Source organism: Petromyzon marinus, chromosome 1 (genome assembly GCF_048934315.1).
Source record: "Petromyzon marinus isolate PM22_M1 ecotype Great Lakes invasive population chromosome 1, UKy_Petmar_22M1.pri1.0, whole genome shotgun sequence".
NCBI classification, from domain to species: Eukaryota; Metazoa; Chordata; class Hyperoartia; order Petromyzontiformes; family Petromyzontidae; genus Petromyzon; species Petromyzon marinus.
The window spans coordinates 19,796,465-19,903,117 of NC_133667.1; the positions used below are offsets into that span (position 1 = coordinate 19,796,465).

At 41.5% G+C, this 106,653-nt stretch overlaps 1 protein-coding gene across 2 annotated transcripts; it reads left to right on the top strand.

Moving 5' to 3' along the window:
* The first annotated feature begins 19,279 nt into the window (after nt 1–19,279).
* On the top strand, nt 19,280–106,133 carry LOC116951237 (synaptic vesicle glycoprotein 2C-like). Of its 2 annotated transcripts, XM_032969909.2 has the most exons (14): nt 19,280–19,463; nt 45,951–46,014; nt 46,192–46,920; nt 52,131–52,311; nt 57,705–57,856; nt 60,520–60,653; nt 62,293–62,382; nt 66,313–66,423; nt 70,980–71,068; nt 75,834–75,998; nt 84,369–84,502; nt 85,745–85,948; nt 103,409–103,568; nt 104,866–106,133. In XM_032969909.2, the coding sequence occupies exons 3-14, from the start codon at nt 46,299–46,301 to the stop codon at nt 105,047–105,049; spliced, it is 2,226 nt and encodes a 741-aa protein (XP_032825800.1). In that variant the 5' UTR covers nt 19,280–19,463; nt 45,951–46,014; nt 46,192–46,298; the 3' UTR covers nt 105,050–106,133. The 2 variants fall into 2 exon arrangements, with proteins under 2 accessions (XP_032825800.1, XP_032825655.1); XM_032969764.2 differs by lacking the exon at nt 45,951–46,014.
* Nucleotides 106,134–106,653: the final 520 nt, after the last annotated feature.

Sequence of the window (106,653 nt, forward strand, 5' to 3'; positions counted from 1 at the left end):
TTGACACCTGTATTTATGCCAGAAAGACCTTGATTCATCGTTCAATATCTTGATTCTGGCAACATGGTCCCATATATGTTTGAGTGCTTGCATTTGCTCTAAAATCAATTTCTATACTTTTAAATAGTTGCATTTAATACCACTTCAAGAACAAAACAGAAACCTCGTGGCTAGATGATACTGTAACTGTTTTTACAGCACTTCTAGATTGTTATTGCTAGATTTCAAAGTGATTTCGCGTTAAACTCCCGATTAGCACGGTTGGCTACGTATGGTGTGAAATAATTTCAACATACATACAAACCACTGCTTACAGCTTAAATGTTGAAAAGCAGATCTAAAGTTTTTTATTTTGATGAAAATGAGGCTTTAATAGGGGAAATTAATTAATAAACGCCACCTAGTGGTGAAAGAGTGCCCACGATTCTGTTTGCCAGAAAAGAGGTAAATTCAGACTTAAAACTTTCGTGACTGCAGGAATTCATATTTTTGGGGTCTTTCGGTAAAGTCACATCGATAGAAAAAATAATAACAATAAAAAGAAAATAAAAATAATAAAGTTGAGCGTACTTGCAGTCTATAATGTAGACTGTAGCCTGGTAGACTGTAGCCTGTTTTTTTAACTGGTGAGCGTATTGGCAGTCTATAATGTAGAGTGTAGCAATGGTTATTAAACTGAACCTGAGTGAGCGTACTGGCAGTCTATAATGTGGACTTATTCTGGTTATTTCAGTAATAAAAATAAAATAAACACACACAAAAACCACGACGTTTCCATCGCAACACAAGCGGTCGTCTTCAGGAAAAGGGGGGTTAGCCTCTAAAGGCAAACTGTTGATAAAGGTTGAGAGATGGGCGTAGCCCAAGTGTGTCAGCAGCATGGGCGGGGCAGCTGATGTTAATGTAGGAGAAAAGACATGCAACTGCAACTAGACCAATCAAAGGGCCGCCAGAAATCATTGCATGCACCTCGCTCCACACACCCACACTGCTGACGGTCGAGGTTGACAAGAAAAAAACACAAATCAAGTCATGACCCAAAGTGGTTGATGACATCTTTCCACTGGAAAGATCATTCCATTGGAAATATGGCATCAGCCAGCACTGCCCTGCAACTTGAGTAGTCTGCCAGTCGAGGGCGATGTTGCTATTGGTTATTGCAATTAACTAAATTTGCGAGTAATAATTAAATATAACGATTTTTATTTTACCGGGTAAGGCTAACTGAGCTATATAGCTCGTTTCAGAGGCGACCTGACCACAGATGATAGCTCAATTAAGTGTATTATCACGTGGAAATGTATAGCAGCCACATACTCTAAATGCATGTTTCTTAATCTGGAGGGAAAAACCGGAGGACCCAGAAGAAATTGCACACAACCATGGGGAGAACATGCAAACCCCCAAAAATATACAGGCATCAGGGTCTGGATGGAACCCACGACCCCCTGTATACCAGGCAAAGCAGTTCACATTTCGCCACGGTGGTACTCCATGACACCGACACATGGCCTACGCTTTTGAAAAAATGCCAGGGAATCTTTCAAACCCATTCTGATGCAGATGGCGTGCCTCTATAAGAAATATAGTATCGACCAGTTCGGCTGGGGGCTTGAACTGCAACTCTCTGGAACAAGCGGTGAATGCACTACCGCTCGGCCACATCCACTCATTGTTCAAAATGTGCTTTCCGTGGTGACGCGCACTCGAGGCCCCTAGAGCCGTCGAACGCACGGGACTTCGCCCCCCTCTGTTTCCCTCCGGAGGCGGGAGAACGTGGGGAGAGTCAGGGCAGCGAGAGGTGATGGGGCTGCAGTGTTCTTCATTGCAAGGCCCTACCCCGGGTCACTGGCGGCCCCTGCTGGTATTTAGTGCGGCTCCTGCCGTTCGGCCTCCGACAATACACGACGTGTGAAAACACCTCCCATCGTGCCCTCACACTGATGTCTTGTCGGCGAAAAGTGGCCCCCCTCTGGAAATTAGTGAAGAACACTGTGATGGGGGGTAAGACATTACTTAGTTTCATAGATATATTTTTTAAGCGAATGAGCTTATAAATATATATAAACAAACCATTAAATACGTGAACATTGTCATAATAACGCACAACACATTTTAATTGGTCTTCTTTGGTTCTTTCGGTAAAGTCACGTAGAATGAGAATAAAAGAATAAATTGATAAAATAAAATAACACAATAAAATTCTCACGACGTTTCGGCCACAACACAAGCGGCCTTCATCAGGTGAAGGGACGAGACTGTCTGGAGGACAGCGCTGGAGCGAAAAAGCCACGCTCAGATCGCGACCTTTAAGCTGTGTGAGAAGAAACAAAGCGCCTTGACAAAGGAATTAGCATAGAATTCAGCATTGAAATAGCTGAGTGATTAGCTTGTGACTGGTCACAGAAATGTCTATGTTAAAGTTAAAGCATACACATCCGCAGAGGCACCCCTTGATAAAGGAATTAGCATAGAATTTAGCATTGAAATAGCTAAGTTAAAGCATACACATCCACAGAGGCACCCCTTGACAAAGGAATTAGCATAGAATTTAGCATTGAAATAGCTGAGTGATTAGCTTGTGACTGGTCACAGAAATAGCTATGTTAAAGTCAGAGCATACACATTCACAGAGGCACCTAGTACAAATCAAACATGAGAATTTAGCATTGAAATAACTAGGAGAATTTAGCATTGAAATAACTCGGAACAGAGGAGGGGGAGAGAGACAGCTGCGAGGCGCTGTTATACTCCATGTTGTAAACCATACCATTAACCGTGGTGTGAGAGTTATTAAGAGTCATTGCCAGCGAAAGAGCTGCGGTCTGAAGGTCATCGTAAAATACAATTAATTAAGAACGGAAATGGTTTAAAACATCTTTCCACTGGCTACTAAGCCAGAATCCATTTTCTCGGTTGAAATTGTCTCTTTGGTTGTATATGTGAATGGCCTCATGAACGAATCTCTCATGGTAGCCGGTTGGTTTGCAAAGAACCTCCGTCTTGGAGAAGTCAATGTCATGTGAGCCCACTGAATTATAACAGTTATCTGCCACGGCAGAGGAGTTCGTTCTACCGTGTTTCAAGTCTGCTTTATGTTCGCGGATGCGGTCCGAGATATGTCGTTTGGTTTCTCCAATGTAGCTACTACCACAGAGGCACTTTAGTTTGTAAACGCCCGGGTACTGTATGTCTGGAACAGCATCTTTTACAGATGGAACTAGATCACGGATTTTATGTACTGTGTTGAATCGGACCTGGATCTTGTGTTTATTCAGGATTTTTGAGATCTTTTTAGTGACCCCTGCAAAGTAGGGTAAGGTGATGGTTTTGAGTGGCTCCACAAGAGGATCCTTCTTCATGACTGGAGTGATGGCTTTGCGGATTGTGTAGTCGGAGTAACCATTAGCCCTGAGAGCCTGGTGTACGTGCTTGAGTTCACTAGTAATGTGTTCCTGGTCGGAGATGCATTGGGCTCTATGGTATAGAGTCTTGATGAGGGTTCTTCTGGGATGGATGGTGGTGGGAATCCGGTTTCAAGTAAGCATCTGTATGGGTAGCTTTCCTGTAGACAGAGTGGCTCATTGAACCATCATGTCTTCTTTTAATTAAGACATCCAAAAAGGGTAGTTTGCCATCTTTTTCGACCTCCATGGTGAATCTGATGGCTGGGTGTATGGAATTGATGTGGTCGCGGAATTGGTCTAGAGCAGGCTGGCCATGTGGCCAGATGACAAAGGTGTCATCCACGTACCTCTTCCATAAGGTCGGGCGTAGAGTGGCAGTCTGGATGGCGTCAGTTTCAAATTTTTCCATGAATACGTTGGCTACAACCGGAGATAGGGGAGAGTCCATTGGGGTGCCCTCAGTTTGTTTGTAGAAAGTTCCATTCCAGGTGAAGTATGTGTTGGTTAAGCAATGTCTCACCAGGGGGGGGGTACATCAGTATGCAGTCATTGATGAACCAGGTCTTCAATGATAGCGATGGTGTCAGGTACCGGGACTTTGGTGAACAAGGACACCACATCAAAACTGACAAGCAGGTCGTCTGGGGACAGGGAAATGCGTTTGATTGTCGATACCAGGTGAGTAGAATTTAGTACCGCAGAGGTGTTTTTTTCCAGTGAAAGGTCGCAGTATATCAGCAAGAAAACGAGCCAGTTTATAGGTGGGGGAGTTGATAGTAGAGACGATGGGATGAAGGGGTGTATCTTCTTTGTGTATCTTTGGAAGGCCATATAATCTTGGTGGTCTGGCAGCAGAGGGTTTCAACGAGAACTGTTTGGTCTGATCAATTAATGCTTTTGAATCAGAGATTATTTTGTTCGTTTTGGTAACCAGGTTGTTGGTGGGATCTCTTTATTTTTGTATAGCTGCCATCGTTGAGTAGTTCTTGAATTTTGCTGTTATATTCTGTTTTGTCCATGATGACAGTGGCATTGCCCTTGTCGGCTGAGAGGACGACAATATCATCTCTCTTTTTTAATTGAGATAATTCAAAGCGTTCGTCTTTGCTGATGTTGCTGGGTGGCAACTTAGCGCTTTTGAGGGTTGCAGCGATTTCAGATCTTGCTACGTCTGCAGAGATGTGACTCAAGCCCTTGAGTGCAACGTCGATATGGTCAATGATATCATTAACCGGTATGTGTCTCGGTGTGACAGCAAAGTTTAGACCTTTAGCTAAAACGGATTTCAGACCATCAGAAATGGAACTGTTACTGCGATTAATTACGACTTTGTTGACGTCTATCTTTTCGGTGTGTGGATCCGATTTTTTGTTGGAGAGGTGATTGAATTTGGAAATCAAATTGTCCCTACATTTGGTCGATATAGTGGCAGCCGAAGAGGTAGTCATATTGTCTACATGTTCCCAATCCGATGTAGACATTGTCGCGATCTGAGCGTGGTTTTTTCACTCTAATGCTGTCCTCCAGACAGTCTCGTCCCTTCACCTGTTGAAGGCCGCTTGTGTTGTGGCCGAAACGTCGTGAGAATTTTATTGTGTTATTTTATTTTATCAATTTATTATTTTATTCTCATTCTACGTGACTTTACCGAAAGAACCAAAGAAGATGAATCCTTGCAGTCACGAAAACTTTAAATAGAAACATTTTAATTGGGTCTAATAAACATAAAGCAAATGCAAATAAATATGAAAGTATGAAATAATACAGTAGTTATTTATAACGATGCTATGCATCGTCATTTTTTCTCATCAATTTCTTTCACTCTCTTTCTCGATGCATTCCAGTGGTTCCATATGCGATTTGCAAATAGCTAAAATCGCAGATAGAAAGTTCGTGAATAACAAGGGCATACTGGATTGCAACTTGACAGCATGACTTCCTTTCATCATTATAACATGATTGCATGGCTTGTTTGCTTCGTTCACACCTCCAGCTCACAATGAGTGTAATTAATTGGCGAAAATTATGCATTGCTAGTTACACATTTTTTTTTACATCGCCTTAGCATGACAGTTGTGCACAAAAGGAAATCCAAAAAGGCATTCAGAATCAGAATCTTTATTTATCCTGGAGGAACCCGACGAGCTATGAAGCTCTTTTCACAGATGTCTAGTAGGAGTGAGTCAGCAAGTTACATTCCTAAACATCACCCACATAGCTTACTGCTATGGTTCCGACTGCCAGTGGAACAAAGTGTACAATAGCTCAAGCTATAATACAGTACCATTACAAGGGAGTGCATGATATATATTCACATTGCCCAAAACAGTGAAATGCATGACCATTGTGTAAGTCATTACCAGAGAGATCACATGCAAGCTATAAATGTTAATTATTTTCAAGAAGACATTTCGTAGCTATACCACCAGACAACCCAGCAAGTAGAATTTGTTTTAAAATAACCACTGAGTCTCAGAGATATCAAATATGGATAGGGCTTGCCTACTAAATAAGTAATATTTAAAAATACTTTTTTTTAAACACGCTTTAATTAAATGTACCGTACTAGTAATGGCAGAACTCCACGACTCGAGGAAGTGGCCCCGAAGCTTGCCATAACGTAAGGGACTATGGTGATTTACAGCCAACGTTAGTTGAGCGTGGACAATTAGACCCAAGCCGAAACATAAGATATAAAAAAAGATTGCTTAAATTTAAAATTTTTATGATAGAATATAGTATTGTCATCAGTATGACATAGGTATACCAAGTTTGCAGTCGATACCACATTGGGAAGTAGGTTAAAATTGAGTTACAAGATTTGAGGATACAACGACAGACAGAGTTGAGGATGCAACAGAGTGAGTTAAGTAAAAGCGTGTAATAATAAAAACACTGCTCTTGAAGACTCATTGGTATATGAACTTAAAAAGTTATTTTGTTGCGTGATGAAACAGACGCCTTCCATATGTATCATTTATTTTGTGAAATTAGGTAAATGTCCTAAAGTTAGCGTTGCCATTTGTCGCATTCTCAGAAAAGTAATTCCTACGGACTATCAAGTCGGCCACATGCGTCGATTTATTTAGCGAATGCTTTTGACACGTGGTTGTCGCACAGTCAGAGCATGCACCAGATACGCAAGGGAAACAAACTAAAGAATCAAGTAACTACATAATTACGTGTGTCCAAGAGGGGTTTGCGAGTGGACGTCAGCCCACGTAGCCACAGAGCCACGTGAGGAGCCCTCCTTCTCCTCCGGCACGTGCAGGACAACGAGTCCGCCCGGCACTCCCTGGCGGACTCCACAGCCGGAGACGATGTGCTCCATTGTTCGCCTGGTCCCCCGCGCACGCGGTTGTGAGACTCGCATGGTTTGATGCGCACATCATTGCTCTCAAGGGGAACAAGCACCGATTCTCACATTTTTCACACGTGTGAAAATCGATGTTATAAAAAGAAAAATATCCTCCCCAAATGCCACTAAAAATCACATTGTGACGAGTTAAGATACAAAAAAAATATATACCAACCCCATAATATATCTCTCTTACCACCCACCCCCTCGATCTCCCCACCAGGGTCTCATGCCACCACCAAGTCAACAAACACACACAACAGCTCTCATCCCGCTTCCAAAATGCACCTCACGCCACTGACTCCGCGTCGAAAACGCAATGCCCAATTCACCAACGACAGCCGTCTGCTTTTGACATGCGTGTGTGTGCAGTGTGTGTTCACGGCACCACTCCAACTGATACACGCCGACTTCCACTTTCATGAAATTAAATATTGTATGCTCAATTCCTCTTGCGGCATTGGCGCTCGGACTCGCGCCTACTGCATCTATGCGATACTATCCATCACATTGCTTGTAAGAGCTCATCCTGGCCAGTCCACAGTACTCCATTGCGTAACATTACGTCCATGTCATGCAGACCCACCCGAGCCACAAAGCATGCGGCTCATTTACCTTTTGCTTGTGTGAACACCTTTGGGGGTCGTCCGTAAATGACGTCACGCACCTAGGTGGGGGGGGGGGGTCAGACATTTGTGACGATGTGTGACGAGGGGGGGAGGGGGTTTAAGAAATGTGACGTCACGTAAAAATGCGCAACTTTAAATAAATATAGACAACACGTTCTAAATTTTGATTTAAAGCTTTCGTGACTGCAGTAATTCATATTCTTGTTTTATATATATTTTATTATTTTATTGTTTCCCTTCAACGTGACTTTACCGAAAGAGCTAAGAAAATGAACACGTTCTACTTTATTAAATAGACTTTTTAAATAAATGTGTTCTCCTACAACATCAGAGTGCAGCGCCACATTAAATACGCACTACAATGACAATAGTTTAAAGCGACTTTAAGCATGTTTTATATTTTTTTTGGGGGGGGGGGGGGCAGAGCTTTGTGACGTCATATTTGAGGGGGGGGTCTGATTTTTTGTTACGCCGTGTGACGACGACGACGGCGGGGTCAAAAATCGTCCAAAATCGCGTGACGTCATTTATGGACGGCCCCTTGAGCTCATATAATGCACCTCAATATCACAGGCGTAAGTGTCCGGGGAAGGCAGCTTGACAGCAGGTGCAGGTCATCATGTTAACACCTTTGGCATTATGTCCAAGACCTTGCATGTGTTGATGTATAAATGTTTAGCTTATGTTTTAGGCGTGATACCACACATGACGTTGCCCTTGGCACATTTCCTGTTTGTCTCATTTAAGATGCCGCGTCGGGTCCTTTTGTTGTCACTTGCTTATTGTTTTGATGTCACTTGTTTATTGTGAGCGTCCTTTGCGCTTGGGGATGACGATAACCGCTACGTGGACGCATGGCTATGGTTCGTGCGTGATATCGTGCCGCATCATTGTGGTCGTAGACAAAGATAATGTTCAAGTGAACTCAATTGGAAAAATCCAAGAGAACGCTTGAATTATTAACGTGTCAATACATAACCCCCTTTTGTGCATTATTAATTACATTATTAATCACCATTGGCATCGTTGTTACGTTACATTGCCTTTTGAATTGTCTTGGCATCTACGAATATGCACAGAAATGTATATAAAAAAATATAAGTGAACAGCAATTTAGTTAAATGCAGTAATGAGTGATTGGCTAAGTCCTGTTTTTATATTTATTTTGCAATCCATTATATATCGGTATCATTGACAGTGCCAATTTACCAAACACAATACATTTTTAAGATTTGCATTTTGAAGGTTACTTTAAACCATTACACGTATTTAAAAAAAAAAACGCAGCGCGTCAAACTCGCCTAATTAACGTGCGAACGTAAACACAAATTTGTCTTTATAATGCGTGCGCACAACCGCGTTTTCATGACCATTTTGTCCGCCGTGTCTCTCTCTCTCTCCCCCAGCACCCCCTCACCCCCCCCCCCAGCTAAATGCGGCGTTTCGCACGCGCGTCACGGAACACGCGCGCGAACGAGATCAACCCCACGATGCCATTCCGTTCTGCCACCGCCACCGCCACTGCTGTTGCTGCAGCAAAACACGCGACGATTACGTCCTGGCAGGCGCCACTGCTCAGTGGGCGTTTGTCGTCATCCGAGAGCTATTCCTGTCCTTGGCTATGCTGCATGGGACAGCACCACGGCGTTCCGATGTTGCAGGGGTGGCCAGGAGTAGCGTCCGGGGGCCGTAGGTGGCCGCAACGTGGTGTCCTCGCAATTCTGGGTGCCTCACCCCATTTGCTGCCTTTGATGAGATGGTCTTGCCCAAGAGCTGCAATGCAACACTGACAGCTGCTGTGAAGGGGCGTGCGCGTGCGTGCGTGCGCGTGCACCGCCATGAATTAATTATGTCTCTGAGTCGTAGACTCTGTGCATGACGAATGACCCCTTGCACCTTGTCAGATGTGTTGCCCTTTGGTCGTTTGAACGTCGTGAAAACAACGCAACTTACGTTCTGGCTAAGGTTGTAGTTTATGATTTAAACGCGCCATCCGTATTTTTAAAATTGTTATGCACGTGCTGGTGCTAGCTGTCTTGTATGTTTAGGCATCTGGGTGCATGTGCCAATGTGATGTCTTTTACATTATACTATAGTTACATCTCTATAAAGATATACATATCATACTGTAATGTGTACGATATATAGTATGTGCAGTGCACACATGCGATGCATGCATGCTTGTGCATATACAATTTATATGTCTGCATTGTATTGCAAATTGCTATATTGATTTGACGTACGCATTTGTGAAATCGGGGACAGGCTGCATGGTAGCCCACTGTGCCACGAATCAGATGACATGGGTTCATTCCCATACCATGTTCACTGGCACGGGGATCTAGTGGATGATAGCTCAGCTTCGGTCAGGTTGATTTGTTTCACCAGTCCAGAACTCAAGAGACCAGGCTAGCATCATGTACGAGAGCAGGGGCGAAGCCAGAATTTTTACTTGGGGGGGGGGGGGGCTGACTTCAATATTCTGAGACATCCAGTGTATGTTTGCCAATGGGCGCCGCAAATGTATAAAACAAATTTGATTGGATTTGAACGCGGAGTTTATTCATAGGTCGGAGCCGCTGATGTGGCTAATAAGTTCGCTAAGTTTTAAAGGCTGCCGCTCAAGCAGCCTGCAGGGCAGCACGAGGTGGCAGCCTGCAGCATTTTGCAGCAGCAGGATATCCGGTTATCCCGATTACCGACTTTCCCAAAATTTCAGGGGGGGCTAAGCCCCCCCCCCAGCCCCCCCTGTGGCTTCGCCCCTGTACGAGAGTGACATGGGTCAGAAACATGACAAAAGCAAGCAAATATTATGAAGTATGGCAATGAAGCAATTAGAAATCAGCACAAAAACAACGGTGGCACATCTTCTATATGAATCTGTACGTCTCAAAAACCTTGAGAATACTTCCCGACAAGGTAGAAAGCTGACAGTTTGTACATAGGTGCTTTTAGGACACAAGCAACAGGAAAACTATGAAAATCCGAGATTTTTAAAAATTTTAAGGCTCACAAATCTCGATTTTAAGCACCCCATAAACATGTTTGTGCCTGGTGTCATTCAGAAACCGTTCAAATTATAAGATTCAGGGGTTTTTTTTTTGACAGAGTGTTAAACAGCGAATAAAATTTAAGTGAGAACCATTGTTCCATCTTTGATTGTTTTTTGAGATATTTCGGATTCAAGCGGGTTTGGACGACAAATTACGCATTTTATGATGTTCACATCTGAATAATTCGAAAACGATAAAAGACAGGAGCTTCCCCTCATAGAGTATTAAATTCACTCATTTAGTTATTTCTAATGAAAAAAATAACGGAATCTTTAAATTGAGCAGTTTCCGATGGGTACGTCTTTAAGCATAACAAGTTTAATCAAGTCGGGCGCTTGTGTTGCGTCGAAACGTCGTGATTGTTTTGTTTTATTTCTACCGACGTGACTTTACCGAAAGAACCAAAGAGTAAGTCGTCAATAATTTGTGTTATTTTTTTTGCGGAAAAATAAAAAAATAAATATTTGTAGTCGTTGTGAGCGTCTGATCGTAGATACAAATTGTAACAAAAATAATATCAGGTTAATTATTATATTTATTAAAAACTTTTGCCTGGCAAAGACAGGCTTTATGAACTAGTAATAAATAAATAAAATATTGCACAAACCATCATTCGATGTTAAATAATAGATTATCTTGAGCATCAGTTGGTGATGGCAGATTTTTTTTTGAATGGTCATAGCACATTTACAATCAAGTGACAGAAACAAAACGAGACCATTGTACTAATATGTGAACAGATCAAATGCAATTGCAAGTGAGGTTATGTAACATAATCGACAGGTGAGCATCAAATTGTGATTTAGATGGGAGAGTAACCACGGATACTTTTGAAGCGATGGAATTCCAGGTGTTAGAGGCATTAATAGCGAATGAGTGAGAACCGTTTGAGTGCCCTCGGTAAAGTGTATTTTTGTGTTGTGGGGATGTCTAAGATTGTGGGGTGGGGGGGTTGGTCCGAAATAAACACTGTGGATAGGTAAGGCTGGATTAACCATTACATTTTAACTTGACCCAATGAAACTCCCTCCGAGTTGAAAGTGGATGATAACTGGTGTTGGAGCAAAGATCACGGTGATGAGTGGAATCGTTAGTTTGTAAGATAAAGCACAAGACAGAATGAAAGATAAGATTTAGCAAATATAAAGTGGTTATAGGGGTTAATTTGTATTTCATGCAAACATTGTCGAATATAAGCGTGAAGGTAGTAGCTATCAAATGTTTCCGTGTAGAAGATGAGAAATATGAAATATCTCAACGAAAAGTTCTGATCTTCATTATTCCTTTTTGTAAAAAAAAAGATTCGATGTGAGATTTGTGAGTTCAGATGAGAATCAAGCAGGATGCCAAGATACGTGTAGAGGAAACATGCTCATATTCTTGGTTCTTTCGGTAAAGTCACGTTGAAGGGAAACAATAAAATAATAATATATATAAAACAATAAAATTATCACGACGTTTCGACTGTAACACAAACAGTCATCATCAGGTGTGAAAAACCAACGGCAAGAAACATTTGAAAGAAGTGGCGTTGGTTTTTCACACCTTATGATGACTGTTTGTGTTACAGTCGAAACGTCGTGAGAATTTTATTGTTTATATGATAATTTTATTGTTTCTATGATAATTTTATTGTTTTATATATATATTTTATTATCTTATTGTTTCCCTTCAACGTGACTTTACCGAAAGAACCAAGAATATGAATCACTGCAGTCACGAAAGCTTTAAATCAAAAAGTGAAACATGCTTAAACAGGTCCCTGCAGGGTGGGCTGGTAGGAACATTGGAATTTTTCACTTCGTTAAAGTATTGAAAGAGGACGGACGGACGGACACATTAATCTATTGCAGGCTGGTACACTCAGTTTACAACTTCGTTCCTACCAGTATTAAATCTTGACTTAAAGCTTTCGTGACTGCAGAAATTCATATTCAAAGAACCTATCTACGTGACTTTACCGAAATACCCAAAGAATACATGTTTAATTGTTGTGATTCAGAGAGTGGTTATGGACAAAATGTATTTGCTCTGAGCTGCAGTGGAGTTGAAGCGCATTACGGTAACACATTTGTCATTTTTGCGTTCAGGTGGAGTTTCGAAGCGATTATGTTGATTTGACTCGTGTGATCATCTTACAATTGTACGTCGCCTATTGAAGATTCTGTTGCGTAGACAATTAAGTAATCGGAATAAAGTTTAATTTTAGAATAAGATAGACTCGATACTATGTTATTTAAATAGATTGAGAACAGAGTAGCACTGAGTGCAGTACCCTGTCGAACACCTTTTCTGGAGTGGCGTGAAGTCAGATTAAGGACCTCCCAAATGTATGCCTCGTTATCTCGAAATAATGTAGACACCAAAGCTTCGAATCTAGTTTATACACCAATCTGTTGCCTTTTTACGAATACCAGAATCGAGTAACCCGGTAAGGAGGATGTGATGATCAACAGTATTGCATTACCTTCGAAAGAAAGACAGACACATGGGTCAGGGAACAGACATACTAGAGACATCATAGGTAGAGGAGATGAGCAATTTACAAAATGATTTTGATGTGTTTCAGAATCAAATAATGGCATTAAAACTCATCCTTAATATGAGTATAAGTCAATTAATGTTGTTTTCCTAAATATAATTATGGTGCTTCACTTGCAATCTTGATTGTGGCATTGAATGGTTTAATAATTATTGAACAGACTGATCATTATAAATATCTTGGGTGTATTAATGATGCTACCTCATCCTTTCAGATGCATATTGATCAGTAATCAAAAGAGTAAAACGTAAAGTTGGCTACTCGTACAGAGACATGCACTGTCTTCCAATTACAATTAGCAGACAGATTGTTGAAGCTACAGTTATTATTTTATTGGACTACTGTGATGTAGCATATCAGGCTGCTTCTTTGGCACATATTAACAGACATAACTCGATTTACCATCATTGCGACCTCTATGCCATGGCTGGGCAAATGTCCATGGAGGTGGGAAGACATTTACATTGTGGTTTTTCTCCAATTATTTTGTCAGACCTGTTATTATCATTAGACAATCCAATAAAATATTAATATTAATCCAGGAGAAATCCGATGATATGGTCTTTTTCACGGATGTCCAAATCTGTGACACGTCTGACTGTCAATGAACGATTCCTAGATTTCACACACAATTTGGTTCAAAAGCATTTAATGTCGCTGCTCCAAAGTTTTGTAACCACCTAGTTTCGTCTCTTGGCATCTCCATTTTGCCATCTCTGTCCTCACTTAAACTGATTCTATTAAGATCTCAAAAGTTAAAGTGATGTTACTAAGTGTATTGAAATACAAACAAACCTGTGTAATCGTTAATACTTTGATGCTGCTATTGTCTGCCAGCCGAGTCACCCTTGAAAGTTGTTTTAAACTCAATGGGCTTCACTCGGGAGATACACATCCGATTCTTCTGATTCTCATGATGGCCATTGGACGAGACTGGTGATCCAATGGCAGCCAGAGGAGAAAAACACGCCCAAGACGATGAATACAGCAGAGAATGAATAAAGAGATCAGCTCATGAGTGAGATGTTTTGTCGCATTGTGAGAATGCATGGGATGATGACGGCATGAGGAGGCCTTTATCCAGCAGTGGCTTGATCATGACTGATGACGAGTTAGAAATGTTGATTATTTCGTCAGAAAACTAAACTTTTAACTTACATGATTAAAAAGGAGTCAAAATCCATGAAGTAAACAATGTATTCAAGTGAAATAATAAACATTCACAAAATAATCCAAAGTGGATGCAATTGGAATCTATAACAATGGCACGTGCACATGATTCATCAATTTCCCCAGAACTGCTCTGCATTGCGTTTAGCATGCAGACAGCAATCTCCAGTGTCAAAATGTTTCCTGTGAGTTAAATAGCATTTAGTCAGTAATAGTTTGCTGTTAGGAAAAGATACGTTTACACTAAGCACCTCTGCTTTTTTTTGAACCTGTGTTATTTGGAATTTTAGGAGCGCGGTACTTGCATATTACAGGTATCCTCTGATTTACGAACGTTCGATTTGCAGAAATGTCGCGTTAACACAACTGACAAACGACGGACACTTTTCGATTAACGGAATCGAATTTCCGCGTGAACGAAATTTCACACGGCACGCCACGTGAGATCGAACAAGAAGCTCCCGGGAGGCTGCGTCGTCTTCCATCCGCGGCAGTGTCACGGTGTCCCTGCAGTGCAACGCTAACGCCTCACCATGTCACATTTCCAGGCATTCCAATATGCGGATTTATTAATTGTTCTACAATCGTTTTAACGTGTATGTTCTTTATGTTATATTTGTGTTGTGGTACGTGATATAGGTGTATATTTTTGACGTTAGGAGTCGAGTTGGAATGACTGTCCGAAACACATCCATAATTTTTAGTGTTAAATTAATGGGAAAAGCCATTGCGACTGACAAAATTTAGTTTTACACTTGTTTTTTGATGAACGTATCTCTTTCTTAAATCGAGGATTACCTGTACCGTATTTACGTTTTGCATCATAAGGAACATATACCAAGTATGAATAGGACTATTAATCATAAACACAGGCATTGAGAGGGTGGTTATCTCCTGTTTACAGCTCTGAGCCATTTGGCTGAAATTCCATATTTCTATGCGGAGGCATGTCTGTCAACAACTACTGTTGAACCATGTCACCTGAAGTATATAGTACAGTGTACTATCATTCAACTTGTTTTAACACTACAAAACATTGTCCTTGAAATACATGCTATTTTGAAAGAAACTAATGCCATACTTTTCACTAGTCCAACCCCACCTCTGCAGCATGCTCACTCAGCTCTGGTCCCCATGTGCACAGACCCCCAATGCCACTCTCTCCATGGTACACAGCTCGCTAATCGCGATGCATCTCTCAATAGATCTCCTTCAACAAATATCAAAGCTCCCCTTTAGTTTCTCAATCATATTCCCCCTTTGACTCCGCCTTTTTCTAAAAAAAAGACATCCCTTTTTAATAACACAACCGTCCCCTCCTGACGTGTAATATCCCTTTTTATGAGCCATTTACTTTTCTTCACATGTGCATGTCCAGATGCATAATTGGATATAATGAGCCCATCAGGGCCGCGTCGACACTCAAATGAGTAAATGAATGCTCAGCGGTGCTCATCTGTTTTGCAGCCCCCCCTGACAGAGGTGGACATTCCTCATCTCCTGGTAAGGATTGGTCTTCCACAGGACACTGCTGACTTTTCACACAAATTGGCCCTTCAGTTTTTTTTAATTCCTCGAGGAGGAACGATGGGCAGGGTTTATCAATGGCTTGGATTTGAACTCTTACAACTTGGGACTATAAGTTAAGCACCATGACACAGTCCCATGTGGTTTTCGCACTGTAAATACATTGAATTCAGTATTGTTGTGCATAACATACACATTGCATCGTCTTCAAAGATGTCTGGCCAATATGGAAGAGTAGGCAGAATGCCCTCTAGAGGGGCTCTCTACGGCTCCCGCTAAGGGAGGCCCTTCCACCAGCAGTGCAATAAGCAAGCAATGTCAGGGCTGCACCTTTACGTGTACACATTTTCTATCACGTGTATAGAGAATATTGTGTATATCATATATCCAGGCAATACATTATGCTACCTATGTATTAGTATCTTCCAGACATATGTCAGGGTACACGTATTTTCATCTGTGTGAATGGCCATGCTTCTGCAATTTGTGAACACTCTGAGCTATACTAAAAAAGGGAGATATCCCATATATGGTCGTCCAGATGTTGTGGGCCTACCAACTATTTTTTAATGGTTTTTATGACAACTCAACGGGAGCCCGATACAAAGCGCGGGTGGTGGGGGGGGTGCAGAAATGGCACGAACAGCAACCCCGAGTTCGACGCGACAGGACCTAGGTGAGGGGGGGGGGGGGAACTGGGCTCACTGCCCCAGCCAGGTGAGGACAGGGGGCACATGGATGTCTTTATGGGGAGGGGAAAACGGTAAGGGAGGAAGATGACTAACATAGTGGCGGAAAGAAAGGGACAGGGGGAGGGAGAAGGCGAAGGGAAGGCAAAAGAGGGGAAGCTTGTAACAACAAAAGCATCACTACAAATAACATAATTGGGCCATCAAATATTAAAGCTAAAATGTCGCACAAGTGGGCAGTGTTGCAAGCACCCTTGCAAGCGCTTCCACATTTCTGTTGCTTTGTGTTGATGTTTACATACAGCGCCGAGTACTCATTTTAGGCAAAGTTCGTCTATTGTAGGACCAGCTCAGGTCCAGACAGACCTTTGCAGCGTTGTTGTTTATGATCAGGGGTGCCACGGTGGACGAGATGTTAACTACCTGGCCTGGTATGCAGGAGATCATGGGGTCGATATCGACCCTGATGCCTGCTGCTGTATATTTGAAGCTTGCAGCGTCTCTCTCCCCGTGGTCGCGTGGATTTTTGTTCCGGGTCCACCGGGTTGTTCTCTCCACATTTAGCATCAACATGCGTTTAGAGTATAGTATTTGACTGCTGTAAATATTCACATGATAAGCCACTTCGTTGAAGTATCTATCATTTGTGGCAGGGTCGCTTCTGAAAAAGAGCCATATAGCTCAGTGGGCCTCACCTGGTAAAATAAAAACGAGTTTAATAGTTTAGTTTGATCAGTAATTTAAACTGGGTCGTCCAGATGGCAGTGCAGTGCGTGAACCATTATGACTTCCCTCCCTTCAAAAGCAAACACGCGCATTCAAAAGGGTGCCCACAAAGTATACAGCACATGCTGTTTGTATGCTGGGGGAGGAGAGTGAAGCTCGTTTTGAAAGCTTTGTATGTTTCCATAACGGGCCTTCTTCCGTGGCAACAACGGGGTTTTCTCAACCAGAAAGTGCACTCCCAGTGTCCGCAACTCACACCAGAAATCCATGCTTCACAACGTTTCGCCCTTAATCTATTCTGGCCCAGAGACATTCACATTTGTGGCAAACATTAATTTAAGTAAGTCAATGGGATTAAAATATACTCAATATTGTTTAATTTTTATGAATATTGGAGACAATTCGTATGAGACTCCACCGATATTGGGTGCTAATTTGGTAATTTCCTGCTAATAAATAGTGGAAAAGAGCATCTGCCAAGACGAGTATTAGTCCCAATATATTTGCTTAAGTGTTATTATAAAAATGGCTCCATTCATACAGTTACTGTATTGATAATGTATCTTGATCAACACATTTCTTATTGCTAGATCCGACCCATGAAATTTCACGGTTAAGTCCCCATTAGGAGGCTTTTTTCCCCTCTATCACAATAAACACCTCTCTATTCACTGCCATGCTCTCAAAACCTTCTCGTTACTGCTATCAGCTCTGTCCGATTGGCAATATCATCCAACAGGTTATGTTTAAAGGTTTATAGACGTTGGATATTGTGTACGTTTTCACACCTTCCTTAACCAAGATTGAACTATTTTTGCAGTGAGCCAAATAACTGGCGGCGCTCGGCCTGTAACTTCATTCCATACCCTCTCATCTCTTGTGTCCAAACCGATAGAGTTAACTTACATCATCATGGAACCAAGGCAAGTATAGCCACTATGAGACATCATTAGACCATAGGTACATTCTGAGTGTACATGGTCATCGAGGGTCCGCATAGCTGTTGGGGATGCCACTGGATTTTGGTGTCTAATCTTTCTTGTATTATCGCGGACTCGGTATCCCACAATCCTAGTCAACAGCTCCTTTAGCTGCCACCTTCACTTGATGGTTACGAACGATGTTGTTTATTTTCGAAGATGAGGACGGCCAGTAGTATTTAGGGAGGTGCTCTGCACATTGTTAAATACATAACCAAGGATTGGTGGGATTTCATATTGTTAAAATATTTATATAGTTTTTAAATAAATAAATACATAAATAATGGATATGTATGCAGTATATGATAGGTGGAAGAAGAATATGTAATATTACATTTCTATAAGCTATTTCTCATGACTAAGGACTGTACCAGTTCAGATATCACTTGTCACTGATGTTCGTGGTGGCCAGGAATCAAACTCAGTTCACCAGAAAACTGTAGCAGATTAAAACCGCAAATGAAGAGGACCCATTGAGATGTGAGGATGTTATTACATTACGCCTGCTTTGTAAGGTGAATATACTCTAAAGCCACCTCTCCAGAAGAAAACAAACTATTATTTGCCGGTATGTTAGTCAGGAGTTGAGTGAATAGTTTTTGCAATTTAACAATATTACAGTCATGTAAAATCCAGGACAATTGTTAATAATTTCAGAAGGTATATACTGTACACATATCGAGATTTTGATCAGCACCGCATTATATACCTACGTGCAGATGGGCCACTTTTGCATAACCTGTATGTTATGCACGCTACACACCTGACATAGCACATATTTTTCAATAAACTCTTCTCGTACTGATATTGAATAATAAACGTTGAGCCGATTCAACATCATGGGGGCGTGTGTCGGTAAATGTACAAAAAACACATGATACAGTGAGTTGTTTTGCCTTCGAGACATTAAAGGAATTTCACAATTTAAATAAATTATAAAAACCAAATGACAGCAAGATTTGGTTTAATGTCGCGGATTGTATCATTCAAGGATTCACTCACCCAGCTTACAAAATACATACAAAAAAAACCGTTGCGTATATTTTAACAAAAAACACGGTAAATTGACAAACGTATATATATTTATTTAAATCGAGAATGGAAATGTCTGCATAATTACGTTGAGTGCAATGACTTCTGGTGTGCACCCCCACAAAAAGCCAAAGAATGGCACGCTCCACTCGAGAGGAATAGACGCTCAGGGCGAGCCCACTCGCGTTTACAGTGACATTCGACCAGGACGGACGGAGGTTGACAGACAGAGCCATCTCGACTCATTCGCACCCATCCACCCGCATATAACGAATAGCAAGCAGCAACCTCTCACAATCTGTACCGTGTGGCAGGGTCAACAGACGTCACCATCGGTTTGTTCGATTCAGGTAAGGATTTTGTTGTTGGTTTGTTACGTACCATTGCCAAAGTGTGTGTGTGTGTTTTTTCCTTCTGATAATGACGATGATCATGAATGCCGCGGCGATTTCACAAAAAAAGGATCTTACACTGATACAATGGCATTGAACGAGCCCGCTGTTATTAAATGGGCTGCATTCCAATTAATTGAGCACGAAGCCATTTAATAGCGCGTGTGGTGATTTTTATTTATTGAATTAAGTATACCGATCTATGTACCTCGTATCATCTAGATGCTAACGAGATGTGCAATTAGAATACTGTACCGTGTTTGGTTTGAGAGAAATACAAAAAATGTACCTTCATTTATAAGGGCAATGAATAGGCAACACAATGACTAACACTGCATGGGTCCGTATCTTTAATGGCACACTGCGGTCAATAATTGCAGGATACTGTACAACGTATAATATCACTGCATAGTGTTGTCTATGTGTTACCGACACGTGCTATTTAGCTGTGATGTAACCAGAGTATTGCTTTTGGTGGGACTGGCGTAGTTATAAGCAATGGATATAAAAAACCCTCCCCATCATAACGGCAAAACACGCTCCAGTGCAATCCAGATTATTGGTGGTGGTGGGGGAAGGTGGCAGCAGGGAGAATTGGCAGAAATCTTTTCGCAGTGGAGGTGGTTTGCCTGCTTTGCTACCTCTGGGCCATTCTGCCATCCCCACTGATGACGATGCAAAGGCTTATTTACGCAAGACAGATGGGCAGTCTTATTTTCACGTATTATTCCAATAGACAGATGGGTTTATCCACATCTGACAGCTAAGACTTGAGCATGAAAATAATGGCGAGAGAGGGCTATGGATTATTACAGAAAAATGAAAATGCGCATTTGGCTTGACCTATTTAAGGATTTTTTGGAGGGGAATTTCAATTGAAATATCACGTTGGCTACGTCTCTCTGTGTGTGGTAAAGACACACAGTAAATGACGTTACAAATTTGCGTATGCAAAATCACATTACAACCTTACACGTTGTAAAATATGTACAGCCCTCTGTCAATCCACTGCTGGATGAAGGCCTCCCCCATGCCGTGTTGGTTATGGGTTTTGTGTAGCGGTAGTGCATCACGCTCGTCAGTGTGGTCTGGTGAGGTGGTGGCCCAGGACCGGTTCAGATATCACTCGCCGCTCATGTTAGCCAAGGGCCGCAATTTGATTCAGGTCGCCGGGCTCATCGCACAGGGGGTGCGATGAACCCCTGCACCACCGCTGGATGCAACAAAACATGTAAAATAAAAGCAGCACTGTGCTGTATATAATGTCTACAGTTAGGGATTTCGAGGGTACATTTTTTTAACGAATTGTATGTTAGCAACGTATATTAGGGGGAGTGCAATTGAAAGAGAGGATGAAAATAACCTGATATGTGATATATATTTTTAAATTACCATTTGTTATTTCCCCCAAAGCCACCTCACTCAGCCCGCTCCTCTATTGCAATGGCATGCCAGCTGTAATTATTCCGGTGCTTTACTGGGGACGTTGCTGAAATGGCACGTAGCGTTCTGCTCAACAACCTTGTGACATCTCACTGGCAGTAAGCTCACAAACGGTGACCTCGCTTATTCATCGCACGCTGCTCCAGCTGGTCTTACACCACTGCGCATTTAACCATGTCGTTTCGCATTTCTTTCGCCTCTATTCTGAACTCACTTTTACACCGTCGTCTGATCTTGTTAATTCAAACCACAAATACGATTTCACTCGTCTACGAATGGAAAATGTAGGTTTTTTTAGCTGCATCTCACAAATATAGAAACGCTTTTTTTATTGCCTGTCATGTGCAAATAATTACACCCGAAGTTGCCATCACAGCGTGTCTTCTTAAGCGGTTACTATTAGACAAGACAGTGTTTACTGTACCTTATATTATGGTACCTGTAGTGGAAATCTGCAGGATTTAATCGAGGGTTGGGCAAAATATCTGATTGGGTGGCGCTGTGGTGGAGAGTGTGGCTTGAAATCAGAAGACTGTGAATACAAATATTGTTTTGGGGTTGACTCAGCCCTTCTCTGCATTCGACCAAATAAGTACCACAACAGTGGTTGTCCTACGGAGAGATTTATCCTCACCATAGGAACGTGGGATTTCCACCACTGGTTAAGGGATGTAAACAAGATGAGCAACAACCTATGGTCAATTGAACGTGATGCCACTTTGACTGTTTGACTCTTTTTATGGTCACAAGATAAAACAATATTAAATACCACTTAATATTGATATGACACGTAAAATATCGACGTAAAGCTTTCGTGACTGCAGGGATTCATATTCTTGGTTCTTTCGGTAAAGTCACGTAGAAGGGAAGCAATAAAATAATAAAAATATAAAACAATAAAATTCGCACGACGTTTCGACTGCAACACAAGCAATCATCATCAGGTGTGAAAACCACAGCAATACATTTCTTGCTGTTTTATATTTTTTATTATTTTATTGTTTCCCTTCTACGTGACTTTACCGAAAGAACCAAGAATATAGATAAAATCTCGTTTATTTTGACGTTTCTTCAATATGGCACTGGCTGTATGCACAAGACTCTTCAAGGCCTGTGGAATTATACAGCGTTCGGGGCTCCTATATTAGACAGGTATTTGGTGAGAGGTGGGAAAAAATGGGTTTCCTTCACTATCATGGTGAAGTATAGCCAAACAACCGCCATAAACGACATACCTGAACCGTTGCTCCTTGTTCTCCAGCAGCCCTGGTAAAGAGAAAACTGTTCAGGAAATTGAGCAATGAGATCAGTATATGTGCAGGAGTGAGATGTATTGTAGCATCTCTGGACTGTGCGTTATGGTTATGACATGGGGGATAGATACAGTAGCTAGACAATGGCTCATGATTATGACATTTGTGAGTAACTGAACTTAAAATAGTTCCATACAGACAGAAGTGCTTCCAAATAAACCTAGCATGAAATCTTAGTACCAATTATTTCCTCATGTATGTTCTTCTAAAACTGCGAGGCCTAATTGGTGCTATCACAGCCCATTTGATAGTTCACAAATTTAATTGCAAAGACAGTAAAAAAAATATATCTTACATCAAATGACCATGGGATGGTTGTTATCAATGTTAAATCATCATAACATATGGCAATTTGTCAGTCCTCAGATACTCAGCTAGATGAAGGCTTCCTCCAAGTGTGGCATTGTGGTTGTTTGACCATACTTCACCAAGCTGGTTAATGCAGTTTGGTGATGTGTCGGGATCCAACACTGGTTTCGCTATTACTCGCAAGTGATGTTGATCATGGATGGCTGGGAATCCAACTCGGGCCACCTGGCTTATGTATCACATTGTGCAAACCACTGCACCACTCTCCCACTCCACTGAAATTCCACATTCCTATGGGAAGCACAGTTGATATTTCACAAAAGGAGTACTAGAATAATGTAGGGCTGAGTGAACCTTCCAGCATTCCCACTTGTGAGTTAAACTCTCTCACAGAGCTTCTGGTCTGAAAATAAATGCAATATATCATTACAACCAGCTTCATGGGGTGATTTGCTAGAATTCTGAAGAAGTCTTCCTGCTTTCCGGTCATAAATACCAGCAAAACGTCGTACTCGAATTGTAAATGTTGTGGGTTACCCTCCAACACATCGGTGTGCTGAAGTGGTAAATAATTGGCACATTTCGTTTATGTGACAAACCTTATTAATTGACTGTGCCGGGTGGTGGTTGGTTAACGACACATTTATATTTATGTAATATGACCCAATATTGTTAATAATTATTATTATGACATTATTGAGATGTTTGCACCATCTTTATGTTTCATACAAACCGTGTATTTTGCAAATCTGGCCTTAACTGTACAGTACTACTGTACCGTAATTCCGGTCATAATAATATGGTGATGAGTGCCTGGAGTCAAATAGCGCGACACTCAGTCACCCGGGATAAATATTCAATACGTGCAAAATCCCAAAACCTACAACTATGGTCAATTAAAAAGTGTACCTGTCTTTTTCTTCTAAAAATATTAATCTCAATGGCCTCTTGATGCTTAAATCATAAAAAAAATATATATCCATAGTCTTTTTTTATGTACTCCCAAACAACTCTGATTTAAAGGTAACAGTAGTCTTTTCATGACCTCAATTGTCTTGCCAAATGCAATGGCTTGATGCTATGGCTTGCTATGGCCATTTTCATATAAATATGTGACAAGGCATAGAACTCATAGATACTTATGAACATGTAAATCCCATACTCGTATTGGAGACGGTAACCCATTAGTACAGAATATGTTAATTGCTACAATCTTACATTTTTATTTAAAGCTTCGTGACTGCAGGGATTCATATTCTTGGTTCTTTCGGTAAAGTCATGTAGAAGGGAAACAATAAAATAATATTGTTATATTATTATTGTTATATATATTTATTATTATTATTTTATTGTTTCCCTTCTACGTGACTTTACCGAAAGAACCAAGAATATGCTACAATCTTCTTTCGCTTTCAATAGATAATTTACTGAAATTGGGCCTGAGATCTACTGGTTGAGTAATTCCTGGATTGACATAAGAGTACTGTAATATTAATTTTAAAAAGGATGTAGAACACAAATAGATTGCTTATTTTTATTTATTTATACTTTTTAGCTTTGGGTAGGAAAATAGCCCAATGTGCAAATGTTGCAAAGACAAATTGACAGTTTAAATGTTGTATTCTACAAACGTATCAGCTGCATAATTACTGGCCAGCATTCTTTTCATCTCAGCAAAATTGTGAAAAAACAATGCTGCTAAGGCCCATGTAATCCCATTTCAATCAGCCGTCAATTCCCAGGTGACCTCATTCCAACCGATCACAGTATAATTTATCTCCACGTGACTTCAATCTGGCCAATCATACACTATATATTTTTCGTGAACATTCTGCAGATTCCATTTAAAATATAATAAGGGGACAAAACGAACACAAATCAATGTTTTAGTGTTTTCACAGCTGCTTAGCCGCTGCACATTCGAGGCACGCGTATCGTTAAAGGCCAAACATCAGACGTTGACTTGTCATGGAGATTTGCAAGCTTCGGGGCACCGTTGAATCGTTTGACATTCACCAAGGATCCAAGGTGCAGCGCACACAATACACAGTGGCGCATTACGATCCCTCTGCAGCATCTTGGCCACTCTCACACCCCGCTGCTTGCGCGGCTGAAATGAAAGCATGAGTGACACGATTTTTTTATTATTTGGAAACACAAACCCCCCCCCCCCTACAACTTGTTTCTCCTTTTGACATTTCTAAAAAAAAAACATGTTTGAAACTTCTTGATAATTTTCTGCAGGAAAATTTCGTTGGAGCGAAATTCCTTTCGGGTTGTTAAATCTGTATTGTACGCACAGTACGGTATTGTATTTCTGTGATAGTATTGTATTCCAGAAATAGCTTTCGATAATAATTAATGTATGAGTGAACAATTTCTCAATACTCTACGCATGGTTTATAATGTAATAAGGGATGCTGTTAAATTGACATTTGTCTCATCCTGAAAGCACTAGCATGACCTTGTCTGTTAGAGGTCATTGGTATAAATCACTTCCTGGCCATTGCAACGGAAATTATAAATGAGAACAAGCTGTCATGGTGTCGAGATGTTCCTTGGGAACTCAGACATGTGGAATCTCATCATATGGAGCCGTTTAATAAGGTTTGTGTAATAATGCACTCAAATGTTCCAATTGGATTACCATGTTTATCTTAACGTCATACTGCGATCATTCATTACCCTACACATTTGTTCCCATGAATAGTGTCATTCAATTGCAATGACAGTAATACAATAACAATAATATAAGTAAAAGATCAGTACTGTAACATTTTTGTCATACTGTCGTAAAAAGGTCTGATGATGATGATAATAATAAATACACAGTTATATTTGACCTTATCTAAGAAAGCAAATGAAACATGTTTCATGAAATATGTTGTTCTATTTTGTTTCATGCCCTTATGCGTTTGCACTTTTCTGCTCACAGCTCACCAGCGTATCGCAAAGAAATGCACTGCACAGTATGGTGCTGAATGTGAGACGCGTATATAAGTGTGGGGACAATTGAGGCGAGGCCTTTTAAAGAACTTTACTGCAGTATTGAGATGCAGCGCAATTTTCTCTGAGCCCTTTGTGTAAGTTTTGGAAGGACATTTCTCCGTCTCGTGACATGACGGCAATAACACGATTCATATGAAAATGGGGATTTGAGAAAATAAGTAAAGACGAGGGGTAAATGGCGTCCAGCCGCGAATATGATAAATGGTTTGAAATAAGGAACAATCATAAGACCAGCTCCTTTGTCCATGATTTGAACGCAACGAGGATAATGCCTACAAACCATAAATATATGGAAGCATTTAGATAAAAATGTATTCAGATAAAATCTTGAAATATTTTTCAATTGTTTACCATAATTTTAGAAAATAGGCAAAGTATGGCTATGACCTATTCATCATGGGGCTACCATCATTCAGTACTGCACTGACAAAGGGCTTATATTATTTATTATTCTTAGATAATGATAAAAATATTACCGCCAGTTTTATTTTAGATTATAAGTAATTGAATTCAACATGTTCGCACACTGTGGATGTTTATTTTTAAACAAGTAAAACTTTAATTGCACTAGAATCCATCAAGTTTTGTCGACGGTCACCTGAAGGAATTTTTTTATAAACTCATTTAGATTGTATCACCTTGTGCTGATCATTAATGTTTTAGGCAGAAGTTGCTTCACATGATTCAAATCTAAACAAGTCAAGTTTACAATGTAACAGGCACAAGTGCATTGGTAATGTACTTTTTTCAAAAGTATCTTGCTTGGTTCAATCACCATTCATGGCCCAATACAAAACGTTTCTGTTTTCCTGTAAAGTATCCTTGCATAATGTCACCATAATCTTACTCAACTTGTATCATCACATTTATTATAGTGATATTTTTTGACAACCAACATTTCATAAATATTACGTAAAAAATTCAAAACTAAAATTGTCTTCTTACAGCAAGGCCGTAATTGTAATACTGTATATATTGGGGGGGACACATCCCCCCTAATATTCAAATGCTCAAAATGTCCCCCACAATATATTGCTATAAAATAGATTTCTGTTTATATGATTGTGGTTATGGTTGTACTTTATTAATCCCTAATCTCTGCCATTACATACAACGAAACAATAAAAGGTAAAAAATAAAAAAACAGAGCAATGTAATACAATACACTATTAGGCATTATTGTACAAAATTAATAAAAAAGTCCATCCTATGTGTTAGTGAATTTTAAAATATTTTAGGCAGGAAATGGCAGGAAATTAGTTTTCAAATTTAGATCCTTTTTCTGGGGGGGGGGGGGGACCCCCAGACCCTCTGGAAGATTTGGACCCCCCAATGTTGACTCCATGGCTACAGCCTTGTCTTACAGGCATCTCTAGTGATGTCTTCACCCCTCAGCCTTACACTTTAAAGTTTCTGACCCCCTACACCTGCTAGACATTTGTAAAAAAAAAGAGCTTCATACCTAATCGAATTCCTCCAGTATAAATCAATATTCTGACAAATTACATTGGATGCACGAATTATGCCTGTTTCACTGCTGCACATGTGAATTTGCAAACACCTTGTTTTTTGAAGATACAATGGACATTGGATAATCGTATATAATGATGGTGCACGCTTTCTTGCAACAGGTTATTGAACTTTGTCTTGGTGCTTCAGTGCTGCTGCTGTAACACTGCTCAATGGAACCTATATTTATTGTCACCTATCTCCTCCAGGTTTATTCTTTCAATGCTGGGTTGCCAGACTTGCTGGATTTCTGCCATCTGTGAGATTACTCCCCAGATACTTGTGCTTGGTGGCCTTCTGTCTGTAATTAGTATTTTTTTTTTGCTGGGGTACTTGTACGATGCTGTTCTTCCCAGGCACTCTCAATAGGTAACGTTTCATAGTTTGTCCTGTCCACATTGGCCATTCTCACTGAGTTGCTGATTACTGTGAATGAAATATGTATGATGTGCTCTCATTGTGGATGGCGGTTAATAAAACATAGATGAGATTGTGTTCCGCCATGCGAAATAAAGAGGCCTTTAGTCCATCAGCCTATGGGTATTGTGAACCATAGTTTTTCAACACCATTTCTTCCTTGCAAGAACATGACCCGCTTAAAACAAATGCTCCCTTGGAAAACACTGCTTGAGAATGTTGAATGTTGCCTAGTGGTTAAATGTTTTATATTTAGATTGCAAAATCAATCCTCATCTGTATATTTATGATGTTATATTGGTAGATGAGGTTTCTATTTGTAGTAAGGATAACCCTTTGGTTAACTCAAGATGTATTTTCTTTTATGACGCTTTAATCCTCATTCCTGTTTGATGTACGTTAGTGACAAACGCCAAGTTTGTCTCTGAATCTGCCCAACCAGCTACAGGAATTGCTTATTGCCTTTAGCCTATTGTCGACCTGGTTAGTTTTCTCTTTACCACTTACTAATATTGCTGCACTGCCACCTCTCAAGCACCTGGCGGGCAGGTTCTCAATAGCTGGCTTAGCATTTGCTGTTATTTCCAGAATCTTTTCGGGTTGGATGTCTGTACTTGTTAAAACTAATTTTTCTAGATTGTTAACTCATTTCTTGAGTTTAACACGTACGTGGGCTTTCGCGACCAATATCATCCATAATAGAGGTTTTTGGGTTATAGCACGTAAATATATAAATGTGTCATTAAAATCCGCCACCACTCGACACAGCCAACCAGTAAGGGTTGTCACGTAAACAGAACGTGCCAATTCGTCACTAGTACAGTACACCGGTGTGGTGTTGGAGAGCCAAGCCACAACATTTACAATCTGAGTACGACGTTTCGCCAGTAATTACAACCAGCTTCATCAGGTGACAGCCAGATTTAGTTTGCTGTGTCGGATGGTGGCGGGTTTTAACGACACATTTACGCGATCTAACCCAAAAACCTCAATTATGGATCATTTCTGGAGTTCAGATTTTTGTGTTTAGTTTGTTGTCCTTCCACCGCACCTCCGATTAGCACAGTTGGCTACGTACGGTGTGAAAGAAGTTCAACATACATACATTGGTTGCAAAACGATGCCTAAATTGGCAATATGTATGCTTGTTCTTGTTGACAAATGCTTTACTTCCCATGTGATAATAATGGGGATGCCACCATAATCCATGTCTAAATTGCTGTATTGCTTCTTGTTGCCTGCTAGGCATATGTATGTAAGCATTGTGTTATTTTGCCTGGGGAAAGTGGTCTCTCTCACCTTGGAATTAGATTTCAGACTCAGACGACATGTAATCCCATATTTGTTCGAAAGCTCACTATCTCAGTGGCATGTTTTGTTCATAAGAATATGCAATCCAAATTAAAGGTACAATCTGTAAATGCATTTCTAAGCCGTGCATCATTGCCTGCCTGCCATGAGTTGTAATAATACTTTATAGCCGTTTGTCAATAGATTGCTGGATGAAAAGGCGCATCTCCGCACCATGTTGGTCATAATACAGTGGCACCTCGGTATACATCGTTAATTCGTTCCAGAAGGTAGGAGGACTTATACCGAATATGACGTATACCAAACTAATTTTTCTCATAAGAAATCAAGGGAAAGGAAATAATTCGTTCCAGAGTATAAGAAACGATATTTCATATGGCATATTATACACTAATGGGTTTGTATAAAATAATTTAGACACTACTTATCACTAAAATGCATACATAAAATAAATGCATAAATACATTAAAAGAAATTGAAATACAAATAAAATCTAACATCACTTTACCTTTGCTGAGAGGAGTTGAAACACGTGAAAATTCACAGGGTGTTACAGCAAGGGTTGTGCACTGAACGAGATCTACAGGCAGACTGAGGAGCGGCGCTTTGTCTCAGTCGTGAACGGGGTCTACGCGGGTACGCGGTGACTCATCCCGACCCATACAAGTTCTAGCAAGCGAGGCGTCGTATCCCAAGACATTTTTTTCTCGTCAAAACACGACGTGTACCAAATTCGACGGATTCCAAAGCGGTCGTATACCGAGGTATGACTGTAATTGTATGACCATACTTCATAATGCTGGTAAGTGTAGGTTGATGAAATGGCCCAGTACCTTTCAGAACTCACTTGCCACTGTTGTCAGCAGTGGCCACAGATGGAGCTGTAAGACTACAGAAGTTGTAAGCTCCATTAATGAGGAAAAGTCATTTTCATGGATGCCAAAAATCGTACTCTCCAGTAAGGTCACTGAGGTAGTAGTATTGCTTAAAGTGCATTACATTGCGTGTTAGTAAATTAATGTTATGTTATATTTCGGTAGTACATTGCATTACGTGTATTTCATTACATAGCTTGGGCAGTGTATGAGTGGACATTGGGGAAATCCTATTGTGTTGACAAGGTTTAAATATCTGCATTCACCGCTCTGTACAGCCGCACACAGAGGCTTCACTGCGCCCTAAACACTAATCCACAGCCATGGCAAGAATCCCAAGAGATGTCCATGCACCTGCAGTCCATGCACTGCCTGTCGTGATGTGCCAAGCTCCATCACCGCGCCTCCACCATGGTAATAGGGTTGGCACGCAGTACTACATAATATGTTATCAGCGTATGAAAAGTGACTTGAAATGTGTAATTGCTGGCATAAGCCAGGATTTAAGAATTGAAATGGAAATTTTATTTTAAAAAATACATGGATTCCAATTGGAATGATATTGCTTTGACAATGACGGGCTGCATCTTATTTTGCCATGCTGGGGCTGATCCATTCCTTTGCTTGACGTAAAAAAAACACTGATTATTCTTAACAAAGTATTGTTATCAAATTTGTTTGGGTCTTCACCTTGTGCCGGTCTGCTGGCTTAGCCACAATGGCATTTAGCTTGTAAGCGTGCCAGCATACGTGTGGTAAAGGAGAGTGTGATTCCGCACCTCCGATTAGTACGGTTGGCTACGTACAGTGCAAAAGAAGTTCAACATGCAGTACATTGTGATTGGAACTTCACCATCATTTGCAGTGCAAAGTAACGCTGCACAGCAGTGGCAGTGTTACTTTTCATAAGCAGATGCGTTAAGTAAGGTGTAGCATTTCACCCCCTGGTGTTTGGGTGAATTGTCCCAATTCAGGGCTGGCATTCGATTCAAGAATAGATTGTGTTATTTTTACCATCATATATGTATTGTTTTCATATTTTCTGTCTCATTTGTAGAGTTTTTGTTTAACTGGGTTAGGCTAAATGTAACAACGCTGTTAATATTGCAGGTCTCCTTGTTTAAAACCAAAATCCAGGCTTCCATAACTATGCATGGTGCCGTGAAGTCTGTCAATGTGCGTGGGTGAGACTTTTGAAGTCTTGGTAGCATTATCCAGCAAAACAGAGGTTCAGAATCAGAAGTCTTCAGATGGCTGCAAATATCCTACAGGGTAACGGTTTAGCTCAACCGCGCGGTGACTTGATGTGGCCATTATTGTAGCATAAAAACAAAACTCCATGTTTTTGTTATTCTTGTGCCTCCTGAGAGGTGGTTACTCATTGAGGGCACGACTAAAACATCTTTGTTGCCAAAAAAAAACCTCAACATCCTCATGAAAACAATATATCACTGGCAACGTTTCATCACCAAAAATGCTACCTCAGAGAGGCATGGCCGTTAAATTGCTTTTACAGACAATCTTCGACTTACTAACCACCGACTTACGAACACCTGCATTTATGAAGCAGCTTCCATGATTTTTTTTTACAATTTCTTAAAACGCGAACTCGCACTTGCAAACTGAAATACTAAGTTATTTGGTCAAGCGGAGCGACCCTCCACGAGATGCAATGAGTCGGCCTCGCGCTGAGTGTTTACAGTGAGGAAAATAAGTATTTGATCCCCTGCTGATTTTGTACGTTTGCCCACTGACAAAGAAATGAGCAGTCTATAATTTTAATGGTAGGTTTATTTGAACAGTGAGAGACAGAATACAAACAACAAAATCCAGAAAAACGCATGTCAAAAATGTTATAAATTGATTTGCATTTTAATGAGGGAAATAAGTATTTGACCCCCTCTGCACAACATGACTTAGTACTTGGTGGCAAAACCCTTGTTGGCAATCACAGAGGTCAGATGTTTCTTGTAGTTGGCCACCAGGTTTGCACACATCTCAGGAGGGATTTTGTCCCACTCCTCTTTGCAGATCTTCTCCAAGTCATTAAGGTTTCGAGGCTGACGTTTGGCAACTCGAACCTTCAGCTCCCTCCACAGATTTTCTATGGGATTAAGGTCTGGAGACTGGCTAGGCCACTCCAGGACCTTAATGTGCTTCTTCTTGAGCCACTCCTTTGTTGCCTTGGTCGTGTGTTTTGGGTCATTATCATGCTGGAATACCCATCCACGACCCATTTTCAATGCCCTGGCTGAGGGAAGGAGGTTCTCACCCAAGATTTGATGGTACATGGCCCCGTCCCGTCCCTTTGATGCGGTGAAGTTGTCCTGTCCCCTTAGCAGAAAAACACCCCCAAAGCATAATGTTTCCACCTCCATATTTGACGGTGGGGATAGTGTTCTTGGGGTCATAGGCAGCATTCCTCCTCCTCCAAACAAGGCGAGTTGAGTTGATGCCAAAGAGCTCCATTTTGGTCTCATCTGACCACAACACTTTCACCGAGTTGTCCTCTGAATCATTCAGATGTTCATTGGCAAACTTCAGACGGGCATGTATATGTGTTTTCTTGAGCAGGGGGACCTTGCGGGCGCTGCAGGATTTCAGTCCTTCACGGCGAAGTGTGTTACCAATTGTTTTCTTGGTGACTATGGTCCCAGCTGCCTTGAGATCATTGACAAGATCCTCCCGTGTAGTTCTGGGCTGATTCCTCACCGTTCTCATGATCATTGCAACTCCACGAGGTGAGATCTTGCATGGAGCCCCAGGCCGAGGGAGATTGACAGTTCTTTTGTGTTTCTACTATTAGCGAATAATCGTACCAACTGTTGTCACCTCACCAAGCTGCTTGGCAATGGTCTTGTAGCCCATTCCAGCCTTGTGTAGGTCTACAATCCTGTCCCTGACATCCTTGGATAGCTCTTTGGTCTTGGCCATGGAGGAGAGTTTGGATTCTGATTGATTGATTGCTTCTGTGGACAGGTGTCTTTTATACAGGTAACAAGCTGAGATTAGGAGTACTCCCTTTAAGAGTTTGCTGCTAATCTCAGCTCGTTACCTGTATAAAAGACACCTGGGAGCCAGAAATCTTTCTGATTGAGAGGGGGTCAAATACTTATTTCCCTCGTTAAAATGCAAATCAATTTATAACATTTTTGACATGCGTTTTTCTGGATTTTGTTGTTGTTATTCTGTCTCTCACTGTTCAAATAAACCTACCATTAAAATTATAGACTGATCATTTCTTTGTGAGTGGGCAAATTTACACAATCAGCAGGGGATTAAATACTTTTTTCCCTCACTGTATGCGTGTGCGTGGAAGTGTGTGCACGCAAGTGTGTGTGTGTGGAAGTGTGTGGGGAGCGGCTAGTTGCGCTGCGCTACGAACCCGGCGTGCCGAGTTCGAATCCCGCTCACGGCCATAAACAGTGAACCGGTCATGGGCTTCCTCCCCTATGTCGACTCAGCCTCAAATGAGTACCTGGTGCGGTGTGTAGTAAACATCGCCACTGGGGAGACAAAGGCGGCCGGGCGTGGTGTTGGACACCCACCCCACTCGTGTCACAGTGCCGGTAGCCTTCATAGGTGCTGCTCGCTAACAGCACTTGCCCCAACAGTCTGTTACAGGCTGTACGGGGGATATTTGTCTTTGCGTGCCCAGTGTGTGTCAGTGTGTCTGTGTGTAATTGTAGATCTTTATCTTTGTGTGATTGTGGTGACTCATTTCGCCCCCTTCCAACAAGCAAGCCAGCAATCAGGACTCAGGGTAAGGGAAAATAAAGCAGATTTTTTTTATTGTTCTATTCATGTTACTTTATTTTATGTTTTATTTACTATACTGTATTTATTACTGCAATGGTATTTGGGCCCAGGAATGCAATGCCAGGGATGCAGTCTATTTGTTCGCATAATCACACATCTTCCCACAAAACATTGGGTCAACAACATTTTATAATTTTACTTGGAATAAAAATGAGTTTATTTATGAATGCTTTTTATAATGTTTATTATAGAAGTGTTTATCTGGTACTCAGCTATTATTAGGTCACTATTCATATGCCTCCAACCCATATGAACTCTATCGCTGTGGCCACTGTTTAGCTGGTGTAAAGAACGGTTATTGCCTTACTTGTTGTCGATTATATATTTTTGTTTTAATGTGGTGTTTTTAACGAATGTGTTGAGTATTTATGTTGTTAATTCTACAACAGCCAATGCAGTACAGTATCACCAGGTATATTTTTGCAGAATATCAGGGTAGCAATAGGATTAATAACACAGGTTACTGCAGGAAACTAAGATGAGGTTTGTAACTACATGTTTGTACCTCCAATTAGCACGGTTGGCTACGTACTGTGCGAAAGAAGTTCAACATAAATACATATGTAGTGACACAGCGCTAACTGCTGTACAGCAGCTGCAAATGCAGGTGGACACTTAGCTCACACGACGTTGAGCATATAGGCGGCTGTGCCGGCAGGGTGGAGGAACTGGGGCAAGGGTCACGGTAGACCTCGTGGGGAGGCCCCTGGAACCCCCCGGTGGGTTCGAGAAGGGAGGCGTGGCTAGGGCGGAGCCAAGCCGCGCCGCAGGGAATAAAAGCAGCAGAGAGGGAGAGCTCCGGGCTGCCGGTTCTGGGAGTGGACTCGTCTCGTCGTCGCCGCCTTCGTCGCTGCGTCTTCGCCCGATGATTGCGCGGCCGGACAGTAGCTGGCTGTCTCGGTCGACGCCGTCGGTGCAACGTGGACAGGGTCGTGTCTGGGCCGGGCCGTACGGCAGCGTGGTCGTGAGAGAGGGGGCAGGAGCTGGTGGCGTGATTGTAATAATGAGGACGGTGCCTCCTGCGACGACCTCATCTCCAACTGAGTGCGTGTGCCGCACGCCACCCGCACACCACGCCTCGACAGGCGAGACAGAGAGAGGGTGAAGAGACCTACGACACTACACATACACTAGAAATAGTTTTTACCCTTTCTGGCAATAAAACAGGTGTTAAGGTGCTCAAACACCAAATAGAAACCTTTGTCAAGGCATCAAGTCTGCATTAACCACACGTACTTGTGGCAAAACATGCAAACAAACATGCTTTTATAATATATGCATTGTCTTTAAAAATGATTGGCCTACACCAGAGACAGCCTTCTTTATGGCCTTGTCTGACCAGTGTAAGACCAGAGAATGCCAAAAGCCTAACAATACAAGGACAATGCATGTATCAGATAATTTATAGCTCGGATTGAGCAGTTATATGTATAGATATGGACGTATGGCTAAATGGCTATTCGTTGACCCTGTCCACCACGTTTACTGTGCTAGAGAACCTCATCGGTGGAGGAGGCCAAGGGGTCGCCCACAGCAGGCCTCTTGGCCGTATCAGATTGACAAATACTGTTGAGACATGGAGGGATAGGAGGGTCTTGCCGGGTGAGACCCTGAGGGCAGTAGGCCCCAAGCTTCCTGGACCTGGGACTTAACGTCAACCTTCAAAGAATGATCGTGGACCACAATGCAGTAAAACGTGACCACTTCTCATGCACGTCCTTGCGGACCAAGGTTCGCAAGCCACAGCTGGGGAATCGCTGCCCGAGGGAATGGTGCTGGATGGTGGATGCTGTGATGCACTACCTAGGCAAATAGGTTCTCACGCTTGACTTGGCCAATTTTAACAAATAATTTGAATCAACTCGTACACAAAGTACGGCGAGTATCATCGGCCATTGTTAATATTAATCTAATTGATGCACGATTACACTCATCATGTGAAATTACTTAAACATTTAGCATGTGCATGCTGCACGAAGGTGTTTTTTTTTAATTAACAAGTCTATTTATAACCATAACCTGACAGCTAACCACCAATTTATTTTTACACGTGTTGATCATTAATTCGAAGAACATGCATGACTCATATTCTTTGGGTCTTTCGGTAAAGTCACGTAGATAGGTTCAAAGAAAATAACAAAAACTACGACGTTTCGATCGCAACACAAGCGGTCATCATCAGGCAAAGGAGTTCGCCTCTGAAGGCAAAATGTTTATAAAGGTTTGGGGATGGGCGTGGCCCAAGTGTATCGGCGGCAACCAGGGTCATGGTCAGTGCACCACTGCCAATGCAGCAACAATGACAATGCCGCACTACTTGCAATGCAGCAGCTATGTCAATGTGAGAGATAAGCATGTGCATGTAAGATCACAGAGCTGCTGCGCGAGGTGGCTGTGTTAGTGTGATACATTTTTAAAACTTTTAATGTAAAATCAGAAGAGCCGAAAATAACTACTAACATCGGAAGGTAGGATGGAGACATCACAGCCAGTTGTGACTTAAACTGGTTAATAACGCCCTTCCAATGATTGCTCAGTTTGTACCCATCTCGGTTGAAATTGTGTCTGTGTCTATAAATATGGATGGCTTCATGAACGAATCTTTGCTGATAGCCAGTGGGTTTGCAAAGTACCTTCGTCTTGAAGAAATCAATTTCGTGTGAGCCCACAGCATTAAAACAATGATCAGCCACGGCCGAGGTATTGGTCCTACCGTGTTTCAGATCTGTCTTATGTTCACGATCACGGTCTGAGACATGTCCCTTAGTTTATGCAATGTACAGTGAGGGAAAAAAAGTATTTGATCCCCTGCTGATTTTGTACGTTTGCCCACTGACAAAGAAATGATCAGTCTATAATTTTAATGGTAGGTTTATTTGAACAGTGAGAGACAGAATAACAACAAAAACATCCAGAAAAACGCATGCCAAAATGTTATAAATTGATTTGCATTTTAATGAGGGAAATAAGTATTTGACCCCTCTGCACAACATGACTTAGTACTTGGTGGCAAAACCCTCGTTGACAATCACAGAGGTCAGACGTTTCTTGTAGTTGGACACCAGGTTTGCACACATCTCAGGAGGGATTTTGTCCCACTCCTCTTTGCAGATCTTCTCCAAGTCATTAAGGTTTCGAGGCTGACGTTTGGCAACTCGAACCTTCAGCTCCCTCCACAGATTTTCTATGCGATTAAGGTCTGGAGACTGGCTAGGCTGCTCCTGGACCTTAATGTGCTTCTTCTTGAGCCACTCCTTTGTTGCCTTGGCCGTGTGTTTTGGGTCATTGTCATGCTGGAATACCCATCCACGACCCATTTTCAATGCCCTGGCTGAGGGAAGGAGGTTCTCACCCAAGATTTGACGGTACATGGCCCCGTCCATCGTCCCTTTGATGTGGTGAAGTTGTCCTTTCCCCTTAGCAGACACCTGGGAGCCAGACATCTTTCTGATTGAGAGGGGGTCAAATACTGATTTCCCTCATTTAAATTCAACTCAATTTATAACATTTTTGACATGCGTTTTTCTGGATTTTGTTGTTGTTATTCTGTCTCTCACTGTTCAAATAAACCTACCATTAAAATTATAGACTGATCATTTCTTTGTCAATGGGCAAACGTACAAAATCAGCAGAGGATCAAATACTTTTTCCCTCACTGTAACTACTGCCGCAAACACAGCTTAGTTTGTAGACGCCGGGATGTTGCATGTCAGAGATCACATCCTTCACAGATGGGATCAGATCACAGATCACAAATTTTATGTGCTGTGTTAAATCGAACCTGGATCTTGTGTTTGCTCATGATTTTGGAAATCTTTTGGTGACTCCTGCTATGTATGGCAAGGTGATGGTTTTGATTGGCCAAAAGCTGCTGCGAGCATGACTGCAGTTCAGTGATGGGTTATGCACCGTAATATATGTAATATGTATGTTGATAACTCAACACAGTTGCTTATGTGGAAATGTGTAGCTAGTAAATACCCTTAGAGCATGTTTCTAAATGTAGAGGGGAAAACCGAAGAACCCGGAGAAAAATCCACACGACCAAGGGGAGAACATGCAAGCTCCATATTATACAGGCGTCAAGGTTCGGATCGAACCCGCGACTTCCTCTATACTAGACGAGGTAGTTAACATCCACCACCGCAGCGCCCCAATTTGTGCTAATTCAGATCTTCATCCTTGCGGGTTTGTTGACATGGTCACATCCAGTGGGCATTCAGCAGTGGTCCTCCATATAGACTCAACACAATTTCCACCACTGACTTCAGCCTGCAAACAGGATATAGCACTTCTTTCATAATTTGGGTGAATTCTGACTGTACGGCTGATTGAGAGTCCAGTTCTAGCTAAAACCTATCTACGTGACTTTACCAAAAGACCCAAAGAATACTAAAGCCCAATAGTTACGTGTATTTTAAGGCTTAAAGGGATCATTGGAAAATGGAGCAAAATGAAGAGTGACGAAAACATACAAACTAGACAACAAAACAAAGAGGTGATTGATGGCTTAAATGGCTCATAATAATGGCTGTATTAGGGCGCTGAACCAGCTTTGCTGAGATCATGGGTTTGTATCTGGGTTTCATTCACCTGTGAAAATCAAGTTGATATATAGAATATACATTGTATTGAGGTTGGGTTCAGAATGGTCACCAATGGCTTAACAATGCAACTATCATCCCGTAAATGAATGTTTTTTCCTTAATGTGGCATAGTCAAGATACAAAGGCTTTGCGTGTAATTACTGTACTGGACATCAGACGGCTGGAAATTGCCAAACTGTTGTTGACAGAGTACGAGCGAACACCATCAATTGTTGGGTGAGAGGAACGTATAGAAGTGGCACATGTTAACATTGCTTTGTGGTGTCATCGCTTGGGGCCATTGCCTAATATGGTGTGATATTCTGCAGTCTTAAAGCTATGTATTCACCTCATTATGTGATATAAATAACAGCATTCAACAAGAATATCCATGCGTGTTTTCCCTCCCTGATTTGTTAGAGCATAGCACTTTGCTTTCTTAACTGCCACATTATAATCCGTTTCCATACCAATCATTGCACTTCACGAGGTCTTTAACAGTGGAGGGGTTATATTCTTAGTTTTTTCGGTAAAGTCACGTTGAAGGGAAACAACAAAATAATAAAATATATAAAACAATAAATATATTTTATTATTTTGTTGTTTCCCTTCAACGTGACTTTACCGAAAAAACTAAGAATATGAATTACTGCAGTCACGAAAGCTTTAAATCAAAATTTAGTGAAGGGGTTGATAAGGGGTAAAAGAGGGTAGTGAATTAAATAGGATCAACACGCTCGTTTTCCGACATGCCTATGTTGCAAAGGTTGCTTTTACATTGTTATTTGTCCGAACTTGTAGTAATTTCTGTAAAATATGACACTTTGCTTCGATAAGATATACGACTAAAATGGCATGCCAATCATTGTTTTGTACTGCATCATTACAAGCGTACAATCTTTATTTGAAGCTTTCGTGACTGCTGGAATCCACACTTTCTGGTTCTTTTGGTAAAGTCACGTAGGTAGAAGACACAATAATAATAAAAGAACACGACGTTTTGGTCACAACACAAACGTCCGTCCTCACCTGATGACGGACGCTTGTGTTGCGACCGAAACGTCGTGTTCTTTATAAAAAAAAAATGTTTCTGTCTACGTGACTTTACCGAAAGAACCAGAGAGTATACATGCGTACAGCACAGCATGAAGACAATCCCACTAAGCCCATTGAAAGGGATGTGCAATAATTGTAACTAAAACATTGAGAAATACATTTTGGACACATGCCTCGACTCTTGTTTTGGCCGAAAAGGACCTCTGTCATCCAGTTGCCACGAGACGTGGGGAAACAGTGGAGTCCCACCAAGAGAGAATATTATCAAAGGCCTAACGGAGGAACAGCGCCCGGTTTCTCTCTGTTGCCCTGACAATTGCGTGATTGCCCCGCAATGCTCCTGCCACAAATAGTGAAGAGACTGCGTCACGCACATACAAATGAATGTACGACAGGTTGTTGTGCAGGTACTGTTCATGCTGTAATTTGCTCAAGATGCAGTGTAAGATTTTTTTTCTCATCCAATTGCTCACGGGTGTATTTAATATTTTGTCTTGGCCTGCAACCTTATTTGCGAAGTGATTTGTAATCCTTGGATTGGATTCTAGCTAGCATTATACTGACAGGAACATTTATAAGCTTGACACACGGACCGCATATACTCAGATTCAACAAACAGATTTTTAAAATAATTTGCCAGCTGTGTTTTTAGTTAAAATAAAAACTCTCACCTCCAATGACCTGTCACCTGATACAAAATTCAATCCAAAAATACCTCTTTATTAATGTACCCAAGGTGGTGTCGATTAAATTAATATGCTCCGATAGCAAACCATAGACATATTGAATAACAATGAGTACTTATTTAGCCAGGAAGCCACACAGGAGGGTCCTGCATTGTATGTTTTATATTAAAATGTTTTCAGCCAATTAATGAGTGTTTATGCATGTGGGAGGAAACCGGCACACCCAGGGGAAATTTACGCATGTGAGTGAGAAACACTCCATCCCATACAGTTGGGACAGATGGGATAGATGGTATTAGGCCACACTTGCTGTGCCACGTCTCCTGGCCAGCCAGAGTTTTGCAACAATTACGTGATCCACCAACCCTCGTCTCCACAGTGCTGGATTCCAGGCGTGCACCACCACCACCCGTTAATGTTGATCAAATTAAATGGGCTTGGATGGGACACATCGCTACAAGACTGGTGATGGAGGCTATCCACCATGGAGTGCAGAGATCAGTTCGGGCGCTGGTGTGATATGGATGGTGGAATAGTAGTACCACGAGGCATGGAGACAGCATGGTGGGTCCTTCATCCAGCAGTGGATAGACAATGGCTGCTGTATATAATGCTGATTCGAGCTTACAATTTCTACAGGAATCATTTCATATTTACGATTTCATCCCGGATGATTCCTTTAGGAAACATTATTGTTCTTCGGGTGATTCTAACATTTCCATTCATTTGAAAGTAATTCTAATTGAAAATTTGCTATGGAATATTTCAGCAGTATAAATGGATTCTGCTGCGATGTTATTGCGAATCTACCTCACATAAAGCTTCAGCTATAATTAAGCTTTGCTGATTCCAGCTGGCCAGAATGGGAAATGTGATCAATTCCAGGCAGCCTGGATCTCCATTGAGATGTATTGCTGATGCTTAGTGGGAAGAATTTGCCCGATGCCACCCTGATTTTGACGTGGTGTTCGGGACAGAAGGGAGAACAATGTGGGGCTTGGATGGCCTTGGGGAGTCCTTACCCACACCTATGTGCAGCTGGGATGCATGTAGCAAATACCTGTAAATCCAAGGCGAATACACACACAGCTGACCCTTATATGTATACTATTTGCTGGTCAATGCATCTTGGCTTGCATGGGCATTGCCAAGTATTTGTATGCAGGCTGGCCTCCACGTCGCTACCCAAGCCCCACAGGCCCTCTTCTATTGCCTGAATGCCACAACAGAATTGGGGATGAGTTGAGCCAATTTTACATTCTAGACATCAGCCATATGTCTCAATGGAAAGTCCAAAACACTCCAGCCCCAATACCAGCAGTCCCTGATAAACAGCCAGCTGGCATTGATTATAATCGCCATTGAAACGTATTGCATAGGCATCGGCCATATGCTCCAATGGCGATTCCACTAAGCCGGCCAGGCACTGTGGACCCCTCCTTTCTTGCCTGAAACGCCATGTTGGGTTCTGCGCATCCTGAACCCCGTGATTTTATGATCCTACAGTAAGGAATCAATCCATAAGGGCGCTGCGGTGGACGAGATGTTAACTACCTTGCCTGGTACACAGGAGGTCATTGGTTCGATCCAGACCCAGATGCCTGCATACAGTGAGGGAAAAAAGTATTTGATCCCCTGCTGATTTTGTACGCTTGCCCACTGACAAAGAAATGATCAGTCTATAATATTAATGGTAGGTTTTTTTGAACAGTGAGAGACAGAATAACAACAAGAAAATCCAGAAAAACGCATGTCAAAAATGTTATAAATTGATTTGCATTTTAATGAGGGAAATAAGTATTTGACCCCATCTCAATCAGAAAGATTTCTGGCTCCCAGGTGTCTTTTATACAGGTAACGAGCTGAGATTAGGAGCACACTTTTAAAGGGAGGGCTCCTAATCTCAGCTTGTTACCTGTATAAAAGACACCTGTCCACAGAAGCAATCAATCAATCAGATTCCCAACTCTCCACCATGGCCAAGACCAAAGAGCTCTCCAAGGATGTCAGGGACAAGATTGTAGACCTACACAAGGCTGGAATGGGCTACAAGACCATTGCCAAGCAGCTTGGCGAGAAGGTGACAACAGTTGGTGCGATTATTCGCAAATGGAAGAAACACAAAATAACTCAATCTCCCTCGGCCTGGGGTTTCATGCAAGATCTCACCTCGTGGAGTTGCAATGATCATGAGAACGGTGAGGAATCAGCCCAAAACTACACGGGAGGATCTTGTCAATGATCTCAAGGCAGCTGGGACCATAGTCACCAAGAAAACAATTGGTAACACTACGCCGTGAAGGGCTGAAATCCTGCAGCGCCCGCAAGATCCCCCTGCTCAAGAAAGCACATATACATGCCCGTCTGAAGTTTGCCAATGAACATCCGAATGATTCAGAGGACAACTGGGTGAAAGTGTTGTGGTCAGGTGAGACCAAAATGGAGCTCTTTGGCATCAACTCAACTCGCCGTGTTTGGAAGAGGAAGAATGCTGCCTATGACCCCAAGAACACCATCCCCACCGTCAAACATGGAGGTGGAAACATTATGCTTTGGGGGTGTTTTTCTGCTAAGGGGACAGGACAACTTCACCGCATCAAAGGGACGATGGACGGGGCCATGTACCGTCAAATCTTGGGTGAGAACCTCCTTCCCTCAGCCAGGGCATTGAAAATGGGTCGTGGATGGGTATTCCAGCATGACAATGACCCAAAACACACGGCCAATGCAACGAAGGAGTGGCTCAAGAAGAAGCACATTAAGGTCCTGGAGCGGCCTAGCCAGTCTCCAGACCTTAATCCCATAGAAAATCTGTGGAGGGAGCTGAAGGTTCGAGTTGCCAAACGTCAGCCTCGAAACCTTAATGACTTGGAGAAGATCTGCAAAGAGGAGTGGGACGAAATCCCTCTTGAGATGTGTGCAAACCTGGTGGCCAACTACAAGAAACGTCTGACCTCTGTGATTGCCAACAAGGGTTTTGCCACCAAGTACTAAGTCATGTTTTGCAGAGGGGTCAAATACTTATTTCCCTCATTAAAATGCAAATCAACGTATAACATTTTAGACATGCGTTTTTCTGGATTTTTTATTGTTGTTATTCTGTCTCTCGCTGTTCAAATAAACCTACTATTAAAATTATAGACTGATCATTTCTTTGTCAGTGGGCAAACGTACAAAATCAGCAGGGGATCAAATACTTTTTTCCCTCACTGTATTTGGAGTTTGCATGTCTCTCCCTGTGGGCGCGTGGATTTTTCTCCAGGTTCTCCGGTTTTTCCCTCCACATTTAGAATCAACATGCGTTCAGTATATTTGTTTACTGTACATTTCTACATAAGCCACTTCTTTGGGCGATCATTTGTGGCCAGGTCGCCTCTGAAAAAGTACTATTTAGCTCAGTGGGCCTTACCTGGAGGTTGCCCAGCTCTCTCCGATCTTACATTTACATGCAAATTTCTTCACTAGCCCGGCCCACCTTTATACTGTAACATCCTGCCTCAGCAGCTCTCTCGCTATTTTTTTCACCTGATGACGATTGCTTACGTTGCGATTGAAACGTCGTGATATTTTTATTATTATTTCTATCTATGTGGCTTTAACCCAAAGTATTCAGCATTTTTCTTGTTGAGGTTCCACCTGATGAAGATTGCTTGTGTTGCGATCGAAACGTCGTGATTTGTTTGATTTTATTTCTACTTACGTGACTTTACCGAAAGAACCAAAGAGTATGAATGACATTACAATTCTAGGTTAGGGTTCATAATAATTGCCCAGCTCTAATAACAATTAGTAATTAAGTTGTTTCTTTACACTATAGTATCTTTGGTCATGTATTGGAAAAATAAATGCAATATGTTTAGTACACCTGCTTGGAATGCAGGTTTAGTGGGTTCGATCCTGACCCTGACGGCTGTATATTTGGAGTTTGCGTGTTCTCCCCATGGTTACGTGGATTTTTCTCCGGGTCCTCTAGTTTGCATTTTGAGTGTTTGGCTGCTGTAAATTTCCACATGATGAGCCATTTTGTTGAGCTATCATTTGTGGCCAGGTCGCTTCTGAAAAAGAGCTATGTAGCTCAGTGGGCCTTACCTGGTAAAATAAAAAATAGTTTAGTTTAGTATATTAAATGAGTTATTCTAATTTCATGGGGTCACTAATATTTGGAACCAATTGGACTTCTACGACGTCGTTTATACATTGGTAGCTTTCCATGTACAATTTACAATGTTACAAAAAAAGCATTTATACCTGAAATGTGAGCAAAAGAAAACATCACAACCATGGAGAAATAATGCATAGTGTTCTTACAGATTAGCATCAGTATCATCATAAAAAGGCTTTTATGTAACCTCTATTCTGCTAACAAGTACGTTCTTGTGAAAATTTGCTTAGTAGTGAATATTTGTGCAATTTTTTTTCATTAATCCATGTCAAGTGACAACCCATCTTTTTGGAGTCTATTTTTAAATAAATCCTCGTGAGGCCTTTTTCGTGTTTTTAGCTGAGTGGGGTCATAAAGAACGACCTGCTTGTTGAGTGCCTCAACATTAAACAGCTAACTCATTATTTCTGTCATCTCAGTGGCATAAGCCGTAAGATTTATGTGCAGTTTAAAGTTACATTTTTTATATGTTGAGTTGCACAAATAAAAAAAATGTTTAACCATGTGTCTTAAATGGATTGTTCAAGAATGTTCTACTTTCATAGCACTTTGTAAAATTCTGTTAAAATCGAGGGTTTAAAAAAAGAGCTTAATGGACTTCAAAATACAATTTTTTTTGCAAGTTCATATTGACAAAAAGGCTCGTGTAAAGCTACAGGACTCTTCATCCAGTAGCAAGATATTGAATGTTAAAAAGGACATACCCTTTCTAGTGTAAATACAGGTGTTTAAGATCTACAAACAGCATTTAGACACCTATTACAAGGCATGAAGTCTGCATTGACCACACATACTTGTAAAAATGTAAACAAATATGCTTTGATAATGTATGCACTGACCTTGAAACCGATAGGCCTGCACCAAAGTAGGCCTCTTTTATGGCTTTGTCTCACTGGTGCTAGAGACCAAAGGCTGCCACAAAAATAAGGAAGCAGTACAATTGCAATGCAAATACCAGATCATTAAAATAGCTCTCAGTTTAAGCAGTTATAGCTATGAGATCCTTTCACTAGTTTCAGGATATTGAATGATGAAAAGGCTTTACTCTTTCTGGAATAAATAAAGATTGTTAAGATGTTCAAACAACAATAGAGACACCGATTACAAGGCTTCATGCCTGCATTCACCACACATATTTGTGGTAAAAAATGTAAAACAAATATACTTTGATAATGTATATACTGTCCTTGAGACTGATAGGCCTGCACCAGAGACAGTTGTAAATTATATTTAAAATCATCTGACGAATGTTCTATGAACAAGGACCGTTGCCCAAATCTTCACCGATCACATATCTCTTTCCTTTTCAGGCAACTTTATTGACAAATGTGAGGTTTTTTAGTTAATCGTGCTTGTGCACCACTGCCAATGTAGCATCACCAAACAATGTCTTTAACTATATTCTTAGTTTTTTTCGGTAAAGTCACGTTGAAGAGAAACAACATTTCAGTTCTTAATTGATTGTTCACGCTTACATTGGCTTTCAGACAGCATACATTATAAAAAATTTCGTCTCCCCCCTCCTCTTTTCAAAATATAGATGGACTAGTCCTGGGTAAACTGTCAAATCGCTGCGCGTGACGCTAACGTTTTTTTATAAATAAATAAATGCGCCGTTTAAAAATAAATGTATGCAAACCAACACACCTGAAGATGACCGTTTGAGTTATGGTCGAAACGTCGTGAGAATTTTTAATTGTTTTATATATATTTTATTATTTTGTTGTTTCTCTTCAACGTGACTTTACCGAAAAAACTAAGAATATGAATTACTGCAGTCACGAAAGCTTTAAATCAAAATTTAATGTCTTTAACTGTTAAAATATGGCTGTTTAATGTGTTTTTTTTAAATCAAACTATTGTATTTATTTCATAACAAATGAACTGTTATTTTTCTTTCATGTTATTTGACCACACCACGCGTCAATGCATTTTCCTTTTCTTTTCCAGAATTTAAGTCCTTCCAAGGCGTATTTGAAGTGATGGAAGCCTTTCTGGCCTGAAGTCTTAAAAAGTAAAATTTATTTCATTTTGTTAAATTCAACCCAGAATCATCAACTAAAAAGCAACACTTTTGGCAATGTTAATGCAAGAAGAGTGACTAATTAGATCACCCAAATGCACAGTGATGGTTTACTACTAGTCATGAATAAAAGCTCACTTTTGATCTGTTCTGTCTTTGGATAACCAGGAGCCGCTGAACCGTAGCCGAAGCAACCGACGAGAACAACAACAACAACAACAACAACGCCACGAGCGTTATTGCTCTCCGCGTGGGCGCCCAACAAAACAAAAGCCATGAGCGACTCCAACCGCGAACGCTCGGCGCTGGTGAAAGGCGCCAAGGACATCGCGCGCGAGGTCAAGCGGCAGGCGGCCAAGAAGATCGGCCGCGGCTCAGACCGCCTCCAGGACGAGTACACCGGCCGCACGTACGCCCGCTTCCAGGACGAGCTGGACGACGACTACTATGCCCAGCAGGGCTCGTACGGGGACGCTTCGGCAGGTCCCGGGCACGCCGCCGGCGAAGCGGGCGGAGGGGCCGCCGCCGACGATGAGGAGGGCGACAGCGATGCCACGGAGGGCCACGACGAAGAGGACGAGGTCTACGAGGGCGAGTACCAGGGCATCCCGCATGGCAAGGCCGGGAACAGCCACGTGCCGGCGGGTGACGGCGGGGACCCTTACGGCGATGGTGGTACGGGAACGATTGCCGGACTGCAGACGGAGCGGGAGGAGATGGCGCAGCAGTACGAGGCAGTCATGCAGGAGTGCGGGCACGGCCGGTTCCAGTGGACCTTCTACATGGTGCTGGGGCTGGCTCTTATGGCGGACGGCGTCGAGGTGTTCGTGGTGGCCTTTGTCCTGCCCAGTGCCGAGCGCGATTTGTGCATTACTGACGCTGGAAAAGGATGGCTTGGTATGACCTACGTAACTAACTAACACACGCGCACACACACACTTTGCGGTGGGAGTGGTCTTAGTAGTTGCATTTAGCTAAACATGAGATTTTGGAAATGCATAGGTCCACTAATACATATTAGTGCATTTATATTCTGTATGAATTTACTTGCATTGTTAACCTGTAAGCATTTCTGTGTTAGCTATTTATAATAAGTTACATTTATTAAATGAATCAAAGCTAACAACTGGAATATACACATATTGGTTGACAAAATAGCTCATTCCAATTTTTCTCAATTATATTGATTACATGAAAAAAACTACATAAAAATACGTACATTGCATATATAATTTGTATCACACAAGCCTTACACATAACCATAACGTTACTTCGGATAAATCCAAGTGATCTCATTGGCCCACACCAAGTTGTCACTTACATATAGTCGATGGCAGGTACGTCTCTTTCTTTAAAGAAAATATCAATCCCAGCAGCCTCCAGTTTCACCCTAAAAAAAATGTAATGCATTTTTTTTATTAGAGGGGACAGAAAATATGCTGCTGACACAATCACACAATTGCTGTGCCGTTTTGGAACTTTAATATGCCCTATCAAACAGCACACTCATTGACTTTATCACTATCCTTTTAAACGAATGACTCATTGTGCCTGTTATACACTGCAGGGGTAGGGATTAGCAGGACACAATACAACATGTGCTTGTTAACCCACTACATGTTTGTCGGAGGCCAACAAAAGTGGATTTTCTCAAATGTGACGTTGCCATTGCTTCAAGGCCAGATTGACCTCTCCTACACAGTGCTCGTCTTTTAAATAACATGTATTAAATCCCAATTTTATGAACAACCAAATAGAACTTGACATAGGGTAGGGAACGTGATGGTCTAGGTCACTAAAATAGATATTTAATTGTAATGCAATGGCGTAGGTTATGGTTTTAACTTGACTACATTAGTTTTAGTTGCTCCCAAATGTAAATAATGGAAGTGTTTGGTTGCAGATATGTCACACATATCCAGTGAGCCCAGATCAGATATTTCACTTACCGGTACCACTAAAGTTTTGTTATCTTAAGTGCTACAATTTCTGCTCTGGCGCATGGACTCCAGAGGTTCTGTAATAAGATCACTAACTGCTGCAATGTTGGTCAATAATTTAAATCGCGTGCTTCTCAAAACGATCAGCATTTGGAATGTGTACCATTATAACATATTAAAAAATCTTAACAATTCTCAGACATCTGCAAGTTGCAGGGTGGGTCTCTGTCATCGCTGAATCTCGGAACGTGTAAGCGGTTAGTGTTAATTTTATTTAGAGAGGCATAGCGTCATTGTTTTTAAAGACATTGTACTCACTGCAGACTGAGCTACACGCCCTCCCACTTAGCCTTGTGGGAGCCTCGGTGCGTCTTCAGACTTGAAACGTACGTGTACATAATCGGAACGGAATTGGAAAAAAAACTGATGACGTACAGGCACACTTATGTAATCGGAATGGGAAATGGTTACTTTAAAGTACAGTAAAACCTTGGATTGCGAGTAACTTGGTCTGCGAGTGTTTTGCAAGACGAGCAAATTTTTAAAATAAATATTAATTTGATAAACGAGCGAGGTCTTGCAATACGAATAGTACGTATACGTTTTGTCTGCCGAGCGTCACGTGATCACAACTGATATACGAGTGCTTTGATATACGAGTGCTTTGAATTACAAACACGTTTCCGGAACGAATTATGCTCGCAATCCAAGGTTTTACTGTATTGATGTCCCATGTTCTCAAAAGGGGCAGTCCTCATAGAGATTGAGTGCACTGCTGCCTATGTGCAAGGGGTGAAGGGGGGAGGCAGTGCGAAACTGACGCCCCAGCAGACATCAACAGCCAGACTCCGCATGTGGGAATGATCGATGCTCCATCTCATTTTAGCCGAGCGGGCAGGCAGTCATGATAGTGTTGTTATTTGCAAGATGGTGATCATTTGCTCAATATTCATGAAAGCAAATGCCAGGTAGAGGATGACAAAGTGGTGAGTGAGAGAAATCTCCAATGGCAGCATGCATGCACCTTTAACGAGACACGGTGCAAGTGTAATACGAACCATAAGACGTCCACTTTTGCGCAGGGTTACGTATTGATTTCCTTCCGTTGAGCAAATGGCTATGGCTGAAAAAAAGGACTGGATTATGCAGAATCGCCAGACGCCTTGATTTAACGAAGGCGCCTTGAAGTTGAACGTAAAGATCCTGGAAATTGGGTCACCTGAGGTTGGTGACCTTTGAACTTGGCATTGGCATGTCAAGGTTACGTGTTTTTTTAATGCATGCCAAGAATGATTGTACCTTTTTTTTTCTGAGAGGGCACCGTCTGCAGGCACAAAGTATATCGGTCATTAATGGGGAGGCCAGAATACGTATTTATGGCCCTCATTTCATGGTTCTTTTTTGCCAAAAGGGGGCTACAGCAGTGAAGGCGTGGGTGCTGGCAATGGCGGCAAGGGCAATCCAAACAAAAAGCTGAGGGCTCCGTGCAGCTCAATGGGCCACGGAGTCCTGAGGGGGAAACAAAACGTGGGCGCATCAAATCTCAGCTCAAATTCAAATAATAAAACACCCGCAAATTAAAACGTACACCGCCAATTAATCTCTGTTATCTAAATCTTGTCCGCATCTCTCTTTTCCCCCCTCATCTAAACACGTAATATTTATGCCTGTATTTCTCTTATCTCTCACCGCACCCGTGGTGCGTGTCTTGTACACGTTCTGTCGTCCCACTCGGATCTCATTCATTGCGAGGGAAGCCCTCCCCACCATCCCGCACTCCCTTTGGTGCAGGTCCTAGGCCAAGAGCAGTCCACGTTACACACACGTAGCAATGTGTAGACAAGGAGTCTCCATGTTGTATTCTTTTAACGGTCTCTTCGGAATTTACAAGTCTAAGTACATTTTTTTACAATGTTTGCACTTACGTATTCTGCGAATCACTGCACAGCCTAGTGTGTTAATCGCTGCACCGACCTAACACACATACGTTGTACTGTTATAATTAGATCACTGGGGTTCTATCTCTCTCTCTACATTGATTAATGGTGGGGAACGAACCTGCTGTACACCTCATAGTCTGCCAAGTTGGGGGGAGGGGCCAAGTGGTACATTGCCCGGACCCTACCCCCGCAGTGCTGCCCAAGCCACTGCAGAAAGCCACATTTCCACAATGGTGTTTGGTAACATCACTCGCTCAGTCGGGCCCAACTGGGGATCTCTTTTTGTGCGTTTGTGTCTTACATCCGCGTTTGTGTATGTGCGTGCGTGTGTTGCCGTTTGCGAGACATCCAACAGTGAGCCATCACCTTAGAGGGTTACCACCTGGTCTGGTTTTCAGGATCATCCACCTTATTATGGTAACAGTCTCGTTTTTTTTTAATGCACCACTTGGCAAGGCACCACTCGAGACAATGCCACATGCAGTTCTCTCTCCCGGTAATTGTGAAATATTCTTGTTCCCATGATATGTCTTGGCCTTGTGTGCCACAGAGGTGGCAACTCCATCCGCTTACGACATCCACACAACCAGCAGCCTTACATTGTATCTGTACCAATTAGATATTTCACTCATACTGTCATGAAAGGCTTCGTGAATTACCTGGTCAAACATATTTTAAGAACCTCACGTAAATATGCAGTATCCAGTGGGTTTGTTCTATCGCAGAGCATTCTGCTCATTCTGCTTATTATCTCTAGTTTGTGTTTTCCTATGGCTGTGCTTTTTCTTATTCATATTACACCTACATGTTCATTTTACGCTTTCTTGACTGCCTGCCCTTTGCAAAAGCATAACCAAGATGGGGTGAGCTGAATTTGTTTTTAATTTTAACGATCATTGGGCACAGCTCGTAACTACACACACGCGGAATATGACTGTTGATTCACATCACAAACATGGCAATCTGAACCAAGGTTTAGGTCTTCATACGTTACTGCTCAAGGTAAGGTTTGATCCTGCGTGGTGGAACTGTGAGATCAAATCCCAGTCACCGTTTGAAGCAACCTATTGATTCGTTCAGGCAATTAAAACATGTACCACTTTTTATATTCTTTGGGTCTTTCGGTAAAGTCACGTAGGTAGGTTCAAAGAAAATAACCAAAAATAACAAATTATTATTTTCTTTGAACCTTTCTACGTGACTTTACCGAAAGACCCAAAGGATATGAATTCCTGCAATCACGAAAGCTTTAAGTCAAGATGTACCACTTTGTGGATATTCCATAGAGAGACTTGTCCCTAGCCATATGAATGTGGAAGTTACACCACGAGCTTAGAACCGCCCTTGGGAATAGACAAGGTTTAGAACTGATTGCATGTTTAAATGTTTTGTAAAAGTAGTCCATTCATTTACAATAATTTAATTATACAAAATCATTGCTGAGGTAACACCACAAATCTCAGACACGTGATTCATACTTCTCACTTTAACCTGTAAGTGAGCACATTACATCGATCTTAATGTGCTTACAATGGCCTCCTTTTTACCTGTACGTACAAGAATTACAAATATCAGCTACGTGGCACCACCTGTATTCAATATTGGTTTTCCAGTTTCAGGTGACATGTGCAGGTGGAATTATTCAGTGACTGGAGTGCAATCGTGGTATCTTAATCAGTGCTTTTTTGTTGGACACGGCACATGGAGTCTATTCAGTTTCCCAGGAGAAGTGGTCCGATGGGAGTCCGACATTGGTGTGTTATTGTGCGTTGCCTTTGCATCATCAATGAATCCACCTGAGCCTGGAACACCGAAGGCGGAATTTGTTGCTTTTACTAAATATAGCTGCAAGCTACTAATGATTACAGTAACTTGTAAATCCTTTATAGATTTTGCTTATCAATGGAGCATCGAGAAAATGCCTCCATATTGTCCCTTCTGTTGCTACGACCACAGCAAACTCCGCTGCCTATCTTAATCTTGCATCAATCACTTGGTGAAAATTGATGCTGCTGTCCCCAATGGACCCATCTCAGATGTGTCCTCTCTCTTCATTTTACTTTCTCCCACCGGGTAAACCAGATTAAAGAGCTATCTTGTGTTGGGTACAATTGTCTGCGTGTTTTTTTTTATTTATTCCCATGACCCTTGACAGCATCGAATAATAACCCCCGTGCCGTTGTTGCGTTGTGTTGGACATCGTACACCCACGTGCTACCTCTCACAGGCACCCTGGTGTACCTGGGCATGATGATGGGCTCACTAGTGTGGGGTGGCCTCGCGGATCAGCAGGGCCGACGCCAGTGCCTGCTCATGGCGCTCACAGTCAACAGCCTCTTCTCCTTCCTCTCCTCCTTCGTCTGGGACTACGGCACCTTCATCTTCTGCCGCTTTCTGGATGGATTTGGGTTTGCTGTGCACTTGGCTATCGGGCAAACGCACGCACGCACACACACACACTCACTCCGGGCCTCTTGACCATTGAACCCTGTTGACGGTGGTGCGCCAAGGACAAACGAGTTTAGTGCATACAGTCTGGCACACTTATCATTAACACTGCCTTATGACAGAAAAATATATGGTAGACCGACGTTTTGGGCGGTGGCCCTTCTTCGGAGAAGCGAGGGGGCAGAGAAACTGAAGGAGGTTGCACTTTATCGTTGATTTAAAAAATGCATAACACGTGACACTCCCCCCCCCATGTCATGGCATGCATGCAAAGGTTCCGCGAGCTTCCCAGGGTCCATGGGATTCAGATACCGTGCCCTGCAAGTCAACATACATGGTCCCAGGGAATAATTATTATCCACAAATTTATTTATCCATGACCTCATCCCACCACTTCCTTGGAGACAAGATCAGATTCATTTTACAGTCGCAATTTGCAGAACATGTAATTGACTATATATACGTCTCACCCCTTTACATTGTTTCGCAAATACGTCGTCGCTTTATTAATACCACGACCTGATTTGTGTCGCCACAACCCACACTTACGCCGCTGACAGCATTATCGGTCATTTCTCGTATCCCGTCGCCTCGTTACTTCGCCTCCACCTACCCCTGTAAATCGCTTTGATTGACGTCGTTTCGATATTCGTCGTCGCACCTCTCAGGAACGCATTCCCGACATAAACCGGGGCATTGCTGTATATACATTTGAACTGAAAAAATGTAATCAAACACAAATGGGCGTGGACATTATTTTTAAAGCCATGAGTCACTGCTGGGAATTACATAACTTCTGAGACAGTTTATTTTCATAATTTTAGCTTTTGGCGTCATGTCGTGAGATAAATAAATTTATATTTCTAACTCTAGTAGCTGGTGGTGTGCATCGATTTTATGTTCCAGAAAGTTCCAAGAAAATGACACCTCAGAAATAACTTTTAAGTGTCTGTAATAAATCTCTTTAACCTCGCTTGTGGCATAACTTGTAATGTCCCTCAAAATTGGTTTAATGGCATGCCAACCAAATACCAACATTTCATTTTCAGAGCTGGATAAAGCCAAATTCATATGAAAAAGATATATTTATTGGTGGAAATGCTGAAAAGACCCATTGGCTCCAGTTGAGAACTCTGATTAATAATGGGTGGCCACCACAAAATTTCAGTGGTGCCAGCGAAAGTGTCCTGACTCCTGAGCCTCTAATCAATCTCCAATAAAAGTTAAACTAATAACATATGAATGCCACATTTTACGGTGGTGCAGTGGACCACCGCTATGGACCTGGAAAAGTGAGTTTGATTCACACCACAGCTAATATCAGTGGTGAGAGATTTATTAAACTCCCCTAGGTCAACTCAGCCTTAAATTAGTACCTTGTGTGATGTGGAAAAAAAATCTGCATTGTTGAGACAAAGGCGGACGTGCATGGTGCTAGTCACACTATTCCTTCACTGGCATCTGTTAATGGCTGCGTGGAGGATTTTAGTGGGTGTTATGTTTATCTGTGTAGATACATACAATGTATGTGAGGGGAGCATTAGTGAAGAAGTGGTTAGTGCACTGTGTTACGAACGCAGCAGCCCGAGTTAAATTCCCACTCGTGCCCAACATCGGAGACGAATATGTTAACCAGTCCAGGGATTCCCCTTTACCAACCTGCATTGTCCAGCTTGTTGAAGTATGGTGAAAACATTCTCCTTGACCGACACCATGGGAAGGCCTTCATCCCTGCAGTGGATTTACAAAGGGGCTGTAGATTATTATTTGTATTGTTATTGTGGGTTTTTAAATTTTAAATAATAGTCACTATACCTCAAATAATTAAAAAAAACCGTATAGGTAGTGTTAATGACGAGGGGAGTAATGGTATTCTGGGCTGTTTTAATGCAAAACTGCCAACGTCGTTATAAATTAATATAATACGCAATTTGATGCAGATTAAATATTAAATGGCTACTACGTAATGATCATAGTGAATGACTGCACTATATGCATCACAATCAATGTTATTGATGCCACAACACCTTTCCATTATTTTCTTCATTATTCCAGATCTTGTAACTGTTGCACAGTTGACACCCAACTTTTAATGTCTGCCCTCACATTATCAACGAAGGCTTTAGACATTGCCCTTGATTACAGATCTCTGGATGTCCACTCTATTGACTGTATCAGTGAAATGCCATCTCCTGTCTTGTATACATACCCTACTCATCATAACGTAATTTCTATGATTACATCTGCAGTGCTTTCCTGATACATTCGCTGTTTAACTTGCAAGTGGCTTACCATAGATGGCGTTGCAATTCCTAGCGTGTACCACATATTTTACTGCAAGTTGCCCACAGACCAACTTATTACACCCGTCTCACGCACCAATCTTTAAACATTAAAGTTGACCTCGGATTGAGAAACGAACCAACGAACGAAAGTTGACCTCTGTATTTTTTTCAAAGGACATAATCTCCATAAATCATAAAATGCTCATCCTTGTCGTGAATAACTGGACATTGGTCTTGGGACACCTAGCGCATTGCAACTGCTACGTGCACAGACGCCTCCTAGAGGGCAGTAACAGCCACAACAGGGCATTAAGAACCTGGGGCTACCATTTAGTAAAATTTCTTGCCCAGTGTGCTGGGAAATAACAATAACTTAGCAATTTACGGAAAGGCCATGGAATAACATGTGGTGGTTCTTTCTCCCCCTCAATGAATGACATTCGTTAGAATAAATAAATACATCACCCAATGTAACGTGTCTAATTAACGCTAAAATTTTAGCGTTAATTATAGTACAGAACTGTGCTATCAAAGACAAATGAGCCACCAGTGGGACAATATCATCCATAGACGCATGGCGAGGAGTAGTTACTGCTCAGCGTTCTTTCAGCCGCGAGCCATCACACGATGAAATGAGCTCTACGTGATAAAAAAAATCAACACAGTCAATTCTATTGGGCGTGTGTAACCATTGCCAATGGCGGCATCACCAAATAATTTATAAATAATTTGTTCTATAATGATAACACTGTTTATTCAGTCTGTGGACTAATTCTCTGTAGTACTCAGAGGAAAGCCACACAGAGAACGAGTTCACACTCACAAATTTGCACGTTTGACAAAACCTGTTCGCCGTACTGCCACCTTCTGGTCAGATCGCGGACCATCGGGTGAAACGTGAAATGGCACTTGATGAAATTTGTGCATAATCCACCAGCCCCGCTTTCAAATATAGTCCGCCAGCCCTGAATAAAAGGCATTCATCACTATACTCAGAACACTCTTATATTTGTATATGTTTGGAGCGGTTATAGTGCACTGCACTACTTATCACCACGCTTGTTTACCCAAGAAAGCTTCTTGGAATCTTATGACTCTTTTTCAGGAGGATCCTGCCAAGTTTTTTTTTGCAGCACACAGGGGGCGATGATTGCTCTGTAGATTCCAATCCAGTAATTTGCGGGCAATTTTTCAAATTTGTTAAATTTGGACCACGAACTTGGCCATCTGAATTCGAATCGTGGCCACGGCCACTATGAACAAGTATTGTGTGAAGAGGTCAACATGACCAATGCCATAGATTCTCGCACACATTGCCATTGCTTCCTGCCTCCTGCTAGATCCCTCACTAGCTATAGATTTACATTGAATGACAAGCAATTTAAATCCCTACCCGTATGGCAATTGCAGCGCAGTGTTTATGTGGAGTCAACAGCGCAATGGTGGCTGGTTTAAATTGGAGCTATAGGCTCTGTGATGTAACTTTCAAGTGTAGGACATTTTTTTTGTCTGATCTTGACCCAATATTGTGACCGATTCACAAGTCTCTCATCCGAATATCCTATCAAAAACAAGGTGCAGCGTAACTTTGGTGAACTCCGTTAAATTAAGATTAAGTCTTCCTTTTATGCACACATTTCCAAACATTTGCAATAAGACCACAGATGTCTGTGCGGGTTCACAGGTTAGCTTCACCGTATTCATGATCTCTAAAGTAAGCAATAGCAGATAACTGCATGTTCTGCATGGACAACAAGATTCAGATTCACTTTGGGTATTTAACAAACAAAAAACACCCCAACACATTTATTGTTTACCCTTCCTTAAAAAGAAAAAAAGTATTTCATAGTCAACATATGGGACAATGGCCCTTCGGCACAGACCTCTGGCCTATGTAGTGTAAATAATGGCCGGGGTCCAATATGTTGCCGATTATATACTTTTATTGTGTTTTTTCTTTTTAAGGCAGTCTTATTGTTGAATGTGTTGTTGGCTTGTTAATTTGTGCTTGTGCACCACTGCCAATGCAGTCTCACCACGTAATATTTTACTATATATTATATTTTACTATATATTTTACTATGTAAAAACATTCCCGCATATGTCATGGGAGATTCATATGCGCAATTTGTAAACTTACCCTTGACTAAATAGTACAAATAACTACGTATCAACTTTACAAACGATGGTTTGAAAGAGGCCGCAAGCTCAATAGAGGCGCCACGGTGGCGAGATGTTAACTACCTCGCCTGATATACAGGAGCTCGTGGGTTCAATCCTTACCCTGACACCTGTATATTTGGAGTTTGCACGCTCTCCCCGTGGTCGTGTGAATTGTTCTCAGGGTCCTCCGGTTTTTCCCTCTACATTTACAAACATGCGTTTAGAGTATTTGGCTGCTATAAGCTTCCACATGATAAGTCACTTCGTTGAGCTATAATTTGTGGCCAGGTTGCTTCTGAAAAATAGCTATGTAGCTCAGCGGGCCTTACCTGGTAAAATAACAATAAAAATTGTTGAATATCGATTTAAAGCTTTCGTGACTGCAAGGATTCATCTTCTTTGGTTCTTTTGGTAAAGTCACGTAGAATGAGAATAAAATAATGAATTGATAAAATAAAATAACACAATAATATTCTCGCGACGTTTCGGCCACAACACAAGCGGCCTTCATCAGGTGAAGGGGACGAGACTGTCTGGAGGACAGCGCTGGAGCGAGAAAGCCACGCTCAGATCACGACCTTTAACCTGTGTGAGAAGAAACAAAGCGCCTTAGGTCGTGATCTCAGCGTGGCTTTCTCACTCCAGCGCTGTCCTACCAGACAGTCTCGCCCCCCTTCACCTGATGAAGGCCGCTTGTGTTGTGGCCGAAACGTCGTGAGAATATTATTGTGTTATTTTATGTTTATCAATGTATTATTTTATTCTCATTCTACGTGGTGACTTTACCGAAAGAACCAAAGAAGACGAATCGTTGAATAGTTTTATGCTCTAACGTGCTTGATTGCATGTGAATGAATGGAATTGCTGATGCACGTTGCTATTTTGCACGGTGTGACTGGATGCAGGATTGGTGGGATCATACCGATTGTATACTCATATTATGCCGAGTTCCTGGCCCACGACAAGCGAGGGGAACATCTGAGCTGGCTGTGCATGACGTGGATGTTTGGGGGAATCTATGCCTCTGCTATGGCCTGGGCCATCATCCCTCACTACGGTGAGGCCTTCCACATGACCACCATTATGCCACAAGCAAGCGCGTGCCTCCTCGGCTCATGCAACCGTTTTCTGTCATATGCATTCAGGGTTTTGCATCGCGTTGCTCCCTTTGTGCCTGTACATTATATTTTGAACTCACCAGGAGTGTAACGATTTACTCTGTTGACAATTCAGGGAATTGTTCCTGGCTTGAGTCAAGAATTATATATATATTTTTTGTGGTGAATATCGTGGCCTCTGGTGTTTGCAGGAGTCAATTAACCTAATAAAAACATGACTTTTTACATGCACGATTCAATACATTTTGAGCTTAAAAAGTCAATATTAATACATGAAATGACGGACTGTTACACCCCTAGCAATTACTATTCGAGTTGTGTTGCATGGATTTAATACTGACTCGTCAAAATCAGTAGATTTCAAAGGTATTAATGTGGCATCATTATGCATGGGTGTGACACAGAAAACATTTTTAAATTTCTCCATTTCAAGCACATGTAAAAACATGTTTTTTCATATAGACATACTCTGCACCTATGACTTAGGTGTGATTGCTGAGGCAGCCTTTTATTTTATTGAAGAAAGTGATTAACAAAATAAAATTGACAGCTTTTCAAGAGGACCACGTCATTCAATAACAAGTAAACAGCTCATAACATCAAATGGAGTGTGTGTGTTAAATAGGTACTAGTGACCTTTGTAATTACAGCAGAAATCCTCACCAAATGCACATATAAAAAATGGAGAAAAAAACTTGGCCTTGGGATTGCTATAACAACAGTAAAGGAAATTTGACTGCTTTTGGTTGACAATATATTTATTTACAGCAGGTGAAACTCAAGTTGTGATGAAACAAGCCCCGAGCCCTATTCGGTGTGGAGACGCCTTCATCCAGCAGTGGATTGACAAAGGGCTGTAAATTATAATTTTATCGTAAATTCACGTTGCAGTGAAAGGGATGCTGCAGGCAACATCATGTGACACTGGGTGGCCTCGCTTGAACGTGCTGACGACATGTGTTCACTCACTGCAATGGGAATTTTAGATTCCTCTCCAATAATAATTTACAAATATTTTTCACTTTATACTGGTTCATGGACAATGAATGATATATACGTATATATTTTTTTGAGGCTGTGGTGATCTACATTACAGGGTTAACTGGATGTGAAGGCCACTCGGTTTGTTTATCTGAAATATGATAACTTGTGTTGGCAGCTTGAGTATCATCAGAGCTGAATATGAGGGGAACTCAATTCATGCTAGAATGTTCTGATTCGAGACACCAACTACCCACATCATTGTGGGTAAAATGAGCTCTTCTGTTTATGTAAAGGGAAAACTAGAGAATCTAAAAATATTGTTCCCCATCCTGATAATTTATTCAACAAAGTCGACATTCAACAGCATACATTTTCCCCCCCTCCTGTTTTATAATCATATAGAAGCAAACTGGTTTTGGCTGCGTATTCATTTTAAACAGTGTATATTTTTAACGGATAATTAATTGCTGAAATGTAATAATGTATGATTCATTATTCATCTTCTGGATGAAAATATCCTCATTGCATATTTTTTTGTTTCATAACAAAACATCTCTAGACTGATCTTGAATTCTGGGGGTGGAATAGTTCACCCCTCTGGCAGATCCACGATTTTTTTTTTGCAATTCAGGATCACGATCCGATTAAATCATCTTCACTAACCTGCTTCTCTTCTTTAAAAAACCCAACTCCTCTTCCGAGCCCATCCCACCGGTCCTCCCAATCCCCCGGCGATGACCAGCTCCACCCCAACACCTCCTTAACCGCTCCTGCCTCTTCTCCTGTCACCATAACTGCACCACCACTTTTAATAACATCGCTGTTTATCTCAACCATTATCACGTTAAGTACAATTTTATAATTGCTGTAAGATAAGATAAGAATGTGTTCTCTTTAACATTACGCCGCAGTGGCGATATGAGCATCAATCGTTGTACATGTGATTGAATTTGTGTATCGTGAGCTTATACATCGATGTTTAATCGATTCACCATTTTTATTGAGTCTCATGAGCAGACTATGGCCCCACATGAGAGAATAGAGATATTCATCACCATTGAGAAGCCATAATATCCTAGCTAGATTTATATAACACCTTAACCCGAAGGCACTTTACAGCAATTATATGAAAAGGTACATACGATGAGGCTGGTTGAGATAAAGTGTGGGGTTATTAAAAGTGGTGGTGTAGTTATCGCGAAAGTTGGGAGAACAGGCAGGAAGGGGTTGGGGTTTGCCTGGTCTTAAGCTGGGGTTGCGAGGGCAGGGAGTAGCAGTAACATGAGCTCAGGAGGAGACATGGGGGGGTTGTTTTAAGGAAGGAGTGGAAGGTGGTTCGTGAAGGTGATTGTTTTATGTGGAGTGGGAGTTTTATCCAGTGAAGGGGAGCTAAACGGGCAAATGAAGGAAAGCGTGATTGGGTACAGTATGAAGGAGGCATAGAGATGGACAGCAGATTTTCGAGTGTAGAGGACGGGATGTTGCAGCAAAGCTTAGCTTGTGCACAGTTTTATAAAAAAATATATATTTGCCAAATCACAGCATGAAGACTTGAAGCCTGCAGGATGTTTGCAAGCCCGCTGCTGGGTTTGTCTGTGTGTGCTCGCTTGGGGTGCAGGCTGGAGCTTCGGCATGGGCTCCGCTTATCAGTTCCACAGCTGGCGAGTGTTTGTGATCGTGTGTGCACTCCCAGCAGTCGCCTCCATCGTGTGTCTGACCTTCATGCCCGAGAGCCCACGTCACCTGCTGGAGGTAGAGACACAACGCAAGCCTCACCGATCCTCCCCACGATGCTGATTCTCGCCTCCTCAGCTTACGATTTACTTTTATTTTTAGCCAAAAATTAATCCAGTAATAAAAAGAAAGATTATTATTGTAATAATATATTATACGGAAATTCAATGCCACGTTAGCCTAGTGGCAGAATTCCAGACTTATAGCATTAAATTTAAACAAATGCCTACAGAGTATTAAGAAATATTACCCAGAATATCAGTGAGTTTAAATAAGAGCATTTTTAATCAGCACCCAGCACACGGTGGAAGCCAAGTGAAGATAGCAAACACAACCTGCACAAAACACAGAGAACTTACCACAGAAGGGTTGAGGCTGTTCTCAACCTGATACACCTTTAGACAAATGCTAATCGTGACAGACAGGGCATGGTAGGCCCTTCAATCAGCAGTGGATTGTTTTTTTTAATTTTATATTGTAACAAGTGAGTCGAGGCTTGCACATGTCCCCACTGCATGCTCAGAGGCAACAAGGGATGGGGGCCACAGCACACAATGAACATTGACCCCACAGAGATGCCACTCAGTGAGCTGTTCTCTCAGATAAAATAAGCAAGCTATATGAAAGCTGAGTACTGTAAAGGTGTAGCCTTACAATTGCTCCACTACCAGGGAGTTCTATAGAGACCATTTATAGGGTATTTTTGGCCGACTCTTTCATGCTGGCCAGAGATTTTGGGAGAGGCGAGAATAGCTACAATTTCACCCCCCCCCCCCAAATTCGACTGGCCGATCAACGAACTGTGGTTGTACCCAGTCAGCTGCTGGGTGGACAGAAGTGGAGGCGTGCAATAAACGGGCCCATTGCTTTAATGGCAATGCTGGAGATTAAATCGAATGGGGAACCTCTGTATTTTAAGTCCAGTGTGTTAACAATTGTACAATAGCAACATCCTTGAGTAACCAAGCAAATGATGTGGTAACCCAACATTTTGCATAAAAGCAGTATTAAAACACACTACAATGCTAATAACCTCAGCAGTATCACAGGCAGTGGTGGATCCAAGGGAAGCGGGGTTAAAAGTGGTAATTTTTAGATACTTACCAGAGCAAATGTGTTGAATTTTTTTTTTAATTCATGTAAGGCCCCTATTTTAAAACGTTTTAATATTCAGGACCCCCTCCACCCCCTTGGGTAGTTTTCTAAACGTGCCCATTGTCACAGGACTACATCCATGGCAGTGAAACCAGCCCTAATACCCTTTTCTCCATCTCAATGGGAAAGGGCAATTTAACTCGGGACTGAATACGCTTGTGCTTCTGAACGAAGCAGACATCGCACAGGTGATGAGCTACGATCAGAAACAACAGCAGAGCGGGAACAATATATCTTCACGGGAGGGGTTTGATCACGGGAATGGCGCAATATGGAAGCTGGCTACTCAGCTTGTGAGGCTGCCCCGGGACAAGTGCTGCTCCCGAGTAAAAATGCCAATACGAGGCAAGCCAGCCTCGAGCGATACCGGTCGATAAAGGGAAACAAATGGCCGTGCTCGCTTGGCTATAAGGTGTCCTGTCGACGTAATAAGGGCATCTTCTAGAAATACGTGTGAGCATTGCGCACAATCGTGCGAATTGTGTTGTGTGGTGACGCGCAGATGGGCAAGCACGATGAAGCATGGATGATTCTGAAGCGAGTGCATGACACCAACATGAAGGCACGTGGACATCCGGAGAAAGTGTTCACCGTGAGTTTAAAACTAACAGTATCTATTGCGTTATATCTGGCCTGTTATTTGTTACATGTTGTTTCTCCCTCCCTTTGAAGTTCCCGCTGTGTTCTTGGCTCTTGAAAAACTGTAAGAAATTATGATGAAAAAACTAACAGTATCTGCAGGGTTATCTGAATTAAGGAAGTAGATACCAGGGATATAGAGTTTATTGAAACACATGGCATAGACAGGTACAAAATATAAAACGTTGGTAATAATCATTGTATTCTTTGGGTCTTTGGGTAAAGTCACGTAGATAGAAAAAATAAGAACAATAAAATAATGAAAATGAAAATAAAGTGAATTAAAAATATTCATTTTATTTTAATTTTTCTTTGTTATTCTTATTATTTTTCTATCTACGTGACTTTACCGAAAGACCCAAAGAATATGAATTCCTGCAGTCACGGAAGCTTTAAGTCAAGATTTAATAATCATTGTACTTCACATTGTGTCTACACTGGTTTCAATTCCCGTAGATGTGTGTACTTAAATAGTTTTTGCAATAAAATACTTTTGGAAAAAAAAAACTAACAGGATCACAGGCAGATTCACAACACTAAAGGGACGTTTACTAGCGAACGTGTTTGCTATTGCACCTTACCATAAGGCTGATTTCGTCACTCATTGAATCATATGCACAATTATAAAATGGCAATTAAGCGCACAATGAAATGAACACATAAAAAAGTGCCATTTCTGTTTTATATAAAAGCATTAATACGTCTATTATAAGTATGGTATTTTGTGCTAATTATATTATGGAATGTTATGGAATTTTCTGATAGTTTACTTACACTAACAGCCAATGATACAGACCATTCAAACTGTCTACCTACTCAAATATGCAATGGGGCTGGTGCTTATCTTGTTTTTATATCTCCGAGTCAGTATGTACTGATATTCCACAGTCTCTTGACGGGACCAGTCCATCCATTGATCTTTTTTGACTCTTCCCCCAGCAGATGGAAAGGTTGCAATTGAGTTTAAATACACTGATTTTCCTCAACTCCCCTCAAACATACAATGGCATCTTAACTTGAAGGGATGAAATAATACAAAACCAGCCAACTCTTCCTCTGTGTATGAGTGTATTTTGCTCCTAGGGTGTAGTTATTTCACATGCCAGACAGTGCGGGGAGCGATTGCGCATCCCAGCACACAGCAGGAGCCAACATGAGATGGCAAACACGCCATGGCCTGCAGCACTTGCAAACATTACGTCCACGTTTATTCCATTTTTTAAGGTGGAATTTTACTGGGCTCAATGCATGGTTTCAAATGTAGTTTTTTTATGCATTACAATTTAGAGAATGCTTTATTTGCACTTTTAGTTGCACTTTATATTGTTTTATCCACAAATTGTGTACTGATTGAGAATAGGTTTTTCCCCGTTTTTCTGGCAACAAAACAGCGGTGTTGAGATGTTAAAACACCAAACTGAAACCTTTTACAAGGGAATCATGTCTGCATTAACCACAATACTTGTGGTCAGAATGCAACAAAAATCATACTCTGATAATATATGCATTGTCTTTGAAACTGATTGGTCCAACCCGAGAAAGCTTTCTTTTGAGCCTCGTCTCAAACCGGTGTTAGACCAGAGGACACCAAAAGGCGTACAGCACAAAAACCAACGCACTTCAGAGTAATGAGAGCTCGGGGTGAGCAGCATTCTGACCACAAGTATTGTGGTTAATGCAGACAAGATTCCCTTGTAAAAGGTTTCAGTTTGGTGTTCTAACATCTCAACACCTGTTTTGTTGCCATAAAAAAAGGGGAAAACCTATGATGATATTTGGGTACTGGCAAGGGAGGAGGTCCCATGATGCACGCTGATTGTTTCCACTGGGAACACGTCACGAGCTATAGACTCTATTAGGGACTTTTTCAGGGCATTGCAACGCCCCGTGTTGGAGACCAGTCCGTGGAAGCAGATATCACAGATTACTCCCTTCAAGTTAACTCCTATTCTCAGCCGACCTGCTGTCGGGCAATGTTCTTTGCATGGCAGTTGTGCAACAGGTATTGAGAACCCGGTTTCATTACGGGCGGCTGCCCAGATTCCACCCCAGGAAATCAGCAGTGGCAGCTCAGCACTCTGATGTCTGAGCCACCTGGCACCTCAGTTGTAATTTAAATCATATTTTAACTATTCATTAGATAATGCGATGTCAACAGTTGAACTTGCATGGTTTGATGTGTCACGTTAACATACCATGTTAAACAAGTTCATTGTTTGTAAAAATTTTTATCATTCATTTATTTATGGCCTATGAAGGTCACAAACACAACCCCCCCCCCCCCACCTTCCCCTTTCACCTGTGTGGCCCAGAGCAGGTAACCGATCTGGTGATCTAGCCAAGGAAACTGAACACATTTGTCAATAATACCGCCGTAAAATGAAGAAAAAAGAGTGTTATTGACAAATGTGTTGAGTTTGTGTTATTTGTGTGTTGTGCACCAATGCCAACATAGTATCAACAGATAACTTGCTTAGCCTTAAAACATTCACCCATGTTGGAATATAGAAGTTAGGCTGTCAGGAGGCTTGTTGCGTGTACAGCAACAACAGTGCAGCCCGTGACAAGGGTGAGAGTTGCGGAGGAACACACCACTGTAATTTCCCAGTGCCGCAACTCACGTTGAATGGTGCAACGCAGGCGAATACATTGTTGCCAGCAACTTGTTCGTTTTTGCAGGAATTGCATAGTTTCATTTCAGCATGAGATCCATGAACTGACATGTGTGTGCATGTGCACATCAGCATAATTATATTATCATGACTTGATAAAACACAGGTGTACATGTGTTGGTGAATGGTTGGTCCTAGCCAGGAGTGGGTTGATGTGCTGGTGTCAGGACCAGATAATCCCCCCCCCCTACCCCCTCCCCACGTCCTTCTAACAAATGCTGAATGTGCTGCATTAAGTCTGAGTTGCGAGCATTAGCACTGAAGACTAAAAATCTAAATGCACCTTACTCTGACCGAGCCTCAAGTATTTCCACTGAACTCTTAGAATCCTATGGTAGCACTAGTCCGCATCATTTTGCCTCAGGCTTTAACAGAAGAGCTTTAGAATCCTAAAGGTACCTTTGGTTTTCTGAATCTGTGGCATGAACAGATGATCCTAAGAATCACACAGGTGCCTTCGTCTGGTCGCTGGGCTTTGGGCATTGACAGTGAACCCTAAGGATCCCAAAGTACCTTAGCTTGGCTCTGTGTGCTCATGAAATGGGAAAAAAAACTCAACACCTATTTGTCAATAACACTGTGGCCTTAAAAGGAAAATATATATAATAGGCGACGTTTCTGGAAATGGCCCTTCATAGCGCAAACATAGAAAGGCCAGAGAGAGAGAGTGGATAGGGGTTAGAGACTGCACTTTACACCATGGGGCCCGATATGGCCTGAAGAGAATCACATTAAAAAAATGTTCTGATTCCTATGTCTTTGTGCACATGCACGATTTGGTGTATATATATATGCGCTCACCTTTTAAGTACAGTTGTGATGCACATGCTTTTGAAGTTGGATAAATTGCACATTTTTGTATACTGTACCTCATTTTAAAATGTATCTAATTTTGTATTTCTTCATATACATTGTAAATATGTCTGCATTGCATATTGCTCCGTTATGTCTGATCGCACTTGTTGTATTGTTGGTAACACTTTACACTTCATGACCTAGATATCCCTTTAAAGAGAGACTTTTAGTTTCCATGGGTTTTAATTTAATAGTTAAAGCCGCTTTAAATATAAAATTAACGAGTATGAACCCAAATGAATTAATCTTGCCAGGTGCTCAAACTTTATTAACATAGATGTTTACCATGAAGTATGCTGCACATTTCATCATTGGCTATGAATGCTCACAACGATGTATCGTGTTCCTAACCATAGGTGACTCAGCTGAAGGTGGTGAAGCAGGTGGACGGCGTGACGGAGTTGAACTCTGACACGGGGACGTGGCACCGCCGCTGGGCCGCCAGAGCCACCTGCGAGGCCTCCAAGGTGTGCAGAACGGTGAAACACAATAACCGTCTCCACCGCCGCCGTTGTCACCGTAACCAATAGATGTGATATTATTGTACCCTCGTCATCATCATGTGAACCTTATGGCGGGACCCCGGAGTCCCGAATAAACGGAAGTCAAAATCGTAATTATATTAACTTGTTCCTGTGATATTCTATGATGAGCAAACACATGCGTGAAGACTGCCTCACAGGGGATAAAAAGTGCTATTTCATACAATATCTCAATTGCATATCGACTGATAAATCAGAAATCGTAAATATGGTACTGTATATCAATGGAGTGGATCAGTGGCACAGTGATTAACGCCTTACCACGAATAACGTCGGTGATGAATGATATCTGAACCTTGCCCTGCGCCTTTCACCAACCAACTCCGATTGAAGTACTGGTATCCCTCGATTTACAAACGTTCGGTTTATGAAATTTTGCGTTAATGCAATTGACAAATTATGGGCACTGTTTGATTAACGAATCAAATTTCCACGTAAACTAAATTTCACGCGGCACACGCACCATGAAATCAAACAAGAATCTCCCAGGAGGCTGCTTCATCCATCCACGACAGCGTCACGGTATCCTTAGAGGGTACCAGTAACGCCTCCACATCACCTTTCCAGTCATTCCACCATGCAGATCTTCGGTGATTTCTCTTGAAAAGGTTAATTATTTTTGTTTAAAATTAATTATTTAAATCATCTTAATAATTATGTTATTTATTATTCTTGTTGTATTGTGAAAAGTTATATAGGTGTGTATTTTAGGGTTAGGAGATAGAGATGGAATGACTGTCTGAAACGCATCCCTAATTTTTCGTATTAAATTAATGGGAAAAGCCATTTCCGATTTACGAGGTTTAGTTTTACGAGCGTAAATCGAGTTATATCTGTCTGGTCAACCAACTCCTATGACCGACATGCGTGGCAAGGCCCTCATCTAGCCATAGATGTGAAAAGGAGTCCACACAAGTCATCCTGGTAAGGGAACTTTATTATTCCAGTAACACCAACATGAACGCTTGCTGACGACTGGCGTTTTCTTTCCCGGGGCCCACGTCCCTCTGTCTTCTCACCGCCTTATCTACCCTCTCTGCTCCTCTCCTTTTTCCCATCGATATGTATCTTTTTGGGTGTTTTCCCCCCAATCACCTATCCCTTTTGTCCAGGTGCGGAGCCAGGATTTCAGGCCGGGGTGACATTCAACAAATGTTAATTTCAAGAATGATTAGAGAGTCAGGCTGTTGAACTAGACGTCATCGGTTGGCGACACACTCTGACAATGCAGTTGCACGGAGTCCGTCAGACCGAGTGTCGTACACTTATACGCAGAATGTCACCCCTGTCACCCCCCCTGGCTCTGCTTTTGTCGCGCCTTTCTTACCAGCGCCCTTCTTTAATGATTTATCTGGGCGTGGTCACTTGACCTCTGCGTATACCCCGCACGACCTCTACACGTGGACAAATGGTTGTGAATGATTATTAATGGAATTGACGTTGACTTAAGTGTAAGATCCTTATTTGTAAACATAAAAAAAGCATTAAAGCTGCACACGGGGTAATAAAATTAATAAACTGTCAGACTTACCACTTGCATTTCCTTTACTGAAATTGGCAAATGTGTATAGGCCTCATTTTCATTATGACGTTTGCTTGAAAAGAAAGTTTAGTGTACTGACATAACCGTTGTGTTGGTAATATTCCATCAGTCACCTATTTAAACATGAATTCTATTTACTGAAATGTAAAGCTTTATTTATTTATATCAGTCACTTTATTGTAATCACTCTTATTTGAACTATCAATTTGCAGCAACAGAACATGCCTTTAATTCTAACACTGTAACTTGGTTTCATTAAGCATCATCCTTCAATGTCAAATATCATTAACACTTAATTCCCTCCCAAGCTCCTATATATGCCAGCAGTCTTCACAGTGAATAGGTCTAGAGAGTAAATTTTTACATTCTGCAAATGCATCGAACCTCAGTGGTGTATCTATTTTCTTGCCATTGACTTCCCGTTCCCTCTCTGATCTGGTGAGGCATTTATTAAAGTCAATGATCACAAATACATTAACTTTTTACTGGAAATAGCTTATGTGAACGTCTTGAAATTAGACGTTGACGTTGATAGCTGAACAACTCAAAGGTAAAATACCAGGTCGGTTGATCCTTGTCTTTACCAAACCAAACACAAAATGGTTAACACCCACTTGACAATTGTGGAAATGGCTATTTTCCTCTGCAATCAAATGGCTTCCATCAGGAGGAAAATAAATTCTGCTGTGGATTTTTTCACCTCAGGAAGATCTGAAGTGAGAGTGGGGCTTAGGCAGAGCCATCACATAGCCAGAGCTAGGAACAATCCTCAGAATACATAATCTGTTTTACCATATGCAGAAACGTGGCTTCCTCGTTGTGGTGAGTGTCCAACAGAGTTGGCCTGGTGACTGCTCTATCCACGGTGCCATGCAACAGTGTCAATGAAATGTGGCAGAACTTTCCCCCACATACCTTTTCTTGTCCTTTCCAGCCCCTCTTAGAATGTCATCACAATGCTGCAAATATTTTAAAAGCCATGCACAGAAGGCAGAATGTGGAGGATAATTTTGAAGATTTTATGCTGACAGCACCTTATTCCTTATCAATAAAACGTGTTTTTTTTGGCTATACAGCACTCTGTCACGCTATTATCAAGTTTCCACAGTTGCTCATAGTAAATTAAGTATCAATGACAATTGCTAACAACATCATCGTCATCATCGGCCATTGTCTATCCACTGCTGGATGAAAGTCTCTCCGCGCCATCGCCATCCCTTCGGTTCAGCGCTGCCACAATCCATCTCACTCCTGCACATGAGATAATCTCATTGCTCCATCTTCACGGTGGTTATCCTCTTCTTTGGTTCGTTCGGTAAAGTCACGTAGAATGAGAATAAAATAATAAATTGATCAAATAAAATAACACAATAAAATTCTCACGACGTTTCGGCCACAACACAAGCGGCCTTCATCCTCTTGGACACTTTCTCTCATTTGGCTGCCATTCCATAACCAGTCTCGTATATTAGCAATCATCCCGTCCGGTGATTTGTTCTGCTCAAGTCCATTTACTTTCTTAATTGTCAATATGACAGCAATGATCTAAATATTTTCCCGAGTTGCCTTAAGGCAGCTGGGTGAATTGCCAGGTCCACTGGTGCGTAGGCACCATCCCAGCTTGGAGGTATAATTGGCCATTAAAATTGAAGCAACGCTGTATTCTTACATCACTAGGTCAGTCTACTCCTATGCAGGTGACCTTGTATGTGATGTCCTGTCACTAAACACAAAAGGTCATCTGCACCTTGGTGACAGTATCTAACCATTTAATCAAGCTGCCATTGTCTTCACAGCAGACAGGAGGGCGCTTCTGCCCAGTGGGAATTGTGTGTGATGGCTGGGTTCTCAGGGGTAATTGGCAGTATTGACGGCTTGCATGTGGCTATCAGGTGGCCTTCAGCGGCCGCTGAGATGTACGTCAACATCAGTCGCAAAGGTTACCATTCTGTGAACGCGCAGCTGGTATGTGATGAACGCTAATGGATCCTATATACCAGGGGTGGACCAACCGCGGCCGCATGTAGCTCCCGGGCAATTCAAGTGCGGATCAATGGAGACCCATCTGACTTTAACATTTCAATATGGCTTTATTTGAAACAAGAAAAATCTGTGTACGTGGGAGCAGCCCCCATGTCACTCTCTCTCTCTCTTGGCAGCAGAGCCAGTCATGGGCAGTTCCATAGGGCTTCTGCAGATCTCTAAATGTAAAACTGCAAAGGTAACCAGTGCAAGCGAGTCAGCCGTTTGACGACCATGTGTGCCTTGTGGCTTTTGGCCGTGTGAAAATGTTGGTCTGGAGCTCGTGGTTGGTCAGGATGTTTGGCCACCTCTGCTATATATGTTTGCGCATGATGAGAGTGAATCAGAGCATGTGATTGTAACCCCCACGCTGGGCTTTGGTGACTGCCGGGTGCGAGGAGATTAACTGCTAGTCGACAGGTGGCATGGGGTGCACCCTTACCTGCTGCTAGCCCCGCTGCTAAGATTAATATCTGGAGATATGCTTTGGGCGCGCACGTCACGCATTTGGTGGCAGTTTTTGGGGATTTGATATATTGTATTATATTGATTTGTTTTCTAATATTTGAGCAGGATCACATTAACATACACGATTTTCCGTTAAATGTTAATTGCGCAGCATGCAGTTTTTGTTACGCTCGAATGTTTTATCTTTACGGGCGAAGCTTTGCAGGCAAAGAGCAATTGGGTTGATTTTCAGCTATTAATAGACTCCGGGCATGATTCATGTTCTCACAGAAAACACTGTTCTGTGTATTTTCTGGATGGGAAAATGGCTACATTGATAGACATACAAGCAATTTGGTTGTGTTTTTTTTTACAAACAGTGACAGAAATTGCCTTTCTGCCAAGAGCATGAATTAGGCCCGCTAATGTAGAAAATGCTGCACCAGGGCTCCTTGTTGCTGTCACACAGATTTGGAGGACGTTTCTGGACTGTTTCGCACCACTCTTGAGGAGAGATATGCTGAAGCTGTTGACCATCTGGCTCACACTCTCATTCAGGTAACAACGCCTTGCAAGCTGCATGTCTTTTCGCCCATTAACTTTTGTAAATGTGACTCGAATATTTGGTAAGCACTAATTTGCAGTGCTTTTCAAAGTGATGTCAGATTAAAATAATGAATATTGCAAGAAGACATCTGCATTTTATACGGTGCTTGGCACATGTTTGCCCCCGCTCCAAATAATGTTTAAAAACGTCCAATTGGGCTATTGTCATCACATAATGAGACTATAAACTATAAAAAAAAAACATTTTATTTTACCAGTTAAGCTCTACCGGGCTAGAAAGCTCTTTTTCAGAAGGGACCGAGCTCAATGAAGTGGCTTATCACGTGGAAATGTATAGCAGTCAAATGCTCTTAACGAGAATACATTTTAATTCAGAACTCTTGCAGAGCAGTGCATACCCTGTGTGTTAGAGAGTTTCCCACGGAAGCTGATTTAAGAGAAATACTTGAATAACTTTCTTTTCTCAACGTAATAGGAAGCACACTGTCCACAAATGTCATGTTACAAAGAGATGTATGTTGCATGGCATTCATATCGACATATTTTTCAGTTTTCAGAACTGAAGTTTAACCAATTGAAGTATTAGAACGTATTTCACACCTTGCTTTGTGTGTGCGAACATTAGTGATCGGGCTGAGACCATCAAATCACAACACTTGAGAATAGCAGTTTAATCCCCAGCGGCTGCCTAGATGTTAACCCTCGATGCATACATTTAGATAATATTGAATTGGTTGATAGTTTAAAATTATCGATAATAAATTTTGCCTAAACAAAGCAACATTCATACTTGTTCATGCATGGTTCTCTGAGATCAGTGATTGATTGCATAATATTGTCTCGTTTCTGCCATAAGCGGGGCTCGTTCTCGCTCCTTGCTTGCACTTGACCTTACAAATGACCCCAGGTGCTCGTGGCAGCCCACTCATTTAACCCCAAAATTGGGTAACTGAACTCCCTTTTTAAACTGAGCATGATTATTTTACCCCCGCGGGCAACACCAGAACCACTTGAGACACCGCAGGGTCAACTCAGAAATGAGACACATTTCTCGTGATGTCACTTGCTTAAGTTTAACCTCCAGGAAATAATGAATGCCAACGAAGGACACCAGAAGGGTATGAAAAATTGGATATTTGCTTCCTAATGCTCTAACCTAGCCCATGTTTTACTAAACCCTGTGAAAAGAAAGTTAAGATTGTGTCCTGACCTCCCGACACAAAGCAGTATCGGTTGGGAGAGGCTGGAATGGAGTTGGAGGGGCTGAGCCCACGGAGCCTGATTACTCGTCTAATTATAATAATCAGAATCTTTATTTATCCTGGGGAAATCCGATGAGCTATGAAGCTCTTTTTCGCAGATGTCCAGTCGGGACAGGTCAGAAAGTTATACAAAAGATAGGAGTGCAAAGTATAGGAAAGGTATGCAAATCACTACAAATAAATAAACTAATGACATTGACTTCGCCAAGACAGAGGTTATTTGCAAGCCATCTGGCTACCATGAGAGTTTCGTTCATGAGGCTATCCACATATACAAACACAGAGACAATTTCAACCGAGAAGATGGATTCTGGCTTAGCAATCAATGGAAGGATTTGATAAACCATTTCGGGTCTTAATTGATTGTTCACGCTTACGGTGGCTTTCAGACCGCATCCATTATTTTTCATCTCCCCCCTCCTCTTTTCCGAACATAGATGGACTCGTCCATTTGAACAAACTGTCAAATCGCTCTCCGTGGTGCTAACGTTAAAAATAACCACTTTTTTCAAATTTTATTGCTGTGGTTTTAACACCTGATGATGATTGCTTGTGTTGCAGTCGAAACGTTGTGAGAATTGTATTGTTTTATATTTTTATTATTTTATTGTTTCCCTTCTACGTGACTTTACCGAAAGAACCAAGAATATAAAACGAAACATTTGTTTTTATTTTACTTGGTAAAGCCCATTGAGCTGTTCGTTCTTTTTCAGAAGCTACCTGCCTCAAAAAAATGGCTTACATGTGGAAATTTATAGCAGCCAAATAATCCAAACTCAATTTTATAAAGTGTCTTTCAAATTGGCAATCTAGCATCGGGGACCCATAGGTCGAGCCCTGGTGCTGCTGATAGCATTTGAAGCACAAACATTTTTTTATTGTAAATGTTCTTCTTAATAGTATATTTTTTCTACTTATGCATACTTAAATATACATAATTGTTGGTTGTTTCAGTGACAAGTTAAGAAATACCTGTGTTCTCATTTTGCCTGGGTAAAATATGGGCAAGATCTTTGCCCCCAGTCCTTGCCAGCTGGTTCACAGCTCAATAGATGAAATGAATGGAAACCAGCACAGCCTGGTTCATTTTGGTGATGGAAACAGGGCATTAAGGTTCCAAATGGACTTTCAGAGTGAAAGGAGTCTGGTTCAGTAGGAAGGTACAAGCTTGAATTAAAGCTTTCGTGACTGCAGGAATTCATATTCCTGCAGTCACGAAAGGTTCAAATAAAATAACAAAAACTACGTTTCGATCGCAACACAGGCAATCGTCAGCAGGAGAAAAAATAGCGGGAAAGCTGCTGAGGCAGGCTGTTTTAAAGGTTTGAAATGGGTATAGCCCAAGGGTCATAAACGAAGTGGGCGGGGCTATTTATGTTAATGCGAGAAATTAGCATGTAGCTGTAAGATCGGCGACCTACCTCCACGACGAGGGCATGGAGGTGGCCATTGTATTGTGAGAGATTAGCATGTCAATGTAAGATCGCAGAGCCGCCGCCACATCGAGGAAAACGAGCAACGGTGGATGTGTTAGTGAGACATTTAACCTGTTAATGTAAAACCAGAGAGGCAAAAATAACTACTAACATCGGAAGGTAGGATGGAAACATCACAGCCAGTTATGACTTAAACTGGTTAATAAAGTCCTTCCAATGATGCTCAGTTTGTACCTATCTTCTCGGTTGAAATTGTGTCTGTGTCTATATATATGGATGGCTTCATGAACGAATCTTTGTTGATAGTCAGTGGGCTTGCAAAGTACCTTCGTCGTTAAGAAATTAATTTCGTGTGAGCCCACCGCATTAAAACAATGATCAGCCACGGACGAGGTATTGGTCCTACCGTGTTTCAGATCTGCCTTATGTTCACGAACACGGTCCGAGACATGTCGCTTAGTTTCCCCAATGTAACTGCTGCCGCAGACACAGCTTAGTTTGTAGACACCGAGGTATTGCATGTCACGGATCACATCTTTCACAGATGGGATCAGATCACGAATTTTATGTACTGTACACATCCTTCACAGATGATCCCATCTTTGAAGGATGTGATCCCTGATATGGAATACCCTGGTGTCGATAAATGCAATACCCCGGCGCCTACAAACTAAGCTGTCTGCGGCAGTAGTTACATTGGAGAAACTAAGCGACATGTCTCGGACCGTGTTCGTGAACATAAGGCAGATCTGAAACACAGTAGGACCAATACCTCAGCTGTGGCTGATCAAATTTTGTATGCAGTGGGCTCACACGAAATTTATTACTCTAAGACGAAGGTACTTTGCAAGCCCACTGGCTATCAACAAAGATTCGTTCATGAAGCCATCCATATATAGACACAGACACAATTTTAACTGAGAAGATGGGTACAAACTGAACAATGATTGGAAGGACGTTATTATCCAGTTTAAGTCATAACTGGCTGTGATGTTTCCATCCTACCTTCCGATGTTAGTTATTTTCGACTCTCTGGTTTTACATTAACAGGTTAAATGTCTCACTAACACAGCCACCGTCGCTCGTGTCCTCGAGGTTGCAGTGGCTCTGCGATCTTACATTGACATGCTAATCTCTCACAATACAATGGCCACCTCCACAGCTTCGTCGTCGTGGAGGTATCTCTCCGATCTTACATTGACATGCAAATGTATCACTTTAACATCACTAGCCCCGCCCACTTCGCTTATGACCCTTGGGCTACACCCATTTCAAACCTTTAAAACATCCTGCCTCAGCAGCTTTCCCGCTAATTTTTTTCTCCTGATGACGATTGCTTGTGTTGTAATCGAAACGTAGTTTTTTTGTTATTTTTTAAAATTACTTTCATTGAACCTATCTACGTGACTTTACCGAAAGACCCAGGAATAAGGTACAAGCTCATTTAATAAAACAAGATATTTTCGAGTATACTGCACTGATGTATGGGAACTCATGCACAGTTATTCAACACAGTTTTTTTTACAGTCAATCAGAGATGAGTGAGATAAAATATAATATTACCATCGCGGAAATCAGGCCGGCAGGGGCCAAGGCAGGGAGGGGGGCAAGGCAGGGGGGGGGCAAGGCGGGGGGGGGCAAGGTGGGGGGGGGCAAGGCGGGGGGGGGGCAAGGCAGGGGGGGGGCAAGGCAGGGGAGGGGGCCAAGGTGGTGGGGGGGGGGGGACTTTGGCTAGGAAATGAATATTAGAAGATGCGGTTGTAAAGTTCAGTTCTCTGAACAAGCAACTCTATGCCTACAAATTAAAATGTGAAACTTTGCTTTCGTGGTTGAAAATGTATACACTTAACTGGCTTATAAATAACAAATGCAGTTATCTATGTGGTTACTATTCCCTTCAGTGCTCTTTTCTAAGTGCCTGTTGTTTCAGAATCTGCACTGCTCTCAGAATGGCTCGCTGTGCCAGCAGCCTCCTCTGTGACCGTGAACAGCAGTGGCATGCCATGTGCATGCAGTCCCAGCTCTTTGATCCATGCTTGATGCCACTTTGTCACACAGCTACTACGGGCTGTCGGTGTGGTTCCCAGAGGTGATAAAAGTCCTCCAGGAAAAGGAATACCACCACCACACGAAGGTGCACGTTGGGGAGCGTATCCATGGCTCCACGTTTAACTTCTCCCTCGTCAATCAGATCCACCTCAATGGAGAGTTCATCAATGACAAGTGAGTGTACATCGTATGTATGTATGTTGAACTTCATTCGCACCGTATATAGCCAACTGTGCTCATCGGAGATGCGGGGGGGGGGGATGACAACAAACTAAACACAATAAAGCAGTTCTAGAGAAACGAGTTTTCATTCTACAATTAAAAGTGCATAGCTCCAGTGGCCTCTTAATATTGGAAAGAAGAGCATTCCAGACGGTCACAGAAGCTCATCTGAAAGTGCGAGATGCAATGACTGTCTCTGTTCAATGGCTAGCCATGTGGGCGGTGAACAGTGGCGGACCGTGTATTTTACAATATAAAGTAACATTGTGGGTATGTCAAGAATGAAGATGTGCACATTAACACACAGCTTCACCCATACCCTCTGTTGTCTTTCTTTAGCCCTCATCACGTGCGGACTACATTTGCTTTGATTTACATTGTTTCGATATTCGTCGCAACTTGCAGGAACGCATCCCCAATATAAACTAGGTTATTACTGTATATAGACTAACACAGATGTCGACTATATTCTTTAAATCATGGTCATGACAGGTGTATCACTTGAAACAAACACGACATTTGTTGTCAAGCTTTTTGTTGTTATGAAATGTGTTAGTGGAGGCTTGTTTTATTCAGAACAAATATAATATACTAGCTTTACTACCCGGCTTCGCCTGAGACTGGGATTCTTGTCTTGGATTAATACACGGCCTACGCAGAGGGTGGGGTGGGGGGGGATGCGTGACGTCAGCGGGCACACTGCGTGACGCTGCCGCATGCGGGTGACATCACAGATGTGACGTCACCACTCACTTGTGCAATATAATATATCCATTATTGCGCCCCCTCCCCTCCACAAAATACAAAAGTCTATTTTTATACTTTTTACATTGAGTACAGTCTGGAAACTACCCACACGCCAAATTTCAAGTTTGTTGCATGTCGGGAAGTATGCTGAACATTTTGAACAGACACATTCACAAATTTCCCTATTAAATATATAGATGATGAGACAATACCTAGTTTAAATATAGAGATATTGGAAACATTAAGAAAACTTTGTAACAAAAACAAACATCAGCAAATAATGTTAATTGTAATGTGGTGTGAAAATCTAAAAGTTTAAATTTAACACTGAATGGAACATACAGTTTTAGGCTGAGTTCACCTAAAATATTACAAACCTAAATGAACACGTATAAAATTAACTTAAAAAGTAATACAAAAGTAATTTTCCACACAGAAAGCAAAAGAGTAATCATTGGAAAATATGCAAATTTGGTATATTTGTAAGGAAGCAAATCCTGTATCTTGTCTAATCAGCTTCTAAAACAATCAACATTCATATTTTTTTATTTAAAGCTTTCGTGACTGCAGTAATTCATATTCTTAGTTTTTTCGGTAAAGTCACGTTGAAAAAACTAAGAATAATCAACATTCATGTTTATCAATCAGTGAAATTATGTGAGATTAACTTTTATTCTGATAAGCAATGTGTGACATCATAATTTTACTTTTATTTGCCAAATCTATTTTTTGGAAACGTGACGGTTTTATAATTTATACACTATCTCAGATTGCAACGCTTCATTTTTGGAATGAGCACCTGCATTAACTGGGGCATCAACCTTTTGTAGCAGGCCTTGTGAGCAAATATTAATTATAATGCTAATGGTAAAAGCTAGAAAAGGCTATATAAATTATAAATATCACTTTGATGACAAAGTCATTTGGATACACTGAAATCGCAATACGGAATGGAAAGCCTAATATGAATTGTTTAGAATTTAAATTCTCACAAAACTCCATTAACTCATCTGCCAATGCTGGGAAGAAGGAGCAATGCCTCAAGACATGAGAGACTCCAACATCATCACCCGAAATAAAAACAAGGGTGACCGTGGGGACTGCAATAACTACCGCGGCATCTCCCAGCTGAGCATCGTCGGGAAAACCTTTGCCCGTGGGGTCCTCAGCAGGTTACAGATACTAGCTGAGAGGACGTATCCTGAGGCTCAGTGTGGCTTCAGAGCAGGAAGGTCCACAATTGACATGCTCTTCTCCTTGCGTCAGCTACAGGAGAGATGTCGAGAACAGAGAATGCCCCTGTACTTGGCATTCATTGATCTTACAAAAGCCTTTGACCTCATCAGTAGGGAAGGCCTCTTCAAACTCCTCAAAGTGATCGGCTGCCCACCGAAGCTGCTGGCAGTCACTCCTCTTTCCATGACGACATGAAAGGAACAATACAGCACAGCGGCACCACCTCAGAGGAATGACTGGGAGAAAACTGCCGGTCGACCGACTCAGCTGGCAGCAGGCTGTGAAAACAGGCCTCAGGAGAGGCGAGGAGAAAATCCACACTGCCTGGCAGACCAAGAGGGAGCGACGTAAAGAAAAAGCAATAAATACCTCTGGAGCTGCCACCGCATTCACTTGCAATTGCTGTGGCAAGGATTGTCACTCAAGGATTGGCCTACTAAGTCATTCTAGGCGCTGCGAAACCTACAGCTGACCTCGTAAGGCGCAAAAGAATTGTCTCTCGAGACACACAGGCCTGTGATGGTGAGAATTTAAATTGACGCGAAATACATGTATTTATTACAAAAATTAAAGCACAATGTTAGTCATAACATTGACTTAATGAGGAGTATGTATATATTCATTTAATTTCTCTCACACTTATCCGGAGTGTGGTATCAGCATAACTTCATGACACAAAGTGTCCACGATGATCTGTTGAGGAGCAGCGAAGCCCTTAGCATTTTAGAATGGCCCACGGAAGGTTTTTTTTTTCTTTTCTCCAAGGACTTTCTCGCTCACCCTGCAACTGAGTGTAATGCTTACTTGTCACAGCTGAAATGTTTATTGTAAAAAAAATGAATTTAATGGGATGTGCAGTCGTTGGTGATTGTTGGGCTGAGACCATCGTAAATTCTCCACACTTGAGAATATGGATTTCAACCCAGCATTTTACCGGTGCCAGCTGAGTATCTGGCCACCTCCACAAAGCAGTATTAAGTGCAAAGGCAGCGAGAGGAATTTTAGTAATATATGTTAAATTATATGTATATACAATGAGGGAAAAAGTATTTGATCCCCTGCTGATTTTGTACATTTGCCCACTGACAAATAAATCATCGATCTATAATTTTAATGGTAGGTTTATTTGAACAGTGAGAGACAGAATAACAACAAAAAAATCCAGAAAAACGCATGTCAAAAATGTTATAAATTGATTTGCATTTTAATGAGGGAAATAAGTATTTGACCCCCTCTCAATTAGAAAGATTTCTGGCTCCCAGGTGTCTTTTATACAGGTAACGAGCTGAGATTAGGAGCACACTGTTAAAGGGAGTGCTCCTAATCTCAGCTTGTTAGCTGTATAAAAGACACCTGTCCACAGAAGCAATCAATCAATCAGATTCCAAACTCTCCACCATGGCCAAGACCAAAGAGCTCTCCAAGGATGTCAGGGACAAGATTGTAGACCTACACAAGGCTGGAATGGGCTACAAGACCATTGCCAAGCAGCCTGGTGAGAAGGTGACAACAGTTGGTGCGATTGTTCGCAAATGGAAGAAACACAAAAGAACTGTCAATCTCCCTCGGCCTGGGGCTCTATGCAAGATCTCACCTCGTGGAGTTGCAATGATCATGAGTCAGCTGGGACCATAGTCACCAAGAAAACAATTGGTAACACACTACGCCGTGAAGGACTGAAATCCTGCAGCGTCGCAAGGTCCCCCTACTCAGGAAAGCACATATACATGCCCGTCTGAAGTTTGCCAATGAACATCTGAATGATTCAGAGGACAACTGGGTGAAAGTGTTGTGGTCAGATGAGACCAAAATGGAGCTCTTTGGCATCAACTCAACTCGCCGTGTTTGGAGCAGGAGGAATGCTGCCTATGACCCCAAGAACACCATCCCCACCGTCAAACATGGAGGTGGAAACATTATGCTTTGGGGGTGTTTTTCTGCTAAGGGGACAGGACAACTTCACCGCATCAAAGGGATGATGGACGGGGCCATGTACCGTCAAATCTTGGGTGAGAACCTCCTTCCCTCAGCCAGGGCATTGAAAATGGGTCGTGGATGGGTATTCCAGCATGACAATGACCCAAAACACAGGGCCAAGGCAACAAAGGAGTGGCTCAAGAAGAAGCACATTAAGGTCCTGAAGTCGTCTAGCCAGTCTCCAGACCTTAATCCCATAGAAAATCTGTGGAGGGAGCTGAAGGTTCGAGTTGCCAAACGTCAGCCTCGAAACCTTAATGACTTGGAGAAGATCTGCAAAGAGGAGTGGGACGAAATCCCTCTTGAGATGTGTGCAAACCTGGTGGCCAACTCCAAGAAACGTCTGACCTCTCTGATTGCCAACAAGGGTTTTGCCACCAAGTACTAAGTCATGTTTTGCAGAGGGGTCAAGTACTTATTTCCCTCATTCAAATGCAAATCAATTTATAACATTTTTGACATGCGTTTTTCTGGATTTTTTGTTGTTATTCTGTCTCTCACTGTTCAACTAAACCTACCATTAAAATTATAGACTGATCATTTCTTTGTCAGTGGGCAAACGTACAAAAGCAGCAGGGGATCAACTACTTTTTTCCCTCACTGTAGCTATATATATTCGTGCATACACAAATGTATACAACAGTGTATTTGCATATAATATATCTCCATAATCAAGATATGGAAATTAGATTAATATAATAACTCATTTCCAGGTAGTCATGGGGAAATAAACATTAATTTTTTATGCGCACCCTAATTTACATTTTAATTCATTGAGGCATTCCACATGCATATTAAAATGTAGATGAGAGAGCAGCCAGATAAAGAGCTTTACAGATTATGTGTCTCAAGCTGGACCACACTGAGGACTATGCAGTGTTTGATGGGGGATTTTTGGGGATTTATGAGAGTTGCACATTTTGTTTTACAGTATTTCTATCTAATAATAATGCTCCTCTTGAATTGTATTACATTCCTCCGTGCGTTTCTCTGCATATCTTCATTAGATGCAGTGCTTGAAATGTAAATCATTTGCGACCCTTTTGAGTGAAGGTCTCCCGTGCCGTGTAGGCCACGGGGTTGACTTAAGTGAAGGTAATGGCCCAGAACTGGTTAAGATAGCACTCGCCACTGATGTTAGCTGTGTATAGGAATCAAACTTAGGTTGTCGAATTTATAGCGTGGTGTGCTAACCACTGCGCTAACTGCCTTATATAGATGTTACATCCGTATTAAACTATATTGTATGCATCAAAGCAAGAATTAAGGACAATTGTTCTCCTTTGAAGTAACTGATTTTTGTCATAGGAATGCAGATTTTCACCATAGGCTCAGGACCGAGAGAGATGATCATTGTCCACTTCTCGCTTGACCATGGAGACAGGCATGAATGTTTTCACAGTGTATTTGTATCAGCATTCCTTATGGATAACATAAGCAACAGCAGTCGGGAGTTGATTCTTGTGGAATACGTTTTGCTATGTATTTTGAACTGCTTTCGCACCGTATGTAGCCAACCGTGCAAATCGGAGGTGTGGGGAAGGACAACAAACTAAACACAAAAAGCAGTTCTAAGGAAATGTTTTCAGTCTCGATTTAAAAGTACATAGTTCTAGTGACTTACTAATATCGGAAGGAAGAGCATTCCTGACGGCGGCAGAAAGCGCGGTGATGCAGTGATTGTGTTTGTTCAATGGCGAGCCGAAAACTTCTGTGAGGACGACCAGAATTCACTTGATGGTTTATGCTTCTTCACGAGATCAGCAAGGTATTGTGATCATTTGTGGCAATCACTGTGATGTAATGAGTGCGACCTTAAAATGTATTAGTTCAGCAACAGGAAGCCAATGTAGCTCAGTAAGCACTGGACAGACATGGTCAGATCTTGCAGGACCCGTCATGACACGTGCCAAAGAATGTTGTATATGCTGCAGCTTGGTAATATTTTTACCAGACGTCCCGTAGAGTAGTGAGTTTCATTATTCGAGCCTTGTCGATACTATGCTATACGCCACCGTGTTTCCCATGTCATGACTCAATAGTGGCCGAATGTGTCGTAGAGCCCTGATATGACAATTGCAGAACTTGATCATATTTTGAATGTGGTAATCAAACGACATCTTCTAGTCAAGTATGGTGCCGAGGCTCTTTAGATGAGTAGAAAACTCAATCCTGGAGTCCGCGGCTGCCACACCTGATCCAATATTTGTTTTTGCCCGAGTGCTAACCAGCAGAATTCCAGATTTGTTTTCGATTAAGCAGCATTTCGTTTCGTGAGAACCACACGAGCAATCTTTCGAGGTTACCAAGGCTCTACCAATGCCGAACTTTGACTTCACTGCGTTGTGCGTCATCAGCATACCGATGGAACTTGATGTCACGCAATGGGATGACATTGGCGATCGGAGAAACGTGTTTTGAAAATTGAAGGGCCTGAGGACGAACCCCAGTGGTACACAAACTAGGCACGGCATGGGCGATGTCCGTGCCCAGCTTGACGAACTGTGATCGACCATAAACTGTGATCGACCACAGCAGTTCTAAATTTAAATGGCAATCATATTATCAGTATTACTCAGACCCTTTAAGCGCATTTCGAAGTTTATTTCAGCAAAATAAATTAAACAGAACATTATTTTTAATGTAGAGGCAAGGATCTCGAATGCCTCTTCACGGCTGTCCTGTGCTGAGCTTTTACCAGACCAGGTTCTCAAAGGATATTAATGGGTTGCATTCAATTACGCCCACATATTAAGAACTTTTTGATTTAACCAGGCGCTTGTATTGTATCCAATATCAAGTTAACATTTCTTAATGTACAACAAAAACTTGAAAATGTCAGGTGGCCATTGTGTCTTTAGACCTTAAGACGTGAGCTGTTGTTGAGGGGGAGGTGTATTTTAGCTGTGGGGTGGGGGGCAGTGGGGGGGGGGAGCCCCCTGCTGAATGTTCACCCCCCTTCTTTATTATTATTATGATCAAGTCAACAAATATTCGTAAATATATACGAGCCTTTCTTCATCAATTTCAATAAGATTGACCCATCTACGAACTTGTTTAAGGATGGTCAATGATGTTGGATGTGATTACCAGCGAAACGTCGTACGCAAAAAATGTTAAATGTTGTGGATTCACTCTTCAACACACCGGTGGGCTAAAGTAGTGAACTATTTTGTCTTTTGTTAACGTGACACATTTTTTTACTGTTTGACCGTGTCGGGTGGTGGAACGACACATTTATAAATAACGCAATCTAACCCAAACACCTTTATTATGAATAATATTGGTCGCGAAAGCCTCCCACGTGTTAAACTGGCACATTGGTTTTCTCTCTTCTTTGGTTCTTTCGGTAAAGTCACCACGTAGAATGAGAATACAATAATAAATTGATAAAATAAAATAACACAATAATATTCTCACGACGTTTCGGCCACAACACAAGCGGCCTTCATCAGGTGAAGGGACGAGACTGTCCTCCAGACAGTCTCCGCTGTCCTCCAGACAGTCTCGTCCCTTCACCTGATGAAGGCCGCTTGTGTTGTGGCCGAAACGTCGTGAGAATTTTATTGTGTTATTTTATTTTATCAATTTATTATTTTATTCTCATTCTACGTGGCTTTACCGAAAGAACCAAAGAAGATGAATCCTTGCAGTCACGAAAGCTTTAAATTGGTTTTCTCTCATTTTGTCACAAAGTTTGTTCACTGACCGGCGGGTCTTGCTGTTTAGTGGTTTGCCTTTCGTTTTTCATAATATCGATGGTGATTTCATGGATATTTGTTTATTTCTCTCAATCCATCCTATGTCTAACTGAATTTTCAAGCCACGAATCTCTTCACGTTGTGAGTGTGCCTACCCCCAAGTACAAACATGTTTTTTTTGTGAGTATAAAAAGTATAGTATGTCGAAAATGGTAGCTTCTTCAACAAAATATTGAGAAGAATAATGTACAGCCGCTTGTTATTCTACTCCTAGACGATAGCCTCCCAAAGCCATGTCAGTCGTGGGGGTTGTTTGTCCGTACTTCACCACGCTGGTCAGTGCGTTGTTAAGTTACTCTTACGTTCTCACTCCGGTTCCATCATCACTGATTCTCTCATCATTAATGACCACTCATTGTTTTGCAAAGGTAAATGGAGGTACTGTATCCTTGTTTTTAATATGCTCATATGTTGCTATGCTTACATTTATTTTTAACCTAATTGGAATCTTCATCACATTTAATACATTTCGCCAAGCTTTCAATAAATCCACAGTTCCGCAAACAGGTGAACAGGATGTGTTTACAGTGTTGTTTGACGTATCACAAGCAACAGCGCGTGGCTTTGTGAATACATGTACTGATACACATTTTCTTTACAGATTCACAAACATAAAGTTGAAGTCTGTGACATTTGAGGATTCGTTGTTTAAGAACTGCACCTTCGAATACATCACCTCAACCAACACTTTTTTCAAGAACTGCACATTTGAAGGCACTAAGTTTTTTGACACAGGTATGTAACAGTGCACCACTCGGCACCATTTTGCGGAGTTTTCCAGTGTCACGAGTTAGGCATTCTAACAATCTGTTATTTGCCAAAGAATTGTGCTGGAACTCCTCTTGTTTTCCTTCTGTTTACCTGGAAATCATGATCAAGGCAGAGTTAATCTAATCTCCTGGACTAAAATTACACTTTACAGAGCTCATTTGTATGAAAAAAAACGAATAATGTCCAATCCATTATTGATTTTCAAAAACAAAACATTGCAACGAATGTTATTACATGTGAATACATTATTTAAGAGTTCTGTAGGCAATGGTTATGAACAAAGATAACAAAGAACAAGAGGAACTTCAACTGGCGACAAACAGTCAGAACTTGCATTCAGATAGTCCACAGCATGAACGGCATGAAAAATGTTTCACCTTTATAAGGGCCTCATAGGCATATGTACTGCCATGGCTACCCGAGAGTAGTCGATGGATGATAGAAAGATAGATGAATGGTGGAATTCCTGAAATTGCATAAAAATACCGAATGGTAATACATGGTTATGCATTGTACCACTTTTTCCGATAGGATTGTGACGAAAGAATGTGTATTAAAAATTATTTTTCTGCATTAATAAAGGAAAGTTGTATTTGTCTGACTGTTCACAGCATGTTAGACTTACCACAGACTGCCTAATCTACAGCATTCAACATTTTACAGGACGTACAATGAAATGTATTTTATATTGATAATTGTTTTTCTCTTTGTGTTATCATAATTTTCATTGTTACATTGTGGTGAGCACTTTTGGATTTAATTTTATTTTGTTATTTTTTAATAGATACTGTAACTTGCGATTATTTTCCTTGTTTTTTGTGTGTATGTGTGTTGATTTTTAGTGGGAAGCAGTGGTGTCGCGGTTAGCACACTGCGCTACTAATCCGACGACCCCAGTTCGATTCCCGCTCACGGCTAACACCAGTGACGATTATCTGAACCGGTCTTGGGCCTCATCTAGGTCGACTCAGCCTCAAATTAGTACATGTGTGATGTGTAAACATCGCCGCTAGGGAGACAAAGGCGGCCGGGCGTGGTGCCGGCCACCCACCCCCTTGTGTGCCGTACCGGTCTTCATAGGTGCTACTCACTAACAGCACTTGCCCCCCAACAGTCTGTTAAGGCTACACGGGGGATCTTTTGTCTTTGATTTTTAATGCCATTGTTATTACCCCCTTCCAACCCACCCGCAATGGGCCCTACCAGACCTGTTTGAGTTCAAGTTCATTGGGACGGTGTTCATCAACTCCTCGTTCATAAACAGCAAGAAGGGTTGTCAGATTGACTTCAGCGACGACTTCAGTGCATACTGGGTCTACTTTGTCTCCTTCCTGGGCTCGCTCGCTGTGCTGCCTGGGAACATTGTCTCTGCTCTGCTTATGGACCGCCTTGGCCGCCTAAAGATGATTGGTGAGTGAACGGCCCATTCCGTCACAGGGTATGAGCCGGTTATTAATGTGTCGCATTGAGCACCCCCCACCACCATGCTACCTTTGGCTAGGGGCCATTTTACATTATGAAACATAGTTACGATGATACTATTATATGCGTTATCTTCATCACCTAGTTTACGGGGTTCCATCCCGACCCTGACGCCTATATATTTTGAGTTTGCACGTTCTATCTATATTTGAAGTTTTCGTGACTGCAGGGATCCATGCTCTTTGGTTCTTTCGGTAAAGTTAATTTAATTTATTTTATGCCTACGTGACTTTACCGAAAGAACCAAAGAGTATGTTTGTACGTTCTCTCCATGGTCACGTGGATTTTTTATCTGAGCTCTCCGGTTTTTCCCTCCACATTTTAATGGCTGCTATAAATTTACACACGATAAGCCACTTCTTTGAGCTATCCTTTGTGGCCAGGTCACTTTAAAAAAATAATTTAATAGCTCAGTGGGCTTCAACTGGTAGCATAAAAATAGTTTAGTTTTTCAGTAATTTGCTTACCTTTCCTATACTTTGCACTCATATCGTGTTTTTTATGTTATTGTAAATTTTGATTTAAAGCTTTGGTGACTGCAGGGATTCATATTCTTGGTTCTTTCGGTAAAGTCACGTAGAAGGGAAACAATAAAATAATAAAAATATACAACAATAAAATTCTCACGACGTTTCGACTGCAACACAAGCAATCATCATCAGGTGCGAAAACCACAACAAGAAATTTGAAAAAAGTGGCGGTTTTTTGAACGTTAGCACCACGGAGAGCGATTTGACAGTTTGTTCAGATGGACGAGTCCATCTATGTTCGGAAAAGAGGAGGGGGGAGACGAAAAATAATGGATGCGGTCTGAAAGCTACCTTAAGCGTGATCAATCAATTAAGACCCGAAATGGTTTATCAAATCTTTCCAATAATTGGATGTTATAAGCATGTCATTCATAGATTCAACAGTTATAATACAGTTTTACAATCAAGATATTTAAATGCTAACGTTTATGCAAATCATATGCTAATGTTACAGTATGAGATAATTGAGTAAACAAGACTGTTCAAATGAGATAGAACAAATTATATACAATACAAAGGAGAGTAAAAATGAGAACAAAATTGAATTATTATACAAAAAACGCATGATTCGTGGCAAATCTTCAAATCACTATCAACGTAATTGTTAAATATTAAACAGTGATAAGTTAAAATATGATGTGCAAGGTGCATATGTGTCTATAGAGATGCAAATTTAAGCACTGTTGCTTATTTTTTCAGTAAAGTTAACATGACCCCGCATGCCTTAACCAGAAATTATGCTGCTTAATAACTCCTATTATTGGTCTTTCTTGATTGCATGTTACTTTTAAACAATGCATACAGTAAACAACCACACTTAATTCTGCACAAAATCAAGCCTCATCTCTGACCCCCTTTGCTGGAGTCTTCTTCCCACATCCCTGCTGTGCCAACTGCTCCTTCGTGGGCATTATGAATATTTTATTAACTGTAAAAAAAATACACGTGCGATCTCCAATTAGTATGGTTAATGAGTCTACTATATGCATATCTCCCCTTGCACTATAGACCTTGCCCCTTTGAAAAACAACCATTTTGGGCTCAATTAATTTGTTTGAAGAAGCCCGTCTTCCTACCGATGTTTTTGTTCTGGAGAAATGGCCAGCTCTTTCTTATGCAATAGCAAGTGGAACTTGCAACTGAATGGGTTGCATCAGGTGAAAGCGTTGGCTTCAGCCACATTTAATAGTGGAATCCACAACATATAAGTGGGCCTGTGTTCAGGCTCAGGTTGGTGTAAGAGATGGGCCACGACAAAAAAAAATATATAGATATCCACCTTCACGGATGTGTACAGCATGGGTTAGCATGTTCACAACGTATCAAATGTTTATGCGCTATTGATATTGGTACCTGACAAGGGCCCTTTGCTGAATTACCAGTGGGAATTTTCCACAAACTTTGCGGCAACTTCATGCAGCCAGGATTTGTGAAAACTGCTTTCACTTCAGTAGGAAGCTTTCCACCAATCTGAACCTGGCTCTGCAGGGTCGTAATGGGTGCACACATCTGGGCTGCAAAACCGACACTCGCACCACAGTCATGTGAATTTACATGTTTGCTGATAATTCACTGTACATGGGGCATGCGATCTATGTTACATCATCATGTAACACAACCCCCATGCCCCAAAATGACGGTGCAACTAAGTTGTTCAAAAGTACAACCTGGCAGCTAACTTATACTTAAACGAAAAATGGATGGTGTTCATTGCTATTCGTTGGGTCTTTCAGTAAAGTCACGTAGATAGGTTCAAATAAAATAACAAAACTATGACGTTTCAATCGCAACACAAGCGGTCGTCATCGTGAACCTATCTACGTGACTTTACCGAGAGACCAAAAGAATATGAATTCCTGCAGTCACGAAAGCTTTAAGTTGGTGTTCATTGCTGTTGATAGTCCTGCACCCGTAGTGTCAATTCCATGTGCCTGTGACAGTGGACAGTCTATCCATAAAACAACCAGTGTTGACTTCCCTGCACGTATGATCTAACTTCTGGTGGTGCTGTTTTGTATCAACCCTGATGATGGGGGGGGGGGGGGGTCTACCGTTAAGAGTATATTGTGAGTATTGTCATCATTATTAAATAAAATGTATTGCAGCAGTGCGTATGTGTACAAAGGTATAAATATCCTGTAATAGCCTGTACAGCCTGAACAGCCTTTTGGGGAAAGTGCTGTTAGTGAGCACCTGTGAAGGCCAGCACGGGACTTAAGGGAGTGGGTGGCCAGCACCATGCCCATCCGCCTTTGTCTCCCAAATGGCGATGTTTACACATTGCACTGGGTACTCATTTGAGGCCGAGTCAACCTAGGGGAGGCCCAGGACCAGTTATGATAATCGTCACTGGTGTTGGCAGTGAGCGGGAATTGAACTCAGGCCACCAGGTTCTTAGCGCGACCCACTAACCACGACACTACCACTCCCCCTACACACATAGAGATACATGTTTATCATTACTGTAGTTATTTTAAAAATAATATTGAATATCATTGTTATATAACTTAATCAATAACTACTTGATGTCATTCAGTCAAGGCATTATTTATTATTTGATGGACACTTATGTCATTTCATTAATAATTGATATAATTATTTTTGTTACCTTATGCTTTGAACAGTCCACACACAAAAAAAGCATTGGCACAACCTCAAAACCAAATGCTTGTTTAAGTCACTGTAGAGATTATTGAAACATCGAAGTTTATTAGGAATCAAAAAAATGTATCAGTCTCAATCGAATAACTGTAGGTGACATCGAAAGAAAAGTACTCATGGCAACACAACTCTAATTATGGTGTTTGTCAAGGAGTTACGATAAAGTTTAATGACCATTAATTTAGCTTGGTATGCAATCTTTGTCCACAATCCTCATACTGGTATCACGTAACACTTTGATATATTTATCACAAAAAACACAGTTGAACGCCTTATTCTTGCAATGCCTATTACCTATGCCCTAAATCCGTACACAAAAATCCCATTTTCTACATATCCATTCCTATATCATTCGTACTTGCAGATAGTGTGCGAAAATGACTCCTATTGTGAACGCGTGAGCAGAAAGAATTAGTCACTGTGTAGATTAATGGATTTAATCATAATGGATTGATTATGTTGTTGATAATGATGATGTTGATATACCGTTGCTGTTTGCTGAGTGATCCCATGATCTCTTATCACATGAAGATAAGAGGAATCCTATTATTCGCTTATATCCATAGCGTATGTGTCACTGTAGCTGCCTCCTGCTATCCGTGATTATTCGAGCAACATATTCCTCCTGGCATTCATGTTATCTCTTTGCTGTGAAGTTGACCTCTGAAACACTACATGGAGCGTATTATACACCCGCCACAAGCATTCACCCAGAAGTGGAGGCAATTGCCTTTGTTTATCCATATTTATCTGCGGCCTCACAGGTATGATAAGATGAGTCAATTTCAGAGATAAACATGGATAACAAGATTCACAAATAGCACCCCTATATCGACACCAATAAGAATGAGTCCTGCTGTATTGGCTAGGAAAAAATGTGCATCTTGGACAGACAGTGCACCAGCACTACATTCTGATGAAGTCATTGTGATGGCACGATCACACTCAAAACTATAGCAGGGTGTGAGTTGTTCTGCGTGAGTTTAAACTGTGCGTGAGAATGTGTGAGAATGAGAGTGAGAATGAGCTGTGTGTGAGCTGCGTGAGTGTGTGTGAGGGTGAGCCGTGTGAGAGTGAGACGTGATTATAATACTTGTGTGTTGTAAGGGCCCATTGCCCGAAACGTCAACTATTATTCTGGGTTTTAAATTTAGAGGCCACCCTCAGCAAATGTAGTTCAGCAGCTTCATAGCTTCATGGCCGTGACGAGAGGGACTTCTGCGTTGTATTCAATGGAATCTACGCTGTTCCCTGTCCTGCCTCTCAAGGTTGGAAGAGTCGGGGTGAGAGGTGCAGTGGTTGTTTTTTATGGTTATTATGCTTGCTGTTGTGGTTTTTGTTAGTGGGTGGTATTTTTGTGGTTGCGGCCAATTGATTATCCAGTAGTGATTTGCTACTGTGGTGTAACGGTGTCGCTTATTTTGTGTTTTGGTGGTTGTGAGCATTTTGCCGGCAGGCGTAACTAGGTAAGTTACCGTAACGACTTCGTGCATTACCGGGTAAGGTGAGCTTTACCCGGCGGAAAAAAACTAGGTAAGACCGTAGGCTTCCAGTTATTGTAGCGGCCTAGTGCGTGCTCCGTCCATTACTGCCCTGAGGCAAAGCCGCGCTCTCTCCGCTGCTGGCCTGAGGGAGAACCGCGCTCTCTCCACTGCTGGCCTGAGGGAGAGCCGCGCTCTCTCCACTGCTGCCCTGAGGGAGAGCCGTGCTCCGTCCACTGCTGCCCTGAGAGAGAGTTGCGCTCTCTCCACTGCGGCTACCCCGAGATGTCGCGGGCGCTGCCCCAGAGCAAGGAGGCGCTGCTGCAGTCGTTCAACAAGCGGCTCAAGGCAGACGTGCGCTCCATCCTGGAAAACTTCACGAAGATCATCAAGACGGCCAAGGGTCGTGAATGAAGAGTCCCCTGTGTGGGCTTCGGTGGGGCCGTCTGGTCGGGCAGCAGAGACACGAGAGGCCAAGAAACGACATTCCAGTCGTGGGCTGAGCTCAAGGAGAGCTAGCTCGAGCACCATCCTGCAGCGGGGAAAGCGGTACAGCCGAGCCCACAGCAGCCAAGAATCTGCTGTCCCTGTCTGGGGGGGAGGGCGCTGTTCAACCCTAGCACATGGGCGAGAAGCCGTGCATGTGTGACGAGTGCGGCAAGACGTTTTCTCGCGCTCGGCCTACAAGTATATATTTTTTCTTTTCCGCTTGTGTGTTAATCTGTGTGTACCACAGATATTTTACAGATGGTAATTCTCCTGCTTTGTATCCTACTGCTGTCCCTCCCGGCCATATCCAGTGCCACATTCAACTCTACAAACGGCTACCCTCGTTACTTTGCATCCATACTTGTTGCTCGATTTGCCACTACACCTGCAAATGAAACAGCTTATAGACACTTCTACACTCCATCATTGTATCCTTTTAAGCCCTATCTTTGTCCCATTACTTCACCAGCACTCTTTCCAAACTTCATTCTGCTCTTAAAAATAACACCATCTGCGAGCTGCTGCTATTCGTCCAAGGTTCGCCGCTCTTCATCCTTTCACAGAAAATACTTGTGCAAACTATTAATTCTACTTTTTTTATTTCTGGGTGGTATTGAGCTTCATCCTGGCCCAAATGTAAAGAACTCTTATAATTCTGTAGATTTTTCTGGAAGAAAAGGTGTTGGTGTTCTACATGTCAACATCAGAGGGCTTGTGATTAAATTAAGTCAACTAAAACTAGAAGTGGCAAAGCTTGACTCGGACATTTTTTGCCTAACAGAAACATTTCTCACTCCTGCCGTCAATGACTTGCAAATTACGATTGACAACTACAACCTTTTTCGGCTTGACCGAGGATCTAAAGGAGGTGGAATTTCTATCTATGTTCGTAACACTATTGTATGTTCACCAGCTCACTCCTTGTTTAAAAAATGTTGCTTTGAAGGTTTGGCTCTCAGAATAACTCTTCCAAATAATCAACAGATATTGGTAGTGTGCTGCTATAGACCGCCTAGTGGGAAGGATGTTGAAGCTGCATCTGCACTGAGAGAGCTTTTTGGGGGCCCCCCTAAAGGTGAAATAGTTTTAGCGGGTGATCTAAATTGGAATTGGCTAAACCCGCCGGCCGTGGCCACAAATTTTGCAGATGAATGTAACTTGTTTCAATTAATAAATGTTCTCACAAGACCCAACCTAAAAAATTCGGGACAGTCATCTCTGTTTGACGTCCTATTGACAAATGCCCCTCACAATTTCGCACTGACTGGTGTTCTGGGTAATAACCTTAGTGATCACTCCTTCATTTTTGGGGTGAGATCATCAGCCAGACCCAAAGCCCCCCCTAAATTGGTTGAGAAGCACTCTATGAGACACTTCAGCACTCAGGCATTTACTAATGATGTGCTTCACTCAGATATTGACACGGTCTGTGATATCCCCAACCTGACTACGGCTTGGGAGACCTTCAGGTACACGTTTCTCCAAATTCTTAACAAACATGTTCCGTTGGTTAGATTTAAAACTAAAGGCAACCGCCCACCATGGTTTGATCCTTTTATTACAAAGCTCATGAAATCTAGGGACAAGGCTTGGGCATGTGCTCAGAAAGGTAATTTGTTCAATGACTGGCTAGAATACAGGATTTTAAGGAATAGATGCATCATAATATCAGGCATGCAAAAAATACCTACTTTTTCCTTCACTCTCCTGGAATCACATGAAAATGCCAGGATTTTCTGGAAAACAATCAAATGTATCGAAAAGGCATCCAAAACAGATAATCTGCCCGTTGAGCTTAACCAAAATTGGGAATATTTTTCAGATCCCCAAAAAATAGTTGACAATTTTAACCTTCATTTTTATGAAGCTGGTAATACTTTTGATAATGTATTGGGAGTCACCCCTGCTCATGCAAATTCCTACAGCCATGTCCAAACATTAAACGAATTTAGTTTCCAGCCAATCCACGAAAGTAATGTTCTGAAACAACTGTCCTACCTCAAAGGGTCCTCCTCTACTGGAGCAGATAGTATTCCCGTCTTTGCTCTACTAACTGTTGGTCACCTAATATACAAACCTATAGCCCATATTTTCAACCTGTCCATCAAAGAAGCATTAGTTCCTCTAGAATGGGAACATTCCTATGTCCGTCCACTTCACAAAGGGGGCCCTAAAGATGATCCAGATAACTACCGACCTATCTCAATTTTGTCCCCGTTGATGAATTTTTTTTTAAAATCATTGAACTACCACTTAGCAGTTTCCTGTCCACCAACAATCTACTACATCTAAAACAATCTGGGTTCCGGAAAAAATACAGCACCACATCTGCTGGATTAGACTCTCTGAATCACATTTACAGTAGCCTTGATAATAAGCAGTACTGTGCCTGTCTTTTTCTTGACCTGTCCAAAGCTTTTGATACAGTAGACCACAACACCCTGCTTAGTAAACTAAGTTGCCTCGGTTTTTCCGAAAACGCAGTAAAATGGTTAAAAAATTACCTCTTTTCTCGCACCCAAACTATTCACAGATGGTTGGAGGTAAAACAGTGTTAAGATAACAAAAGGGGTTCCACAGGGTTCCATCCTCGGCCCCCTCTTGTTCTCTCTATATGTCAATGACTTGGGCACTGACCTGGATCATTCCAGGGTAAATCTTTTTGCAGATTAAACGATACTGATTACTGCTGGCCGCTCTCCGGATGACGTGATTGCTAAGCTACAGGGTGATTTCAACAAACTACAACATCAGCTAGTTGCTCTTAAACTAGTCCTGAATACCTCCAAAACCAAGGTGCTATGCTTCTCACCAGGACTAAAGCGGGAAATAGAGCAAGTCATGATCTATAAGTAGCTTGGGGTCATACTGGATTCAAAACTGAATTTTGAATATCACATTGATTATATTGGAAAAAAATGGTTTTCTGTATCGACACAAGCACTGCTTCCCCCCTATGTTCCGTTTGGAATTGATAAAAGCTACCATACTGCCTCTACTTGATTACTGTGACATTGTGTATAAATCAGCCCCAAGTACTGTACTGAAGAAGTTTGATTCCATCTATCACTCGGCCTTAAGATTTGCATTGAACTGCCCATATAGGACTCACCACTGTGATCTCTACATTGAGTCAAACTTAACATCTCTTAATGTTCGACGGCTTGTGCACCAGATCTTATTTATTCACGATGTACTTACAAAAAAATCCGCAGACTACCTGCTGGATCTCCTCTCTGTTTCAAAGAACAAATTTGACCTCAGGTCTTCACCCATTTACAAGCTTCACATTCCCTATTGCCGTACAAAAACTGGAGGAAGGGCCTTTGCTATTGATACCCCTAGGGTCTGGAATGATATTGCCAATAAACTGCAACTTGAATCACTACCTATGAGATCTTCACTCAAAACTGCTCTAGAGGAGTTGTACACCCCTAGCTGCCACTGCTATTCAGTGGCCTAAAATAAAATAAAATGTTTCGCTCCAGATGACCGCGGCAAAGTATTATCTGTATTTTGATTTAGTGTGCTGATCTTAAAGGTGCATTGAAAAATTTGATACTCCGACTGATGCTCCTGTTGTTGTGGAGTGACTCATGCAGCCAGCATTGGTTCTAGGGTTTCATGTTACATGTTGTTTATGTCGTTTATTGTGAAAATTCGGTCACAGTTCCTATGATCACTGTTACATTGCTTTTATGGCTTTATTTTGGTGATGTCGAAAACGTTTTTTGGTTTGGCCATGTTTGTTTGTTGTAGTACGGAGTTAGACTGATGGCCTTAATCTAAGTTGTCTTGTGGTTGTTGTTGTTAGACTTGAATCCCACTGGGATTTTTGCACACAGCGTTGGTGTATGGTGCTTTTTCAGGAATATTTTGCTGTTTTTTCCTGGAATTTCTGTTTGCACAATCACATAGTCATTTTAAGATGTTTTCTTGTTCATGTTTTTGTTTTTGTTTGTTGCGGTTGCACCCGATTCAAGAGCCGAATGGCTCACAGGGCTATACCAAAATAAATGAAACTGAAAAACAGTATCATCAGTGTATTTTCTTGGTCTCGTTTCACTGAGACTTATCTCACCACTCGTTATTGCACGAGCACTGGGAAGAGTTGCTGCTATAGTAATAACTTGCCAAGGGTTGCTGTCATATGTTATCATAGTGTCTGTATATGACGTTTTTTTTTTCAAAAGATTCTCCAAAAGTAATGTTTTTTACTCTCAATCTTTATTTATTTAAGCATGTAATATTTTACACTGTATTTTCATTCATGAGGTTGTCATGATCATTTGCTTTTCAACACGTGGTCTGTATCCTTGTCCGAGCACTAAGGCCAATGTGGAAGCAAAGTAATTTAATTCACAATCATTTCATTTGTGTGCAGACTGCTGCAAAGGAGTTGTCCTTTTCAAAATGTTGCCCATGTAGGTCATCCTTTAAAGGATGAAACGGCTGAGAATCTGAGGATGCCTGATCTGGGCTATATGGTAGATAGGGCACCACCCTCACCCAAATTGTGCAATGGCCTTTGATTTCGTATGGCTCATGTGCGGTCTGGCATTGTGCTGTTGTTGGAGGGCTACTGCCATCGAAACACATTAATGTTGTGGTTTTCACACCTGATGATGATTGCTTGTGTTGCAGTCGAAACGTCGTGAGAATTGTCTTGTTTTATATTTTTATTATTTTATTGTTTCCCTTCTGCGTGACTTTACCGAAAGAACCAAGAATATGAGATTCAAGCCATTCTCATGAATTAATATCCACAATTTAAGACGTGACTTTGGGGATATCTGCTTTAACTTTTGGGAAATCCCTCATAATTTATGTATTTTAAAAAATATATATTAAGGCTTATATAACATGACAAAATTAGTTTTTAAAGCTTGGATAGCAGCATTTACTGTCTTCTGCATCTCTTTGCAACTGTAACCAACATTAATGGAAATCCCATGAGCAGATTACTTTGAGGAAAAGGGAGCACCTGGAGAAAGAAATCCACACGACCACTGGGAGAGCATCATTTCACATAACTCTGAATTGTTGCTATCAAAGGCCACAATGATGCCGTGTGGAAGGAATGTCGAAGTAGGTACTCATCCAGTTTGTGAATAGAGCTGAGGTTGTAGAAGGCAGCACCAGACGTTTCAGCAATTGCAGTGAATCAGTGCAACATGCACAGCAGTGGCCTCTTCACTGTTTCTGTCACAACTCTTGAGAGTAGTGACATGACCCTGTCTCTCTCACGCAGAAGTGAGCAGATTGGCCCTAACCACCCCCCCCCCACCCCCTTCCTGTATTTTGCAAACACCAATCGAGCAGTGCTGCTAAAATATAAAAAAAGGTCAAAATGTTTCCGTTCTCAAACAAATATTGAGCCATTGATGGGAATTCTACGTTACAAAAATGTGGGGTTATTCGCCCTATGTAATGTCTGCTAATATACTGTAGTATATGGGGTGGAGTGGCGGTGCAGTGGTTTTTACACTGCGCTTATGAACTCAGCTACCCGAGTTCGATTCCAAACCTTAGCTAACATCAATGGTGAGTAATATTGGAATCCGCCCTGCACCTCCCCCCACCCACTTCACTAACCCGGAGTGACAAGTACTGTGAAGTATGGTCAAATAAAACCTATAACCTACACACAGTGGAGAGACCTCATCCAGCAGTAAAATAACAACGTGCTGTAATTACAGTATTTTAATTATAATACAATAAACCCTTAATATTCGCAGGAGATACCTTCCTGGAGAACAGCTTGAATATTAAATCGGCAAATATTAATACTCCAAACTTATGATGAAAATAGGATTAGGGGCATAAACACATCTTACATTTAAACATAAACATTCGAACTTCCCCCACACATCCGATTAGCACGGTTGGCTACGTATGGTGTTCAATATTCACATAATGCATACATTTATTGTATAGCATTGTGTTATTTAACTTACCTTTAATAATGATGAACATAAACGCATTTAAAAGTAGCAAACAGTCACAAATGAAAAAAATGTTACTCAGTGAGTAATTCCAAATTCGTGTACATTGTAAAGGGAAGCACTCACCTGTAAACAGTGCGGCAGACAGAGGCAGACTGAATTGTCTACACCGCTGCCGTGCGTCACCAACCCCTTGTTGGGTAGTCGTCGCCTGTTAATGGCCACGAATATTTAAAATACAACCCCGCGAATTTCAAAGAGCATGACAGTAAATTTGTCGTGAAATTATAGCACCGCGATTATTAAAAAAATATATAACGCAAATGTTAAGGGTTTAATGCACACCGTAATTTTTAAATTGTGACAACCTCAGGGCAATTAGATACAGTTTTACATTCTGCGTTACATTTCATCTTAGACCAACTTAGTTCTGTCCATCGCTGTGAGCTTTATATTAGCTCTAATTTCCTCTCTGACACAAAATAAATCACACTGGCTGTTTTGTCAAAAGGCACACACCTATACAGGTATCCCAAGATTTATAAAAGGAACGCGTTCCTCAAAAACACTCGTGTAAAAGGAAATTTCGTAAATTGGAATGGATTTTCCCATTAATTTAATAAAAAAATGAGGGGGGGGTGTGCTTCGGACAGTCGTTAAAACTCCACTCCGAACCTAAAAATATAAACCTTTAATAACGATTCACAATACAAAAATACAAAAAGAAATAATAAATAAAGCAAATATTAAAACTATTGAAACATAATTAAATTTAAAACAAAAATAATTCACCTTTTCAGGAAACTAACAAAAACATCTGCATGCTGGAATGACTTGGAGGCATTACTGTGACACTGCAGGAATACTGTGACACTCGCGGATAGATGACGATGCCTCCCGGGTGGTTCTCGTTTAATTCCATGGCTTGTGCTGTGTGAAATTTCATTAACGCGGAAATTCGATTTCGCTAATAAAAAAAAGTATGCATAATTTATCAATTGCGTGAATGCGAAATGTTGTAAACCGAATATTTGTAAGGGGGATGGACACCTGTACAGTGCCACTCCAGTTAAACTAGCTGTTCAGCGCATGACACAATTATTGGAATCTTATGCGACTCATAATACATTGTCACGAAAGAGCAACATTTTGTCAGAAACCTCATGCACAGTGCTTCATTTCCTTGAATTCTATTGCTTCACTGAACAAATCAAGTTTCTTTAGCATCTCTATCTCTTATCTCTTTTCATCGTACAGATTGACTCCCTTATGGGAAATCACATGTGTTAAAAGAAATCCCTGTAATGCAGGTATCCTTGACATTTAAAATAAAGTATTAAATTTTAATAAAGTTACGATACACTTTATACTTTCATTATGAATGTTTACATAAGCCGATTGCAAATATTGCAACAGTGCATTGTGTGTGTGTACACGTATGTTACGATACTAGGGGAGGAGAGGTTTAGAGGTTAGCCTACCTTGCTGCAAACCTGAGTTTTTTTTTCATGGCCATGGCTAACATTAATGGTGAGTGATATTTGAATTGGTTCTGGACCTCTGCTAGGTTGACACAGCCTTAAATCAGTACCTGGGTTTGTGTGTTACATCAGTATTAGGTAAACAAAGATGATGGTGTTGGCTACACCACCCCCTTATGCACTGTTTAGGCCTCATTAGGTGCTCTCTAACAGCACTTTTCTGTAATAGTCTATGTAGGCTATATTTGTAATCTTTGTACGTGTCATTTTATTACCAGAGAGACACACAAATGATTGTGGGTAAGTGTGAGTCTTTCCGATTGGGGCCTGATTGATTGGGCACACTGGTAGATTGTGTTACCATCTTTTTGTTTGTCTTGTCCCCACAATTTTTATCCCGATTGTGCTATTGGTGTCACATGAGACGAAGTATGCGTCTGGAAGCGAATACCACAGAGCTACCTCTAAGATGCATTCAGGACTTCTCTGGTCTCCAAAATAAGGGGATGGGCAGCACTTTCCCACCAGGTCTGCAGCAGCGAAGTAATGTTCAGAGCATGACAGTGTTCAATTCCCAGAGCTGCAATTTAGCCAAATTAAGTGCGGAACCTAAATTTAATTTTACGATCATCGGTGATGTGTTGAGACTCTCAACTCATTTCACCTGAGACCTGTTCACCTTTTATGTCCTTGCCCTGCTTCAGGGCTGGCTGTTATTCATGATTTTGTCTATTTATTCGTTGAAACACCACACATTGTAACTTGAATTAGCTCATGGCATTTGGGGAGATGTGTTTGCTGTTGAATATTTTCTTTTGCATTGTGAATCTGCATCAGTGCATGGTTTTGGTATGCTGTATCAATGGGATTTCACCTACTGTTTAAAAAAAAACATTTATTAAATAGGGGCATGAGGGGAAGTGGCATTTATTGTATGACTCCATAAAAGCAGCCATCTTGTATTGTTGGAAAAAAAAGATGGTGCCACGAAATTAATTCCGGTGTCACTTCAGTCGGTTTCTTTTGCCATCTCATCGACTTTGTTGAAGTGCTCCTTTGATTTGTCCAGAGAGTGGTAAGAATATGTCTATATGTGTGTATACCAGAAATAACCACATCCCAATACTATATGAGAAATGGACTGCCAACATTTAATTGATTGATTTATGAACAATTAGAATATTCGGGTGTTGTATTGGAATCTTTGAAGTTGTTTGGCTCGTTGCATTTTCATGAAGGAACTATACTATGTATTGAAGGTCTATGATGAACCAACTCTTTTATTTTACCGTCTAACTTTTCAACACTTAATTCGGACTCCAATAACACCACCACATATTTCAAAATTTTCCATTTCTGTTACAGTGGAATCATTTATACGGATCCATTATATGAACATATGCAGACATTATGCAGAACCAATCTGACGCAATAATATTATTTGTATAGTCATTGACGATGTTCTGTACCAGTCATCTTGCTGTACTTGTGAACCTATTTGTGGACTTCTACAATGCAGATTTGTTCATGCTTATTGTACATCGATAAATTATTTTTTCTGAATAATAACTTTGTTATTGACGATTAGAGAGACTTTGTTTTTACACTTCTCTGAACTAGTTTACTGAAAGCTGTACCGTATGGGTCACACCATTATATGTGACACCTAGTTATCAACATGTGGCAGCAGGGCACCTTGGCTCTACAGTACAACATAACAAGGGTGCAACTGTTACACCGTCATACGTCGCCTTACCATCACAAGATGTAAAATGTCACGTGTTCAGCCTGTTGAAGGTTGGCAACTAAAAGAAATGCCTTGCTATGTTGAAACAAACCACAGAGGCAGTGTAAGGTAGTGTGTGTGTTTATCCCATGATGTATTTTTGGTCAAGGCTGAGAGGTCATATTACGGTCATTGCTGTTGATTTCATCAAACCTTGCCATTTGTTTATTTTCCTGGACCCCATTGTCATTGGGCGCCACGGTGGTGAGATGTTAACTACCTTGCCTGGTATACGGGGAGGTCTTCTGACACCTGTATGTTTGGAGTTTGCATGTCCTCGTGTATATTTCTCCGGGTCCTCTGGTGTTTCCCTCCACATTCAGAAACATGCATTTGGAGTATTTGGCTGTAATAAATGTCCACATGGTAAGTCACTTCGTTGAGCTATACCACCTGTGGGCAGATCGCTTCTGAAAAGGAGCTATATACTGTAGCTCAGTGGGCTTTACCTGGTAAAATGAAAACAGTTTTTGGTTTATTGTCATATCACCAATGCAACCTCCGAGGCTCTGCTCTAATACACTATCCCACCACATGGCTCCCCATGGCCTTCAGTCTCCTCTTTGGCCGTCGATCTCTGGGGTCTGCGCCCTTATCTGGGTTGGTACATCACCGTCAACACTAAAACCTCTTGGTATGACGCCAAAGCTGTTGGCCCTATTGATGCTTCAGCCCCCTCCTGCCTCTCTTCTCAATCTCGGTGTTTGTCTCACCTGATCACGGTTGCTTGTGTTGCGATCGAAACGTCGTCATCTATTAATTTTCTATCTACGTGGTGACTTTACCGAAAGAACCAAAGAGTATGGATTCCTGCAGTCACGAAAGCTTCAAATCAAGATGTAATCTCAGCGTTGCTCTGTAAGCTCCCTCTACTGCTTCTACCAGTGCTTACATGGTCAGGTCTGTTATAAAATATCTCACATTATTTCACGCGTCTATTGTCCCACCCATGTTATTCTTTTATTGGTTTTGCCTTGTAAATTGCTTTGTCGGCAGAATGGCTGGAAGAGGGAATTTTTGTATTCCTTCATTCTGCGTTTTGGAACTAATTACCAACTTCTGTCCTCCAACCCAGTGAAAATTTGTAGATTTCATATATCTACAGTCATAATTATTTTGTGTTAATAATGACCACCCTCGGATCGGTGATGCTAATTGTGATCAAGTTAACAAAACATCTAGACCTGTGAGGCTACGATTTTGGCACAAAGTTCAAGGTGGTCACAAATCATTAATACTCATTTTGCTTCCTTATCCGAGAAAGCTACACTGAGTCGCCGGACTCTTTTTCAAGAGGGTCCTGCATTGCGTTTTTTGTGTTCAGATGTCTTCAATCACTGAGCGTTTACATCAGTGGGATGAAACTGGAGCATCTGGAAAAAAAAAACACTGTGCATGCAAGGGGGAAACACTGTATCCCCGTACAGATGTAGACAGATGGCGGTTAGTCCACTTGCTGTACTGCATTCCTCTGGCGAGCCAGGATATGGCACCTCGGCGGCCATGGGAAGGGAGTTTCACAACATGTGTGCATCCAATCAACCCTCGCTGCCTCCGCAGTACTGAATCGCCAGCACTGCCCCGAATTACATTTGACGATATGCGTCCTGTATTTAATTTCAAACATATCGTATGCCATGCTCTATGCATGTTTTTATTGTTTTTTTTAAATTATTAAATCTGAAACAATTTTGAAATGACCGAAGCCTTTAGATAATCACTTAATTTAGCCACTTTATTAAAGGAAAAAAAAAACATAAACAGTCATATTTACAGTTTTTTTCTCATTTTACAATTTTAGGTTAGGCACTGCTCCATCTTATTCCGTGACTTTTCCATGGAAGATTATTTCTTTTGCGCACTTTGTCCATGAATTTAGCAAAACATTGCATTGCCAAAATTATCTCCTTACTCATAATATATCACTCTAAAAATGTATGTAAATAAAATGTTCTCTTGATCATTTGTATCAGCGAATATTTTGTTTCATGAAATCTCATATCTGTGCACTGTTCTAACATGATCCTTTTTTGATAAATAATGTTTGGTATGATAACCTTTCACCTAATTGCATAATATGGTATTTAATCTTTTAAACACAGGACCGGATATTTTTTGTTATTATGGGAACCTTGGTAATGTGTTCTGTGTCATACATCTCTTTTATTTATGGTCGCCTCTGATAATGCAGGATTCTGATTTTGGCTTGTGTAACGGAATATATGCACATCGATTATGTGGTTTCCATCAATTAAGACCATTGAGGCCATTTTTCCAATCAAGGAAAAACCTTCCTTGGGCTAATTTGTTTAGCAGGTCAGTTGAGCGGTGAGCATTGTAAGTATTAAACAGAAAGAAAGCACACAGTCATGACATTGGTTGTTTCTTGTTGCGGGTATATCATAGACATTGTCTCTATTGGTTTTATCAAGGGCTGAAACGATACTGAAATATCTCTTTTTTTCCTTAACCCTGCTTGCAAGGTTCAGGAATTTACCTTGATACATTTAATCCGCACATTCTTTGTGATCATGTTTCATACTATTGAGGTGATAATTTACCCAGGAATTCATTACTAATTGCATTATGCTGCTCATTATGTTTTCATTAACAATTCTACCCAAAATGCAATGTGCCGGAAACATTTTATAATTGGAATTTTATTAGAAAAAGTTAATGTATTTAATACATTTACATTTGATCAGTCACTTGTAATACAATTAGTTTACTTAGGGTCCATTTTGGATTATTGAAGGACGTGTATGTTACTCAATAGCTAGGAAACACTTAAAAAATGTAATTCTCATCAGGTCGCATGGTGTATAGTGCAATCTGGAAGTCTTATCTGCTTTATCTCTCTCATCTCTCTATGTGCTATGAGGAAGAGCCATCTACCCGAAACATCACCTGTTACATACGTTTCCTTTTAAGACAGTGTTATTGACAAATGATTTCAGATTGTGTTTGTTTTGGTTGATATTAATTTTGCTGATTGAATGTGGCCCTCTACTTAAGGGAACTCCATGATCCTGTCGGGAGTGAGCTGCTCATTTCTCTGGGCTGGGAGCAGCGAAGCCACCATGATTGGGCTGCTCTGCCTCTTTAATGGACTCAGCATCTCCGCTTGGAACGCTCTCAATGTCATCACTGTCGAGTTGTTTCCGACCAACAAGAGGTGGTTGCATTACACCAACACACACCCCAACGCGTACTTTTTATACCACAGCTGAGGACATATTCGGAAACTGATGAGACATTCTTACTTTGAGAAAAGTGCTTGATGTATCCTTTTATATATGCCATTATTTTAATATTTCCAGTTAACCTTACATCATATAGATCGCGGGGCAATGTCTAGCCTGCAGCTGTCCATTTCTGGGGTGAATTAGGTGACCCAAAAGTGTTTCCCAACCTTACAATAATTTACATTTTAGCTCTAACTTATGGGCCACCTTATCTATATATATACTTTAATATATGTCTCAGGAACCTCTAGGGTACTTCCGACAAGGTAGAAAGCTGAAATTTGGTACATATGTAGCTTTTAGGACACAAAAAAACGAGGACATTTTTTTTGAAAATCCGAGATTTTTCATTCTCAGGCCCCCAAATCTCGATTTTTAAGTGTTTTTGCTTGTCATGCAGAAACGGTGCAAAATGTAACATTGCGTTTTTTTCGTTTGATAGAGTGTAAAGCAGCAAATTAAATGTAAGCGAGAACCATTGTTCTATCCTTGATTGTTTTTGAGATATTTCGGATTCAAGCGGTTTTGAAGGGAAAAAAATATGCATTTTATGATGTTCAAATCTGAATAAACTGTAAAAGATAGGAGCTTCCGTCATAGAGTATTAAGTTAATTCAATTTTGTTCTTTCTAATAAAAAAAATAAACGGAATCTTTAAATTGAGCGGTTTCCGATGTCTACGTCTTTAAATATAACATGCTGAATCAAGTCGTCAACAATTTTTGTTTTTTTGTGGAAAAATGCACATTTTTGGAGTAGTTGTTAGTGTTCCATCCTACATACATTTTCCAAAAAATCATATCAGGATAATTATTATATTATATTTATTGAAAACTTTTGCCTGGCGAAGACAGGCTTTATGAACTAGTGTTTTAAAAAGCATTGGCAGGTTGGGGCAGTGGTGCGGTGATTATCTCGCTGCGATAAAAACCCAAGTGACCTGAGTATGACTCCCGGTCATGGCTAACGTCAGTGTCGAGTGATATAAATGGATCAGTCTTGCCTCCCCCTCCCAACTTTTTTTCGTACTAGGGTGAGAACTTGTCTTTATAAGGCACTTAAATGCCTTACATCCATGTCACCTCAACAATCCCAGTGCCGTGATGCAGCCTAGCCAAGGATAGCCCACAGCGGCAGCTATCTCTGTACGGCGTATCGGCGTGTGCAGCACCGGCTCGCAGATGCTCCGATACCGTCGCAACCAACCGCTGTCGACTGTGTGCGCAGGACTACGGCGTTCGGCTTCCTGAATGCCATGAGCCGACTGGCGGCCGTGTTCGGGAACGTGATCTTTGACTCCACCGTCGGCTCGGGGAAGACGGTGGCCGTGCTGCTCGCCTCCACCGTGCTCGTTGGGGGAGGCTTCGTGGCGCTGCGCATGCCCGACACACGTCGCCAAATCCTCATGTGACCGTCCTCCCCACTGCGTGCAGCCGCCCCCCCCCCCCGGCCCTCTCCTCGGCTCCTCGTCCGGCTGAAGACTCGATAAGTAGAGCAAGGGTGGGGGTCCGTTTTGAGCAAATGTCCACGAGTGCTCGGGAGTGTCCCAGATGGTAGAAGGCGTTTGCATGCTGGGTTTTGGCGTAGGGAGCTGTGGATGCTCGTATAGTGAGGTGAACAGGTTTTTGGGGATTGGTGTAGAAAACAGTTTCAATCTTGGAAGTTAGAGCTATGCTACGCAAGCGTGGATTGCACATTAAACAGATAGATGATGTTGAATGAAAAATGCATTCTGTGAGCTAAATCTTAACTGATGCAGTTTTTGTTCATACGTAGATTCATAAACTGATTCATGTGACATCACCACGTGGAGTTACATGGATCATGTGACATTATAAACTTGTTCGTGTGACATAATGATCAGAGAAGTCTTTCTAAGTGTATTACAATTTTTGAGCAGCTTAACCAGGGTATAGATCATTGATCCTCTACATGGAAAGTCTATTCTGCATTTTGTCTGTAAACTGTCAATACAGTTGCCTGTACTGTAATTCATATGCATAGTGGAATCATTATTGGCTATCTATATTTAGTGATGGATACATTTTTCTAGATGTTATTGTTTATGAATAGTGTTTGTGTCAGCACATTTGCTTAAGAAGTTTTAATATGTAGGTCCTAATTCATGTTTGGTAGAATGGCAGTTTTTGCTAACATTTGATGAAAATGTTGTGAAATTAGCACGGTTTCTGCAGATTTGGCAGTTATTTGTTTTCCTGTCCAAATGGCAGAAAAATGGTTTCCTCTAAAATATGAACGATCGGTGTACAATGCACTGCAAACATGCACCTCACTTTATTTTTTAGGTTAGTTTACATTTAATTAGACATTTGCTGCCAATTTTTTGTTTAAATCATCATTATTGAATAAAGTACCTGACACATGAATTCTCCAAATAACTGCACACAGGATGTGAAGTATACCAAGATACCATTGAATTCTAGCAGCTAACAAACAAGAAACAAAACGCTCCATCATCCAACAAGCACAATTAGTCAGTTTAACACGTAGGCTTTCGCGACCAATATTATTCATAATAAAGGTTCTTGGGTTAGATCGCGTTTATTTATAAATGTGTCGTAACCCTCCACCACCCGACACGGCCAATCAGCAAAAAAGTGTCACGTTGACAAAGACAAATAATTCACTACTTCAGCCCACCGGTGTGTTGAAGAGTTAATCCACATTTACAGTTTGAGTACGACGTTTCGCTGGTAAATACTTCCAGCATCATCGGGCAATTCGCCAGAATGGTAAAGCCCTCGCTTGCTCCCGGTTTTATATAGGGCAGCAGGGTGACGTCATCACTTAACTCATCAGGTGCATTGTTTAAATAACACTTACTTCTTATGGAGAGGGGATTTCTTTAAACAAAAGGAAGGAGCAGCAATGGGTTCTCCTTTATCCCCTGCTATAGCAAATTTGTACATGGAAAACTTTGAAATAAGAGCACTTGCCTCGAGCACATTAAAACCATCCTTTTGGTTTAGGTATGTGGATGACACTTTGGTTGTC

Coding starts and splice junctions, on each gene's coding strand:
- LOC116951237 (XM_032969909.2), top strand. CDS start 46,299: ATGAGCGACTCCAACCGCGAACGCTCGGCGCTGGTGAAAGGCGCCAAG. Junction 46,921..52,130: donor CGCTGGAAAAGGATGGCTTG/GTATGACCTACG, acceptor TACCTCTCACAG/GCACCCTGGTGTACCTGGGC. Junction 62,383..66,312: donor ATCCGGAGAAAGTGTTCACC/GTGAGTTTAAAA, acceptor TCCTAACCATAG/GTGACTCAGCTGAAGGTGGT.